At 39.5% G+C, this 144,179-nt stretch overlaps 1 protein-coding gene across 1 annotated transcript; it reads right to left on the bottom strand.

The window, feature by feature from the left end:
* Window positions 1-98,858: 98,858 nt before the first annotated feature.
* On the bottom strand, window positions 98,859-143,158 carry NPR3 (natriuretic peptide receptor 3). Its single transcript, XM_050986649.1, has 8 exons — window positions 142,459-143,158; window positions 137,832-137,954; window positions 133,731-133,897; window positions 117,057-117,192; window positions 113,189-113,283; window positions 110,218-110,353; window positions 108,652-108,739; window positions 98,859-105,817 (listed from the first exon to the last, which is right to left on the bottom strand). Exons 1-8 carry the CDS (start codon window positions 143,156-143,158, stop codon window positions 105,706-105,708), a joined length of 1,557 nt encoding a protein of 518 aa, XP_050842606.1. The 3' UTR covers window positions 98,859-105,705.
* Between the last annotated feature and the right edge of the window lie 1,021 nt (window positions 143,159-144,179).

The raw sequence follows: 144,179 nt of genomic DNA, 5'->3' as shown, positions 1-144,179 counted from the left end.
TGTTAAACATTGAAATTGGCCTATGATAATGCAGCAGCCTCTGCCACTGAATCTTCATCCTTCGTCTTTTAGACCTTTCCATTTCTTTTCCAGCTAAGACAGCTGAGTGGCCCTTACTGTCCATCCCTAAAGTGGCTTGATTACTGCCTTAAAACATCTCAAAAGGCCTTGCTTTTCGCTAACTCAAAAGACAAAAAATGGGTTTTTGTATATGAATTCAATATTTTGTATGAAAATGTAGGTACTTTCTCTATTTTAACCACAATATAAATCAGCACAGAAAACAATGTAGGTTTTGGCATCTCTGCCATGTTAGTTTTGAACGAAGAATACATACCAGGTTTGGGAATTACAAAAGCTCCTTGTGTGGTATGCTACAATTTTTCCAGTGTGCCTACAAGCACTTTTATCTTTTCATGTCTTAAATTCTCTTTTGTCTGCCTTGGCAGAGCCTACTGGGATTTCCCACTAGGAACAAGGAGTCTTCCCTTGAGGTTCATCTGCCCAAGTGTGTACCACACAATGATTAAAGTGCAGGGCTATGGGGAACATGGAGACATCATTTTATTTGAAAGGGGGTAGATTTAGATTAGATACTAGGAAGAAGCTCATTGCTCCGAGAATGGGGAGGCCCTGGCACAGGTTGCCCAGAGAAGTTGCGGATGCCCCATCCCTGGCAGTGTCCCAGGCCAGGCTGGATGGGGCTTGGAGCAGCCTGGTCTGGTGGAAGCTGCCCCTGCCTGTGGCAGAGGGGTTGGAACACGGGGCACTCTAAGGTTAGAAGGTCCCTTCTAACCCAAACCATTTTGTGATTCTATGATACTGTGACTCTGCTTACAGTCTTCTATATATTGGAGGGCTACAATCATGTCCTTCTTGGTCTTCTTTCTTCTAAAGAAAGCTAAGTCCTCAAACTTCTTTGTAAGTCTTTTTTTTAAATACTCTTTATTTTATAATCTCAAGTAATCCATATCTTTCAAAAGTGTTGTTTTATCCTTTTTTTTTTTTAATTAGATGCAGAATCCCATCTCAGTCACTTTAAGAAGGTGGATTAGCCTCATTCAGCTCTGTGTTATTTCGAATGTACTGCTTCTTGAACTTAATTTAGTTTATCTCACATTTTCTTGGATGTGTTTTGACTTATTCTAATGCTGAGTAAATTCTAAAATTTTGTCTTGTCTTTCTGGTGAGTTAAATTTAAGAGCTTTTCTTGTATGAAATAGTTGTTAAAGAACAAATTAATCACACAAATTATATAGTCTAATTAGATAATTTCTAATACAGTTAGGAATGATATAGAAAAGCGAGTGAAAATTTTCTCATTTCATTTTTTAACACTTTTAACCTAGATTTTAGTATTTACTTCAATAGCACTTTTTCTCCTGTGGATTAAATTCAGGTATCTTTGGAAGGCTGCCATGACATTTTTAACAGTCTTTACAGGTGGCAAATGGAGTTAATAGTTGATAAGAACCTGATTAGTTTGTTAAGGATTTTTGGCACGAGCCTTTTAGAACACACAAAAAATTCACATAATCCTTTATCTTACCTCCAGCAATATCCATGAGCAGTATCTTGAGGAAAATCTACAAGAAAATCATGAATAGAAAATTACGGTAAAACATGCCCAAAGGGCAACTTCCTAATTGTATTTCTTGGTGGTTGCTTATGCACTGAGGAATGAGTACCCAAAATTTAATCATGTTTTGTGCAAGAGAAGGTATTTGTAAAATTCATATAATGCTTAACATTTCTATGAGTCCTATAATGGCTTTCTCATCCAGTTTCTCCTGTAACAGGTTAGTAATACTTAAGGGATTATATTGAAAAAAAATCTTATTTTTATGTATTCCTTACCTTCCACAGCTCTAAACAACTTGCTTTTCAATTTTGTGAGATGTGCCTTTGGTCCTCTATTACAGGATTGAGCAAACAACAAAATCAACCTTCCCTGACCTGTTCAGATGACTTCCAATTTTCACAAAAATCAGATATGACCTGTTACCATTTTGTTGCCCCTTTCTTTTTCTGTGGTTTTTGCTTATATTTGGAGGTATATCAAATTACTAGAGAGAAACTTGATGTCAGTGATATTACAGGCATGGCACTGTGTAGATGCAGATGGCAGTGTGAAGTGAGGGGCAGGATATCTTTCTAGTCCAAACTGGTGGGAACACCTGATACTCACAGCTACTTAAAGCCCTTGTGAGCATATATGTGATGAATTCTCAGTCTGAAGAGGAAAAGTGAAGCATCCCACAAGCCCCAGCAATGCAGCTCACAATTGTTGTACTATCCCTCAGCTTCTACAGACTAATCCACAAAATCACATTACAGGGTCATTACAGTCTGAAAATTTTGATTCAGGATTTTTACACTAAAAGTTTTGTTTTACTCCTGTTTTCCCTCTCTGCACCCTGTGACACTATCTCTCTCCTTTACAGGATGAAAAGCTAAAACTGAGATGCTTAGAGTCCAAAGATGGAAAAAAGTTGGTTTGGTTCAGGGTGGCAGTGACCACTTAAAAGCTGTAAGGTTTTCCTTGTTTCATGTGGCTCTTCAGTAGGCTGAACAACAAAAATAGTAGAGTGAGGCTGTGTAGTGCATCTGAACTTACCTACAAAAAAAAAAAAAAAAGAAAAAAGAGTGGATGATGGAGAAAGACTGAGTACAAAGAAGTGTTCAGTTGAGCATATTTTGTGATCTTCTAAGCATAAACAGGGGTAAACAGAACTCCAAAAGTATATACACAGTAAATAAAGTAGGCAATTATCATCGCCAGTTTTATGGGTATATTTTCAGGAAGGGCTTCAGTCTAAATTATTAGCTGAGATAAAACTTTATTGATAGGTGATGCTAATTGGCAAGAGTTTTAAATTTAGTTTAGATCACTGCTCTACAAATGTATTAATTCCTAGCCAGTAAGTTTGTGAATCAAAAACTGTTAATGGGGCTAGTAGATGCATGAGGATCTGTGGTCTGAGCAGGATTACCCAGTCAGATCAAGTTCTAAGCATTTTCTTCAACAGTGGCCAAAAGCAGATGTGCAGGACAAGGTATGTGCAGGGTAATACACCAGTCTGTCACAATGTGTGGTGTATATGTAAGCTACATGGATTTCTATGCCTCAAACTTCTTTGGTCTCTGATTGAGCTCATGTAAACTTAAAGCACCCAACATGCTGTGGTAGAAATTCTGTAACCTGCTGTGTTCTTCTTTTTGGTTGGTCTATTTGCTCTTGAGTAATTTCTAAGAGTAAGATGATTTATGTTTTAATATATTGGGTGTAGTTTTTAACATGTTTCAGAGGCTTTTTAAAGTTACCAGACAGACTTTTTCCAAAGTTACAATATACTCATAATGGACAATTTAAAGTAAGGAAAAGTGTTTCTATGAGACTCAGTTAACTTTAGACAGAATAAGGCTTGTAGACTAACTAGTTTACCAAACTTCCCCTACTGTCAGAACAACAGAAGTTACTAAAGGGTGATTACTTAAGTTTATTTTAGGCATCCATTTTTGACTGGATTGAGTTGCTTTTTGGAGATCTTTTTTCCTTCCTGGAGGAGGAGTACAGACAGCCAGCTTAGACAATCTGCTCCACTTAAGTAGGTGCCATGATCCCAGTCTAAGAACTCATAAATAATACCTATTTTGAACTTCTGGAATTTGGAAAGACATTGTAAACTGAAATTGAAGGACTAATAATCTGATGGAGTAAAAATGCACAAGCATATTAGCATCTTCTTCCAAGGTGCTCCCAAGGGCTGCATGAATGAGGCAGTCTGTAGCAGAAGCACAGGCCTAGAGTACAGAAAATGTCTTGTTGGATGGATCCTGATGGATTCAGGTCTGATTCAAACATTCCTCCAGATAATTGTTCAGATCAGATATGCTGCTGAGAGAATTAACATTACAGTAGCCACTAAACTGGACAGGTGACAGATAAAATTTTATGTTTCCACCATGCAGAGCTTGTCTGTTACCCATAGCTTGAAGGTCTGAAAAGCACTGTTTGCTACAGCTTTCCCTGTGTAGGCTGTATGACTTGGGCAAATCCTGAACAATTGCTTGGTTTGGTGATTTCTTATGCAGTTAGGGAGGATGCTCTGAGGGTTTAGCAATGCACACCTGTTTTCTTCTCATCTCATACAAATAATTTATTTGCTAGTGAATGTGCTAAATCATGATGCTGATGCACTTAATTATGTTGTATTGACACAAAACTGTTGGCATGAGTTTTCCAGAGGGACTGGAGAGGGGTTTGCACTCTTCCATCAGCTGTGACATACACGTGCTCGCTTTTCACACACAGAGCTATCAAGCAGCTGCATTGATCTGGATTCCCTACTTGGGCTGATTGTTTATACACATTCTGGGAGGTTCCCATGCTGTTGTTCATGAATGAACCACCAATGGCTTTTTGCTTGTGGTGTGTGTCAAAAAACTTTGGCTCTCCTTTTTTCCAGATGATTATACAGGTATTTGGCTGCTTACAGAAAATGCCTGGGGCCCTGTGGAAGCACTGCTGCCCTGGACTCACTAACAGCAGCAGCTAGGAAGGGATGGCACCTTGTGACAAATTCTTGACAGTCACATATGTATGTAGCTCCTGTTATTCATCCCTGCTCACCAGTCATCAATACCTTTTCAGGGAAGAGCTTTCTTGATGTCTTTCCAGCCTACATCCCCCAAATCAGTCAAATTAATCTCCTGTTTCTTGCTAACTTTGATAATGTCATATCTTTTTCTAGTTGGTATTTTAATCTGAATACAGCTGACACATAATATCCTTGAAATGAACAGAAGCTCAGTCAGTCAGGAGTCAGTGGCTTTACTTACACTAACTTAGATGAGCTTGGTTGAGTGAAGGGGTTGGTCAAATATTTCTTTAGCACTGAGTATAAAAAATGTATCCATCCATATGTGGGCAGAGAACACCCAGTTTGAAATTCTCAGGCAAAACTTTTTATTTGTTTTTTTAAAACACCATACTTTTCAACAATCCAGACATGATCAATGTTTCAAAGTGATGAATCATAGTGAAAAATGTGAGCCATAAAAGACCTCATTTCCCAAAGAGCAGTGGAAAACCAATCAGAAAAAAATATTTCTAAAAATTAGTATTTCAAATTGGCTAGTACTTGTGCCTGAAGGTTTTAGCCTAAATGTTGAGACATGTTTTCTTCTCTGTGTCTGTGCATGTCTTTTGTCTTCATCCAGAAATTGTTTTGATGCTATTAGGAATCTAAAAGAAGTGAAGCTGTTCAGTCACTAAACCACATGTCCTCTCCACAGAAACACTAATTCTTATGACTTAAGAATTACCTAGCCATGTTAATGTCTAAATCAGTGTTGGGCATCTCTTCCTTTTGCCAACCAGCTCTTCCTCAAACCTACAGAAAGTTTTGTATTCACTTAGGTAGGCACTGGATCAAGCCATTCCATGATTCCTCTTCTACGATAGTGCTGTTGGCCAGGGTTGAGCGCTGTTGATATTGGATCTGAATCAATTCCATAATTTCTAGTGGTTTAAAACCCCGTGGTAAATTTTTTATATAGCAGGAATGTGACCCTGTATATAGGAACTTGGGATGGGATTTTAGAAACTTTTATTATGAGGAGAGCTCTCTGAAAAATTCCTCATGGCCCTACAAATCTCTTTCGTTTTGTTGTATTAAGACAGGGTGCAGAAATGGGTTTACAGAGGGTCACCAATAGTTGATTTTCTGTGGGATTAATGTACTTCTAGTGGCCATGGCTACTAGATGGGTCAAGCAAAAGTGTTAAGACTGTCCCATATATGTAATTGTAGCCATAACTTAGTTTTATGTGCCAACATGATTAACTTCTCGACAACAATATAATTGAGCTGATGACACATGTATTTCCAAATTCCACTCCTTGGCTTTTACCTCTTTCTTAAAATAATGGCAAGTCAGACATTCTGAATAGGGCAGAAATCTTCAAAACAGAACTCAGAAAAACTAAGCTTTATTTCAAAGTTAATATCCTGGCGAGACTTAAGGGAAGGCTTGACAGGGTTTGTGCATCCAGCTCAGCCAACTCATGCTTCCAGATGGAAATTTTGTGTGATGTTTTTTGGTTTTGTTTGATGACCTCGGGCAGGTCAGAAAGTAGAGGGTTTATCCATGTTTCACACTGTGTTCTGGTTTTGCTCAAGCAGGAGGCTGTCAAAGGCAGCAGATCTATGTAAAATGAAAACAGAAGTACAGATAACTACAAACTGGGCCACCTTTATTGTGAAAATTAATGAATAAAGCTTGAAGAAATAGCCCCAAATGTGGTAAAGACTGAACAGACACAACTCCATTTATTGCTCATCTTTCTACTGTACTTGTGACTGCAGCTGGGCATTATTAAGTACAAACCAGCTGAATGCATCTGTGCCAGTGTAATATTGGGAGTCTAATAACTTGATATGAGAAATTTGTAACTTTATGGATACCATTTCCCCAGGAAGGTCACAGGATTTCAGACACAAATGTCAATATGTATTCCATGTCCTGGAGTGGATCATCCAGCTGTGGTGTGTTTTTAACAAAGGAAATTAGGCCATGATAAAAAAGCAGGTTCCAGCTTTTTTTTTCTGCTGTCATTCAGACTCTTATCCTTTAGACCTTTTATTCTTCTTCCAGTTCCTCCTTTATTAGAATGCTTTCTCTCTCAGTGACAGCTTAATAGTGCTTTTTGCTCAATTGATGAACAGTATCTCACTTTTCATCTGGCACTTTGGGAGGAGGATAGCATTTGACAAATTCTGAAATGAATAGTAACTCTGGCTCATGCATGTGTCCCGTGGAGGACAGTGACATTATCAAAAGCTACGGAAATAGAAAGAGACTTACTGGAGAAAGTTTCTTGCTTTAGCCCAGAGTATATGGTGAAGCCTCAAACTGTGGAAGAGATCATCTCATTCCAGCTCCCATGCCATGGGCAGGAACAGCTTCCACTATCCCAAGTTGCTCAGATCTCCATCCAACCTGGCCTTGAACACTGCCAGGGATGGAGCACCCACAACTTTTCTGAGCAACCTGTGCCAGGGCCTCACCACCCTCACAGGGAAGAGTTTCTTCCCAATATCTAATTTCAACTTGTCCTCTTTCATTTCAAAGCCATTGCCTGGTGATTATCATCACTAGGACAAGAGGTGCGAAGTCCATCTCCATCTCTCTTTCAGCCTCCTTCAGGCAGTGAAAGGCTTTTCTAAGATCCCCCTGAAGCCTTCTCTTCTCTCTGCTGAACAACCCCAAGTCTGCCATGTATTTCATTTTGATGGAAAAATTCTGTAAATTCTCCTTACAAAAGAGTAGGAGAATTACTAATATACACTAATATACAATATATTTTTGACCACAAAAAATCCAGAACACAAAATGTTTACATGAAAAAATAAAGTCCTATAAATCCACATGAAAGGGCAATGATGGCATATTTGGACCTGTGTAAAAAACTAGATCATGTGTAAAGAACCAATGTTCAAATTGAAGAAGTAGTGGCTAAGATATGAGAATGTTTCAATTTTCCTAAGTCTTGTTCCACTGACAATCCTGCAGTGGAACCCCTCTCGTTGTCGCTAGAGGCTTCTGTCTTTTTCACAGATAAAGTGTCATTTGCCATGTGAGAAACTTTGCCTTCCTATCACACACTTTCTACATATTTCCAGATTATACTTTTTTCCTTTTTTTTTCTTTTTTTTTTTCTTTTTTTCCTATTTTTTTTTAAACCAGCAATTCTTTTTCCTTCTGAAAGCGCTGGGATATAACCATGAGCATGTCTTGCCTGTTTACCTATCCTTATTTCCTTTCACCTTCAAGAGTTTCAAGAGTAAACTTGAAGACTAATAGAAGTTTTTTGCACCATCTCTCTCCCTGAATAAACAGCGAGCCCTTCCTAAAAATGTCCCACCACTTCTCTCTTTCTTAAAAGGAGTCTCATTGTTTGTTCTTCTGTTTCCCTTTCCTACAAACTCTGTTCTGCCTTTGTCAGTCCAGGGTTGCACAGTGTCACATCCTGTATTTCCCCCTTGTATTGGTTATTGGACTGGCTGTATGGCCAATTTAGTTTATTGGCTCTATGATTTTCAGTGTCTGAGAGCAAAACACACTGAATATGGAAATGTACAGCATAACAATGATGCAGAAAAAACTCTGACAACAGCTTGTTGTAATCAGCAGAGAGTAGTGTCTAGTAGAGACCTTTTACAATGTGTCTTCAAAATGAGCCAGTTTCAATCATCTCCTTGGAAAGCAACTGAACCAGGTATTAAAGGAGTTTCCTATTGAGAGAGAGAAGAATATATGGTCCTAAAGCAACATATTTGCCTCATGAATGCATCAGACTAATTCAGATTATCTTTGGGCATATAAAGAGGTTACTTTTTGATTTGTAATTCTGCCTCAGGAAATGCTTTTACTGAAGGCAGTGATATATTCCTTGAAGGACTAAGAAAACTCTTAGGCTGCAGATAGATCTCCTGCTTACTATGATGCTTAAGCATAACTGCTTTTTACTTCTGTACTTCTGTACCCCTTCTGTACCAGGGGAATAATTCCTTTGTAGCTTCAGAGCAATGTTAACTGAACCTGAAGCAGAATTGCCAGTCTGTGAGCAGCTCTTTGGATGCAGCTTGCTCTTTACATTATTATTTACTTACCTAACAGGAAAACATCCCTTTGATTTTGTTTCAGTCCTATTTTTAGTAGGCATCAGCATGGAAGGAGACGTATTACCTATCTTTGAATTGGAAAGAAAAAAAGATAGGAGACTCATGCCAGGTCTTCAACATTTTAGTTAAGTTATGGTTAGTTTCTCTCTTTCTTTAAATTGTGTGCGTTTGTCTGACCCCAGCAAGTGGTGTGATGTGCTTTCACCATACAACTTCTTAAACTAACAGTTGTTTTTGGCAGGTAGCATAACTGCTCAGGCTCTTTTATATGTCTGGGGTTCTTACTATGGTCAGCACTTCAAGTATAGCCCAGCCTAAATGATCTGAGGAGAAAACATGGAAATGAAATTATTTTTTCCTGTTGTAAACAAATGTCTTTAGAAATTATTAACGTTTTACAAGTGTTAAAGGCTTTTGTTAGAGCTTTGAAGCAGACCTGCAATTGTTAACATTGTTGATGTCTCCCTTGTAAAAGAAATAGTCTTTAGAGTTTACTATTTGGCTCCTTGTAACAATATTCAAATCCAAGCTCATTTCACATTTCATGTCTCTCATAAAATTGTTCTATATATATATTTACAGTGGCATTTGGGAATGATCTCAGTTTTTTGTTCCTACAGAAGTTAGACTTCATAACATTCATTTCAATTTTTGAAATATTAGTCTTTAAGGTATTTTAAAAATAGTTTTCTTTTCTTTTGTAAATGATTAGTCTATTTATAACCAAAACACAGCAAACTTTTTTATCCCAGCATTTTGGACTGTGTCATATTACCATTAAGTCCTTTTGGACTTCCTGCTGTCATAAAGCCTGAAAGACAACCTCAGCCCCAGTGTATGAGCTGGATTTGTGAGTTCTGAGGATACTTAAAAACTTCCTCCAGGCTGTAAGCACTCCTGAACATTAAACACTCCTGAACAAGCTACTGGACTTCGTTTACACAGCAAGGCACACTACCACTAGCACTAGCACCCTTGTCATTAGCAGGAGTACACAGGCATGGTCTGCCAGGTTTCTTTCTAGTTTACGAAGTGTGGCTTCCCTTTCTGTGAACCTTGCAGTGATCAGTGCTAACAACGGCAGCTTTTTAACTTATTTTTCAGAATCTCCATGAGACTTCTGGGAGAATTGGAAAGAGAAACACCATAGTCTCAGCTGCCGAGAGCAGAATGGTAACACCCTGCTCTTTATCTTGTCCTTTGCTCATGTAATTATGTCTAATGCATCAGCAAAGGGCAGGAAATAGCCCCGTCTGATGACAGCCAGCTCAAGCAAGATGAGAACAATGCCTGGAAAGGTAAAAACACCTGGTGCTGTTTCCACATATGCCTTGGGGCATTTGACCTGCTACAGCCCTTCCCAACAAGTACAGTGTTGACTGAGCTCACAAAATATCTTAAACTCTTCATGTGTGTAGAGTCTTTGCTACAAATACGTCTTTTTTTTTTTTTTTTTTATGATGGTGATAAAAGTAAGGTCTTAAATGGAAACATAAAATGTTTTATTTAACTAGTGTTGCTGATAAAGAAGTTAGAAAAGCTTATGGGTGTATCATCCTTCTTCCAGGCTCATTACTGAATAGTTTTATTTATTTTTCTCTTGCATTAGCTACTCATCATAAATTGTCTTCTCATTATGTTTAACCACATTTCTTGTTCCAAAAAATGTGCCTTATTTTCCCACCTGCCAACCTAACCTGCCTCTATTTACCTGCATTCCCAGTAGAATTGTTGCTATTGCTACTCATTTTTTTGTGCTGACACTTTTACCAGCTAGTTCAATAATTTTTTAGTTGTTTAATATTTTATTAGTTTTCTAATAGGTTTTTTCCCCTTAATAGTATTCTCTCAAGGCATCACTTTAATAAGCATTGTTTTGAAAATTATTTGCATAATTGGTGAGATTTTAACCAAGAACACTTATGTTTCTTTCTTGGTTTTGAAGGAAAAATTTTAATAAAAAGACATTGTTATTTGGGACTACTCTGATGGAGATTTTTCATCTTCCAGATATTTAGAAATGGACCTGAATTGAAACATAGTATCAAAACACTCAGAAAATTGGTCAATGCAGCAGTTCCAATTTGTATTATAATGAATACCCAGTTCTGGCCTGTGACTAGACTGTGGAGAGATTTAGAAAAAGTTGTATGAGAAGGAGATCTCTGGCTACTTTAGAAACAAAAGTATGTATTTTTATTCTCTTCTATAGAGAAAAATATGAGAAAATATTTGTCAAGACATAGGTTGAAGGGGCCTTAACCTCACAGAATCCCTGCAGAACCCTGTGGAAAATGTTATAGTTTCCTGAGTGATTTCTTTGGAGATCAAATTCTCCATTTAGTTATTTGCACAGGTGAATGCTAGGCCATGGATTTAAGGCCAGAACTGTCTTGCAGAAACAGTATTGTTCTTGATGAGTCACAAAAAAGAAGTTAACTTGATCTTCAGATCAGATTAAATATGAAGGGGCAATACTTGGAGAAGTCATCTTTTTGCTAAGACTGATATGTGATTCTGAGCCAAACTGAGCATAAATGTATAAAACTGTGTTAAAGATCAAGAGGCAACCACACTAAAGAGGTTTGGGTATTTTTTTGACAGATACACTAAGAGGAAATGGTGACTACTGTAAGATTAATGAATTTCTTTGACATTCTGTAGAAATCGCTGCCCTGTTTGTACAAGACTCATCTTTAACTCACGGCCTTCACACAAAGGCCCCAAACCTGGCTTAATTCAGCTATTCTGAAGCAGAAAAATGAAGACATAACATGATTCAGTTTAATAACACTTCTGTCTTCCCAAATATACTCATTTCTTTAGTCAAATGTGTAATAAGAGACCTGGCTGAGCTCCCAGGCTTGCTGAGCACCACAAGAACATGATACAAATCAGTCAATGCCATAACAAAGAAATGTATAATGATGCAGTGAATACCCTACAAACCTCCCACTAAGAACTTTTGCCTTGAGCTAACTGAATTCCCAAACAAATGAAATACAGGGCTTCAGAGGAAAAGCAGAGCCAAGTATCTCTGTGCAGTGTTTCCATCTAATCAGCAGAATGTCTCTGAGACACTCTAAGTGCTTTTTAATACTTGGATTACTTTATTTAAATCAACAGGAAAAACTTTCATTACAAAGTTAAAGACCACAGAATGATGCACATTGCCCTTCTCAGAGCATAAAATCCTGATGAAGAGGCTCAGGATCAGAAGTCAGACTGTTTCCCTCTGCCATGTTACTGAGCAGATACACCAGGTAAGCTTATATAGTGGTTTTAGAAAGGTGTGTGTCAACCTAAGGTTCTTATTTCTTCATATCAGACGTGAGAGGTGAGATAACATTTTTAAAAAGAAAAAAGAAAAAAATTTCTGTCAATATGAAGGGAAAGGGGTTGCTTTTAGACAACGGAAAGATAAGTCTGAAAAAGCATTTAGGAGTCTACTGTGTGTCTTAGGTATCTAAACTGAATGAGCAACCTACAGATCCTAGTTCCCTGATTGAACACAAGGACCACTTATTTATCACCAGTGAATTTAATAATCTAGAATATTGCTCCTTGGCTTATCCTAAGATGTTTTTGGTTAGTTGTGTCTAAATTACACTCAGCAGTGTACACCTGAATTTCCCAAAGCAGGTTATCCCTTGAGAAAGCTTTTTGAGTGATCTCACAGCAGGATCAAACTGTTATCATGGCTCCTCCTTATCCACTGCTCACCCACGGCAACTCCACCCACGTGAAACTGGTTCCACCAATCTTTGTGCCCTAAAACTTCAGCTCACAACACTCATTCAGGAATGGCACCCTGTGGTTCAGCAATGCTCTGGATGTTCTGCACATTGCCCATGAAAGCCAGCATTTGTGGGGCCACTGTTTGCCAAAATGCAAATTAACTTTCTCCTAAGTGCAATAACAGCTCTAGGGAATGTAGCCAAATGCAGGAAGATACTTGTGGACATTTTCAGAATACATAGTGTAGCACTGACACTAGGACTCACACTTTCTGCTCATACACACTCACCACTAGGCCAATAACCAAAAATGTGTCACTACCAGGACCTCTCCCCATCTTTTAAAAGAATAGAGTAACCAGGGTACCTCACTAAATGGAAAACTTAAGTTAGATATGGGTTTGAGACTGTTACCCACATTTTTATTCAAGCATCTGGTGTGGTGTTGCAGACAGTGCCCAGGCTCTTTGGACCTCTGTCCATCACTGCTCCTTTTGGCCAGCGTGGGTGTTTTTGTTCTTAGTGGCTCCTGTGAATGCTGCTGTCAAGGGTGTAACTCACAGAGGTTTTGCTGTACTCTGGAATTAAAGATTTCAAAGTCTGATTGCACATAATTAAGTCACTTCAGCCACAGAATAACTGTTAAGTGAATGAAGTAAAGGTCCAGTGGTCATCACTAACTTTTGGCTTGAGATTTTTGGCTTTTGGTGGTGAAAGATTTCTTTTTCACCATTTCCAGGGAAATGTGCTACTCTAGGTGGCTCGGGTCCATCATTTGTTCTGAGTTGGGTCTAGAAAAAAACATAGAGAAACTTATCTAAATGCCCTGAACATCTGACCTTAAATAAAGATTTGAAAGTCTCTGGTGAATAGATGAGCACTAGAGAAGTCCAGCTATGGTGCTTTTTTGTCTAACAGAAAATACTGAAAAAATGGACTTTCTGTAACAGTGATTATGTATAATTTGGCTCTAAACAAGAAGATAATATCAGGGAAATGAAAAGTTGAAAGCAAACAGTAAATTTTTTTTAATAAAGGAAGTTTGGGTACTGGTTATACTTTCAGCAGTCCAAGACAAATGTGGATTCCTTATTTACACATCAAAGAATATACAAAATTTATCTACAGACATTTAATGCTCCATTTAAAAGAACACCTCATAATATATTCCTTTTCAGGTGTAACACTTGAGAACCTAAACATTCCTTTCTGTGGGACTACTTTGCTTAATTCTTTAATTATATTTTAGACCAGCTATGATGCTGCTGCAAATGTGAACACAACTGTGGGTGGTAAATGGTAGAGGTTTTTTCAGTTTATTGAAATATTTGACACTTTTTGTTAGGCTTGGGCTTCAAATGAATGGGCAGTGAAATGAATGATCTGAGGGTTACTGACTCATATTTTCTGTCGTCATGATAATAGAATGTAGCAAGAACAAATATGGAGAAATTAAGAAATAACTTGGGACCAATTATAAGCTGGGGTGCCTTCAAGAAAAACAATTATGTTAAAAAATAACTAATTTTGTTTCATTTCAGAGTCTGGCTGCAGGGTGATTTTGAAAAATCTTACTCCTTAAGCTTAGCAGCCAATAAGAAGGTAGCAGCTGGAGTATTTTCAAATAAATACTTTTAGAGGAATACAGACTTTCATTCTTGGGAAAAAATAGTGTCTGTATGAGTGGGAAAACCACAGGAAATTGGATTGTTATGGGGATTATGAAGCCTGCTTTCTTTACAGAAAGACAGAGCACAATTCAGACCATAAGACACCATTCATTGCAGGCATTTGCTCAACACCTCAGAAGGGAGCAAAGCACAGACAGAGCTGTGTTAAAGTGCTTTTCCACTGCTTTTCCAATTCTGCTGCCATAAATGGTCATCTTCCAGAGAGGACTCTACATCAAAGGTAATAAAGTAATGTGCCTGAATTTCTGTGCTAAGAACCTTGCAGGATGGACTTTCCAGCTTTTCTTTGAGTAGCCCACTGCAGTACTGTAATGCTGTCCCATGGAGAACTTTTTTCTAGTCTCCAGTCTGAACTTCTTAAAACTTAAGCTGTGGCTGGCATCTTTGTTCTGTAACCTTCCACTATGTGAGAGAGTTCAGCTCCATTGTCTCCATAATTTCTCAAAAGTCATTATGGGCAGAAAGCATTTTGGAAATCAGAATGAACAGATGATTTATTCTCTCTGGAACAGGAAATGAAAAATGTCCCTTGCCTCTTCTCTAAGAGGGTCTACTTCATATATGTTATGAACCTAGTAGTGGGAAAAGATGAAGTGAAATATTCTGCTGTATAATCCCCGAAACAAGATTTAAAAATGAAAAATTATGATGGATTTTTACTTCCAGCTTTATGTATCCAAAATGCATTTTCAGAGTATGAACTGCTCTCAGTTATGCAACCAAATCTATCTCTACAGACCTCACAGAAGCACAAAGATAGTATAACATATTAGGATATCAGCAGTGCACAGCAATGCAGTCTTTGAATCTGAGAACAATTTTGTTTCTCATGTACTTTTTGGTTGTTTCCACTCAGCAGTTATCATGGTTTAACTCCAGTCAGCAAATCTGCCCCACACAAGCACTCACTTATTTGTGTGGTGGGACATGGGAGGGATTTGGGAAGGGAAAACTGAAAAACTCATGGGCTGAGATAAAAACTGTTTAGTAGGTAAAGCAAAATCCAGGCATGCAGCACTGTCCATGGGCAGGCAGGTGTTCAGCCACTGCTGGGACAGCAGAGCTCCATCAAACACGAAATGATGACTTGGAAAGACAAATGCCATCACTCCAAACATGACCCTTTCCTCCTTTTTCCACCAGCTTTCAAGGCTGACTGCAGTGCTCTGTAGTATGGAATGTCCCCTTGGTCAGTTGGGGTCAGCTGTCCAGGCTGTGTTCCCTTCCAACTTCTTGTGCACCCCCAGCTTCCTCACTATTGGGTGGGGTGAGGAGCAGAAAAGGCCTCGGCTCTGTGTGAGCTCTGCTCAACAGTAACTAAAACATCCCTGTGTTATCAACTCTGTTTTCAGCACAAATCCAAAACACAGCTCTATACTTTCTACTATGAAGAATATTAACTCTATTCAGCCAAAACCAGCACAGGAATGGAACAGAATAATATCAGTTTCCATCCCACCAAGCATACATACATTGACTCCAACTGCAGGAGTATGTAATTCTTTCTAACACTTTTTGGAAAGGGGTGCTGTTACACTGAGTGATGAGAGAATCCCTGCTTGAGGTGAAAGGTTCTGTGTTTTGGACATTGCTCCAGCTGTATATATGTTGTTTATGTGTGCACATTTTCAAGAGAATAATCCTTGAGAAGGCATATTAAGGGCTGTAAGACATTATTGTAGTAGGGCCCATATCCTGAATAGCAGCACTGTGTACTCCAGGGAGCTGTCATCTCCTCCTTACAAGCTCATTACAGTCCATCTGCAAACCCTGGCTCCTTTAAGATGTAAGGGAACAATTGACTCAGTGAAAGGTCTATCCAACAAACCCCTAGCTGCACGCATTGCATACAACAGACATCCCTCTGGGGCTAGCCATAAACTCTGTATCATGTGGGCTGTGATATACATGTTTATTCTGCTGCTCCCTCAGCCAATCTCTCATGTGCTCTTCACCAAACAATGCCTTATATCCCTCTTCCCCCCTGAAAGTATGATCCTGCAGAGAAAGAAAAACATAGGGAGAATTCATTCACACCAGGCTTTCTATGATGATAATGAAGGCATGGGACAAAAAGCCTTTTCCTACTTTAGCTATAAAATATTTTTCCAGTTTTAGTGGGAGAGAATTCAGCAACCATCAAGAGAAGCAGACAGAATCCTTAGAGGCCAAAGTGAAGTGTCTGTGTTCTCAAGATCTTAACAGTGCTGAAGAGAGATGTGGAATAAGTCTTCTGGAGATGTCAGCAAGACCACAAATAGCTTGAGAAGAATTAAGTAAAATTTGACTACAGGTGGCCTGTGGGAAGACCCCCTGTACACAAGGAATATGTGTTTGGCTTACACCAAGAAGCCTTGCAGCTGTGTTTTCAATATAAGCTGAAGTCTGGGATGTAACAAGATTTAGTTATATGCCATGTAAAATGGAATGATAGCAGTTACAGCATATAGTTATATGATAATTCAACAAACTTAGCTTTTCCCCACTGCACTGTTAATTCTCTGCAAGAAATGTAAGTCTAAACTTACCATATAGTATCTATATTATGGGAAAAGGGTCATCTGAAATAGAGGCAGGACCAAATACCAAAACAGAGTAAAATGACAGATAATTTCAATCATTTGAAACAGCATATCAAGGGCTGAATATAATCTGTATATTTTGTACAAACTGTCATATTTGATTCCCGTCTTCAGGAACAACTAACACAAGCAAGGATTTCAAGTTTGGCAACTGTGTGCCCTGTATTCATCCCCACAGGCCCCAGAAGGATAATTCTTAAACCTACAAACTGTCTTGTGCAGCCTTTTTTTTTTTTTTTCCTCTAAGGCTATCCAATTACTTAGTGCTGTGCTGGGAGTACCTGAGGAAATAGTAAAAGGAAATACAACTGAGAGCCACTGTGGTTTGACTCCTCTCCAGATACTTTGAAAATATTTTGGCAAAAACAAGAATTTAAGTAAAACTGTTTCCTTTGGTAACATACCGAGGACTGCAGGTTTTACATTTTTGTACTCAGTGTGGAGGGCCAAAAAAAAAAACCCAGCCCCTTGTATGAGAAGGTTGTACACGTGGTAGTAATATTGGTGGGGAAGAAAGGGAGAGCAAAGCAGAGGTGAAGGAGGTGGGGAATTTGAACAAGATGCAGAAAGAAGACAAGGAGACAACATAATACAAATATCTGTTTTCTACTGACAAAACAAGCTGCACAGTGCTGCAAAAAGAAAAATATCTTTGGGTACTTTAGACTTATAATGAGTGACAGTATGATGGTTTGCTCATCAAGGGATGACTGTGATCAAAGAGATAAAAACCATGATTTCTTGTAGCTTGTTTGTCCAGTGGTGTTGATGAGGAAGCTCCTGAACTGACAAGTGTAAGTTTTCTAAAAGGAGATTCCTTGGAGTACTTATTATTTTTTCTCTCTGAAGTTTTTATTAAGAAGCAAAAGGATTGCCATGAAAAACATTCTAAATGCACTGTCCATATGGAATTCTCTAAGGCCAAGTCCATCCCTAGCTGCATGAAGAGCCCTGTGGGCAGCAGGGCAGGGAGGGGATTCTGCCCCTCTGCTCTGCTCAGACCCACGTGGAGCACTGCATCCAGAGCTGGGCTCCCAGCCTGGGAGGGACAGGGACCTGCTGGAGTCAGCCCAGAGGAGGGCACCCCGTGTGATGGAACACATCTCCTCTGAGGAAAGGCTGAGAGAGTTGGGATTGTTCAGAGAAGAGAAGGCTTAGGGGTGACCAAGTTGTGGCTTTCCGGTACTTGAGGGAGCCTGCAAGAATGAGGGAGAGGGAATATTTACATGAGTATGGAGTGACAGGACAAGGGGGAATGGCTTCAAACTGAAACAGAGTGGGTTTAGGTTAGATACTAGGAATAAATTCTTTACTCTGAAGGTGGTGAGGCCCGAGGTTGCCTAGAGAAGCTGTAGATTCACCCTCCCTGGCAGTGTTCAAGGCCAGGCTGGATAGGGCTCTGAGCAACCTGATCTAGTGGAATGTATCCCCTCCTATGAATGAGTTGTCCATACTATAATTACAAGGTCTGTGAATATTCAAATTAACTAAACAAAACAATGATACCTTTGCCCCTCAGGACTGGTTTCTTTCTTTAGAAGATCTTTGTGTTTGTTTGGCTGCCACTGATCAGAGCATGCCCAAATCCCAAGTCTTGTGCTGTCCTGCTCTGTACACAACACTCACAAGTGACATAAAAATTGGCATTCAAGAGAACAGTGTTCAGTCATTCTTGTTATTCATAACCAAATTAGCCAGATAAGCATAATGCAAACACATCTCTCCAGTTCATTTCCAAGTACAAAAAATTATAAGTCCTTATCATTGCCTTCAACAGATATATAAATATGTGTTTCTTTCAATTTTTGTTGAAGTTACGAGAGGGTTTTTTTTAAGAGTGAATTGCTGGTTTTTTCCTGTAGAAATGTTCACCTTGTCACAATGGGTCAAATTCTTTCTACTTTGTATGGAAATGCAGTAGGTTAATGCCTTTTCTTGTCACAGCTTTTCCTCAAACGAAAACTTTTTTTTTGTCCTGAACCCACTTGTTACTGGGAAGGGCTCAAGGAAGGCATTTCTTAAAAATGGCTGTAGGATGGAAGTCAACTTCAATCCTAACTGGGATTACACAGGTGCTGATTTACACTTTTGCCCACTGTAGTGATGTGGAAGTATTGTACTGTAGGTTCCCAAGCAGATGAGGTGCTGTGAGCTTGGAAGTTGTCAGAAGACAACGTCTGACAAGGCTGCAAATCAAAAAGAAAAAAACGAAGAAGGTATAGGTAATGATTGCATGGAGACGGTGAGGATTGAGCAGAATTGAGTTATTTTGGGAAGAAAGTCTCTGGAAAGGTGGTGTTAAGCAAGAGGCAGAAGGAGCACACTAATTAAAGGCTTTGAAGAATTGTAATGGAGCTGAGTTTTGATACTTGAAAAGAAAGGCAAAAGGACCTATTCGTTTAATGAATGCATTTGAAATCGTATATGTGATTTCCATTTGAACAGAGAGTTTGGATTGATTTTTATTTAGCTCAACCAGTCAGAACTAACAATAAATTAAATCTGAGGTGCTTTTCAGGGGGAGAAATACAAAACAATGCATAATGTCCAGTAACTGGCAATTTGCCTCTTTCCTGTACCATGCTAAATCATTTTTCTCAGATGCTGAGCTTCATTGTTCTTTGTACCTTGATGAATTCCTAAGTTATTACACACTGAAATCTAGTATGTTTAACCATGTCTGTGTAGGCTACTTCTAACAGTTCCTTAATATGCCCTGTTTATAAACAAGCCTTTCTGCTCTTTTACCCTCTTCAGCTCAAGTGCCTTTATGTTTTTGTTTGGTTTGGTTTAGTTTTTTGTTTGTTTGTTTGGTTTGGTTTGTTTGATTTGTTCTGGTTTTGTGTTTTGTTTTTTGTTCATTTTTGTTTTGGTTTGGGTTTGTTTGTTTGTTTTTGGTTTTGTTTTTGTTTATAGTTTGTTCACCTGGGAAATCTGAACATGCTGTTAGGGACAAACTGTGTCCCTAACACAGGGGATATTAACCCCACAGGGGATATTACATGAGGGGATATTAACCTCACATAAGTGACAGTGCAGTAATATCTTTTGGAGCCATGCCCTGGAGTGCAGTCCAGACTTTTCCTTTGCTAATCTGTGGAAAGAGGAAGGTTTTTTGACATAACCATTCTTTGATGGGTACTTTAAGTGAAACTGGGTGGACATCTTTAGTTGTTTACCTTTTCACACAGCTGTCTTTCAGGACAAGTTACAAAATAGCCTCAGACTTTGAGCTGCCATTCTGTTTTCTGTTTCTGAGATGTTTGGATATGGACTAAGACAAGTTGATTTTGTTAACAAGTACCTGAAGGAAAAATATGCCTATTTTGTACAACAATTCAGGAAATAGCACTAGTTCAAACAGAGAAGAGTTAATGAGTGAGAAAACACTGTGTTTTCAAAAATCCAGTACATGTGGGTCAGTTGTTCCATAAACGATGAGTGTGTTCCATTAAAGTGTTATGCCAGGAAGCTTTAATTTCTACACCTAATTCTTTCACGATCTGAATCCAATTTTTAAAATGTTTGTGTAGTTTCTTCAAAAACAAAGCTTTGATGAAGAAATTCCCTGGATTATTTCTGTAGTGATCTGTTCTAGTGGTTTGCAGCGTGCCGTGGAGAACTGAGGGAATTCTTCCTGGAATTCCTTGAAGATGTGGGGGGGTTTTGTAATTTGTGTAACTAATCTGAAATTAAATGAGACTTTCAGCTCTTGTTGTTGTAGTTTAGATTACTTATCCCTTTGGGATTGTCCCAGAGGTACTTACAGTTATTTAAAGCAATAGTCTCTGTGTCCATTGAGGCTTCAGGTTGTGCTGGGGACTGGGCTCATTCTCCACAGTGGCACTTAAATCTGGAAGTGAGGTTCATGTCCTCACTGATGTGGGATCAGTGTGGTCACAGCACACAGTAAGTTATCCTCAGCTCAAAAGAGCTATCCTCAGCTCAGTAGAGTTATCCTCAGCTCAGTACCACACAGCACATTCACTAGAACTGTATTCTCCAAGTTATAGTTAATTTCCTTTCCTGACTTTTATTTTCTTTCTATCATTATCTATCATTATTATATCTGTCTTTTTTTTCTTCCTGTCCCCTTTGGTTTTGTCCCTTACCTTTTTTATCAAGAAGATAAGCTATTTGTCCCATAATGCACCTCTTCATACAAACTTACATCTATGAAGCTCTAGGTTTACCTTCAGCATTCTGGAAAATACCCTCAGCTGGTGGAAACTTTTCAACCATGGGCTATTTTAACATCCTGTCTGTGGAATCTCTTCAGCATCAGGCAATATCTCAAGATCAGTGACCTTCAACTTCTGTAGGCTGGCAGGTGTCCTCCTTGAGGAAAGAGCTGAACTCACATTCACTCCCACTCACAGTCACCCTCAGACATCTTCCTAACCCCTAGAATGAGGAAATGTAGCAATGTATTTAATCCTGTACTATGCCCTCTTTCTACTTATTTTTCTGCTTATCTTCACTGCTTATCTTCACTCTTTTGCTTGTGCTTATCTTCTGTAGGGTTCCCTGCCCTCTGAGCTCTCCCAGTCACTGTCACGTGAGGAATGACAGAAATGAAACAGCTCAGAGAAAGGTCATGATGCCTTTGCAGCCTCCCCATGGGGCACCTGCACTCTGACAGTGACGGGTCTCTGTCGGCCACACCATTCTGATCCTGAAGGATTCCATGACTCTGTGATTCCAGCTGCGGGGTCCTCAACACAAGAAGGATGTTAACCTCCTGGAATTGGATCCAGAGGAGGGCCACAAAGGTGACAAAAGGGCTGGAACAACTCTTCTAATGAAGACAGGCTGAGAGAGTTGGAAGTGAAGAAGGCTCCAGGGAAACCTCACTATCACCATCCAGTATTTCAGGGGGCTTAAAAAAGATGGAGAGTGACTTTTTGCATAAGTAGATAGTGACAGGACAAAGAGCCACAGTTTTAAATCAAAAGACAAGTTGTTTAGATTAGATGTTATAAAAAAGAGGTATTTTTGCTATTGGTTAGTAGCAGCTTTTAGTTCAGGCAATTTTATTAAGGATAATTAGCACTAGAAGGAAAGGTATTTATTTGCATTCTGGTCATGATTCTGATTTTTTTTTTTTTTTTGAATAGGATAGTGCATTGAGATTATGTGAAATTCAGTTATCATAGGTTTTTTCTTCTTTTGTATCAGCTCTGTTTTTCCTAGTGTCAATAGTTGGGATGTGCTTCTGGTTAATTAGTACTTAATCTGGTACATTAATTCATAAACAACATGTAGACATTGAAGATGAAGATACACTAACTAATGTTGAATTAATTACTGTTGTTTGACTGTTTTAAAAAGAAGAATCTTGTTTTATAATTTAAAATGATCTGGACAAATCAGATTCTTGGAATTTCTTTCAAAATCACTTGGATGTACACATAGATTAGCAGGTGGCAATGAAAAACGCCAGGCATCGTTTCACAGCACAGTGTTCAAATGGGGATTTTTGATCAGAGGAAAGACAGAGGGAGAAGCTGACAAAGAGACATCTGCCAGTAACACAGGAGAGCAGTACTGAGAATTTGAGCTTCTGAGCTGAGCCTTTACATCCTGATTAATATATTTGATTTGACTTGGTGGTACTTTTACCTCCCTGTTAGAGAAGCATAAAAAAAATCTGTAAAAATTCTTATGAAAATTAAAACATTCTTCACTCTAACACTGGATAACTTTTGTCTCCCTTTCAAAATAACATAAGAAAAACAGATTTTGTTACACGTGTTTAATGTAGGAATGTGTGAGTAATTTCAAAACAAAAGTGAGAACAGTCCTAAAATTAAGGAACCCTTTTCATGGTCATGGATGTCAACCCAGTTTTAATTATACCAAGAAAGAAGCTGGAATCTCTTGCAGTCTTCAGAGCACAGACACAAAATAGTGAATGGTCAAGCACCTTCTTGATACATAACCCTTCACTGCTACCAAGAGTTTTATGAAAAAGAATATGCCATTTATGGAAAAAAAAGTTATTTTTTGGGAATGTTAATGAGTAGCAGAAAATGGAAGCTAGTAACTGGGTTAATGGGCTGTGTGACTATGAAACAGCAATGCTGTCGTGGCTTGAAACTTATTTGCTCTGACTCAGGCTGAAAAGGAAGTTCCTCAGACTAGGTACAGGTTTATTTTAAGGGGTGGCACCTTGGTTAATCTGAGTCAGTTTCAGTCAGTTGCTGGATGGAGTCCCTCTTGTTACGAAAAAAACCCTGATTCTTTTTCTTGATGAAATAATATTAATTTGGATTTCCCACTTTCACAGCAGAGGAAAACAAAAATTGAACTGACAAGTGGGACACTCTGTCCATGACCCTTTATGGGCATTGAGTGGCAGCAACACTTGCTGGAAGACACTTCTGCTCCCATCACCACTCCCTGTCCTATTTTATTTGCTTTTCACCTTATCTATTGAAGTCCAAATGGGAGATGCAGTATTACCTCTATAATCTGCACAGGAATTAGGACACACACTAACATGTCCCAGAGTCTTGCTTTATTGATTTACTCCATTATTTTCATTCTCTACCTACTTTGAATCAGGATAATCTCAAGACAAGTCAAGACAAAATGCAAATCAAAGCATCACAGGTGGTAGACAAAGTAGCCAGAATAGATAAAAGTGCTTTTAAGGACACAGCTGAAGAAATGGAAGAAAATCTATAGCTGACTTACAAAGAAAGGCTTCTTCTTCTTCTAGCATCTGTCTGGCTGGTGCTCTTCCATCTAGGTGGTATTTAGAGTTGCAGGCTGTGCACATGCCTTCCCTCTTCTTATTATGGAATGTGCTCGGGGTTCCAGCTGGTCTTGCCTTTGCAGATTAATACCTCTACAAATGTTTAATCTTTCTCTCTAAAATTCATCCTGCTCCCTCAGTAAGTAAGAGATAGTGTGACCAGTATCCTAAAGGTGTTTTTCACTGTAACAAATACTTTCTATTTGTATATGAGAAATGGGCATCGTGCAGTTGTTTAAAAAGGAGAATGGTGAACTGTGCCCACTCCCAAATCACAGATCTATTAGTCAAAATCATAATACCCAAACACCTCACCTCCAAAGTAAATTCAGTTTTATGCCCATGTACTATCACCTACAGACCAAAGCTCCACTTCCTTTACAAGGGAGAACTCTTGATCACTGTAAAATCCCAGAAGTGCCTAAAAGCTTGAAATGCTTTTTAAACATATAGGTACAGAGGATGATGTTGGTATTTTACCTGCAGAATTCAAAGAAAATTAAGGTCTCTGAAGAAACATTTTTAAAAGCATAGTGATTATTCTGCCATTTAAACCCCTCAGAAAAATCTACACCTACACCCTTATTTTTTGGAAAAGTTATTTTAAATCTCAAAAAATAAATTTTATTGCTAAAATTTGGAAGACAATGTTTTAAACTCTTTTAATTTTCCAATCTCAGTATACAGATGCTCCATTTTTTTCTCTCTGACATTATCGATTTAAACTATAATTTACTTGTTAGATTTTGGTTCATCTTTATCTATTTATCATTTTTCAACAGTAACTCAGAGCATTATCTTGATAAGCCATTTGCTATTTCAGTTGAGATGGCTTGTAAATAGGGATAAACTATGTAAGAATTGCCATGCTATCATGTCTGGGACAGAAAGGAGCAGTGAATTAGGAGGAATTTCTTCACAGAAAGGGTGATTAGGCACTGGAATGGGCTACCTGGGAAGGTGGTGGAGTCACCATCCCTGGAGGTGTTTAAGGAAAGACTGGATGTGCCATGGTCTCATTGAGATGGTTGTGTTCAGTCATAGGCTGGACTTGATGAGATTCCAACCTCACTGTTTTGTGATTCTGCAAGTGCTTGTGCTGAGAGTGTAAGAATAGTCTGCATAGGCTGATTTTCCCTAAAGATTACTCTGTGCCTTTGAATTGTTGTGGCTAAAGATTTCCTGAGTTAAATACTGTATCAATGCAGTTACCTGCTATTATTTTATCTGATATATATATTTATTTTTCACACCTTAATTGACACAGTATTCTGACCTTCATAGGAAGGTTCTTGTTCCCTCCCCTTCTCAGGGACTAGTTGAAGTTGAGTGGCCTGTAGTTCTCCAGATTCTCCTTATTGCCCTTCCTGAACACAGGAGTGGTATTTTTTTTTTCCTTCTAAATCTCAAGAATGTTCCCAGATCAAGAACAGTTTCAAAAACTGTTGAGAGTGGCCTCACAAACACATTGACCTACTGAGAAACTCCGTGAAGCTGGAGAGAACTTCACCTGCCAGTGGTCTGTGGATGAGTAGGTGATGAATGTGTTCTGGCAGCAGAATTTTGGAAGGTTGGAAAGCTTGTATAATTCTGGACACAATTCAAAAGCATGGTTGATACCAGACCTTTGGAAAGCCCCCCTGAAACCCCATGGTTCAACTACTGTAAATACTGCCTTCATCTCCCTCCTTTTAGCTTACCTCATCTTTTGCAACAAATGACAAAGAAATTCTGTGGGTCAAATGGAAAGATTTTCAGTGAGGAAAGGTACAACTGGAAATCAGGATGGCTCAGGCATGGTCAGCAAACCATTTAATTCCTTCTTGGAGACTTTCCAGAAGTGATCAGGCTTTAGGTCACATACAATACCCAGCCATATGAGCATTTCCAACAGAAATTAAGCTAGTTTACCTGATGATGGTGAGGGCAAGGAGTGTTTACAGTGCTTTGTCTAAACATGGGAGTTATGGGAGAATGGTATCTTAGGACAGGGCTGATCTTCCAGGACTGAACCATGTGTCTAACCATCTCCTGAGCCCTCATTCTCTCAGAATGTAATGGAAGAAATGCTGCTTCACAAGATTTTACACAATATTGTTAAATATAGAGTGACTGGAAAGATTGTGCTTCCTTTGCCATCACCAAGAAAGAAAAATGCCAGAAAAAGGAGGGAGAACCTGCAGAAATCAGAGCCTGGGACTTTTTCCATGGAGGGGGAAAACTACTACTACTTGATAGCATTATTCTACTGAGTGGTTTTGTTGCACTGTCACAAATTGCAGCTGCACTGTGGGGATCTTCCCTGAAGGAATCTGTGATCTCTCAGCAAAATTTGCCCTTTCCATGCTGATTTGTGACTCAGTGTAAACTACAGCCTTACTGTACAGTCACATGATGTTAATCCTTTCAGCTTTTATCTTTTTTCCTTCCTTCAACAGCTGCTGACTAGTTTTTGTTTTCATACTAATTGTAACACTTCTGATGTGAGGCTCCAAGCTTGCTCAGAGGTGTACTGAGAAATCAAGCTCATTTTAATGCTATATCTCTACTTACATAGACATGTTCTGGAGCAAGATTTAATAACAGATGTTTTTTAAAGCCACTGGAGGCTGGTCTTCTACTTTCTTTTTTATGGTTTCAAGCTTAATTTTAAAAATAGAAATAATGAGTCTTAAAACAGGAATTTAACAAACCCCAAATTTAGATGAAAGGAAGGCACCTTTCCTGGTTTCTTAGCTTGCAAACCAGCCTGATTCAGTCTGAGACTGTGTACTGAAATGGATACACTATGGCCTTATTTTCTTCTCAATAGTTTCCTTCTCACTCTTTTTGTCTTTCTTATCTTCCATATAGGAGGAAGACAAAAATGAGGAGTTTATGGCATGGCAGCAGAGCAATCTAAGACTATTCTAAGGCCATCCTGCTTTTTGTGGCCTGGAGCTTCTCCATTAGAATCACATGATGCTGGGCATACTTTTGGTTACTTACTAGAGAAGCAGTCATGCAAGACTCTGCGTCCCTGAACAGAAGCATAGACACCAGAGCTGGGTTTTCCATGTTCTCTGTTCTCTTGCAGAGCTACTGTGTTTTTTCAGTGCAGTCTGTGCTGCTGATTTATATTTATACAGTCCTGCTTCCAATAGTGTTATCACTTTAATTGTCAGGTAATTTTTCTGTGTACATATACTGTATGGGACAAGATGGATTTATTCATGTTAATCTAAGAGTAAACCATGACCCATTTTATTTGCAGGGTGGTTAACTGTGGTATTCATGGCAGCTCCTCTGAATATTTTTGATGAGGTCTTTAAGTATGTGTGATACCTAAAACACATTCCCATTCACTGGGTCTCATGTAAGACGTTAAGCCCAACAGGGCAAACAGCTCCTAGAAAAATTCCATAAACATTAAGCATATTTATGTCATAGCATTAAGCTTGGTCAATTTGAACCTTACTGTATTGTGGTATAAGAGGCATCTTGTTTGCTTTTATTTACCTTCTCACTAGTAAATGTATTTTGGTTAACCACAATGGCAAGGCTAGGCAAGACATTTGTGTCAACAGATCCTTCTCAACAAAGTAACATTCTTAGTTTCTAGGGCAGCAGACTAGATTCTGAGTAATAAGGTCTTTTATAAGTCTTGTTGTAAATCTGAAACCATAAACATGTCTGCTTTTCTATTAAACCTGCTGCTGTGTTTGAGGCACAATAAGTTCTCTTTTAAATTTGATGGTAGCAAGCATGTTGGTTTTCCAGTTTTGATTGCTGTTGATTTAACATTTGCCAGTACCTCCTGCCAAGCTGTTGACCTAAGTCATGGTCCCTGGTGATGTCATTAACAGTGCTGAGAATTTAATAGTTGATGGTACCTGCTAGTAAGCAGAACAATGTTTTATACATCCCCTGTTTTGTTGCAGGCATGTTTGGGAGCAGTAGCAAGGAACTTTCCACAGCTGACCTCTAACTGGTTGTTTTTATTATAATAGATTCAACAAAGATTTGTGCCTGGTTAAGTTTTGATTGGGGCATTTATTTGTTTTTTTTTTTTAAATACAGGGTTTTAAATGCAACTTGAACACCACTAACAATGAAAATGATTTCCAAAACATCTCTTGCATTCTTCAGCTTTTGCAGGGTACTTCCTTCCTACTGAGGATAACAGAGTTGTTCCCATGAGCAAAGTCAATTCACATTGGCAAAATCAACAGGCCCAGTGCCCTTGCTGTGTTCTTTTCCTTTGCATTCTATTAGGAGTTGTGTGGTAAATTGTTTCTTCTGAATGTATAAAATAGCTGTGCCTCATTTATTGTGCTGTGGGGAATGATACAAGATCACACCCTTGATTGTTTGGCGTGTTCCTGTTGGTTTCACGGGGTTCTGGAGGCTGCAAGAACCTGCTCAGCTGGAAGCAGTGTTCAGGATCCAGGTCTCATATTGAAATGAAATTAATATATGCACTTTCATATTCAAAGTTTTCTGTAACAGTTAAATTAAAAGCAGGAAGGGAGTATAATATTGCCTATGTTCCTTTATTACTTCTATCCTCACCTCAATGCCAACACTTAGGACACAAATTAGTGCATTTATTTAAAGGCACCATCACCTGACACAGCAAACAGAATTTTGCTATTCCAACATGTGTAAATGAAGGTGGGAACTGATCCAAGTTCCTTAATCTCTGTGAACAGCTGCAACTGCAAAACCAAAAATTAGTGTGTCCTGGGGAGGCCTCACATTTTCTTGAGTATTTTTCTAAAACTAAATCAAGGGGTAACACATTCCATCTAAACCATGGTTAAGTGCCTCCATGGTGTTTGGAAAATATGCCTACACTCCCAAACTCCTGGATATTTTTCCAGTTTCTGTATAATCAGTTTGCATACTATTTCTCATGCATCAGGTTTCAGAGTTTCCCTAAACAGTCTGAATATGGTTATGTGACAATTTTAAAGGCTGACTTTCACACAAGATATCTTCTTAAAAACACTTGCTGAAAACAGTAGAAGAACTGATAGAAATTATCCTCAGAAACAAGAAGGACAAAACATTAAGAGAAGAATCCTGACTAAGTGTACCATCTTCTTAAATTTTAAACTTTTAATAAATATGAATTCTCTTAATAAATATGAACACAGAAAAGGTTTAATGAATGTATATTGTGTGTTCATATGCATATATAAATGTGTATGCATATGCCTAAATGTGTACTATATGCATGTCTCACCTCCTGTTCTTTGAAATGTTCCTGAATCTTAATGTGAACTTGAGCTCTTTGTGAAGATCTGTTCCAAATGGTTACTTCAGTTTGACAGGTTTCACAAGGGAAACTTCCCAGCAAAGGACAGGAAACTCTGAAACCTGATGCACGAGACAGGAACATATTCTTGCTTCGTCTGCTTCTGACCATTTTGCAGGAATTGCAGTAACTGCAGCTTTTTGGGGCGGCTTGGAAAGGTCCCTTGTTTGAAAGACACATGAATTTCAGGCCTTTGATTTGAAGTTTAAAACAGGACTTAGCAATAAAGCTTTGTACTGTCATACCTGTCTCACACCTTTTCTTCTAGATCAGGAACCTGGATGCTTTTACTAAACTGAAATCCTATGGGACCAGATGGAGTTTTTCTGCCAAAATCTTATTCAAACCTGTTCCAAAATACAACATTTGTATGTCAAGGATCTGTATCAGACATGTCTGAGCTAATCCTGCAGAACCAAGGTTAGGAAACTTATCTGGGTGGTCCTTCCTGCTTATTTAAAAGTGAAAGACAGAGTACTCATCTGCCCCAGCACTGGCAGATTGGACTGGAAGGTCTTCTCTGCTTTCAGATTTGGAGAGGCAGCAGTTCAAAGATAGGATGGAAAAACCAGAGATACTAAAATACACTAATAAAGAATCAATAAAATCACATACAAACAGAATAAAGGAAGTTTTGTTGTTGTAACTAATGCCTTTTCTCCCTCTTTAGCTATCTTTGCACTTTTCTTCTCCACTACAGGCCTTAAAAGTACTAAGGTGCTCTGTTAGGGGCACTTTCCCTTCAAGGGTATGTGCAAGCCTTAATGCTCTTTAAGTGGCAAAGTGTGACAACTGGGATGGCTTGGACCAGTATATATGGGACTCCAGTAGAATAGTGCACAGGAAGGAAAAGAAAGGAAATGCATGAAGAGAGGTTGAACGGCAAAAATTATTTTAATATCCTTAGTAAATAAGCGTAACATGAACAAAGGGACATGCTGAAGCACAAAGCTGATTGAAGACAATGGGATAGGAGCACAGCAAAATCAAAAACCGAATTAGCTTGCCAAATTCTGCCTGAATAGAAAGCATTCTTAAATTGACTTGTCAAACATGATAAAAAATTGAATGGGTATTTGAGCTGGTATTTTACCTAAGGCAGCAAAATGCCAGGAGCAATTCTAACTCATGTGTTTGTGAGTCAATTCTTCATCAGATAGCTGCTAGAACAAGAAATATTTAATGTGAAAATATATTTTTGTGCTGATCTAAACAAATTGAAAACATTTTCATTTGTTTTTCATGAGCAACACAGATGTTGTTTGGCAACTTCCATACAAAACACCACAGATAAAAACCGTAACAGCACAGCGGAAATGGATGAAGTCTATTTTTTAGCAGAACCAAAGCTCTCCAAAGTTTTTATATGCTTTTTTTCCAGGGAATGAAGGAGATTATATGAGTTTGGGGTCTCTGTGTTTGTGTAGCTTCATGCATCTCACATGGAAACAAAAGAAAAACTACTGGAGGTTTCTCTCTTGTGCTGGAAAATCCAGTAGGCGGGATACTACATTCTTTTAAATTCACTGAGCAGTTTAAATTTATTTAGTTGCAATGCATATGTACCTTCTGCATGTGTTTTGCAGTAACAGGCTAATATCTGAGTTCACAATGAATGTGTAACCTGAAACCTGTGAAACCTCCAATTTTTGATAGCTAGATGCTGACTCCTTATAACAAACACTTTATTTCTACAAGGATTTGGGGAGTTTACATTTATAAATCATGTTGTTTGTCCACCCAGAGTGTAAATTACATGTCATTAGCCACAAATTAATTTTTGAGTGAAATTGCCTCTAATGCCTGACTTTCTTCTTCCTGGCCTACGTACATGTACTCTCAATAAACCTGCAGCAGATAATGTGGCAGTAAGACCAAAGACCATTGCTGCATTACATGGTTGAGGCCCTTCCTCAAGCACTATCACTGGAGACTATTTCATTAGCCATAACTACATCCTCTTAATATCTCACTAAATAATTCATACGATTTTTCAGCCTCTTTGACATTCAAGTTTTTGAATACTGTACTAACAGACAATGAATGTCTCCCTTTAGAGATCTCATAGCCAAGTTATGTATATGTTTAGTTGCTTTATCTTTCCTCATAAATCCAGTTATTTAATAATTGTTTTATTGTTATCTGAGTCAGTTCCAGTTTGGCACAATCACCCTTACAGTAATTTGCTCAAAACCAAAAGTATTTTTAGCAACGGTCTCACCATAACCCTACAGACAGGGTTATACAGCCTCTCTTCCCCATAACCTAATGCCCTGTAGCTTGTAAATAAGTGTTTCTTGCTACCACATTGCACCAGAAAGTCATATTAAATATCTTATGTCTGTATCTTTCAGGATATTTTTTCATGGTAACTCTCTTTCTTTCTTACTACATGTTTCTCCTTTTGTCCTCATTTGGCAGCAATTCCCCAGAATTGCTTGCATGGTATATTTCTGGTTATAATAGCAGAATGATGGCTTATGATACTAGTAAAAGATTTGAGAATTCTCTGTTTACTTTCCAGATCTGTGGAAAATGAGGCAATATAACTCTACAGTGCTGTGAGTCTAAGTGCATTTCACCTCTGCAAAACACCTACATGTGCTGATATTGAGGCTCTTTAAATGTTATTAAAAAGTCTTTCATTGCTGTTATGTTTTCAATTTCAGTAAATATTTAAGTAGTATTTTCTGTCCTTTGCAATATTTACTGCTCCCTATTTAACTGGGATTTCATAAAATCTACTTGCATGTACTAGCCAAACAGCTGCCTAGTTTAGCCAGACTCTAGATAGGTTGATACACAAAAGGTGTGCTCACAAAGATAAGAAATCCCTAAATGTCTATATAGTGTCTGAATGCCTGAGCAATTGCTTCACCAAATAAATGCTTCTGAGAAGCACAGGCTCGCCAGTAACTGGTGCTGCTCTAAGTGCAAAGCAGTAAAATTACCCACGCTGTTCTGCAGCTTGCTTGTACTTGGAGCTGGACCTGTTAGCCTTAAAAATGGCACGGTGGGTGAGCTGGCTGTTCCCAGCAACAATTGCCAAGGCATTTGTGCTGGCTTCTATCAAACTGGAAAACATTCCTGCTATTTATTAAAGTACACTCTGCACTGAGGAAAGACCATGGGGTTTTTTTGCCCATTATAGTGCCAGTCTTTCACCACAGAACAATTTTGCACCGACATCTTCAATAGATAACTCTTACTCTGTAAATCCAGAGGTTTCATCATCAGCATGTTAAGTACCTGCTGCAAAGGTTAGTTCTGCAGATAATGAGATGCTTTTCCTGCTGTCAGGCTGGACAGTTCAGCCACAACCAAGCTGCTGTGGGAGACCCAAGTAGCATATTTGAATGTAAAATATCCCTGGTTTTGTTTATATCACCCATCCAGCATCAGTTACCATTTCTGCATTTGAACATAAATGTTTTCTTTATCTATGTTTATGCTAGTAGAACAATGTTAATGAGTACAATGATTTATGTGCAACTTAATTTTCTACCTCTCCCAGCAAGCAGGCTCTGGGGAACTGTAGGTAATTAAGAGTAAATGTGAGTAAAAATTTACCTCTAAGCCTAGGAGCAAAATGTATGGAAACATGGACAGCTAAATGTACTTGGGCCCCTAATTTAGTGAACCATTGAATTACTATTTCAACCCTCAAACTGAATCCTGTTGCGTGACTTTCATGGTGACTGTTCAAAAATGCTTGACTTAATACACACCTCACCAAAAAAGCCATAAAACAAGCTTCACTAAACTCTTCAGGATGTTGTGATGTTATTTAACTTCTGCTCATACATGTGTCAAATGAATGTCCTGAGGTCTCAAATAATGAGATGAGTAATAATCTGCCTTTTTGTTGAAAATCAGGGGGAAAAATCTCTATTGTATTCTTAGGAAATTTTTCTTTCATTATCTGTGGGCTTGCACCAAGAATGTTTCTGTAAGATCTTCTTTCAAACCAAGACTTACTGGCACAATGGCACAAGGTTTTAATTTGCTCAGAAGTTAAGCTGGCAACTGTCAAAGGAAGAGGCTCTTACCTGTCTGAACCAATCCCTATTTTTGACATATGGCATGGGCTGATGATTCATTTGGAAATACCACAAATGCTATGTTTTGTAACTGACAGCCTAATTGCTGTCTAGTGATTAGTGTTTGGCATAATAGACTGTCTCTTGGATCACTTCAGCTGGTAATGCTTTGCATGACCATTTCATAACTCAAGATCATAAAAGGGAAAGCTGAATTAATTCACAGACATGAATGGACCTGAAAGATTTTTCCTTGGCCACATTTTTCCAGCTAGTTATTCACTCCCAGTAATTCTCTCTTGTTAGAGGACATGCACTTACTTTGGAAAACAAAAGCCACTAAAACCTAAATGTCTGTGCCTACAGTGCCTCCTCCTCCCCACTTAGCCTTGAAAACGCTTTTTTGTTTCAAATTGTGCAACTCCTTCAGCAGTCACAGAGGTGCCAAGAGCCCGGCTTTGGGGTGGATGTTCTTTGTCCTCGGTGACAGGAGCCCCGCCGGTGTCTCGGCTCCGGGGCTGCTGGGGGCTCCCCGCGATCAGCGGCTCCTCTCGCTCGGCCGGCTATGCTCGGACGGTCAGCCCTGGCGCTTCCAGCTGCTCCCACACCTCAGCACCGCTGGCTCCTGCAGGAGCAGATGCTGGCTGAGGAAGGGAGCAGGCAGCGAGGGACGGAGTGGTGGTTGCCCAAGAGCTAGACTGTCAGATGTCTCAGTGCTGGCGTGAGATAGCTCTGCTGGCAGAGACCGTGGAGAGTTCAGAGCAGAAAGGAAAAACATAGAGAGCCCAGTAAAGAGAAGAGGACAACAAATCCTCTGGGATCATCAAGGTTAGATACGTTCTGTGCTGTTTTATCATGCGATTACTGGTTTTGCCACCAAGAGCAACGATTTGTTGTCACCCCTTCAGCATAGTGGTGTTCTTGAAAAAGCCATGTCAAAAATCACTGTGAAGCTGGTATTCTCAGCCTCAACAGTTGTCCACAAAGTATTTTATCTCTAGGCTGTCCCAGCAAACTCAACAAGCTGCATTTTCTTCAGAGTATCAGCAGCCCAGAAGCACAAGATTGAAGAGCAGAAGGGACAAAATGACTGCTCAGAGCTGCTTATGAAGAAAGACCTATGAGACAATGTCTGTAGTGACTACTGTTCTGCATTTCAGAAGTGAAAATATGGAAATGCTTTCTGACACAGAAACATTTCTGCTATCTTCAGAACGTTGTGGTGATTAAAGTCTCCAGAAGCTGGAACACCAGTCCAATTACTGTCCCCTTGCAACACCATTATAAATACCAACAAACCAAACGAGAAACCATCGTCCCAGGAGATATTAATACCTTTCAGAATTAATTAATATCACAATATTAATTAGACTGGATGCACCTATCTCATGGATGTGAAGAGCTCTTTGCAGCTGTAAAACCATTCCCCATCCCAACCATGCAGTTTGGACAGTATTTACTCATTTAGGCACCCCAGTTCCAGGGTAGCCTGATCAGGACAGCTGACCCCACCAAACGGACAGCAAGAGGCCTGGAGTTGAGCCATTAGCTTTGTATGAGGCTGATATGTGTGCAAAATAATTTCTTTTTCGAACTTGCATTACTGAACTTTCAGGAAAAAAAATGGGCCACTAGCATAAGCCTTCTGTTCCCTGTGAATGTTTTGCCATAAGAACTCCAGTTAAAGGAAACTGTCCTGCAAAATTCCTGCAAAAATATGAAGGAATGCTTGAGCCTTTTTGCTGCAGGAATTGGTCACCTTTTCACACAGCTCCAAGGACCTGCCATCCTGAGCATCCAAAGCAGCTGAGAGAACTGAACAAGTAAACAGAATTCTACTGCTCTGTTGTGATTTTGCCTTTTTCAAATATTGCAAAATAGAAGCACCAACAAACAACTATGAGAACCTGAACCTTTACCCTAGTTTTTTGTGGGCTGGACCATTCTGAGATCTGTCTCTAGGGAGTGTTTATTTATGGTGTAAAAGTGTTGCAGGCTGCCAACACATCAAAAAGCAAATAGAGCAATAAAAGTTGGGCTATTTTTGTTTATTTTGTTCACCCTGCTTCATAAAGAGAGAACTAGCTGGCTAATGAAATCATATAAACCTATTATGTGAATCCCTACATAAATATAAAATCCAGGTTCAGTTTGCAGATTAACTTGTAGAGAATTACAACATTATTGGATCGTGGTCATGATTATTTGGACAACTTTTAGGGAGTGCAAATAAATCATAGAGGAGTTGTGGATTCTAGCACAAATGATTAATGATAGCAGAGACCTGATCTCTCATATTCCTGTCCTGTATTTCTTCTAATCTACAACTGGGCCACCAAAGGCTGCCTGGGTTCCACTCCACTGATTTGGGATTCTCTGGGATTCAAAACTGGAGTGGGTCTGTGTAAGTAGAGAAGTTTTTAGATGCTGACGGGACAAGGGACACATCACTCACCCATCAGAGGTAGGGAAAGAATCATAAGAAGTACTCTGAGGTCTGGCCGCAGTAGTGAAACCATGCACTGCCCCTCTTTTCAGGCTAAATTTCCTTCCTGTTTCCCAACACAAGATTCAGACAACCAAACAGAAAATTAAAAAGAGGGATCTATGGAGTATACTCTAGAAATTCTTTAGCAAAGCCCCTTTGACAAGTAATTGGTTCATTCAAAAGGAATGAGAATCTGTTTCTGATGAGTCACACAGACTGGTACCTTGGCAAATTTGGTATACAAGCCACTGTGCAACTGATGGTAAGTAATACAGAACACAGGCACACCTCTCTGCTACAACCCCAATGTTTGAAATCCCACTTGAACATTTTCCTAGGACATAGAAACAATGTCTCAGTGGTTTTCAAATAAACCAGCTGATGCAAACATTAAATAAGAGTCTTGTGCCCTATGGGAGACTACTTAATCTAAGCACTTGAGAGCTACTGGGAAATAGCTACTGCCTCTTCCTTAAAAAGCTGGAGATTCATCACTCCCTCTGTATGTCCAGATACCATGAAGGTGGGAAAAATCATATATAGCCTGGATCCAGCAGGCAAATAAGATCATTAAGGGCATCAGGGCAGGCAAATAATGCCATTAAGGGCAGTCATCTTCTGCATCCCTCAGGATTAAGGTACAGAAAGGGAAAAGCTCTGAACTTCAAGCTCCTGGTATAGCTTGCATTAGGCAAAGAGCACTGCACACAGCCATGCAGGGAACTGTGAAGAGCTAATCAGCCTTTTCTAGAGCACAAAACCAAACTCTGCTGTAGCACAGAGGTTGCTAATAGCACCAAGTATCAGATTTACTGGCAACTTGTTAAAATATCAAGAATTAAAGAAGTGTTCTGCTCTGGGTTCTTGGTAACACCAATGTGAATTACATGAAAGCATAACTCTGTGCTTCCAGCAGATCTGAATATCTGTACATTTGAAATAGCTATCATTTATATTGGTTTCTTACCATTACAGCTTTTGATCACAAAAATGACTCAGCCACACTGATTTGAGGAAACTTCTACTCTCTCCGTAGTAGTTATGTAGGTAAATATTGTGGTTCAAGTGCTAAAATGCACACAGTTGAAAAATAATTATCCATAATGTTAGCCAAGAAAAACTTGGCAAGCACTCTAATGCCATAGAGTTGGAAATAGAGCTGCCATAAAGCACCTTTATTTTCTTAAATAAGTAGTATTAGATAAAATATGTCAGTAAAAGAGACCTTTTAAATAATAATTTGGTAAAATTATCTCTTGGTTTTTTTTGGGTTTTTTTTGTTCCTAAAAGAATGAACTTTTTTTTTTTGCATTGTGAACTGAATTTAAAAAAACATATATTTCTTTTGTTTCTTCGGACTTTTCACTCAAGGAATCATACTTTAAGGAGTAATAACTAAGAACACCTAGAGAAAATTTTGAAAAAAATTAAGGAGAATTAATTCCCGTATATGCTGAATCAGGAACTGGACCATACTGTTATTTTCTAGTTCCATTTAAATATAAGCAAACTCAGATGTAAAGTGTGTATAAATACTTATTATGATTATTTAAAAATAAGATAGGCATTTGATCACTTGGATACTAGTATTAAATACTTACTATACTGTCCTCATTGAAAAATCCCTCTGGGTTCAAAAACTTTTTGAATTAGAATAGTTTCACAATTTTGGAATGATTTTCAGTAGATGCATTCCTGGAAATAGCAATCTGTGAACAACAAACTGTGAAACAGAAAATAAAATAATAAAATTCAGCTAGTGATTTGATCACCGCAATTATCTCTCTTTCATTCTAATAACTAAAATTCAGACATTTTACTCTATTAAATGACCACTTGTTTTAAAATTACACAGAAATTTACTAAGATGTAAAGAGGGACCTTTCACATGAAAAACATTCAGCTTTTGCCTTTCTGTCTTGATAGCAGTTTTGGAAGTGATTCAGAGATTTCCTAATGTCACACACAAAAATTTTATATTGAATTTTCTTAACTGTACCTTAATGAAGGGTTTTGTTACTTATACACTGCAAGACAAATAAGATTAATTCCTAGGCAAACTTAGCTAAATAAATATGTTTTTGTACTTTATGGAAGAAAGGGGTTACTTTATCACTATCAAAAACAAAGCGTCTCCAGTTTGTTATCAGCGCACAGTGAATGTTTGCCTTAAGATGAACTTAATACCAGGAACCTTACAAATGAGGAAATAAAAACCAGGCACCGATAAAAATGTGCTGAAAGTGTTCCTTTTGTCAAACACAATGAAGGTGCACTGTGCCTCATGCTCTGCTTCACTCTGGGGCTAGACAGGATTACTCCATTGGCAGTTTGCTTTTAATTTCCTGGGACCCACTGGAGGCCTGGGAGGACTCAAGAATTCTGGTGACAGATGCTGGAGGTCTGCTATCTTTAAATGAAGAGTTTTCAGGACATTCAAACATGAATTTCTGTCTTTTGGTTAAGCTCAGAGGAGATCCATCTGGTGTTCTGGCAGCACAAATCTGCTATTATTGCCTCCTCCATGTGCTGCAACACTGGCTTAGATAGTGCACCTGTAGGATTGAGAGGGAATCTACCCCATTCCACCCCACCCCACTCATTTGCTTCCAAGCTTGGCCTATCTTGTTCTGTTGGGATTGCCAATAAAAGGTTTAAGTCATGGTAGTGGTATTTTTTATCTTTGTGCAACTGAGAATAAAACTGAAGCTACTAATGAGTTCTATATGCAGCCTGGAACAGTCATTGAATTTTGACAGGCTTTGTCCCTTCCAGTTCAACTCAGTAATCTAAAGCCAAACAGTTATGTTTCTCAATACTAATTCTATCATCCCAGGAAAAGTAGTTTTCTCCAGCTGTTCTACTGAGAAATTATAAACAGAGTGGAAAAACAAGAAAATACAGGGATGTTTTTCCTTTCAATTTAAAATGAGTGCTTTGAAAGAGTTAAATAAAAATTTGCCATGAAAATTTTTTAACCAGCTTCTCAGTTCTGTATGCTTGCTCTGGAAATTTCATGGATTTCTATTGACCAGCAGCTGCCTAGGCTGAATGGATCATAAATGCATGTCTGGATCCTGAGCTCCTCTCCTTGGTGCTTTTGCAGGTTACACATTCAGACTGTTCCCCTCACACTCTCCCTATATCCTAATGTTCTCCTCTGTTTTAAAACAGTTGGAAAATCATCTCCTGGACATTCTTCTAAAAAGTTCCAATAAGAAAAACAAACAAACAAACAAACAAACACCCCCCAAAACTCTCAAGGACTTTTTTCAGTTTTGTGCTCAATTTAGGGTACTAATACAAAACTTTAAAAATTCAATTAAATTTCATTAAAATAAAACCAAAAGAAAATTCCCCACAACCCAAAGCCTTTCTCATGAGAAGTATTGTGTTGCCCTAATTTTGATAGTAAAAAGCAAACCAGATCAATAAATAAAAGTTACTTGTCACTGACCCATGTGACCAGAGACAGAATCAGCTCTCTCCCCACAGATCCTGAAGAGAAGCAGACCCAGGAAAGGTAAGGGAAAAGCTCTCCTGAGATGCAAGTTGCTGGCAGATGTCAGCAGGACATGCAGGGATGTGCAGGGCTGATGCTCCTAACTTCTGACTGCCATCTCTCCAAAGTCTGTCCTGTCCCACATGGATTGACCATGCTGATGTGGTTCTGTCTCATGAGTAATGGGGGTCTTTGGGGCTCTTCTCACTAACTTGGTTTCACATTCACTGGACATCCTGAACTCCCAGGAACCTTTTAAAAATCATAATCAGAATACCAGGAAATATAGACCATTTTTTAAATAGTTAACTTCTGTGAATCCTATTTCATGGTGGAGAAATTTCACTCCCTTTCTCTGGTGCCTATCAGATGACATGATCCTACACCAACATCTGTCATTTGATGCAGCCAGGAAGAACAGGGTCATTCAGAGGGTTGCTTTCCTGGGGCAGAGCCTCCAGCTTTGAAAATAAACATCTCAGCTTTTTCTCAACATTTTGTTTTGATAGTGACTTGAATGCACTTTGGCATTTGTCTAGTAACAGGAGATAATTGCACCAGGGTGGGATGGTCTCAGAGGGCCCTTCTATTACACTTCTGGAGTTCCGTTGGGGATCAGTTTCTGCCTCTTGATCTTCCCATTGATCTGCCATTCTGTGAAGTATCAGGCAGCACAAGAGATGCAAACAATCTACATTCACCAAAGAATTCAGTTGGAATAATATTTTCTTTTTGAAATTTGTTCTATCCATAAATCTTTTCTACAGAACCTTAAAAAAAAAGAACAACCAATAACCAAGTAAAGCTAATATGACATATCAATCACCTTTTATTTTATTTCAAATTATACATCCTACTGCTCCAATGCAAAAGTAAGCAAACTTATAAAACCACACCAAGCTAAGTCTATACTTTCTGTATACACTTACATTTTTTTGCATCATCAAACAGGGCATAGAGACTTTGAACAAAACTCTACCATCTGTATTTACCATGCTGTTTGTCAGAGCAGCAGCCTTATCATATTACCATTTTTTTAGAGGGTAGGTTGCTGGTCTATCACTCAACTCCTATCCTGTAAGCAGATTTTTTTGTCTGGATTTACCTCTTTAATCTCTCAAACTATATAGATTTCCAGGAATTTAAACAGTCACCCGTCAAAGTCTTATTGGATTTCAGAACTTTCCTGCTGTTCCAATACATTAAGGAAGTGTCTCTAGGGAAAATGCTGTGTTTGTGTTGCACTGTACTAATTCTTGAGGACTTCCCTATCCTGTCTTACTATAATTATGTGGTTATGACCAGACCATCACCTAACCTCCACTTTGTTTTTCATTTCCTCTGGAAATTCACTCCATATGAGAGTGAGAAGAGAGAAAAGGTCTGAATTCACTTCAGTGTCTGGCTATTCCTGGGTCAGGTTAAAAAGGCACATGTGCTATGTTTAGCTCTTTTCCTTTTCCTTCCATGGGACCCTAGCAAGACTTCTTGAAACCATCACTGCAAGGAAATCTTGGCTGCCTCCTGATTTTGCTGATATGCTTTAAAAATGAGAAACAGAACAAAAGAATATACCCTCTTAAGTAGGTGTCTATAATGCTCTACTGGCAGTGTGATCTTTATTAACAGCTTGCCGCCTGGTTTAACATTACAAGTGTGCAATGAGAGGTAGCAGTGTTCACAACTTTGGTAGGTGGGTTGGCACTGTTCTTTTGGAACCTGCAGGGGTGTAATGAGGTGACATATCCAAAGGCTTTATACTTAGGCTGGGTTTCCATATGGATTTAAAATGAATTCAAACATCTTGAAGAAATTGAGAGCAGCCTTCCTTGAGACATTTGGCACTTTAGATGCAATTAGAAACCAAAAGTGGAGAAGACTTATTGAAATAGTTTTAAACTTCAAAAAATAGTGCACTTTGGAGGTAGTTGTAAGAATGGGGAAGGTTCAAGGCTTATAGTAAATATAAAATCATTTCGGCATTTGCCATCCAGTTCAAGACCCTGAGCATCAAACCCTTTCACCACTTTAGCCAGCTTTGCTATCTTACTTCATACAGAACACTCAGAAGAGTTAGAAAACCAAGTTTTACTCATCTTATCCTTTTTTAATGGCAACATTAGGTTTAGATGAATCAAAATGTATTTATCTGCCAAGAAATGAGTCCAGAGTTCTGGATTTCTTCTTCAACACCAGATAATTTTGCTCCCACTTCAAGCATATTTTCTATTTTAAATATTAGTTTTTCATACAGTAGAAATTCAGAGACAAGTTGCTAGCTTCTGACAATATAAGCAAAGGTGTTGATTTACAGACTTTTGATTTTAAAATCCAAGTATTCTGAACTTGCTCCTGTGTTTCTCACTGTCAAACCCCAGATGAATGTACTCAACACTCTGTCTTTAGGGAAGTGGGGATGTGGATTCAAACTGTGTGTCTCAAGCCTGTTCCTGGAGTTAAATGGAATGTGCAAGTCTATCCATGTTGGACTGAATCTGATCTCACACTGGGGCAGGTCAGAGGTAACTGTTCTGCAGTCAGTGGAACAGACCCCAGCCTCGTAACTTCTGTACCATTGAATTTCACTTACTTCAACAAAGTTGATTTTGATATGCACTGATTGAATGAGCCTCATATTAAAGACCTCGTGTTAAAGTAACTGTTTTTCTTTTGACTTGAGTAAAAATCCCAATACAGCAATAAGATGAGTTTTTTTTTTTCTCCTTAAAGTGCTGGTTAAATTTCTTTAAAATAAACACATGAAAAGTTTTGTATTGTCTTTATAAAGAAATGCATGCTGTTAGCTAAGAGAGAGGAGAAATATTTTGCAGCGTTAAATCATTTTTTTTACAGTTTAATCTTCTGGAGGATTTCCATAGGTCATATTTACACTCACTTCCTATTTAATGCAATACAGATTTTTTACATGCATCAGCCTTGAAAGAAAATAATATATGAAGTAGCCTATGTAGTTATTTTTTTAATGAAATTCCATGCTTTTGTTTTACAAAAGAATTTTAATGGGGAGAGTGCAAGACCCTGAAACATTATTGTGTTTCATTAAATCTACCTTTTTTGCATTTCCACTTCCCAGCTCAAGCTGTGACACGGACCAAGAAAATGTAAAGGTATCATGTGTTCCATCCAAATCAAAGATTTATCAATTCAGTAATCACCATGAATGAACATGAAGTTACAGACTCATAGAAAGGTTGGCAAAGACCTTTTGGTTCACTGAGTCCAACCACTAATCCAGCACTGCCAAGCCCATCACTAAACCATGTCCCTGACTGCCACATGCACATGTCTTTTAAAAATCTCCAGGGATGGGGACTCCACCACTTCCATGGGCAGTTCCAATGTCTGACCACCCTTTCAGTGAAGAAATTTTCCCAAATACCCAACCTTAAACCTCTCCTGGCACAGTCTGAGGCTGCTTCTCTTGTCCTGTCACTTGCTGTTTGGGAGAAGAGACCCACTCCCGCCTGGCTATATCCTCCTGTCATTGTAGAGAGTGATAAGGTCCCCCCTGAGCTCCTTTTCTCCAGGTTAGACATTCCCAGCTCTCTCAGTCACTCCTCATCAGACTTGTGCTCCAGACTCTTCCCCAGCTCCATTGCCCTTCTCTGAACACACTCCAGCACTTCAATGCCTTTCTCATAGTGAGGGGCTCAAAACCGGACACAGGATGCAGCCTTACCAGAGCTAAGCAGAGTTGTGTTTGAAAACTTGGTATTCAAGCTTGAATATCCTGAAATGCTCTTTAATGGGCTCTGTGCCAGCCTTAAAAATGCAAGACATCTAAATTCCAGTAAAAAATTCTTCCTGATCATTAATTGCTACTTCTGTAACCTAGAGTCTATAAATATTGGGTTTCTGAGCATGGTCCAGTCACCTTGATGGTTAAAATGTGCAGCAGAGTATTTTTCTATTGGAGAAAAGAGGTTTGTTTCAGGGATTGTAGGAAGTGACAAGATAATGAATGTCTCAGCCTCTAAAAAAATTTTGGAGCCATATTCCACCCAAGTTAGACTATAAAATTCTACTGGATTGATTAAATCAAGATTAGCTTACAGACTTCAATCTGCTTTATATTTAGGCACCTCAAGCTGATGGAACTATTGTAGACCCAAACCTGCAAGGAATGAAATATAGCTCTGTTGTTAAAAAGGAATGTTACAAACAAATCAGCTCTGTGAGTCTACCACCACAATCAGATCTGCTGGAAATAAGTGCAGCTCCAATGGAAACACCAGCGTGGCACTCAGCATGGCTCACAGGAAGTGAGCAGGGCAGAAAAAGAGAGAGTCCTCTATTGTCGCTCGTCTGAGGAAAGCCTGCATTTTTAGTCTTGGATCCCCAGGCTATAATGGGGGCTGTCTGGGGTTACACCAGTAGCCTTTCAAGACCATTCACTACCAAGAAGATTGACAGAATAACAGTCAAATTTCTGTGGTTTTCTGGTAAGTTGGGGCATGGGGGAAAGCTGAAGTTTTTTGTTCAGCACTCTGTCTCTCTTCACATTGATCACTGCATCATCAAAAAGTGGTCCTTTATTTGCTGTTGATTATTCAGGCAAGAAGACTGATTTTCACAAATGATAGAGTTATGAGAGATCCCCACCAGTGTCCTGTTTCTATGCTGGAATAACACTTATCTGCAAGCAAAATGTGCTGAAATGCTTACATGCGAGAATAACTAATCATGAAAGAAGATTGTGATTCCATCAGACTTTGGGGAATGGTATCTCCCAGTGTTTGCTGTTGGATTTGCCATCCTGGACAAGGGCCAGACTAGAAGGAACACAGAAACAAGCTTCAAACTCATTGCTGTACTTCACATAGCAGAGCAAACACATTTGCACTCCACTTACTCTCCCTAAATAAAGAAAATGTTTTTGTGTTCTGTTTGATCACTATTGAATAAAAGGCCAATGCTGAGTAAAAGCAGAAGAGCAGTTGGTGGGTCACCGCTGCTGCTGGCACATGTAACTCATGGCTCAGAGGGAAGCTTTGTGCCTCTGGCCCCCACAACCCTCGGGGCCAGGACAGACAACTACACTGATCGGGAGAAGGACAGCTGGCATCTGAAAGCAGGCAAGCAGTGTGGCCCAGGCACCATACCTGCTTCACACCTTGCAAGGATTGACAAGAACCAAGCTGATTGATATGTCTGGATTTGCACTGTGTTAAGCTGCACCGAGTGGGTTTTTTGTCTCAGGTTTCAAATATACAGTAATTTCCTAAGCCTCCTTTTTGTTGTGTGGTTTAAGTGCAGACTAGATAGAATGCTTGTCTTGCATGTTGGCTGCATTCAGCAGAAGGCATTTCTCCACCAAGAGGGCTTCCCACATCCTTAATTTTTAGGTCTTTTTTCAAGGAAAAAGTCTTCAAGTTCATTGACTCGATTGTGGTTTTGCATCAAAATGCTGTTTTGAGCTAAGTCAGTAAGTCACTGGCTGTAAACCTGTCCAAGCTGACTTTAAACTTTTTGAAGTGCAGTTCTTGACCTGAGTAAACGTGGCCTCAGTTAGAAGTTTGCAATGAAGTCCAAGGTAATTTGCTACCAAATGTTTTGTGTGAGGCTTAAGATTCCATATCCTCTTCCTTAACAACCAACTAATCACTATTTATTTTTTGTGTGGTTGTACCAGTGAAGACGTACTCAAGCACGAACGCAAACTTCATTTATCTGGACACTGCTATCTGCAACCTATGTCAGTAACACTGCAGATTATGAGTGCTCACTTGGCACTGCCTGCTACTGTTGATAGGATGTGGTCTTTGCTCCAGTCCCCATATTCTGCATGCAAGCAGCTAATCAGTCTGACCATTTGCTGAGTGACTTGACAACTGCAAGAACCAGATGTTAAGTTCTAGAATTTATTTTTCCAGTAGGGTCATTTAGGTCTCTCGATTTTTTTCCTAGCTAGCTCTTCTTGAGTCTTTTATCTGCCTTCTTGGCTGATTTCCAGCAAAACAATAAAGCATTTAAAAGTCTCGGTTTCCGCATAATCATCATCTCCAACTGCAGTTCCAAGAAGTCCCCTGTGTAATGATGTGAAGGTTTTATTTTCCTTGTGAAAGCTGTGAATGAGGTACAGATTTTGTTATGTCAGATACAATACTCGTATCTTGTTTATAACTGTTCAAAAGAACATACTGTGAAGTTTCATTCACAGAATTGACATTTCAAATTTATCAGAACAGGATTTATACTCTGTTATTGGTACAACTACAAAAGTTATCTCTGGTGGGTGGAGAAATAAGTTTGTTTTGGGTGGAGTGAACCCATCCAAGTCTCCATAGGGAGCAAAGAAAGGACAAGAAAACCTGGGATAGCCTTTGCAATCAGTGATAAGAAACAGTCTCCCTGAAAACACTAGGGAAAAATAAATTAAACACAAAGCATTTTCCTGGTATGCATTCTTATCCTTTGCTTACTTGCACTCAGAGATCAATATTAAATCAAACAAATTTGCAATAAATATATTTATATATGTACATATAGATATATATGTACATATAGATATATATGTATATGAACATTTTTAAGAGAGTGCAATTTTCAAACTCCATATATTTTGGTTCTGCATGAAGGAAAGCATGAAAAAAGAAAATATTGCCTAATATGTCAACACTCACTGATTAACATCTAACAGAATCATACTTGCACCTGTCAATTACTGCTTCCTCTTTAACAGATGTGCTTCCCTCAAGATTTGGATTACAATTCTTTCTCTCTTTTGCAGTTCTGCTATGAACTGGTTCTAACAATCACCTAAATTACCTTAATTGCTTTTCAACCTTTCTTATTTACATGGTGATACTGTCTTAATGTACAAGCAGTACCCAAAAATGCATTACTAGTTCTTCCAGCCAATGAGACATTGGATGAATTTGCTGGTTCAAATGCAAATCCTGGCTCAGAAAGTCCATTTGCAGAATGCCAGCAGACAGGATATACCATAGAAGAGCCTTATTAACACTTCACCTCCTTCAAAACTCTTCCCCTTAGTTTCCTGTTACTGGTTACTGTCAGAGATGAGCTACTGGATAGAAGGTGCTTTGCTCTGAATCACTCCACTGGTACTAATGTCAAACTTTTATGCTTTGGAATGCTACTCTGTTACCATTATTGACCTCCATTTGCACTGCTGGGTTGACAAACCTGGATTGGGCAGCAGTATACCAACCCAAATCATCCACTCACGACAATGTCCCAAATTAGTAGTTGTGCCATCCTGAAGCAGTCAAAGGTGTAGTCATGGCTGTATAAAGCTCAGAAGACACTATAGTTGCTACAAAGAAATTAAATCCAAGGAGTTGAATCCTTCTCCTTTTTGTCTTCTCCACTCTTATTGAGGGCTTAGTTGCCACAGGACCACAGAATCACAGACTGGGGTTTTCACAGTGGTGCTGGTAGTGACATGCAGTACCATTTTCTCTAAAATACTCTATCTCTTCCATTACTATCATAGGTTAACCCCTTTTTTGGGCACAAATTCATAAGCATCATGGTTTTTCAAGCCTTGTTAGAGGTTATTTTACCACATTCATGGCTACTGTAAATGTGCTGGTTTGAGCCGTGTTGTTGGCACACCTAATTAATATCCTTGAAGAGGTTGTCCTTTCTCTGTGGAGGAAAAGATTAAAAGAATTTGAAGAGGACAAAGCAAATAACAGTGATGAAGTATTTGGGTAATGAGTAAAAAATTAAAAATTACAATTTCAGCCACCCAAATGAAATATATCACAATAATTTATTAATAGCATCTCTTCATGCAAGGAGGTGCTGTGAAAACAAACACAAATTCTGAAAGTTTCTGGCACAGTTCTGGTAATGTTCAGTCACCTGTCTAGTATTTAAGAGAGCTCACAAACTACTGTTTGTCTCACTCTTGCCAACTGTGACTGTCAAAGGGGCCCCCAAAGCCCTCAGCCAGATGATGAGGTTTTCAAAACACAATTTGAATTCTCCCCAGCAGATTACTTCCCGCTGTTGTGTTTGGGCAGGATGGCTTCCAGGGAATAGGTTCCTTAAGCTTCAGACAGTTTTCATCTCTTTGTTTCCCTCTGTTTATTCCCTCTAGATAAAGAATCAGTTGTGACATACAGAACGCTTCGGTTTAAGATCCCACCATTTCACATGACAGGCGGATCATGTGTATAAAACTTGGACTTTTTTTACTGTGTGTGTCTTAAACATTTCTTCTTTTAGTGATGCCAGCAACTTTCTATCCTTTGTGTTACAACCCAAAGAAAGTGGCTTTGCCTGCATCCTCTTTTGGCATGCAAGTGTTCAGGCAGCTCCATGATCCTCCATGCTGTAGTTTGGTAGTGCTCAGGGTGGGCCAGCACAAAAAGGCAGTGCTCCCCTGATGCCTATCCTTTCCAAACATGCTGTGTCTTTCCCTTACAGGTAAGAGAATGCGAACATGTCTTTGAAAGGAAATTTTCACCAGTGAGTGAAAACATCTATCCTTCATTCTGACCATCTCACAGAACATTCAGACAGATCTTCTAGGTGTTGGCATGGTAGCTCTAGTGACAGTGAGAAGACTGAAGGCTCTTTCAGTTTCTTGCCTCTTCTAGGCCCTGCTTAAATTAACACCTCCTGTGAAACAGAAAATGCCTGGCACAGCCTTCTGGATTTCATTTCAGGAGCACGCATGTGTGCCCCTACTGGGTCTAGGTTTCCTCCAGGCCTGGAGAAGGTCCTGTAGCAGAAGTGTGGACTGTACTGACAGGTTTCTGTCATGGCAGATTTACTGGTCCTAGGAAACACTGTACTGAAAGCTGCTAAAATTTGCTAGTGTGTCTCTGGTTGCATTTCTTCTTGGGTCTTTGCTGGCATATTTTTCTGTTTCCAGTTGATAAGGCATTCCAAACTGAGGCATTCAGAAATCAGGTTGAATTTTCTCCAGCAGGAGAAAATTTTGGGCCTCCAGTGACCAAATTGTCCATGATCTTCTGTTTTAGTCCTCTAGTCTAACAAAGTTCCTCACATGGGGCACCATTATCACCGGCTGGGGGTTTATATACAAATCACGAATAGGATGGGAATGCTGTGGAATGAGCCTTGAGCTGGTTTTTTTTCAGCATCAGTCTCATTACATGGTTATGACAATGGGAAGATGTCATCAGCTCACATCCCAGGCAGCAGACCAAGAACTTAATGTTGCAACTTACTTTATAAGCTTTTTGACCAATCACACAAAGCAGAAGCATATTGACAGTAGTTCTGTCCAAGTACTATAAGCACATGTACCTTTAGTTAAAACAATTCTTGCTTGTTTTGAGTACAATACCTGCTTGTAAGCCTTAAAACACAATCTACAGAACTCCATTATTAAGCTTCAAACTTCCTAATATCTTGCTAGATAAACTTCTGCAGCTTAGGAAGTTATCCTAGACAAGCGTTAATACACAGACCATTGTTCTATTTGTCCTTGCTTTTCTACTTTTTAAATAATTTCTGCTGACCTATCTCATAGCTACTGCTTAGCTCTAATCACAGTTCTGTTGTCTCTGAGGCCTGCCTTTTTGCAGCTTTCCCAAAACCATTTGATTTTGTGAGTTCCCACAGATAAGGCATTCCAAACTGAGGCATTCAGACATCAGGTTGAATTTTCTCCAGCAGACAGTTTTACTTTGCAACCAGCTCAATATGCCAGCAAAACTTCAAAGTTTAGATGACACATTAACTTTACAGTAGGTTGTTTTTTCCAATGTATATCAGAAATATAATACCATCAATTATTCTTTAAAAACTCTTCCTTTTTTTATTCATCCACAAGGTCAAATCCAATGCAACTTTCACTCAAACTGAAGAAGCCATCAGGAACCTTACTTCTTTGATTTTGTTGTTTTAGAATCATCCCTTAAAGATTAAACAGCTTTCCATATGTTTGTAGTAGCTAGTAGTAAAATACTATGGAAAAATTTGTAGTACACAAGATAACTTGATGTTGATGGATATACTCACTTCTGGTTAATAAACAACATGTTTAGCAATTGAATAATTTGACAAAAGTTTTTTAAGGCAAATCCAGGCCCATACAAAGTCATGACTTCAGGGGCAAAGATCTTGACTTCACTGAGAATGAGATTAACCTCTTAACTCAATAAGCTTTCAGAAAAAAAAATATTCTTGTAAACATTTTATTTTAAGAAGTATTTTATAAATAATATTTTACAGTATCAACAAATACATAAAACTTAGTATTACCATTGCATCAGTCTTGTTTTATCTAGGATTTATTTTTTGTGTTTTTAAAACTTGACCAAAAGGAACCATGACTGAATTTGTGTTGTTTGGCCTTGGTGAGAAGGCAAGAATTAATTCCTAAGTTCTGCAGAGTAAGAAAAGAGACAGAGAAAGCATCTAGTTTGGCTTTTATTTCAGAGTAGCAGCTCCTGGTATAGTTCTGAAGATCATGGTAAGTACTTATTTATTAATTTTTAATGGATTGATCTGTCTTTTCCACCCATTGCTGCCTCTTAGCCATCAAGTTGGTAAGCATGAGCAGGCCTGTGACTGACACTCCTCTTGCTCAGCAGGCTTTCACAGAGGAAATGGAAAAGATTTCCCATATCTGTTGAGCTTTCCTTCACAAAGAGGGTCCAATATGAATGTATCAACTTAAATATGGTAGATACACACGACATGGAAAGACTAGGGCAGATTTATTTTTTAATATGTAAGTGGCCTGTTTGCATTTTGAGGTATAGTCATCTTCCATGAGAGCTGTTTCTGTCTGTTCCTGAGCTGGATTATGCCCATATACCTGCTTTCTCCTTTTCCAAAGTGGCCTATATGCAAATGCCAATGGTTAGCTGGTGTAGAAGTCCCACTTTAAATTACAGAAATTACCAGTTCTCTTAGAGATTTTCTTCTGCTCTGTGGATGTTAACATGTGCTCTATTCTAGTCCCTGATTTCAGTGGCACTGTATTGAGAAGGGACAGATTCTGCATTACGAATGTGGCCAGCCCAGCATTCTGTGACAGAGTTCAAAGAAGCACAGTCAAATTCATCTCTGGAGCCGATAAAAAATTTCACATGCTTTTCCAAGGTATGTTAAAGAAGAACCTATCATAAATCTGTAAAACAGCCACAAATCTTGTTAGAAAGCTTTTTTTTATCTCCACGATATCAAATAATTGTTCCTAGATGGCTGTATTTGTGCATAAAGAACTGCCATATGGTTTCAATTAACACGATTTTGATTTTAGATTAAAACAACAAAATAAGGAAAAAGGAAAGTTTCCATGAAAAACCACAATATCTATATTTCTTTATCTTTAGTGAACTCTTCAAGAAAGTGGGTGTCTCAGCCTTTTACTTTTTTAAATTAGAAAAATAATAGAAACAATCCAAAATCTTGATTATTTGTTTTGACCTTGCAAGTTAAATGAGAAGAAATTTCAGGCTACAGCTATCCACCTTCCTGAACTCATTCATTTTACTTCACTCAAACTCTATAGTGTAAATCTTAAAAACAGAAAAGAAATTAGTTTTCTGGAAGTTGTGACAGCTATTCCTTTCAGCTGTTTAATGGTAAAGGAGTCATGCCAGATATGTAAATAGTAATGTTTATACCTTTATCTGAATGCTAGCAAGAGTTTATTTCCTTAATTCTGCCTAAATGGGAATGATTACAATTAGAATGTTTTCACTTTCTGTCTTTGCCAGGTGTGGATGTCATAGGAAGAAAATTACATGAGACAGGTTTTATTTTATGCCCTGAGTATGCCACTTTACATGACAGATTTTAGAACTCTGTTTGCAGAAAGCAAAACTCTTCTTGTCAGAGAGGAAAAACAGCCACTGGAGCCAATTAAAGAATCAAACAGCTTTCTTAAACATACCAGGCACTTCACAAAGTGCACCAAAACATGATTTTCAGGAGGACATGAAGAGTTGTTACTTGAAATGCCAAATAAACCAATAAAAGCTTCTCATCCTGTTGTAACATTTTCCCACATTGAAGTTTATGATGCACTGGGGTGTAATCTTCATTATTTATGAACAGAAGATGTGATTAATAGCCACAATGGTATCCATTTAGGTACAAAGCTGTTTTGTTTGAATCAATAGGAACCACAAAATAAATACATGTTTTCTTCCAGGGTTTCTATACAATTTTACATCTATTGCAGATACTGCTCTGATGCTCAACCTTGCATTTTACAAAGAACTGCAGTACTCTCACCTACCGAAATAAATAATAGCTTTGAATTTTAACACCCAATTTTGACAATGCAAATAACATACAGCTTTTACCAATCAGAACATCTTGCAATATCCCAGAATAGTTACCAGATCTAGGAAGAAGTTTTGCTTGGTTCTATTTTTTTTTTTTTTTTAAATCTTTCTTTATCTACTGTGCTGTGGTGGATTACAGACCTCAGCCATGCCTTTAAAATGAAGACAGTATATTTTTTAAGAGCATCTTCTATGAGGAGAAGAATCATTCAACGCTTTGGGCATGCAGTTGGGTTTTGACTGACTACAAGAGTTGTTATGTCCATTAAGGATTTGGTCCAAAGTCCAGTGAAGATAAATGACACTGTTTTAAGCCAAGTTAATGGTTGAGAACTGGATCAAGCTTGAAGTGATCTAAATTAAACCTAGTATTTTTGAAAAAAAATACTGTATTTGCTGGATAGATCCCTATCAGGACACCATCTGTTTTGTAATCTGTTTTACCATCTCAGATAATTTAATAATTTTCCATTTATTAGTAGGCTTTTAAACTTCCAGAAAACATAGTAACTTTAGCCAGAAACAGTGTAAGTTATTTGCTTTTTTTTTTGGTTATTTTCATATGAGTCTCCTAACTCTAACCTCTTTCATAGTTTAAAATTCATAGCTAAAGTTACAAAGCTTCTTTTATCCACTTACTCAATGACCCTGATATTGGAGTGCCTATTAAAAGCAAGAAAACTAGTACTGCAGACCTTGAGACTCCATCTTCACTATGCTCTTGTCTGCATTTTCACTAGTTATGAGCCCATACTTCTCCCAAAACCCTTTAAAAATTGTAGCTCATCATATTCAGTGGCACACACTAAACTTGGTGGAACTGAGTCGGCACTAAAATAAGCAGGAGGAGTTTGTACTATAACTTTTTATGCACACCTAAAAAACTTCTAAACTACCTCAAACCTAATGACTGATCCATGTGCTTAAGAAGAGCTGTAGTATAAGAAGATTGCATTGATGGATGAACCAGAATAGATTTCTTCCATGTTTGTTGTGAAGGTCTTCTTGTCCATGTATGATTCCCCATAATGCAAGGCAAAACTCTGTCTGCTTTATGTCTTTTTTTTTTTCTGTCTCTGTGAAAAACAGGCATAAATTTAGAGCTTATTCCTACACATATATAAAAGGAAGGCCATGCCACTTAAGTCATGGCAGACAAGTGACTGACAAGGCATTTTTGAGATGTGGGTTCATTTCTTCTTTCTTCTACTTTGTGAGTTTAAGAATATCATATCCCTCTGTACTTCAAGTTTCCTTCCAACAACTAGGAACTTGGGAAACAGACATATTTATGGTAATAAGAGTTTAGATACCCATCTTGAATATAAATGCCTATGTTTAGATATCTAAATACCAACAGGTTATTGTAAAGAATTCTTTCTATATTCAAATCCAATCCTATGTAGGAAAAGCAATTTCAGTAGGTGCATTCCATGCAGAAAAAGCAGTGGAATTGCTGTTATGGAAGATGCAAGCACTCTGCAAGTGATCATAAGAGACTGTCTGAGCTAAAGTTTAAGACAGTATGGTAAGGGAGGTAGGAATGTGAGAGGGTTAGTTTGTATTGTTATAAAGGCAGCATCAGAATGTAATTTAAATGAAGTTTTCTACTGAGAATTAAGTGCTCCTGTGGCCTTCAACCTCCCCAGATAAATAATGAAGCCTAAAATGCTTCCTGCATGTCAAGGAATAACTGTAGTAATGTTAGTCGTGCTTTGCTGTTTATTCTCCCATGAAAATGGCAAATTGCTGGCCCACCTTCTGTTCTGTGTCTGCTACTTGACATAATTCAGGCTTGCACATTTAAGTCCTATTGACATCCTTTGAAAATAAAATTGCACCCTTTACAACATGAGGTTCTGAATAATTCTGCTGTCATAACTCAGACCAAACATAGCTAGAGCTGAAAACAATATTAAGATGCTGTCAGAAAATGTGCATCAAAAGTACAAAGAGCTTTGAAAATTATGGCAAAAACTGACTTGGATGTGATATATTTTGTCAGGAAGGCCTTTGGATTTACATTTTATATCTTCAAGGTGCTCAGTCACACTGAACAAAGGTATGCTTAATACAGAGTTACTCTCTTTTCAGTTGTATATGAATTAATAAATGAGGTTTCTTTGTTCTTAAGTAGAATTGAATCACAAATGAACTAATTAAGAATAAAAATATTAAAATAATCTTCTAAAAAGGAAAAGAAAAAGGAAGAGAATTAAGCTATATGATCCCTGGGACAGCTAGGAAATCAATAATTTTTTTTTCAATAAACAGAAAGGTAGAGTTGACCTATCTGTTTATTAGGTTACATACTCTGAGGAAACAATAATTACAAGCAGAGGGGACAATATTCTTCTGATTTAGACAAATCTAATCCCACAGAGTATGGCTGAGCTCATTCCATAAAGCCAATTATGTGCTCATAGCAAGTTGGAGTTGTCCTTTAGCACAGATTTACTGACTCCCAACAATTTTAAAACATGAACAATACTGGATTTGATTTTTATAACACATTATCAGTTCAATGCACACTTCCTAAAGGATTGCTATGTGTAATAGCATAACCTGGTTTTTTAGTTTCTGTTCCAGGCTGCTGTGAATTTGAAGGAATTCAAGACGGAGCATTTGACCTCATGAGACTGAGACACTTCCAGAGCTGTGAAGTTAAATTGGAGTCAAGCCTGTTCAGCAAGCATTTAAAAAATACATTTGATGCTGGGCAGTGGATATTCTGAGAGCTGGCAGAAAGGCAGAGGCAGGCTTAGGAACAGCAGTATCTGTGCAGAACTTTTGGCAATGAGCCAACATCTACAGCCAGGCACTGGGGATGCTCAGAGGGGACGATTACATGGAAGAGCTGAGAAGCCATGCAAAGGAAAACATGGCATGGATATCCATGAAAAAGATCAGAGCATCCTCTCCTAATAACTCAGGTAGGATATCTGTCCAAACATAACCTTCTACTGAGCAAGGTGCACATCAGCCAGCTATCCAGGTTTCCTTGGGAGATGATGGAGAGAAAAAGGCAGTTTACTGGTGTCCATGTAAGTTGGACAACAGCTCTCCTGAGTGCCAGTTTCTGTGTGTTGGCTAAGAGGGGAACACAGACAGACAGCTCAGATCACAGTGCTTCCACTGGAGACTCCCAAAACTGGATGTGGTAAAATTTTACTTTGCATCTGATAAAAGATGGGCTGGTGTTTCAAAGGGACTGCAAATGATGTTCAGAGCATGTTGCAGTCATAGTGTGGGAAGCAGTGGCTGTACCCAGTGTCTGTCCCTGTATGCAAATGCAGAACAATCCAGACTTGGAGGAAATGAGAGAAATTAAATGGCTTTTCTGAAGGAATAATTATATTTCCTTCTTCTCAAATGTCTAGAAATGTCTCAAATTTTCTAGAAAGACAAAATAAAAGACACTGTCACTAACAAATTTGTGAGCACTCCGTGTTTCTGTCTCTGGCAAGTTGGACAGTCTATGACCTGGTAATGCAACCCCCCTGAGTCAAGGAAGCTGCACACTTTTACTCCATACTATTTGCCTTTTCTATTAGTTGCTGAAGGTTGAAAGGGATGAATGATGCAGCCACCATTCCTATGGTAATTATCTTAACATTCATGTGCATAACACATTAAGATATTTTGTTCTTATTTAGCCTTCTAATTCAGGAGACGGCGCCTGTTGGTGCTAGTGGGATGCTATACAAATGCAGCATGAATGACTGTAAACTTCTTTAACATTCAATACAACAGCCTTCTGCTCTGCCTCACAGCTTACTATTTTCTGAAACCCACTGGCAACCTGGGTTTTTTGGTCTATGACTACAGTACACCTAAGGAGTTTGCATCCTTCTACCTGGATCTTTGTGCTCTATCTAGATACACAGTGATCCCACAGAACAAGTACAGCATTTTCTTTTATCTGTTTTCTCTCTGCCATGAGAAACATTCATGTCTTTTTAAAAGATTAAACTCAGGTCACTAAACATTTCACACAATCCTCATTGCCCTTCCAATGGGAAGATCTGACACATCCACACTCTGCAGTTGCTGATAACAGTAACTGTCAGGTCGAACGAGAAAATGTAGTAAATATTTGAATTTGTATGTTTTGGCCATGTCACAGCTGAAATCTCTCTCTAATCCTTACAGAGTTTTCCCTGACCACAGAAACTCATTGCTTCTGATACACTGAACAATATACATCAACTCCCACTATTCAGTGCAGAGTTACATTTGGAAACTATTATTGTTTCAACAGTTTTTCTGTCAGATGTACATACACTAGAAATTTTCTATAGGGAGCATTGATAAATAGGCTGGAAATTTTGTTTATAAACCTTTTTAGACTACACATTCATAAGGTGTTTGGTTTAAAATTTCTCTTTTGATCACAAGTCATTCCCAAATAAATCAAAATCTCTACAAATGTATTAGATATTCACAAAATGTCCACAAAAGAGAGAATGAAGAGCTTGTCTCTTCTTGTAACACAGTATAGATTATTCTTTATAATTCACAAATTAACTATAAATTAGAGATGACAAAATGCAGGTTCAATATTAGAGTGTCCTTTAAAAAGGCTTACAATACCAGAATAGCTTTCTTGAAAAACTTTGATGAAAAAAAAGTATTTTTAAATATAGAAAACAATTACTACTTCTTTCACTGGTGTGTGATATCAGTTATACTTCTACAGACTACAGAGATTCCCAAATTGCATTAAAATTAAGCAATCCAGACTGTGCAGTAGATATTTCATTGTATAAAATTCCACAGACTTGGCTCTTCAGAGCTATCAAGAGACAATTAAAAGCATCCTCACAAGAATAAATTTTTCCTAACGCTGTCACAGTGCAGCAATTTGATCCCATTGAACACATACTGACTGCTGGAGAAAGGTTTCAGGAACCTTAATCTTCTTCTTGGTCTCCTGCTGCAGTGTGGATTCCTCTCCAGCTGCTCTCAGCATCACAGCTTCCCATACACCTTTTTGTATGGGATAGCAAATGTTTTGTCAATTTCTTTAATTCAAAAAATGTAATGGGGAGGTGTCCTTTGATATATGGGCAAAAACTTGTTTAAAAAATCTTAATGGACATTTTTCCAAATACAGTTATTTGTACATGTCTATGAAGAAAAAGCCTGTCTTGGACAAAGAAAAAGAGGACATGATCTACAAATAAATGTAATATCTCTCATTAGACTACCTAGGGTCATTAGAAAAAAGTAGCCAAGCTCATGGGAACAGCAGTCATTCTCAAGGTTTTGAGGAGAAAGATGACAGCCAGTACTCGTAATTATTTTAACGCTTATTTCTAATACTCAGGATTTTACCTTCCATTTTATTTGCTTTGTATCTAGTCTGCAAATCTTGTGTTTATGAAGACAAAAGCACCATGAAACACTTTGACACTCTCAGTTTCCTTCATCTGAAGCAGCAACATTATCTAAAATAAACGGGCTGCCTGGCCAAGGAAGGAGACTAAACGAGTGCTTTTGCCTGCATTTCTGCCAGGGACTCCAAAGCAAGAGCAAGAGGGGAAGTGAGGCAGGGCCTGCCATGGATGCTGCTGGAACAGCCAGGGTCCAGAGAGATACAGCTGCACAAATTTGACAAACATAAAGGAGAGACAAAGGGGTGAGGGCAAAAGGGTATATTTGTGCCAGTAGAGATTAAAAAAAAAAAAAACTGCTTGGCTCAGCTGGTGTTGAGGCTGCAGGTTATGGCTTGTGTGCCAAAGAAGCATGTGTATTCTCACATGCTTTTTGTACTCTTTTGAGATACAGGGTGACTGCACTTAGAAATAAGTACACAATGTACCCTCAATGTTGTCCTTTCCACAAGACAAATGTTTATGTTCCCCTCCGAGGACCCAGTTTTAGTCCATAGTCAAGGATTCTTCCATAACATTAAACTCTTGATTAATATGTTTACTAGGAGATTTTCATTAAATCTGAATTTGGAAATTCAGTCATCTCCTGGCATTTCCTTCATTCTTACCAAAATTCTGTTTTTAGAGTCTCCAAAGAGTGCAGTAGTATGACCACCTATCTATTAGTAGTCTTGGTAGAAAGAGCAGCAGTAATGACTCACTATAGATAAAGGGAAACTGAGGCACAGAGTATTGGTTAGACTGCCCAGCATTGTGTCTTTTCACTTCATCCTCATGCAGCTCTTCCCTTCCTTTTATTAAGATCCCCTCCTCCCTAGTAAAGGCAAGACTCTTGCTGTCTTTTCTATAACAGAGTCCTGCTTAAAGCTTGCTCTGTCTCTCTGGTTTGCACCAAATGAGCTGCAGAAACGGGTTCTGGAGCTCTTACACTTCAGTCAGCCTGGAAAATGGAAATGGACAGGTTGTTCTCTACTCTCAGGCTCACAGAACTACGCAGTCCTTATCTTTTCCATTTGTTTTCTTCCATTAGCACTACTCATTCCCACACAAGCACAAAAGTTAGTATTTTTTTGGCTTTTCTTTGGTAATTTTATTAATGCCCTTTTCCATAAAAACCAATTTTTACTGGTTTTCTTCAAACAAAGTAAGCTCAGGAACTTCACTTACAATCCTGACATGTAAAGCCAGTCTCAACAATAGAAAGCACATTAAATAAGCAATCTTCCTAGATGTCTTGCAGTATTATCAGTTCAGGTCAATGCTTTTCAGCAATTGCTTTATAATCCTCAGCAAAAACAACAACAACAACCAGCAGGAAAATTAAAAGTAGTCTTACCTCATCATGGCCCACTGGAGCCTGCTTCCTTGTTCTTCTTGCTACTGGCCCCATCATTCTCCTCAGGCAGCACTGAGGTTCCATTTAATGCACTGACTCACTGGACCAGTAAATATCTGCTGGCTTTCCTAGAGCAAAACCGTAAATTAAAAAATATTTTTCAGACCTGTGTACAGTCATTCCAAATTCTTCTTCTGTATTCTAAAAATGAAAGTCAAGTGATACAGGTGGAGCAGATACCTAATTTACTTCTCCTGTGCTTCTGTCCATGTGTACAGCTGGAGTAAGACACAGACAGATATTTAGGTCCTTGCACGCACATTGTTATCATGTAAGAGAAAATTCTCTTTGGTGCTGAATGTTTAGTTTTCCTCACTTGCTTTTAACTTCTTTTAGCAGACTGATTTTCAAGTGTGCAAAGAGCAGAATTTTGGGTCAAGCATTATGGCCCAAAATTCCGGGCCATATTCTAATTTTTGAGCTCCATCAGCTAGTATATTTGAGCTCTTTAGCTGAGCTGTCTGTCCTCACTGATGATAATATTATGGGTTTAAGAAAAGAAAATTTCAAAGTAAAACCATTGAGATTAGCCATCATCCATCAAACAGGTAGCTAAATATTTGCTGAATATGAATATTTGAAATGCAAAACAAAAATTAATATAGCATCAGGTGCAGTGTAATAACCATACCAGAATACTAAAGCCAGAATTTATGAAAAAGAAAAATTACAAACTATACGACAACACAGGAAAATAAAAAAGGCAAGCACAGTAAATAGTGTAGAAACTACAGCTCTCCTTTATCTTCTTTAGGCGTTTCTGTCCTGTCCTACTCCACCAGTGAATCTGTGCTTGGCTTTCTTCCACACAGTGCTTTCAAGTTTGCATTGATTCAGGATAGTCCCTTACAAACTACCATAGAAAATGCATAGCAGTATTACATTCTAAAGTCCTCTTCCTCCCCTGTAGCATTAAGAACTGCAGAAATCAACAGAACACTGGTAACTGAGTAAACACTGATAAAACAAACCACTACTGCTTCAAGTGGATGTTAGGAGAATCAGAAATACCTTCCTGAGCAGCTCATCACTGAGTGGGTGTGTGGGTTTGACTGCAATTCCTCTCCATTCTTAATTTTTGTTACAGCTCTTTCACATCCTATTTTAATGAACTCTGTAAGTTCTCTTATGGGGCAGGGAACATACCTTCCCCTGTGCTGGTAATGGCAAGTTGGTTCTGTGCCCTGTTTCATCCCTCTCTTTCTAATGGGAACTGAAGGCGTGAAGATATTTCCTGTACCCAACTCCGTGCCAGTGCTAACTTGACTTTGAATCAGTCATAGTTAGTTATTGGCAAACAAATATCAAAACTAAAGGCTAACCTCAAGCAAGTGAAGCATCTGCATTCCACTGGCACATGCGCACACCTTGGTTCTGGAATACTGCAAATCAGATCTGCCTCAGGTTACTGGAGGATGAGGTGCACTGATCTCCAGATAAATTAGCTCTGCTGAGCTGTGCTCCCTGCAGCTACAGTCCTGCTGCTATCTCTGCCCTACACTGCAAACAAGTAGAAACTTATCTAAAAGCCTGAAAGGGTTATCCAGTCAGATCTCCCAGAAAGCAGAAACCATAGAATTAAAGAGTAATTTCAGTTCTAAGGCTGGAAAAAACCTCAGGAGGTCATCTTGTGCAACCCCCTGTTCAAAGAGGGACCAGTTTAGATTAAGTTGCACAGGTCCTCAAGAATTAATTCCCATGTCAGTGGAAATAACCTGACTTTAAAAAATTCTGGGAATTAAGAATCCATTATGAATCCACAACTCTTTCTGTAACCAGTCACCACCAGTTCTGTTTTTGTTCTTGGTTTCAGTTTATTTTTTTCCCCAAAGACTCATTTTTAGCCTTTATTTGTCTAGCTTTATCATCTTCTTTTTTAACTCTGTTTTCTCGTTTTGATACTGCCTGGTAGAGGCTGTCATCACATAGCCTTTTGAATCAGACTGCACTTCATGAATTTGTTTATGTATTATGTTTTTCATGTTCCAATTGCTTTTGCAACCCTGCTCTGGGCTTTCTCTAATTTATCAACACACGGGTTACAAGAAGGTAAAAGATCAATTGTCCAGTCTTGGGCAAGAGAGCTGGACAGAATTTTCATAGTTGCAGCACCAAATACAGAGCTAATGTATACCCTTTCTATGTACAGTAAATGTTCCCCTTTATATTCATCCAAGGGTTCTATAGCAATTTTGGAAATGGCATTATGATGGTAGATCATATCCAAGAGAGCTGCCTGCCATGAACCCAAATTTACTCTTCCCCAGGCCATCCACATGCTACAAGAACATTTCTAGGTATAAGAGTGCCCATTTAGATATAGTGATCCATTGATTCCAATGAGTTGTTTGTGACTTCCTTATGAAATTATTCAATTGTACTAAGCAGTTCATTCATTACATTATTTAAATATTTTTTGTGGCATCTTGAAAATTGGTCAGCAGTGATGTCACGTTTTTCTCAGATCGTCTATAAAATTTGTTAATTATCTCAGCATCAGCAAAGGGCTTTTGGAGTATCACTAAACAGCAGACCATTGATGATTCTCAATTTGCATCTATATACCAAGAACTAATATTTGCTGTTATTGTATTTAGTATGTGCAATACTGGTATTTGAATTTTTATCTTTCCTTAATCAAAATGCCAGCAGGTACTAGATGAAATGCTTTAAAAACCCTGAACTCTATTGCACTCATATTAATTTGGGTGTCACATGAAAATGTCAGAGTTGAGGCTACACATGGGACAGAACTGTCTCTTCACAAACTACCAGTGTGAACTTTCCTTTGCAAATCTGTTTAGAAGAGAGTTTTATCCAGTTAGGAATTTCCACATGGACTGCTTTTTTGCACAAATATTAAAAGCTGAACACTTTGAAATATACCGAGGTATTTCACTGCTTCTAAAGAAGGACAGAAGTTTTGGGTTTTTTTCCTTTTTTTTTTTTTTTTTTTTTTTTTTTTTCTGGTGTTTGCTTGATGTTTTTCTTAAAAGTTTATCTTAAATGAAGGAAGGGAAATATTTACAATTGCAATGGAACAATGGCCTGGAACTAAGGAAGGGAAAGTTTAGGTTAGGCTCCAGTAAGAAGTTCTTAACTCAAGTAGCCTTAGACTCCAAAAGAAGTTTTTCGAGACATCATCATGGAAGATTTCCATTAACTATACAGGTGAGACACTCTGGAGAAATACATTATAAAGAACATAATCTGGTGAAAGCTGAATACTAGACAATCATCACCATTTAATTTAGTTTTTCTTTCTTTATAATTCTTTATTTATAATTTCATTAGTGACATTAAGGAGATTTAAATTTTAAGCAAGTTTTAAACCTGACATACTTAGGAGGCATATCCACCATAGCACAGATCCTATTGAGAATGACAGCTCAGTGAAAAAATCCAGCTCCAGTTTTTTATCCGTTGTATTTACAATTAAAGAGGAACATTCAGGTGTGGGATTATTGAAAACCTCACCTGTGCAGTACAGCCCCTCCAGAGTGCCCTAAGGATACACTGGTCTTTAGAACTGCCAGCACACCAAAGATTAAACAAAAGTGTAGGGGGAGATTAAGGTGAGAGTTTCTGTGATTTTTTGAAAAGGACAAGAGGCAGTAACAGACAGACCAAGATTTATCATTTTACTCTTTCTAATTCTCTGCACAAAACATCTAAGTGAGAAGAAGTTTAATTCACTTCAGTACTTAATTCACTTTGGTACTTTATCCACCTATTCAAAGAAGCAAGGGAAGTTTACTTAACAAAATAATTAAGTTTCCTTTTAAACCAGAATTTAAATATGTTCTGTTGCATGAAACTCAATTTTCCTAGTTGTACCATACACAATAAGCTGGGAGCTAGATGGCACTCGTTCTGAAGCAAGTCCATTTTATGTGGTGAAAATGCTTTAGATTTATGCTAGCAGAAAAGTGTTCATTCTGTTCTGCTTAATGATATCTGAAATTATCAATTTTAGTATTATGAGCATTCATTTCTTCTTTTCTGTCACATTCACATTTAAATTGTTAAATTTAAACAATTTCTCTGGCAGTTCTCTGGCAGAGAGCTGCCAGAGAAACATCTGTCTTAGCTGAAGGGAAAAAAAAATTGTAAGTCAGATAACTTTGAGGTATTACATGACTTTCTGATTTTAGAAGACAAAAAGTAATGATATTTGGCCTGCTACATGCAGGATCCACTACAAGAAGTGCCAAAAGTACTTATTCCTTGAAGCTGCACTGTCTTTGAGTGTGACACATGTCCAGGATTGAATAAAGAGTAAACTTGTCCCCCTAGTGTACTGTTGTTGTAAAATATTTAGCTCTCTAACCTGCTGGAATTTGTCTAAGAGTTCATTGTGACCTCTTCTATATCTTCAGTGTGTTTTTACTGCACTGAGCACAACTCCTGGTGAAGAACATATCTCTTGAACAATTTTTTTATGACTCTTGGCTTCTGGGATGGAACAGATTCCACCTGGTAATACAGTTCCTATAGAATGTAAAATAAGAACTAGATAATATTTTGCTTCTGTTTATCAAAGATTATAAAAACTATCTTGGCATTTATTCATGTTATTAACATCTGTATTTTTGTTATAAAATTTAATTTTAAATCTGTGTATATATAACAGCTTTCATTATGTATTCCTGAATAGTATTTCCATTGCTTTGGATTACTCTGTTTAAAAAAAGGTCAGATGAGATAGGCAATAATTATTGAAATGATTCATTAATCAATATTTTCTTCTGGGAGATGGCTCTAAAATAACTTATAGTCAATATTAATCTGGTATTATTATAGTATTGGAGATATATTTTCTAAATTATATTTATAGTTAATTATTATGTTGTTCCCAGAGTATGAAAGACAATTTAGTTGTTTTATGCAAATGCATTGAACAGAATGCTGTAAAATATTCTTGACTGTTCACTGAAGAGCCTCACTAAACCTTGAAGGGAGGCTGTGAGGAACATGTAAATGAGTGAGTATCAAAACAAATGCAAATTTGGAAATTTACAATAGGATATTTAGCAAAAGAAGTTTTATTAGAATGGCTGCACGCAGCATTATTATTGCAGAAAATATTTAGCATTTATTTGGAACTCAGTCTGCGAGTCTGTGTCTGGGAGTTGTTTGTGTAGGGTACTGTGGAAGAATCTCCACTGAGAAATGAATCCTTATGAATCTAAAGGGAAGGTAGAAGGGGTTTTTTGCCTTTTTGGCTGAGGTTGTTTGGCTTAGGAAGAGAGTGATAAGGGGAAATTGAGTGTGTGCACAGTGTAATGCAGCATCTGATGTGACAGCCAGCTCTTCACCACTTCCAGGCAGCCACCTCACACCACCCTGCTACACCCACAGCTGCTAATCTGCACGTCAGCCTTCTCCTGTAAAGTAGGAAGAAAAAGGTTAAAGCCAAGGCCAGCAGATTAAGGGTTGCCAACAGGTCGCTCACACCCCCCAGGCAGTCCATCCACTGAGCTTAGGTATAATTGGGTTGGGGAAACATCACCTTCATATAAATTTTGAAAACATTTCTCTTTTTTGGATAGATTTTGGATGATACCAGTCTTGATAGGCTCACCCTCAGAACACCCTCAGACTGGTTCTCCAGCAAGGAGGTTGAAGAACACCTCGCTGGTAAATTTCAGCAGGTTGAAGTCATAAGTTAAACAGGAGTTTTCACAATTGCCATGCACAAGAAGACAAAGATACTTTCAGAAATCTCTTCTGAAAGTCTGAACTTCCTACAGACTTCACAATCTTCCACATGCTGTAGTAAACTGGAATTTTGTGGCTTGCCATTCGGGCATCTAATCCTGTCACTTAAAGTCCTGTTTAAACCAGCTAAATCTCACCACAAATTTAACACAATACTTAAGTACCCCTTGCATGCTGCTGCAGTAAAGAATCTCCACTGCTTTTTGTACACTGAGTTACAATCAGTCTATATCCTTGTTTGTATCAGGATCAGGTGTTGGACTTTAAGAAGAACATATAAAATAAAGAATTTGATAGAGCAGAGATATGTCTTGCCTAGAAAGAACATCTGCAGGGACAACTTTGAAAACAGGTAATTTGCAGCCCCTCACTTATTATCTGTTAATAGTTGTTTCATAGCAGTACTTATTCAAGCATGTCTTATGAAAAATATTAAAATTATCTAAATAAACTGTCCAGTTTCAGGATGTTCTCTGTGTCTTCAGCACATTGGCATGGGCAAAAATCTATACATGTTGCAGTTATGTCATATAAAACATATTTTATCTGAATCACAGTTATAGAAAGCTTATTAAATAAGAGCTAGAAAAATCCTAATATTATTTATGTTTGTTCTCTCAAGATTAATTTGTTCAGATTAAGGGGCTGTTTATTCCTATTTACTTGTAGATAGATGATATTATATCAGGTTTTTGAGCACAGTACTAATAATACCAAGGCTGCGGGTTTAATCTGCATATTGGCCATTCACTTAAGAGATAGAATTCAATGATCCTTTTGGGTCCCTTCCAACTCCAAATATCCTGTGAAATCCTGTGAAAATGCTGTGTCATCCCTGGAAGATGGAGAAGATTTGAATTTAGATCTCACCGCAACTCATTCTACCTGCCTGTCTCCATTAAACTATAAATGGGAATTCCAACCACCTCAAATTGTTCTTAGAAGAATATTTTGTCCCAAAACCTTTTCAAATATACTTGCACCTTGTACCCTTTCTACAAGCAGCATTTTTCCTTAAGCCACCTGAAATTCCTGTTGTCACACACAGAAAATGGCACATGAAGGATTTGGCACAGTCACCTTCAGTACAGAATGTGCTTTCTCATTTTGCCCTCTAAGCTCACCCTAGGTAGCACAGCTTAATTCACTGTGTGTGTGTATATACAGATGCTGAGCTCCATCTTGGATGTGTTTCAGATGAACTCCCATGGAATCCCAAGCAATCTTTCTGGCAGAAGATTTTCCTGTGAAGAATCAAATCCATCATATGAGGGGAGGACATTTTCAAAGCTGAGGGTACATTTCAACAAACAAGGCTGTCAGCCTTGCCCTCAAGGTCAAGCCTTAATTTTTCAGCCTAGTGATAGGGATTGTTTGATTTAGAAGAAACTCTGCATGCTAACTCCTTAGAGCAGAATAACAGAAATTTCCTTGCCTCGTATGTTACCTAACAATCCTTTGCATCAAATGGTGCTACATTGTCTGATACTGTGCCAAATCCTTGGTTATTATAAATAATTCTTATAAACTAATCTATTTTTGTCATCTGAGGTTCCAACTCTTCTGACTTAGGCTCTCCTCCTATTTAAGGTTAAGAAAATATCTCTCCAAGCTGTACAGCCCAAATTTATGTCTTTTGAAAACAAAGCTGATAAACTCCCTCTGTTAGACCAATAAGGCAATGGCTGGAAAAAAATACAAGCATTTAAAAAGAATTATTAAATGCATCCCAGGGTAGCTGGTTTACAGGCTTTTCTCTTAACTAGTTCCATGAGTATCTGAATAAAAACTTGTTTACACTTCTTAGGAGGAAGAAGGACATATCTAAAGAAACGTTCAACCTGAGCATGGTACAGATCATATCAGGAGAGAGTGAACAACAAATTCATTTGAGAATTTGCCTTCTCAGATGGTGTTTGTGGCTAAACTGAAATGAACGTGATGCAGAAGTGTAATACAAAGAGTAACTGTGTGAAAATAGAGAAGCATGTGTGACAGATTGCACATAACCCTGTAAAAAAGACACAGATTGAATTTGATTTTTAATCATTTCCCTGTGAACCTGCTGAACCCACTAGGGTTGCCTGGGGATAAGTGAAATACAAACCTGATCCATTTGGTTTGCTACAGCCTCTGGCAGTCTAAATGTAATTTCAACCAAATCAGACTAGCAACAGTTTATCCTTAGCCGGCACAGATGCAAAAGATGACTCAAGAAGCAATGAACCAGTAACACATTTTGGAGCAAGAGGATATCTCTGGCTGTTTTTGAATTCCAAAACAGAAAAGAATGTAATTTGCTCCCCATTTTGTAGCAGCTGAGGGCTATTTTCCATGTGAAAACAGTAGCTGTAAAAGGGACATCTTGCTACATTATGCATTTTCTTTCTTTGCTACAGCAATCACTCATGTGGCTCTTAAAATTGGAAATTCAAGTTCCAATTTCTTGAGATCTTCTACTCTTCTGTTGGAGCCAAAGAACAGCCTTGATGCCTATTCACTGGTCAAGGAATTCCTTTTACTGGGAAACAGGTTCTGCTCTGAAACAGCAACTGGGACAAACATTGGATTGTACCCTTTCACATGCTGGGCCTCTGCTCTCTGTGGCCCCAAGGCAGACACACAAAGGAAGAAGCAAAAAGAGCCTGGACAGAGCCTGAGGAATTCTTTCAGCTAGATCTACCAGCTCCCACACTTCATTTGCCTCTAATCAGCAAAAACACTTTCACATGCTGATGATAGCACATTAGCAATTAAGCAATCTGGAATCAATGCTGGCTTTAGACCAAAATGGTTGCTGTGGATATATCAAGAAAAACTGCTGAACTGCTGCCAGCTCATGTGCTCCATGCAGAATTTACCTGGCTGGCAGGCGCGTGGAGGGAAACAAACTTGTTATTGCTTGTCAAGAAGGTGAGACCACTGCCACTGCAGGCATGAAGGGGAGAGTTTAGAAACACTGCAAGATTTGAAATGCAGCTGCTGAGCTTTAAGAACAGAAATGGTTGCCTGAATGGACCAGCTGATCTATTGTTTAAAGTGACAGAAAGTACTGTTCAGACAGGATTCAGAAATATTTCTTCCTGTTTTCTAGGCAAGGCACAATATTTACTTAAGTTCTCAGTTTGGAAGAAGTGGCTAATTCTTTGGAAGAAGCATATGATATATATCACATCTGATTTTTAGTTCAATCCAGTGGAAATAAATCAATTCCAAAATGTCGGTATTTGGTCTCCTTCCACATATTTTATTAAAATAGAGATTCCTTGAAAGATTTTATTTTTTCAGAAAAATAATGTAATGTTAATGGAAATTCTGAGTTTCAGCAGAACTTGAAATACCTAAATACCTTTTAAAAGTAGAAATATACTTATGACATTTTTCAGAATTTTTCTCTCACTTGGCTCTTTCCCAGACCTTTTTTAATTAGCAGGTATTTGACTAGAAATCAAAGTAGAAACGCAATGCCTAATATGACTCCCATTTTTATCATCACAGACTGTAATGTAAACTTGCATTTAACAGAAATGATAAAGGGTTGAGTCTAAAAAGAGCAGCTGAAAGATTTTTAGAAGGTGGCAATCAACAGAATTGTTGCTTTCTATTTTCTTTTGAATCTAGGAAAGAGAAAAGCAAATTTCTCCTCCAGGTTTGTTATGACATCCATGTAGATTGGGTTCATTCCTCTGATTTTGGAGTATCCATAAGGTACCTAACCTAAGTTACCAGCTCATTTGTTCCAGCTTCTGTCTACATTTAATAGACTGGTAGATGATTGGAAAATGTCAAAGGTGATTTTGACTTAAAGGTGGCTGACTAATTTACACTGCCTTTCCCTCCACTGATCAGAAAACAGACTAAGGAAAAAGGTGTCTTTGGTAGTGGGCTACTCAAACAAGCCCTTACAGTTAAATGGACTCAATCCAGGCCTACAGGGTTTTGGTTTACCACTGAACCTATGCCCCCCACACTTCTGTATACAGCTCCTGTTTGAAACTAAACTTAGTAAAAATACATGTTTTAGGACTGCCAGCCTTAAATTTCACTGCCAATTTATTCAAGCATAGCTTTTGGTTTTCTCAGTGTTCCTTCAAGCAGTAACACTTAAACTGAAAATGCACATTTTCAGCAGGATGCTCAAAATTTGTACACACATTTTATAAACAAAATTTATACATGTAAATCATATTTTCTAATGTAACTAAATTTCAACAATCTATTGAAACTTAGATGTGTCCAAGGTATGTATGTAAATCTGAGGTCTCCTTATAAGCTGTATTACTTGTTCCAACAAATATTTATTACCAAAAAGAAGCTGTAAAAGAAATTTTGAAGTGGATTATGTGTCCACTTGATAGCCCTAGAGCATTTTTTTTCAGAATGCATGTCTAATTAATGTAATAGGTCAATAATTCTTCCTGTTTGTCCAGGATAATAAAGCACATGGTAATGGGTGGAACATAAAAAGTAAGTCATGATTCTTCCATTCAGCTGCCTAGTATCTCATAAAATTTCTGTCATCTGCAGCAACTTACTTCAAAATATGTTAGACTTGTAAAGGTGAACTCTATAAATTAAGCTTTTACAACTCAATTTTCATAAAAAGAGGCCAAGAAAGAGATTCCATTGCACATCAGTCAGTGGAGATCTTGAGCTTTACTATATTCTTTCAAACAAACCACCCCATTCTGGTGTTCTGAGGACCTAAGCTGTTCCTTCCCCACATATTTCCACAACTCTACCTTAATATTTCAGCTAATTTTAAGGTAAAATTTGTCCTTTTCTTCTTCTTGGGCTATGCCTTTTGCACTGAGCACTAGCTACTTGTGTTTCTGCAAATCTAATCTGCAGCTCTGTGTGCCTTTGAACAGGACTGCAGAGTCACCAAGCAGCTCTCTAAACAAAAGGGGATTCTCCTCTGCACAGAAAGCTGAAATATGATACCAAGCAAAGTTCTATTTTACCCTAGAATCTTTCTAACCCTTGGAGGGAAGTAGGGCCCACCTAGTTTAGAAGAGTTTTGTAGGGCAGCCTGACCCATGCCTCATCATTTGGCCTCTCACACCTTCTGAATTTGAGGTGGGGAGGAAGACAAAGGCAGAAGTACACATTTAAGTGCTTACCAGGTTTGAATGAAGGAAAATTTTGATACAACCACAGTCTTTCACCTTGGCTTAATAGATGGAAACCAAACTCCTTCCACCCTTTTGTTCTCCGCTAGATAAATATTCAAAATATTTAATTTTCCAGGAGTCCTTTAACGAAAATTTACAGATCTTGACTATTCTTAATTGAAAAGAAGGGGACATCTGGATGCAAAATCATAAAAAGTTAGTAGTTTTAGTATCATTCCCACTCCTAAATATTACCTGATATTTGGCTCTCTCCTCCTTGTCTGCATCAGCCCCATACACCTGAGTAACTGACACATTCCACAATGCCAGGAAAATACAGCAACTTGATATCCATCATAACCCCAGATTCCTGTTTATCATTACTCTACACTAGGTCCTTAACAAATAAAAAGGAAAACATCCTGTCTCGAGGAGTTTTGCAACCTAAAAACATCAGGAAGAGTCCAAGAGCAGATGGCAGAAGTTGCGGAGTACAAAGAAGGAAATAAGAATCTTAGTGCATGCTACAGATGGTAACATTCAGGGTCAGACTGGACAGGGTTCTCAGTAATCTGATCCAACTAAAGATGTCACTGCTTGTTGCAGGGGGCTGGACTAAATGACCCTGTAGATTCCTTCCAACTCAATCTGTTCTGTGATTCTGTGCCCTTGTGAACCTGTTTGCACCAGCACAGACTGGGGCACTACAGCAACACTAGGAAAGAGAAGCAGAGTAAAAAGGTGAAAGCAAACAGCCTTGCCCTGAGCTCAGCTGAGCAAAGCACATTCCTGGGGATCTCACAGCAGGGCTTGCGAAAGGCTTTCTAAAGTTCCATGCATTTTTCAGCTGGGTTTTTTCCTAGCAGTGTGACGCACTTCAAAAAGCACCTGTCGTCAATAGGAGCTTTTTTTTTTTCTTATTGCAAGTATACGAAACAGAAGATTTCTTTCTTAGAGAGGGGCTCTGTCGAGAAAACAAATCAGAGTCAAGGGATGCAGTCCAAACCAAAGGTTCCCATCCCTTTTCTCACCATCTGTGTAGTCAAAGATAGCAAAGGCTTCCTTGCCATTGAATAATGCAAACTTGGGGACTTCCTTGACGTCATTGTGAAGGGTGGGTGGTCTGTGTGAGACAGCTGGCAGCATGCCAGTGATCAAACACATTAGAAGATCTTCAGTGGTAAAGCATAAAAGGTAGTCCATGAAGAAACTGTGCAAGTCTTTAAACAAACATGTATGGTCCTTTCTTTTTAAAAGAATCTTTGACTCAGATTTAGATTTACTATTTTTCTAATAAATGAACTCCCACAGGCCAATCTGTAAAGCTGTGCAGAAAATGTTTTAAACACCAAACATACATCCAGAGAATAAGATCTAGAACACCATATAGATAGGTATAAAAAAAGATCTGTTTCTGAGATTCTTTGAGCTATCAAAGCAGCTAAAACAATGATGGAAATGCTGGAAGACTTGCAGCTGTCTTCCTGTTCCAATTCCAGGCACAAATTCTGTGAGGAAGAATGATATTTTATAAATCATTTCCTGCCCCTTTGCAGAAACAATGCAAGTACTTGGAAGTTCAATATTTCCTAAAGCCTGAAGTGACCTCTGAGAATGACTTTAGAAAAAATACTCCTTTTTTTTTTTTTTTTTTTAATTTTATTTTATTTTTATTTTTATTTTTTAAGCTAGCGAGCACCAAGATGACATTGAATGCAAAATCAACAGTTACTGAGACATCTTTTCAGAGTTATCAAGGTTTTATCTGGCATCTGATTCAGCATTTCTAGAAGTCAGGGTAAAGGTTTGGGAGCTAAGAGATTCTTCCATTATGTTCACCTGCTGAGAGTCTCCTTTTTTTTTTACTTTGGTGCTGGACAATTCTAAATCAATCCTCACTCACACCGAAGTTTCAAGAAATATATTTATCCTTTCTCTTCCTTCAATTGCTTTTGGATTTCACCAGATAAAAACAGGGAGATTAGATAGAAATGGACACAGAGCAAAAGCAGAAATGGCAGGGAGGAAAAGAGAATGAGATTCCTGTGGTCCAGCCCATCCCTTCAAAAAGGAACCCGCCAATTAACAAAATATTGCCTGCAGGGATCCATCATCTTTGGTGTTAACTTGACCATGGAATCACCCTAGATCTTTCCTCAGGGAGGAAGATCAAGACTGTAGGCCAGGTTAGTCTTGCAGGAGAAATCTGCAGGTCTGTTCTCCACAGCTTGATGATGTGATCAGAAACAACATGAGGCACCAGCTTGAAGAAGTTTGTGAAACTTCCTGAAGAAGTTTGTGAAATGGCTCAGAGACTTTACTAGTAGTGACTAAAGAATTCAATAATAAAGGAGAATCAATTTTTACCTCATCATAGAAAATGCAGATATCTATTTATAGGGTTTATAAACATCCATATTTAGGTATGTCCTAAATGTAACAAATGATGCAGAATGCCTATAAATAAGGTTATCACGTGGTGATTCTGAGTACATACTAAGGATGGGTTCCAAAACCAGTGCAAGTTACTTCCAGCATCTGGTATCAGCACTGATAACCACTATGCATTTGCAGCTCTCTTCAGTATCAGCTTGTAAGTTCATCCCTGAACACTTGTAAGCAGTGATATCCTTGTAATTCTTTTATGCTGCTCACCTGAAGATGATCTGAATGTGAATGTCATGGCAAATACAGGACACTCTTGCTACTCTTACAACCATTACAAATCACCCTTCAGATCAAGGCAGATCAAAGCAGGTTTAAACCACCCATGAGCGCTTTGCTGTAATTTGTGACTACACACAACCCGTTCCGCAATCCCCTCAAGGCCCAAATTTGAGGTGCAACAATCTCATCTTCACCTTTGCTGCTCTTCAGGTGATTTGCATCTTTAAAGGTCAGGTCTTGAGCAGAAGACATTACTGTCTTACTCTGAGTTTTCTGAAATTATAGCAAGTTTGGCTAAAATTGTGCAATGAAAAATGTCAGGCATAAGTGGATTTCAGAAGGAAGAAGATGCTAAGATGCATGAAGAAACAGAAAGGAGTCAAATAATATTCAAATAATATAATGAATAACTCAGATATCGGCGTCTTTACAGGAATGTGACGTTACAATCCAAGTATCATTCTTGTGGTGTACAAAAATCTGTTTAAAACACATCTTAGAAGCATACCATTCAAAGATGTAGAATGATATGTAAATCCCTTGGCATTTTTTTATTCATCCCAAGCTCACAGCCTCCTGTTTCAGAACTAAAAATCCTACACTTCGTCTTCCAGAGACAATGACTGTCACCTAAAAAGTCATAATTCACCATGCCCTAGGATTTGTCCTCTGTTTTTGCCAGCCTTAATGGAGGAAAAAATGGAGAAAAAGGCATTTATGCTCTATCAGATCACAACCTACTTTCCAAGAACTGCTGTGAGACATACATCTCCCTTGACATCACTGCTATATTTATCCTAACAATAAAACAAAATAGCAATGTAGTAATATTTCATACCTCTGTGGTGCCGTTTAGATGTCGAGACCAAATGCTTCACAGTTAGATAGTACTTGCAATAGCAGTAGCTTAAAATAATGAAAACCATGATTTAATATTGGCAGTGTGAAGAGGTCATGTGTTGGGTGCATATAGTGATTTATTTGCACTTTGAAACAGCTGGAATGGCAGAACACTTATTTTCACCAGAAGTTACCAGATGTTAAAGTGACTCACTCTGGATAGAAGAGCAAAAGATGGTCTGAAAAAACTAGCAACCACATAAAAAATCCACATATTTTACTGTGAATTCTGCAGAGGAAAAAACCCCAAACTTCAAGAGCTCAAGCAGTGTTTGGAAAGTCACTTCATTTAGTGTGGGAGGTATGAAATTTTACATGATGCAATAGAACTGATAGAAAAAAAGAGTATTGTATAAATAACCATCAACAAAAAGAAGATGGGAGAAGGAAAATTGCATTATCTCTACTTCACATTTAGAAGATTAGAGAGATTAAGGATCTTACCCAACAAACTAAACCCTGGATTCCTGCCAACAGTCTTGAAGGAACAACATTCTATTCCCTTGTCTCTGTTAATGTTCTTATCTTTGAGGTACCACAAGAAACTCAGAAATCGGTGGGGTTTTTCCACATGGAAATTAATAGGTCTGTGGTATTGCATCTCCTGAGCGCCAAGACTGAAGGTTACAGGTCAAAAAGTTTTCCTAGATCACACAGACCAGTGAAACTGTGTTATCCCAATTACTAATGTCCTGCACTAACTATGAGCCCTTAGGACATCATGCCTGGTTGCTATGTCCAGAGCTGCTGCTGGGTCAGGATAGTGAACAGCACAGGTAACTCAGGTGGTTACAGAGTGCAATTCATCGTCTCATAAAAGAATACACAATATTAAAATAAGGCAAATACTAAAACAAACAGATAAAAAAATTAGTCTAAAAAAAATCAGAGGGAAAACCAGCAAATTTTATGTATGCAAAAATAAACACATAAAACTTCCAATTTCTTACAGTAAATGCTTTCTGAAAGTCTTAGAGAACTGAATCCTGTCAAAAAGATCTGCTTTGCACATGAAACTACACAGCATTTTGAATGTCAGTATTCCTTTAAATTTTGAGACTTTTTTAGTAACCCTCACAACTTCTTTCTGCCTGTTCTTTATTGTTCTTCACATCCCAGAGTAAGTGACCATGTATTGACCTAAACCTTGTAAAGATAATGACTGCAGTGCACAGGCCTCCTTCAGCAAATCTGTAAGGAAGAACAATGCTTTTCTGTCGAATGAACACTATAACAGTAAAAGACACCAACAGAACACACAAACACAGTAAACGCAAACAGCAACTCAATGGAATTGACTATGAACCAAGTCAAAAAATTCCCTCCAGAGCCCAACACCAAACATAACAAGAAGCTGTACAATCAGGTTTGGGGACTTAGAAGTGGCTGGCATGGGGCTCAGTAAAGAAAATATCATCTTATCTCTCATTCAGGAAAACAGCCTTTGCAAATGAAAACACTTAAATCTGTTGTCCAGTTTTCCTTGTAGCTGGAAGAGCTTATGGGACTCTGCTTAACCTTTTGGGGCAGAAAGCAGAAAACAAAGCAGAAAGATAAAATTCCTTTAGTGCAAATGGGCTGAGGCAGGAGGAGAGTAAGCCCATGGTTTTAATGTTAACTGTGATGAAGAACTGCAGAACAGGCACTTTTTCACTCATGACCTGACCACCAGCTCCTCTTCCATGGCTGCTACGCCTGGTGTTGAACAGACTCACCCACAGGGCCTAGCCTAGGTAAAATAGTAAAGCCCCCACATAAATACTCTAGACATTCCTCTAGATATTCCTCTAGAAAAGCCACAACAAAAATGGGAATAAGTATATCTAGATTTCTTGTGAGCTGCCTTTTTTAAAACCAGTTTGCACAGTACAGCTGACTTTAGCACAATCCTCAGTGGGTTAGTGTACATTAGGCACATTAACAATATTAAATACATTTACATATGCTTGTATGAATTCTTATATATGGCATAGGCTTTGGCAAGTCTATCAAAAGTAGGTCATGTATCAAAAGTTATACAATATTAAGGCACACTCAAGAGACATGGAGTCCAGAAGGAAAATACAAATTCACAGCAAAGTTATAATGACTGAATCCAAATTTGATTTTTCACTCTGCTAAATCTGAACTTTCTAATTACTCACAAGTCTAACATGTTCCAAATCAGGCTCAGCTTTATATTTGGAAATTCCCTGTGTTTGGTATTTGGTTGGTTTTTTTTTTTTTTAATTGAAGAATATTTATCACAGAGAATTAAATATTACAAGCTCTCTAATATGTAAACATTGTTCCAGGTTTTTGGGAAGACCTTAAGTCTCCAAACAATTTCTGATTTCTTGGTAATACATAGTCCATCGTTACTCTATCTATTTCTGTCATGGAAAAATGAAGGGGAAGAGAGAAAAAAGAAAAATTAGGCTAATTTTTTTAAGATGAAACAACACTTACTTTTGCAATTGTTATTTTCCGGTGCCTTTCTCAGAAAGGAAGAGTGCCAGATCAAGGAATGAATGTCACTGATTTAAGCAAATTAATCCAAGACTGATGCCATAAATCACATGTTCATTGAAGAAAGGGAATGCATTAACAAAAACAGTGGTTTCCATCTCCTATAAGTCAGGCAGGCAGAGCCTGAGTGTTACTATCCTTTCCCTGACAAATGACCAGACCTTCTGAACAAGAACAGATCCCTGTGTAGAAGACCCAAAATAGATTACCATGTGTGTGGTACCGAATGCATGCACACAGACAAACCTTCTGAGGAGGCTGCAAAAAATCGGATTATTACACCTGGCGCATTGGATTTAAGCCAGAAGATTCTCTCTAATGGGCTGAATTTAGAATGTGGCGTATTGGCCCAACATCCATTCATAGATTATGCACTGCATTAGGGAATAACTACCTTTGGGGAAAGGATGATTTATGAAGTTCCTGAAAACAAAAATATGTGGTATACTTGTAAAATGTTTGCCATACTGCTACTCTTCTCTGTTCACTGTTATGATGATAGGAGGTTTGGGTAGATCTTGGGCATGTTTTCTGTTCTGTACTTTTGGGCAGCTGAAAATGAAAGACGACTCTGAGTTGAGCTACAGTACACCAGCTCTAAACAAATATTAACCTGTATGGGTATCTTTGAACAAAATTTCAATTTGCTAGCCTTATAAAATTTGCGTTATTCTGTAAACTTAACTATAAGTACTGCAATTTGAGAAAAAGAAAAATAAAATGTTTGGGTGTATACAAAGCCCTGATCTCAAGGAATTACTCTTGAGGCAAAACTAGCATCTTACAAGAAGAAGTCTTAGCCACTTCTTTGTGAGTTCATCCTTGGCAAAGGCTGAACTCAGTTCCATTGAAAAAACTAGAAGTTACACCATTCATTTCTTGAGTCAGGGTGGATCTGGTTTCCACCCTGGTTCCTAACTTGTAATCTTTAAGAATTGGAGCTCAAAAAAAATCTCACAATGAAGTGTAGGATGTAGCTGAAAACATATAGAAAATAGAAAAACTGTGCTAACTGTGCTTAAATAGAAAAACTGTGCTAAATGTGTGCATCTTTCACAATATATGTTCATTCTTGAGTAGATGTCATGAGGAAACAAGAACATCTACACTTTTCAGAATAAACTAGTAAAAGTGATTAGCTAACCAGCCTGAGCTTAAGCTTGGGTAGCACTCCCTCATAAATACAGCACCAATTGGCCAATCTTTCATGGCATTTTTGTATCATAAACAATATTTTCATTGGGAATATGATCACCGTTTTTGAAAGAGGTTAGATTTCTCCTTTATATGTTTAAATTACTTGTCCAATATGATGTGCAGCCACTGAAAAAAAGACTCAGGGATGATGTAGTAGAAGCCTAAAGCACTTGGTTATTGAATACAAAGTTCTTTAGTAGATGAAGCTCTAAAAACCCAGTTTGGCTCTTTTTAAAGGATTAACTCTGTTCAGCATGTCTGAAACCCTATGCATCCTACACAGAAAGTTTAACTAAGATACAGGTAAAAGATATGAACTCCTGAAACAATTAGTAGTTGTTTATGTCCTGCTCTGGGCAGAATGGCAGAGACAGCACTCAGGATTCCCAGGCCAACTGATAACACAACCTTCCCATGGCAGTTCTAAGGCTGAAGATACGTCAGCATGGAATCTCTGAGGTCACTTCTCTCCTTTGTTATTCCCCTTTTTGGCTCTCTCCTAAATTCAAAATTGTTTAAAAGCTAACAGGATTTACAATCATGTAAATAAAGGACATTATATTAGCTTGCATATCAGATACGCTTGTTTATTCTGTCCAAGGAAGAGCTAGCAATAGCATTTTCATGACATCAGAGGCGAAGCAAAGGAAGCCATTTCAACTAATTAATCTCAGTATTGTTTATAAAGAAATATAGGCAACTGATCTGTGTAATTGTTCTAAGGAGTCACAGTTTGCACACTATGTTTAAACAACGTATGACTATTAAGGGCAACTTTGAGGATGGATTTTTAATTCATCAGTACAAGCTACTTTTCAGAGTTTATCAGGAGTGTGAGGTCCACAATGGTAGAGATACAGAAAATTTTCAGACTTGTCTGTAGCTAAAGCCCAGGTGAGTTTGTAGAAGGAATGACAAACCTTGTCTAGCACCAGTACTTTGTGAACTACATAGGAGACAGTTAACAGCAGGCACCAGGATTAAAATTATTAAGAAACTAGATTTCCAGTAATATTACAAAATTTTGTTTAGAGACAGTAAAACCTAAATAATAATTCTGAAATATGGTTCTCATTTTCTTCTACCTGATTTCCACCTGACTATTTGCAACTTCTAAAGGGATTGGTTGAAACTGCAATACACTGTATGTATACAAGCACTGAAAGCATCACTGTGATTAAAATGTGAGTTACATATGGGAATTAAATGAGGTAACACTGTTTTATGAACACCAAAGGTTCAAAATTCAGCCTCTTTCTCTGTAAGATTGAGTTTTATATTGATTTGGGAGCAGATTATTTAAATTCAAATCAATTTTACCAGCCTTCTAAGAAATTGCATGTCAAATTTTAGGTTTGTTTATTTAACAAATATGTTTAGTAATCCTTCATACATCACTTTAAACTTCATTGAGAATTTTAGAAGAAACTGAGCTATAAACAGAGCAAATGGATACCAGCTAATACCATTACCATGGCAATTTCCCACCCCTCCTGTATTTAGTCAAATAATCACTGCATCTTTTCTCTAGCTTGATTTCTCCCAATGCATGTAGACCAGTGATTTTTACATGTACACTGGGTACTTGGTTGTATCTAGGTCAATTTGAGTTTAATTGTAGTGCTCATGATACTGCTGAACACAGAACTAAAGTCTAAATAGGCTGGGGAACGATGGTGTGGGAAGAATAACTGGTTGTTCTCTACTGCCTTTCATGCTGTTCTGCAAGCAGAAACCTCTTCCATGTAATAATTTTGAAAAAGGTGTGTTTTTCACCCCCTGTACTATATAAACTTCTCCCTCCATGCCCATTGCACACCCTCTCAGCCTAAGCTACCCAGCAGTGATCCCTTTTCTCCTCAGTGCCTGCAGGTCAGGAGCTGAGCTCACCTCTCCTCAATGCCCCCTGGGTTTGGTAGGAACACAACTACAACTTGCAGCTTCCCATGACTCCCTGCAGTCGTTCTTAAATCACATTCCAGCTCCCCTCACCGACTTCCCTGCAGCAGCTCCCAGGTTCCTCAGCCTTCCAAATTCCTTCAACCAAAACAGTCGTCACCGCCCTGTGAGAAGAGAGGGTACACATCTGAGACAGGTGATTTCTTCCACCAGAAAGCAGGAAAGAACATACATATTTTCAATTCCAAAGACGCAATTGAATTTGTTTTGGTAATGTTTGAAATACGCCAAAAGTAATTCAGAAGAGTCACACTTTGCTAGTCAGCACCTGCCGGCATTTAAAATGGCGCCGCTCACTGACCTCAGCCAGGCCCCCAACAAACAGAAGCACACATCAAAAAATCACTGCTGATACACCAAATTAATCTACTTGTAGGGCTGTTCAGTTGAAATTAAGGAGGATGGTACTTCCGAAGTGCCCACTGGCTTCTAAGGTAAAAATTTAGCCTTGAGCAGCCACCCACAGAGCTCCCGAAGGAGCGGCCTTCCCTCACACACTGCCAGCCCAGCCTCAGTGCCCTACTCCCACCCAAAACACCTTCCAGCTCTCATTCTGCTGTCTCCTCCCTTGTTCTCCTGTGCTGCACTCCTCTTGTTCTTCTCACACGCTGTGGGGGGACAGGGCAGTCATTTTGTTGCCTCCCAAACCACTGGCAGTAAGGGGAGGTGGCAGACATTTTGTGTGTAACACAATCCCGGTGTTGAAAGCTTTCCTCTAGGGCTCCATGAAAATCTAAAAAAATCACTAGATCCACCGAGGAATAGTAAATTCTGCTGAGACTGGCTGTGTTGTGACTTTTCAGAGAATTTCTTTCAGCTGACAGCTGAGCTAGGTCAGAAACCTGTTTTCAGTGACCCGTGGCCAGCTCAGGGCCACCGGACCTGTCACCCAGCCAGTCTGTCCTTGCAAAACCTGCTGAGGATAAGGAGCGGGGATGACAGTGGAATTCCTGTGTTTACATAGGATCTATTTAATCGAAATAAAGTTTTGCTGTCATACCTTCCTGTTTTCTGAAGTTATCCAGCTGTGAGCTTCCTAATCAAAAGAGATGTGGCAGCATGCCATGGAACAGCCTCCCTTCCACCTCAAAGTATTTCCAAACCCCAGACTGTGCCTAGAAACACATACCTTGCATGAAAATTTGACTTTTGTGCTATGTGCATCAGAAAATACATTCATTTAAAAGAAAACAGCGAAATAGCAGGCACCAAGATCCACAGGCCACTTTGGAGAAAACCCCAGTGTGGAGTGAAGCCATCAAAAAAATCCAAGGCTTCACTTGTTTTTCAACAGATAGGTGTCTGTCCATGAGGGATATATCTCTCCAAATTGCACAGATGAATCTTCAGGTATTCAAATTAATTTCTGAATTTGCTTTCAGCGCACTATAAATTCAAAGGCCTCATACATATAGCATTATAAATCTTTACTGTATGCAGTGAAAATTAGGTAACAGGTCCTCAGGGTCCTTTGGTTGGTGGCATGAGCAATCCTAGTCCTTAGTGAGGGCAACATGAAACAAAACACCGAGTACACTGGAAGTCTGACTGCCTGGCATTACTTCCAAAAGGAGTTTTTGCTCCTATATATTTTTGTTTGGGAAGACTAATAAATAACAATAATACAGGGGTTCTGTCAGCAATCTAAAGGCATACTTTACTAATTTCAAGGATCCAAGGGTAATATTCCTGACGTGGGGCTAAGTGGAGGTCTCATAGCAGCATAGCATTGCTTTTTTCTGCATAGTGGCTGAGTGACATGTTCCTGACTTGGATTGAGCTGCTCCCATTGTGGAAGAGGGAAGAAGGCAGAAGGTTTGAGGCTCTTGACATGAGGAGAAAAGGGTACAGAGTAGCTGGCATTGTAAGAGGTTCAGTGATTCCTCCAGCCACAGCTGCTGTCCCATGAGCTCTGACACTTAGCTTTGGCAGCAGGGATGCTTAAAGGTTCCTACAATGTGGAAACATTAATTGTTGGGTTATGGTCATTTTTCCACACCAGCAATCCACTGCCTTGATTAACCCCAGATGATGTTAGGGCTGTCCCTGGCACATACTCAGCAAACTATACTTGAAAATCAAGCTCTCTTCATCAATGAGCATATTTTCCATGAAAATTTTGCAATTAGAAGCAATAAACTTTTTCTTGTAGTTGCTAAAATTATATCAGCTCACTGAACTCACTGGTACATTTGTTTTAATGGTCCTATAAATCCAACAATCACAACCTCACTATTCTATGCTACCCAGGTGTAAGGGTTGAGGCTCAAAGGAATCTTTTCCTTGACATCTGTGAATCTACAACTGAGCTCATAATTTGTTATATTTAACTGCCATGCAAGTGTGGATTTGACTTAATCTCTAGACACAACAGTTTTGATATGTGTGTGAGCTCTGTGCCCAGACATACCCTAGAAACTGCAGCTGAGCCAAGTCACAGGCACAGCGCTGGGACTAGAAAGCACTTAATCCCTTCTGCCTTGCATTCAGCATGAGCCTTGGATTCCCATACGCACCTCCCAAAATCTGCTCAACATGATTATTAAGGAAATTTCAGGCTGCAAAATTCCCACCCATGTCAACTACTACAAGCCTCAATTCAAAATCCTTTTGTGAAACCCTTCTGCTTTATTTTGAATAGGGACAAACTGAAAATGGAAGCAATGGTCATGGGAAATCTTTTACCAAATCTGAGTAAATGACAGATTTTATCAAGATTTATCTACTCTGAAGTCAAGCATGATCCTTTTCTCAAAAGCCAGTGTGACCTTGATATTGAGATCATATCTGGAAATTGTTGCCACCTTATGCCTGAAAATGTTTTCCTCATAGCTAAAGATGAGCAGTGCACGCTTTTTCACATTCTTTCCTGATGCACATCTGGACATTTTTATTTGCAAGCCTGGGCAGTGCTGTTTTAATAAAAATATAAGCGTGACTTTTGAGGCCTTGTCACACTTTCCTTGTGCTGTAACAAATCTCCATAATAGAGGTTGTGGGTTATTTTTGCAAGAGACATCAGTGATGTGGAATCTGTGTATGAGCTCATTAATCATTTAATCTCTGTAATTGCTTTTGTCCATGAAGAAAATGATGTGGACATATTAACCTAAACATGAATTAACTGTGTCTTGAAAAATTTTCTCAAAAAATGGACCTCATCTGGACTTACCAAAGCTAAGACTACCACATTTGCTATCTGTCACATCTCTCCACAGATAACTCACACTGAACATCAACAACACAATAGTTTTTAAAAATTAAAAGCACATCTGTAAATCTAAAAATAGAGAGAAAAAGAATCTTAGATGACTAGCTAAACCTTACCTCCTACTCTAACTGTATCAAGATATAGTCTGGATTATTTATAGGAGCCTTTGAAGTACAAAGACTAAGACATATTTCTTCTTTCCATGTTAATGAGGAGTCTGTATCTCCTCTGGGTGCTCAAGTGAAATCAAAAAGAAAGCCTGGCCTAGCCAACTGAAAAATCAATTACTTGCACAGGGCTATATGCAAATATCTAGAATTGAATTTTTCACACCTGATTGGTGAGCATAATTGCATGCATTTTCAAAAGCCTGAGCTCCACTTTATGCAGTGTTTACACACATAAATTGGACAAGTGAACTCTTATTAAATGCTAAGATAATTTTTTGCCTGTTTCACAGTTTGGCAGTGGGAAATTTCCAACAGTATCCATGGGCTTGCCTGCATCAGGCTATTTGCCATGTTTACTCTTTCTGCTGTTTTTCTTAGAGAATTTACTTGCCAGTTGGTGTGACTTTTTCTGAGGACACTGAGAAAGATTCCAGTTCCTTATGTTTTCCTTACTATTATTTGCTGACTAATCTTTGCATGTGTGTATCTGTCTTCCAGAGCTTTTTCATTCTCTACTGTCTTCCTGGCTGGTACTGTGTGCATCCCAATGATTCTTCAACTCTTCTATGTGCGGCTGTTCCCGCATCCAGGATTATGGAGGACAACGATAAAGAGACTAACAAGGTATGGCCTAGTTATTAATGATAAGCAGCTCCTCTTGAAAGTCAGGACTTCTTATTGACACAGTGATTCCCCCAGATGTTTGGGACTTCTGTGTAGAAACCTAAGGAGGATGAGTGTGTCTTTAGCCTTCTGAAGAACCAGAGAAATGCTGTCTCAGTGCACAAAACAGACAGCATGGCAGAACTGTACAGCAAGGACACATAAAACAGGCATTTCCCTTCCAGCAGAAGTTTAATTGGTTCATCATTCTTGCACATTTCTTCAATCTTCCTTGTATTGCAAAGAGTCTCTTCAACTAACATTAAATCCAAATATTAATACCCAAAACTGTAAGGGCTGCATGCAGATGTAGTTACAGACCTGTCCCCACCCAATCCACTCTCCCCTTGCCTCACACTCAAGTCTGTTTCATGGTTTGAAAGCTAAATGTGTCCCAGTTCACACTGTAAAGACAGATACTGTTGCCCTTTTATCCAGACTATTACTTCACACAGCCAGTAACAGTATGTGGTTCATGGTAGAAATATTCCTTATTTGGCCTGGAGAAAATTCAGCCTAAGTAAGGAAATGTTGACACCCAGAGACATGGCCTTTCCTTCTTTTAACCATTTTCTACAATCAATACAAACAAAATGCCAAGACACCCAAGGTGAGCTCACTTATGATCTGCTAACCACTGGCCCAGTGAGATGGAAAAAAGAAGATAGGCCAGAAATCTATCAAAATCACAGCAGAAAGTGAAAACAGGAGAGGTCTTATTCAGGACAAAAGAAAGAAAGAAAGTTAAGAATCTATGTGATGGCTTTGGGCATCAGAACTCTTATATGAGAGAGCATTTACCTGCACTACAATAGTGCCCACAGGGCAGAGGCAAGCAGAGGAAGCTCTTGAAGCTGATGAAAAGACAAATGATTTTGCACAAATGCACTTATTACAGCTGGTTTCTCAGAGACCACAGCAACCTCAGTCAATGAAACAATCCAGCCAGAAACCTGAGTTGTTGAGAATGATGCCTGCTCAGAGGGGAGATTTTCTGTGCAGCACCTCCCTCTGTGTATCTCCAGCTCCCTAAATGGCAGACAAAGCTTCTGGGGATGGTACATGACCTGCTTGAAAGTTAAGTTTACAGTATGCTGCTGAACTCATTAAGAAACTGGCAGAAAGGTAGACCCTCCCCAGATTTTTACTCTATCTCAGTGGTTATAGAGTTTATATGTCCACTGATGCAATGTCTGATTGATAAGAACGTTGTTAACATCTGATTTGATTCTTGTAAGGCAAAGCATGTGAGGCTGAATGCACAGTGAGTGACTGATAAAACCATTGATCCTCACACACATCAGCAAAATAAAGTATTGTGAATTACAATGGTCTCCACTGCCAAAGCAATATATTTAACCTTTGCTGTTCTGTGAAAAGTTATACTATTCTCCATTAAAACATAATTTCCTTGCATATGATGAATAAAGTCACTTTATTTTGATGTTCCATGTAGGAGCCCAAATACTCTCAGAATTTGTTGTCATTGCCAGTTGCCATCTAGGAACACCTCTTCTTCTTTGACTCCATGAAATATAGTCTCCTTTTTTCTCATCAATCTGGAGCAAGCAAGCAGGCACTTACAAAGGAGGTAGTGTTCACAATCAGTCCCTTAAGCACTCTTTTCCTGTTCCAATTCTTAAATACACTGTCTCCACTGTCAATCTGTAGTTTCCCAGGAAAAACTAATACATCTTTCTGTGCAAACTCTTGCTTAAGGGCAAGGGGAATGGTAGGTCTTTTTTTCCAAAACAGTAGCAACAATTTAAACATCATGAGTATCCTCTGTGCATTTTGGAGCAATGTCTTTTTTCTGTTCATGGGTTTGTGACTGTGGTGTTGGAGAAGCCACCGTACTGAGCAAGCATGTCATCAAAACCTATAGAGAAATTTCTGTTTAAACACATTTCTTTAGAGTGTTTCATCTTGGTGCAGCAGGCAAAGAACAGGCACATGGGTGCTGTTAAGACATTAAAATCAAATGAAAAAAGCAGTAATGCCACCAGGAATCTCCCATGCCTTTTGTGTTTAATGGTCTATGCTGCTGTGCTATTGCCATTTCGGTAAGATTGACATGGCAGAGATCCAAAGAATAGAAACCATCAAAGTTCTTGTAGTGTTATTGTCCCCACTAAGCATTATAGATCTGCAGTACAGTGCAGTTCCCCAGCCTGTTCAATTTTTCACCTGTGCTCAGAAAATGAATTTATTTCAGAAACTGTTTATTTCTGCTTAGTATTCCCATCTTCCTCCTGATGTCATCACCTTATCTGAGCTGCTAAATGACCTGTCAGAATCCTATGTGTTTTCCACTCACAAATCTATTCAGCTCTTTTGTTTGAGAGGTTCCTAGGGCTACGGTAGAAGGACGAGTTCCCTGATGGCAGCTTGAAAATGCTTTGGTTCACCAAATGAAGATGAATCAGTGCAAATGTGTAGCTTGACCACAAGTCCTGCAGTTCTGGCTGATTCCAGCTCGCTCTGCAGTGCAGTCACAACACGTTGCAAGAGAGGATCCAGAACACAAACAGCTAGCTCACCATCTGGAATAAACAGCACAGGATTCCTACCCAGAATAGGCCCCTGCTGTCTTTATGCCATTGTTATAGAAATTAAGTAGGAAACAGCTGGCCATGTGGACACAGTTATTGCAGAATATCACTTCTGCAATAGGGTAGCAAGAAAGGTCACCGAAAATGTCCATGTGAAATGAGATTTTCATATGCACATGACTTGGTCAGCTTGCAACATCTATTTTAGGGGTGGGGCTTGACTTCTTTTGCTGCTGTCCTTTGCCTTCCTACTAGGTTAAACCTCACCAGTAAAGCCAAGAAAGAATTTTGCACTCATTACAGGGATAAGAATAGAAGATAATGATAATATGATAAAGTTTTTGATGATTGTGCATCCAAATAGCATTGCAGAGAACTGTTGCTCAGGACAAAGTACTTCTTCATGTCTGAGAGCCTCAAGAGAGAAATTAAACAAAGTGAGTTATCTTGTAATGGTAAAGTAAGTCTTTAAAAACCCCTCTTTTTCCACTAGTGGACACCTCTGAAAATTTTAGGGAAGAGCTTGTTTCAACTCTGTGCTTTGAAGGAAAATTTGGAAGTAGAAATAGTAGAAAGAAGAAAATGCTGAGCTCCTTAGAAGAGTAACTTAACCCAAAAGAATGCTTAAGCATGGAAACTGAAACAGGCAAATGTATACAGACAGCTTGTTGTGTCTGGGCTTGGAGACCACTTGTGCTACCAGAAGTGAAGATTAATAGATTTGGATCTTTTTCAAGGCCTGTGTCTCTCTGTTTCCAGCACTGTGCATCTGTGAATACATGAAGTCCAAATTAGATTGCCCATGAAATTGAACTCTGTGAAAGGTTGTGCTCAGGCACAGGGGAGCTTGTGGCTGCTGTACTAATCCAGTGCCTAAACTCAGGCACCATGGCCTTCCAGGTCTCAGAAATGAGTTATTAAGCACCAAAATCAGAGGGAAAAACAGAATAAGCATTTTACTATTCTCAGCAACCTCAAGAATGTGCAAAAGTGGTGGATTGATGTTTCTCTTGAGCACAGACACTTTGCAGAAGTCCTCTTTTGACATAGCATAAACACCTTCAATTTTTCTATTCAGATCTTTTAACGAAAAAGGATGCTTGCAAATATGCAAATGTGTTGTCAGGTTTGCATTACCTGAGACATGAAGTTTTTGGTTCACAATAAAGTAATAGCTTTTGATCAGTACTCTGTAAATCCCTGCATGAGAAGGAAGTAGGATTTTTTTGTTTTAATAGTTTGGTTTAAGGTTGATGTAGATCAGCTTACAGACAGACAGGTCTGCTTTATTGCTATAGATTACATTTTAAGTTTCATGGATGAATACACAGCAGGTGTGATAAACAGCTATACATTGAAGTCTGTGAACCATAACTGGTGCCTGGATGATTTGTGTATAGTTCCACTAAATATTAACTCCATATTTAACTCCACTAAATACGTACTCCATGCATACGACATATTCTTGGATATTTATATGTGGAGTTAAACTAGCATTAAACTCTGCATAAGTAGGAATTAGGGAAAATGAGAAAGAGAGGAAATACAGAGGAATATAAATGTGGTGAGAATAGAATGAATGAAAAAATGTTTCAAGGTAAATATGAGAGAGCAAAGAGTGATTTTGTGAAAGGGTCAGGGAATCAGGGTTATTAAAAGGGTAGCATAGCATAATTCACAGAGCAGCACCATGAGTTAGTTTTCCCATTTATGAAACTTTTTTTTTTTTTTAAGCTGAAAGCCACACAGACATGTTTGGATTAACTTCTGTATTTTCTGCTATCTGATAGCAAATGTTCTGTGTTGCATTTATACAAAGCTAGCCTTCTAGACAACATAAGGTTTTTCAATTACAGCAATATACCAGCTCTCTATTAGTGCTGTGGGAATATATCCAGCAGACAGGAAATAATTTCTATGAGAAATGATTTGCACTTCAGCTTCATTAAGGGCAGCACCATCAGGGTCAGCTTTCCGTTGCATGGCTTGCTGTCCTGACTATCATTTTCCTTCTACTCGCATGAAAGTGAGAAATATTTAAAAACTGTAAAATTATGTGAGAAACAATCACCTCCAAAATTCCTCCTGGAATGGCTAGACAGGTTTTTTTTTACGACACAAGGCACTGGGAAAAATCAACACGCATTTCCTCATGTCCATGTACTCTTGTGAAAGCTCCAAATCTGGCTGAAGACCTATCCTGGGACAGAGTTATTGTTGTGGCTTCTTGCTGTGGTTGTTGCAGTGTTCAAGTGCCTCTCTCAGCAATACTGTAAAAAGTTTGCACAGCCTGCAATTTTTCTTTAGTTACTCTTCATGTTAGGTGTGCTCTGTACCATGCAACTTTCACCTAGTCCCACCACAGTGCTGTTCTAACACAGAAAAAATGTCCAGAGAGATAATTTTTTAATTGCGACACACCCCATTTTCACAGATTCTATATAAAATGGGGTTTAATTTGCTTTTTAAAAACACTCAAGGCACAGGAGTATCAGACAGAGATATTGTGGAAACCCATCACAGAAAATGCTGTCTTTTCACAGACAGATAACTGCATTAATTCAAATAGGAGTTGTAGCTTATGTTTATGTATGGATCCTTTGCTTCAGGACAAAAAAAAAAAAAAGAAAAAAAAAATCACTAATTTATCCAGACTAGGTGAAATTCCTCCTCTGGGAAGGCTTTATGTGATGAGATTTTCCTCAGCTTTCTTTAAATCATCTAACCACTGCAGAACATAGGGTAAATGCAATGAAATTAAAGATCCCTTGGAAAATCTGAGTTTTTTCTCATTATTATTATTCTCCTGAGTAATGCATATATTTCTCACTATCAAAAAAGTCATAATGTCCCTTATCAGGAAGAATCAGCCTCCCTGGTTTATTTTTCCAGCTACAGCAATAGAACTTCTTTATATTAATCCAATATCCACATCCAGACATGAAAATGAATTCTTGTTTCAAGTCAATTGAGACCTTAACCACTCTACAGTATTTCAAAAGGGAGTAAGTGAAACCCAAAACAAATTTATGTTCCTTAGTTTTGTGTTTAATGCTGACTGTGAGTGGTCAGGAGTTTGGCTGGCATGTTTTCTTTACCTTTAAAAATGCTAAATATCACCCTCTTTGAAAGTTTTACTCCTGCCTCCATCTCAAGATTTCTTCAAACTAGCTGCTAGAGTGAACTCCCTTACCATTGCAAAAATAAAACAACTAAAGAAGGGTCTTTCTGTCCAATGGTCAGTAATTATTCAACAAAGAAATCCTGTAAGAGACCAGATTCAGCAACTGTCCAGGACAGCTGCAGAAAACTGAGGAAGCAACTGAATTTTGCAGGCCAGGTTACGTTCTCCATGTCAGCAACATAAATCCTAAAAATTGTTTCAACTGGTAATACTTAGAGGTTTCAAAAGCTCTATCCCTTCTAGGAGTACTGAACTCTTGAACAGAATGAACTCCTTAGGACAGGAGAGCCCATGGAATACTTGCTTCTCCTGTGACTGCAGTAGAACTGTTTCTAAAACTAAAGATTGGTGATCAAAATCTCTCAAATCTGCAGGTTCCTCTATGTGCCTTGATAAGTAAATCAAATTAAAATGATGATTCCTCTCACATGCCATGTTGCTCCTACTCAGCACTATCAATTTCATGGGGAGAATGTGGATAAAAATAATGTCCATCACTGTGCAAAAATCAGTTCATAATATGTGTAAAGGTTTCCCTCCTAATTAAAGAAGTTAATTTAGTAAACAATATCACAAGTATTTTGCACCATTAAATTACTTATTTCAATTCAATTTCAAAAATCTCTATTAGAAACATCAGCTAGTTTCAACATCAGCTTCTCAAGAAGAGAAGGCTCTAATGTAACCACAATTTAACTTAGCTAGGTGTTACTAACTTCCCTTGTGCTTATGTACTCCAGAGTGTAGTCCTATGAAAAAATTCCCTGTTGGTTATTTTTCAAATCTTCTCCTGCATCACTATATCAGCCCAGCTACAATGTAAATGGAGGATTTTCTTTGTAAGTTCCACAGAGGTGCTTCTCTGCTTCTCCTTTACTTTAACATAGGTTTTGAAACTTTTCAGAGCAGAAAATAAGATCAGAAAATACCTCTTGTAAACAAGAAGTGATGAAGTATTTTGCTTGGAGACAGAGTTCCTATGTCTTTGAGAACAATGTTCCTGAAACATTTGTTATCATTTCCTCTTTTAAACAGTTAAATAAAGAGACCTTAAACCAAGGGTTCACAGCGATACTAGCAAAAGGTTAAGATAATATTTGTAGATTATTTTTTCATCAATGATTTCAAAGGGGAAAAGCAGCATAATTTAATTATAATTGCTGCTCCCATTTCCACAGAATGCTGTGTATTGAAAAAAAGATGTAATCACACTGCCTCTGGACACTCTTACTCACCATGGATGTGGACATGGTGAATTAACCAGAACAGAATAGGAGGAAGTATGGGTTACATGAAAACACTTTAAACTAGTATGTAAATACTTTATCAGAAATGTGCTTTGTACAATGCTCTTTGAATTGTTTGGCAGCCAGTCCTCCAGGGGCTGATTCCACAGTTGCTCGTGGTCCCAGTGAGACAAAGCTCCAGGTGTGCTGGAGCTCTGCAGGGCAGCAGAAAGAGCAGCTGCATCAGTAAATCACCATCTCCTCTCACCTTGGGCAGGGGCAGAAGTGCACTGCAGGGTTTTGCCTTCTTGTTGCAATAGCCCAAGAGGTTGTTAGAGTACAGCAAACTTGTACACTAACCATGTCCCTAAACTTTCCCAAAGTGTCCTCTTTCTGCCATGAAAACCATCTTACACCGTATGAAAGCCCCATCTCTGTGCTGAAGGAACCTGCTGGAATGGTGGGAGAATAATTTGCAATTTACTCCTGGTATTTAGGAATCAATCAAAACTTGATGAATCTTTCAGAAAAAAAAACTTGTATCTGTGGCTTTAGTAGTACAAAGAAAAGGCCCCACAGGATGGAGAGAAAGAAAAAGAAAGAGTAAGAGAGGAAGATTGGAAGCCACTGATGTAAAAAACAGAGAAAAGATCCAGCCAAGCAACCCAAGCATATAAAGAAGCTATAATCCTGGGGAAAAGTGCAAAGTTATTTACTGAACTAAGTTTACATACTACTAGGCCTCCATGCACGATCTCTAGTAAAAAAAAAAAAAAGCAGATTCTTTTTCCTCTGAAGAATTTGGAATATTTTAATCTTTAATGGAAGAGTGGAATTAAATGATCTTGTAATATACAGTCCAGTATGTATTTTCTTCATTACTGATTAATTGACCTGAAAATATCTGAAGACAGAGAAACAGATTCAGATCAAAATTAAATGAAACCAGGTTGTTTTCCCAGCCAAGAGCAAATAAAACCACCAAAATATTTCAGGTTACCTAAGTCTACTGCTAAACATAAAATAAAGGGTTTTTTTCTGATGATTACTTGGTTCCATTCTTTTGCCCTTTTGTCCAGCTGCACAGCTGATACAGGCATTTGACCTAGAGGGCAAGAAGTGTACTTAGAAATAAATCCAAGTAAAAAGCCAAGAACAAATGCTGCAATATTTTTTGTCCTGTCTGTTTTTCTGCATCTCAGATAACAACCCCACTCTTTAAGAAATCCCACCTTGATATCCAGATCTGGTTCAGAAATATCATCTGACATATTTTTCCATGTTTCAAACTGCAAGAATGACAAAGAAAAACAATTATTTGAAAATCCCTATTAAAAATCTTATAATGAAAACTGTCCTCATAAGTGAATGAGTTAGGTTTAGAGCTGGCCTGAAAAATTCCTTATGGGTTTACAAGTTGCAGCAAGTCTCCAGGGAGCTAGATTCTGAGCTATAAACCTGCCAAAGTACACAGATCTATGCAGTGTAGACAATGTTTGGGAGCTGACAACTTTCCACATGTCTCCTGTGTTAAACCACACTTTACAAAGACTTAAATGTAAGGTAAAAATGATAAAGCTAGGAAGAAGGAAAATTCCAGATAGTAGTAGAAAAACAAAAATAAGAGTAGCTGTTCCCAATCTAACAATTCTTCCTTGTTTCCTTTGATTTGCAAAATCCTGTGGAAATGATTTAATGTTCGTTAGCGTTTTAGATGTGCTTTGCAAAAATGTTTATCCGTCCCCTTCCTTGTCTTTTTCCTCTGTTTATTTCCATGCCAAATGAAAAATAATTACTCCAGCTTACACTACCATTCAAAACTGTTATTGTGAAATGAGCCTGGGATGGCTGGTTGACCACCAGCTCAGTGCTTGGATTTGGCCTGGCTAGCAGCAGGATAACAGAGATAATAAATGCTGAACCCAGCTTTGATTCCTTCCATTAGCAGAGACCTTAAGCTGTTTCTCTCTGCCTCTCAGTCTTATCACCTCCCTGTACTTAGCAGTTGCATGAAATCTCCAAACCCCAAGTATCTTTAAGACTCATCCACCCCTCTTTCAAACACAGTTGAAACTAAAGAACTGTTTCAAAACTTCCCACTGATGGACAAACTACTGGAGAGCATAACCCTATTCCTTCAGTAAACCAGGTGGGCACAGGGGAGAGCATAATGATGCCCTTAAACTAGAGAAAATATTTGCTACAAAACCTTTGCTTTAACCTCTGATTCTTTTTCAGCAAATAATGTTGAAGGTAACATTTACCTTACCTTTCAATAACTCCTTTGTGTTCCATGCTTGAAAACAACTGTTTAAAGTAAAAAGTAAAAGGACATTTTCTCTTGCAGAAAATACTTCTTTTTTTTTTTGTTTTTTTGGGGTTTTTTTGGTTTTGTTTTTTTTTTTTTTGTTCAAGAAGTAACAGCCTTTCCAGGATTTTGAAGGAAAGAGTATTAAGAGCAGGGCACAGTGGTGTTTCCTTTTTTCACTGAGTATATTCACATTTTTCAGGCAAACTCATTTATAACGCTTTTTAGATGTGATCACCAAATCATTAGTAAGAGTGGCGGTAAATAGAAAATTAAAAAAAGAAGTTTCATAAGCTAAAATAGACATTGAAAACCTTTTTATCCTTGAATGTATTTCACTTTAATTACATACAAGTATTTGTGAGAAATCTTGTACACATGTCTTAAGGGTGGAACAGTGGAAAAAATTCTATCAGAATTTATGTATTTTGGTAGATCATGCCTTGGACAATTTCTGAAGCTTGTCTTTTATTTTTAGAAGCTGAACACTTTGAACTCTGAAGAGAGTTATGCAAAGAAAGATGTACCAGGAAGAGAAAAGAGCCCTCATTTCCATTAAAAACTGTTGTTTCTCAACTATTAGTTTTCTCCCCAACTATTGGAGAGAAGTCTATGTTTATATATGGAGGAAGAATGATTTTTATGGCACATGAAGCATTTAGGCTTGATATTTTGAAAAAAAAGCACATAGCTACACAACCTGGCTCTGTTTCCACGATGTACTTAATGTGTGCTTGTAGTGTTTCCAGTATTTATGTGGCACAGTCAGACAGAAAACAATGTGCTGTGCATGAGAATGCATCAATATAATTTGCCTACATTTAATCTGTTGCAGTTAAAAACATTAGTTTTTAACTAACAGTGTAGTATAACATGACCACCTTGATTTTTAAACTGGAATTACAACAGGAAACAATGTTTTTGCAACACTGCCCAGCTTCCTGCCTCCCACCTAGGATACTAACCTTGAAAATCATGAAGTGATCCAGCTACCCTTGCAGCCACAAGGGAGCCTAAGCAAAACACGAAACACAGAGCTCTTGAGAAGTGTAAATGTAATGTAAATATGTGGGCATTTAAAGCAACCTGACCTGCAGACCTGAAAGGTGATGGTTTTGATCAAAAGCCTGGCTTCAGATTGCATTTCTAACACAGGTGTTAGTCAAGCAATAACTCAGGGTTTGTTACATCCACAGGTCTGGTCGTTCCTCTTTATTTTCCAATGTTTTGAATTTTCCTACACACTTTTCTTGCTATTTCAGTGTTTTCTCCCATATGAACATTTGTGAAACTGCTACTGAGAAGAAAGATGTTACCAAAAAAGGCCATAAGATTTTTTTTTATTTATTAACTAAGGATGTGGGGGTTTAACAAAATGTGAGAACTGACTTTTTAAAACTACTTCTTTTTTCCAAGTGATTAGGTTATTTTGGATGCATTGTTTATACATGGGCCTGCTTGAGTCATTTAAAGTAGATGTGATTTTCTCATGCTTTGACAAAGTCAAGTTACATCAAAGTATCTCAAAGTAAGCATCCTCTGCATGGAGAAATTTAAAACCACCAGTTCTTTTTCAGAGCCTTGGCTGCTACATTTGGAAGCATTTTAACCCAACCACCCTATTCTGATGCAAGTAAATTGTGGCAATTGCCCCATAGTCAATTTCAATATTTAGCCAAATCAACAACAGAAATGCAAGGGCTGCATCAGATACCTGATGTGTCACGGGGCACATCAACTTATGCAGAGTTTCAGCTGAAGAACTTATTCCACAAGGAAAACCATGCTGGCATTCAGCCAGAAGATTAAAACATTCTTTGGGAGGCAGCTCTGATTGTCAAGGCCATGTGGTGTTTGCTGGTTGATGTTTCCATAGGATTTTCCCAATCTTGTGAAGCCTTGTGTAAGGAATGTTACTACCAAGGGTCTGAAACTCTCCTCCTGCAGTGCAGTTCTTGCTGCCCAAACACAGGGCTGTAGGTCTACAGCTTCAAATTTTTTGAGCCTCAAGGTATAGGAAGGATTGTGCTGGCACCATGGGCTGTGTAGGGGTGTGTCTTTGCCTCCTCCCTCTGTGATGGCACTATCCTGTTAACATTAGTCTGCCAAGTTAGGTACATCATGTTCTAGCAGGACACAGCCTCCTAATGATGTTTGTTTCACAAGCAACAAAGTTTACTTCCAACATGTGTTCTGTATGGGATTAAAGGCTGCTATATTGCAATACTGGATTTTGGTCATTCTTATAGTCTGAGAAATCAGTGCAAAGCCACTTATTTATAGTAAAAATAACTTTAAAATCAAAATATTCTACAGAAAATTGTGTTGTTTTTTATTGGAGAAATAAAAAAAAATCATGTCTGATATCCAAGAAAGGATCCTGAAGGATAGAGTTTTTCATAGTTAGTTTTACTTCTGCTGTGGGCCAGAAATAAAATCAGAGTCCCATAGAAGCAGGGTCCCTCAGTATCAGCCTCTGCTGCAGTTAAGGGGGGTAGAGTAACACTCAGAGCAGGCCAGGGAGCAGGACGCAAGAACCCCTCAGCACAGCCTGGGGAACACAGTGGAAAGAACCCTGCAAAGGAGATTTGTGTTGTCAGGCTTCCAGTTTGGCTGGAAATTTTCTTCCAGGAGTATACAATCTCAGGGGCTCTTAAAAGTAAGTAAACAAAAATTTTTAAAATGGCATTAAAGGAAGAGAAAGAAAGCATGTAGAAAAACTGGCAGGCAGAAGGAAGAACACAGGTTAGATGTGGAGTAGAAGAATTGGAGAGGATGATGGAGGAAACAAAGGGAAAAAATAACGATGTGAAAACAAGTAATGAAAGGAGTGACTATAGAAACAACTGACAATGTAAAGGAGTGAAGTAAAATGTAATCTCATATGCAGACATTCATGATTAGGAAAGGTTATTTCTCTTTCGTTTTTATTTCTTTGGCAGAGAAGGGGGAGCTGTAGGGAGGAGGAAATTAAGTGTTTGGTACTGGTGCTGATGGAAAATTTTGTTTCAGCTTCAGCTCAGGCAGAGAAAGAATTTTTCCTGGTCAGACCCAGGTGAGGGGTTACAGAGCAGTGGTGCCTCTGTCCAAGGCAGAAACCCTTAATATCTGTATTAATTTGTCAGGCCTTGACTAAGGAAAGCAATATTAATGAGACTTTAACATACTTGCCACTGGCATGTGACATGTGTCTATAAATATTTAAGGAATGATGGGATCACTTAACCACTCTTTCTTCATTTCAGCCTCAGTTCCCATCACTGGAAAATTTTTTATGCACTTTGGCTTCTCTCAGTTAAATTAACACCCCCACCCCTCTTTCTATACCTCCTTTCCTGTCTAGTTCTTCTGAATCACTCTCTCGAGCTATGTCCAGGCTGCTTTCAGCTCTGGTGTTGAACTGCAGCTTGTCACTAAAGGCACCTTGGCATGTACATAAAAGAGAATTAAAGGTGGAAATGACTACCCATTAAATCACCTCATCCCTCCAGTCAGTGTGGGATTGTTCCTGCAGTGCACTCCCCAGGGCCTGGGGTTTTAATACTTTGAGCAACAGAAATTCTATCTCCACCCCCTTTGGGAGGAGTGCATGAGGGCTAATAGATCACACTCTTACGCAATTTTTCCTGATACATAGCCTGCATTTTCCTTTGTTTGATGTCTTCACTCTGTTATTCATATTTATAACTGGTGCTGGGTGAATCCCAGGTGGTTCTAAGGTTTATTTCTGTTTAAGAAGGCAAGCAAAAAGCCAGAGACTACTCCACATTCTTTAAACCTTTTGATGCCTTCCTGACATCAAAAGGTTTAAAGAATGTGGAGTAGTCTTTTCTTCCCTGAAACTGCCCAGGACCCAGTAGAAAGCCCAATTTCTGTCTATCCCAGAAGGGTAGAAGACTGGATACTGGCCAGTCCCCTGCTCTGGTAAATCTATGCTTAGAACAGAGACTAAAGCCTTCATCTCTTCAATCTACAATATGCCTTTTTCTTGTCATTACCCAGTAGCATAACTCGTCCAGTTTAATTTCCTGTACTCATCAGGCTGTTGCTGTGCTTTTTGTACTCCCTTACCTAATTGAGGGGTTTATCAATCTGTTTCTATTGCACTGCTTCCTTTGATGTCTGAGCACAAGAGATACTTCTTTAAGTCTTTTTTCTTAAGAAAGAAAGAAATTTCTTAAGCTGTTATTTCAGTTGATACCCCATGAAACTCTGAACTAATCAAACAGGAGCAAGTGGGATAAGTGGGATCCCTTAATTTGTTCTGAGGAAATCTTGCTCAACAGGATTTAGTCGTGGGGGGGGGTGTGAATTCTTCCTCTGGATCCTCCATCCTGCACATGGAGCCAAATACTGCAGAAGAGTCTCAGCGCACTCCATGCTTTAAGCAGGCCCAAGCAAAAATCCAGCTTAATGGTTCCTGGCAATCCAGTTTAGCAGGGGCACGTTATACATGTGTGCAAGGCAATGACAGTGCTGCCAGGACTCTCTCACTATCTGAAGTTCTTCATTATGGGAGCAGGCTCCTCCCTCTTCAGATCCTCCTTCCTCCCTTCAGCCAGAGAGACTGCTCATACTACTGTCATTTTAACAAATACCAGTTACCAGGGCTGCAGCAAGTGCCAGATCATACCTCTCCTCTGTAAGCGTTGAAGAGGGCTTTAAATCCATGTTACTCTCAAAATGGTTCCTGTGCTACAGTGAAGTCTGTCTGCTCACTCTTCCCCTTTGAAGATTAAATAATGATAAAAATTGTTCTGCTGCAGCAAGAGAAATAAAAAGTGAGAAAGATCTGCTGTAGTCTGGTAGTCTAGGCATTCACATTATGGAAAATTATTTTTAAATACTTTTACCTGAGGCATTCTCATTTTTTATGCAACAGTAAATTGAATACACACTGTTCTACAAATAGAATGTTTTTCTCTTAGGACACAGGAAGACTGCAGTTCTACACCTCATCCAAATGCAAGATGCTGGATTTCCTCCAGTCACACCACTACTGCCCTAACACCAGGCAGGACAGGAGGAAGAGGCACAAGCACCTCTTCTCCTATGTGCTTTATATGGTTTAAGTGTGCTTTTAGCCTGCTAGACCTCAAAAGGGGAAGCTTGCTGGCTTACAGGCAACACAGTGGTGGTTGTTGGCCTTTGGAGGTGCTCATGTAGTGAGCAGCTGTGGACCTGGTCTGTTTTCATACCAGAGAAATAGAGGTGGGAGAAAACCAGAGCTTACACAGATATGAGCTTCCTATGTCCCTGTCTTGGACAATTATAAATACATGGTTACATTTTTTGCCATCAGTTCATTTTTGAACTATATACACAGGTATCAGAAACCTGAAAGCAGGGATTTATTGTCTAAATTAAATGGCAATATCAAGAAGTAACTGACACTGATAATAAACTGCCACACTGCCACAAAATAAACTGGGAAGAGTACTTACTTACAGAAAGGGGAATATGATAATTTTTTTCTGAGGCAGAGGACTAAAGGCCATCAAACCATCCCTAAAGTGACACCAGAAGACTTACCAAGAGTAGCATGTGTACACAGGGAGACCCTTTTTGGCTCACACAGACTTTACAGACTGTAAATTATGGTTATTCCTAGGAGGAAAGAAAAGAGGTTCTGTCAGTGGTACAATTACTTTTTACTGGCAGTGCTCTTTCAACTCAAGAAAACATTGGCTGAGGTTCAAGACCAAGATTTGGCTCAAATGCCACCACAATTTTTCAGAAATGTGATGAATGTTCCTCAAGAAATAGTTTCCTAAGGAAGCCACAAAAATGTGTCCAGCTAGGTTTCAGGATATCTGAAATGATATCCAGAAGTTGCTACCACTGAAGATCAATTGCCTTAAGTAATTTCACCAAATTACATTTTTACCTGTCAGACTGGCTGAGGCTCACTGACAAAGGGATCTCTGACACGCTTGGATGAACAGTTTCATAAACCTGGATGTATGTATACCTCTACACAATTCATCACACCCAGCTCAAGCATTTATTTTGAAGGATAAGCTATTTAAAAAAAAAAAAAATCCATCTAGTAACCGTGGAAGACAGTCCTGTCACTGTGACATGTTGGCCTGAGGGTCATATACTGAACATCAATTCAGTCAGTGATCTCTCATGCCTGAGTGAAAATATTCCTAAGCCTGAGTGAAAACTTCATTTTAGAAAAGCTGATGAGACTTTTTTCAATTGCTGTCAATGAAGGCAAGATGTCAAAAGTCTGTCTGCCTGCTGTCTGCCCTAAAGATGTGTCCCTATGATATAGCAGGGTTAAAGCAGTAATAATGCTCAGTTCTAGAAAATTTAGAAAATTAGCAAATATTAGTAAACTAATCTTTAGCTTTCCCTGACCTGAATATTAAATTGCTAGAAGAGACTGGAGATGTTTCATGTAAAATCTCCACTTTTGCTCCCAAAACACCTTTAATGGTTACTGCAGTGATCTAGAACAAAAAAAGGCTATTTGTACAATTTTTCTATGATTCTTTGTACAGAAATACTGGAAAATTTCTAGGTACTTTCAGAGGATTCCTCTCTGTAATGGGATGAAGACATAAAAACATTACTATCAAGCAAAAGCAGAAGAAATTATAATTTTTATTTGTAAAACATGCATATAAGTTTATCTATAAGGAGGCAGATTTAAAATAAGCTAGAGTCTAACAAATATTGGAAATATCTTCTACAATTTCAAAAGATTAGTATCTTGGAACTTTTAATCAGCTATACAAACTGCCATACTTTTTTACAGTACTGAATTAATTAAATGTAGTGACATATTTAGAGATTTACCAGTGAAAGGCACTGCTGCTAGGATATTAGTTCAACACTCCCCTAACTCAATGGGCCTCTCCAAATCTGTATTTTTACTCTGGCTTTTTTTTCTTTTCTGCACCGTAGAAAGGTCCATTGTTAACCCTGAGGATTTTTATCTCTCCATCAACTCTCCAGTGAATTCTTAATACTTGAAGTTTTGATACAAGTGTGACCAGATACTTCTTCCTCACCCTCATTTCCAGTTATTTTAGATTATAAAGGCCTGGCATACTCTCAAGCACAGATCTTAAATCTGGCAACATTGCTCCAACAGACACATGCATACAGAAAGCAGAAGGCTAGACAAAACAGGATAATGTGAAGACTATATTTAATAACACAGGAAATCAAAATTCCCCAAATTTGGTAAGATTGATGCTAAGAAATTAACTTGTAGCTTAGTAAAATATATAAATTTTGCCCCTCTTCAGGCTATAAAAATTAATGCTCGCTAGTTCAGGTTTCAATGCATTTCAATAGTTTGGTTCACAATTACTTGCAATTCTAGACAATTGAGAATAAATACAAAAATATTCAAAGTTCATTTGGAGTTCACTGACTAAAACCTTTCCCAGATCTTAAAATGCAAAGGGGGAGGTTTTTTTCCCAAGGAAAGGTTAGATTGATTCCTGATTTAATCAGTTGCTAAGCATTATTAAAATCAGTGGTTTATACAGTTTCTTAGACCAAGAATAACCCTCCTGTTAATAATTCTCTACCATCTCTCAGTACTCTCTGACATGGAACAGACCAAGGATGTAGTAAATAGATGACAAAAGACACCATAGAAACAGGTGATAAGATTTTCTTATGTCTTTAATGGAAACATTTTGTTACAATTTAGGTTATGTGATATTCTTGCATTTCTTTAAAAGTGTGAAAGAAAATGCACGGAATAAAAAGTCAAAGGACACCAGTGAATGTAGATATTTTAAACGACCAAGTTGTAGAAGAAATAAAGTACATTACACAAATAAACAAAGGTTATATCCACAGCCATGAATACGCACTCTCCTCTACACAAAAAAGACAATAAATAAAATCACATTATATGCAGATAGTTCTACTTACATCAGTACAATATACTGTGCAGCTTTCCATTTGTTTTCTGCTCAACTGGCACTAGGTTTCTCTTTTTTCCAGTATTTTTCCATTGATAGGGAACAGCATCACCGTAAAAAAGGAGACAAAGTTCTTTATAGTGTCTATCCTGAGTCCTGTTAGTTTTTGATTGTTACACCCTGCGCAGAAGAAACACAGCAAATTCTACCCATTGCCTTCTTCCTGCCTCTCCAAGTTTTCTCAGCACTTTCAGACCTGCCTAGTAAAGACTCTCTTTTCTGAGAGAAAGAGAAGTCCAGACCATCCCCAAGAAGAAAGCAATGCAGCTGTGCTCCTTGTGCCTGCTGCTAATGCACACCACCAGTGAAACCTCTGTTTGTAGCTGGAGCATGGGGGGGCAAAATTGTGTGCTCCCCAATTGTGTTACAAAAGAAACCGCTAAAATCAGAATTTTTTTTTTTTTAATACCGATTTTGGTACATTTTTGTTGCTTGCTCGGGCGTTCTCGAGAAACATTCATGTCACAGAAACACCAAGGAACAGTTCACACAGAGTGAATTTTAACCTTTGTCATCATTAGATTTGTCATCTAATGAATCCACCTAATATTTCTGAATATAACTTAAAATACAAACTGTAACAGTGTCAGATAATTCAGAGTAATCAGTCTTTGATGCAGAATATTACTTTAGTGGTTAGTGAGAGATTTTGATGGAACTGTAAGCCTCTCCTTTTGCTAGTTTTTTATGATGTAAATTTGTTGTGTGTCAGTTAGGACTTTCTAAAAGGTAAATTCTGGGAGAAGTAGTAGCATAACAAAAGTCTCTATAGTGATACATTGGACATGATTAAACATTAACCCAAGAAAGCCTCAAAACTGTGGCAGCCTTATCTTCTTGATCAAAACCAGCAGTAACTCCATAGAAAGCTCAACATTAACCTTTTTCCTTTCTTCCTCTATGCGTGAGATAAAGGGGGAGCTGCATTTATGACAGACTGAAAGGTTTCACTGGGGCAAAGCACAGTGCTCAGGCTTTCTGTTGTTATTCTTTAGAAGAGAACAGGCACTATTAATGTCTGCTGCACAGCTTGCTGACCCTGCCGACAGCCAGATCTGATGTCTCTCACAAACAGCTATTTGTTTTAATTTCAACAATCATTTTTCATCAGTCTCAGAGCCCAGATGTTAAAAGGTATCTGAGAATGGAAAACAATTCAGCCCTCAAGCCATTTGAATTAATTTCTGCCTCTAAGCAGGGATATGCACAGTGCAAACTCTTCCGTTTCTTCCACTTGAAAGTTTTCACACACACACAAATCTTTTTGTGCTTTCAACAGCAAGAAGGAAAGGGGGGGAGGAGAGGTGACACACACACAACATATCTGAAAGCAGAACTTTTCTCAGCATGTCCTTAAAAATACATTCCAAGGGCAACGTCTGTGTTTCTTTGTTTCTAAAAAGGGCTAAAACTGACTCCTACAAAACATGCACTTTGAAATTTATCCCTTTACAGCTCACTCTTGTGAGGTGAGTTACTAGGGCATGTTGCTAACCAACAGAAAAGGTAATGTACCATTAGAATCTGGTATTTCTGTTCCCATGTGCCCTGCCATGGGGAAGGTGGTCACTGGACTTGACATAATTTTATAGCAATAACAATAAGGATGAAAAAACCCAACAGGTAATTCTAGGTCTATAACTCTGATAGTGGCTGGCATGGCCATGCTGTGTTGACACCACAAGCTGTGTTGACAGCTGAGCAGTGCTCAGCAATGAACCATGTCTGAAATGGCTCAACACATAAAAGCAAATACTCTCAGAGAGGAAGGAACATTTCTGACTAAATGACAAAAAATGGCTGTCTTCTTTTCAAAGTACTTCTGAACCTAGACAAAAGACCATGGGAAAAAAAAATGGGTAATTAAAGACTGTTCACTTGACTCTTGGAGAAAATGAGGAAAAATAACCTTAACTACTTTACTGAAAGAACCTGAATGCCCACATGGCTACACTCTGAAGCACAGAGGAGGGCAGTGAAGGATGTGGAACTGTCTTGAGCTCCGGAAAAGGTAGACTGAATTGCCAAAGAAATTTATGGCCAGGACTATTAGCTTCCTGTCTTTGATGTCTATTCTTGGCTTTCCAGGAGCATTATGGCATTCATGAGGTGAAAACATCACTGGAGCCAAGGTCAGCTAAGGCTGATGCAGCCTGTTCTACTGCAAAGCTGAGAAACTCACTCTGAACTGCTTCAAGCCTGCAGACGCTCACAGAGGGACTGAATTTACTTCCATTGAATCAGTAAGAGGTTTTTTTTTTTTTGTCAGTTCAATGTGTGATTGTATTTCTAAGCCAAAAAATGAATCAGAGATCAACCTCCCAGTAAAACATGTTGTCAGGGAGAACATTCTTTATTTTGTCCAGCACAAATGTTTTCAAAGCATTAGCTACACCTTAATAAGTCTCCACTGAAAAACCCCAACAAAATACTTCCAATAATGCAATGGCACACTGCTTAAAAACAAATTGAAAATAGATCATCATGGTTTATTTTCAGAAATTAATTAATACAACTCTTTAATAAACTGAATTCTGGTCACAATCTTCCAAAGTGCTCTCAATCACAAGTTTTAGCAAAGACTGAATGTTTTCAGAGCTCAGCTAGGTGTGGTCTTCAATGAAGCACACTAGAGCAAGAACTGGTGATGTTAGTAGTCACAGACAACTCAGAACACACAGACTGTCCATAAACAAAAGTTTTAGAACTACCAGTGGCCCAGGACAAAGCCCCTAGGCATCTGACTCTGAAGCTGTGGCTTTCAGGAAACTAAATAACAGATACTTTTAAAGTTCTGCTTCATCTTTGTCACTTGCAGCAGAAGCCTGGGTGTTGAAGTTATGAGGGTAAAAAGGCAGGAAAACTGTCCATTGGAAGAGGATTCTGAGGTGAATCAGATATTAAGCTGACCACTGCTCAGTAATTTTAACAAATACAAAATTAGCAGAATTCGTCAAACTTTAACAGCGTATGAAGACACTAGTTCAATTTCAATTTAACAGGCACAACTGTAAGAATTATCAATAAAAATGGCCTACTCAGCCAGCCTTTCTTAAATTCAAGCACATGGCAAATCTTCCTTTGGTTCAGCCACAGCCAGGATCATACCCTTTGGTCCCAAGTGAGCAAAGCACTTAGAAGCTGAAGTTGAGCATATTTTAAGTGTGTTCTGAAGTGCTGAGCTGAGTCAAGGGTCTCCTTGTGCTTCTCTGTAGTACAGATGTATGTTTGTAATACGGGCAATTTGTTGAAGCCAAAAATGTAGGTTTTGAAACCTCTTTTGAGGATCAATTATTATTATTTTGATTAGACATTCCCTTACAGAGTTCGGAGCCTAAACATTGTGGCATTGAGCTAATGCAGATGAACCAGAAAGGAAAAGTGCATTAGCCAGTAAAGAATCTCTCTGCTGAATAATCTAAACTCAAGGCAGCTTCTGATCTATGCTCCATGGAAGACTTGGGAACTATTAGCAAGAGGCCTGTGAAAGGCAGCTAAGAAGAGCAAGTTTATTTATGCTATGAAGGAATCTACTTATGTGAAATGTCTTACATGATCTCCACACTTCCATGGGAAAAACGCACACGTTTGTGTGCATCAATTTGCAAATATTAAAGCCCATTGATGTAAAATGCTCTAAGGTGCAAAGAAGGTTCACCTTTTTTGGGAGGTGCTGGGATGCACAATTTTGGCTAGGCCTAGGTCAGCACCCCACCAACAGACATCTCATAGAAATACTTCCTTGAGGTGATGATTTAAAACCCTACATAAAGGTTTTAATGCATTAGAATTCATTTTTATTTAAAAAGTGACCTTTTACTATACTTTTTTATAGGTATCATAAAATGACATAATAAAGAATTGCCATGAGTATTTATTGTCACAGCCAGATCTCCCATCTTCTGGTGTGATTCAGCTGTGCATAGCACAGGAAAAAATGCACATCTACACAAATGTCTTGATTCTAACCTAGCCACTGTTTGAGTACTAGTTCATACTGCAAGGCAAGTCACAACAAAAATAATTTCCACAAGAGCTTATGCTTCAAATTATACCCTCTCCTCTACACATTTAAAAATTTTCCTTGCCTTTTTTTCTGTGGCAGAGTAGTCAAATAGGAAAAAGAAAGTCAAAATACTGAAAGCCTATTTGCAAAACCAGAAGCAGACCAAAAGTATGTAAAAAAAAAATCCCAAACTTTAAGCATGCCCAGGGGCTAGACAAACTCAACTGCCTGGGGAAAAAAAAAATCCAGAAACTAATCAGTAAGTCTTTTTTCCTCCCCAAGTCCATAACAGTATGAATGCTGCTCTAGCTTACTTCTGGTGCCCATGAAATAAAGAGAACACTTCAGAAAACTGTCCACTGATGGGTGCTGCTTTAGCTAAAGCACCTTTGTAGAGGTCACACAGGCCCAGACTGGGAAATGGGATGCTGGAAATCAATTTCCTGTAGTGGAACTGCCCTGACAGTCAGGAAGCTTTGCCCTCTGGCTGCCTGGGACAAAGGACAGTGTATAACAAGGGCAGGTGATAAGCCCTCCGTATGCTAAGAATAAATTTAAATATAAGCAAAAAAAACCATGTCCAACAACAAATAAAAGGTGGCAGAAAGCAGACACAGCGAGTTTTTGCTCTTCACTCCCAGGTATCCCAAAGTGGTTTCTCAGAGTTGGTAGTCTGGCCAACTGACTTTCAGGGCCGAGAAGTTTTGTAGAAATCAGGCTTCAGAGCCACTTTTGAGATTAACTTTCAAGTCTGGCTAGAACTGCTGAGACCAGAAAGTTCTGTTGATGAAATCTGAATAGAATAAACCAAAATATTTCATGTACTCCTAGAATCATAGTCATAGCTCTGTTTCTCCACTGACAATACTTTCATGGATCTTCTTCACCACATTTGCAGTAAGCACGGTTCATTTCCATTTGTTGACTAGAAAGTGCAAAGCTCTCCTTTGTCCAGTATAAAATAACCTGTCAGTAGCTAATTCAAAACAGATCCAGTTTTGCTCCTGGTAAAATAAATGGCAAAATTTCCAGGGATTCTGATGGCAGCAGGATTAAAGTCAGCCTCAGATGGTGTTTTAACACATGATTCCTGAAGGTATTCCTGGGTGTTTAATTGTACACACATGGATAGTTAAATCTCAGTGACTTCTATAGGACTCTTTAACATGTGAAAAAACGCATTATTTACAGCATCAGGGCAAACATCACATAGACAATTCAATAACTGCATTTGTGTTGTTTAAGTAACTATTTAAATGTTGCACATGCCTGGAGAAAAAAGTTGGGCAAAAAAATCTATAACCATCCCCAAAATAATTTTTTCTCCCCTAAATACTGGTTCTAAAATGTATTTACAGCTGTTGACTTTCCCTGCATATTACTCTTATCATACAAAATATGTCTTCAAAACATCCTCTTCCTTAATTTTTAAACCTACCAAAGCAAAAATAGATACTTTAATAGAAAAATACAAGATTAAAAATATCCTAAAAAATAAAATGGTTGCATGGAATGTCATTTTTATACACACACACACAAAAAAAATCCCCTTTTGAATTGCATCAGCTATACAAACACTTTCATATTTACAGTTATGGATGCAGTCCTGTGCTCACTGAAGTTAATGGGATTTTGCCATTGACTTCACTAGCAACAGGAGAAGGCTTGACATGGACTACATCTGCCCTCTGAAAAGTCATGGCAGTGGACAAAAAAAGAGTGTGGCAAAGCACATATAAGACTGAGGAATTAATCAGTCCTCTCTAGAGACCTGATTGTCTTCTTTGTCAGTATTTCATGTGTGTGAAACTCCTCATTCTTCACTGGAGTTTTCCTAAGTCCCACCAGCTAAGAGGGAGAAACAGTGCTTTGGACTGTGACACCACACAAACAAAGAAAGAATGGTTCATATGTTTCCACCTGCCTGACTTTCTCAGAGGAATTAATTAGAACCAAGTGCCAGTTCTCTCTCAGAACTAAGGCCGTACACCAACTTTCATATCCCCTGTTATCAATGTCAGTGATTCAGTGATGCAGGATCATCCCCCAAACCAATCCCTTTTTTCCTTTTGACAGCAACCAGCACCTGTGCTTCTGAAACCATATTTTATACTCATGGGTGAGATGCAAATATGGAAGGAGGTGGTAGAAGCAAAAAAAAAAAAAAAAAAAAAAGAAAAAGAAAAAAAGAAAAGGGAAAAAAACGAGGCATTCCCCATCAACTAAACCAAGATCTGCTAGACTTAGTATATGCCTTAGGAAATACTGTCTTTACATATTAAGTACATCCTATAACATCAAACTGCATAATTTTCTTTCTCATGAGATGAAAGGCCATGCGGCATAACGTGATTAGTAAATCATTCCTGAGCTTCTGAAAGAAATTAAGACAAAATTACTGCTTAAAGAGTGAGTTCTTCAAGAGCCACTTCTTTTTACACTGATGTCTTTGGTTGTGTCCTTTTCTCTAATTCTTTCTTTTCCCTAGGAAGAACGGGATTCTTTTTCATCTTCTTCTTTATGCAGCAGAAAAATGAGATCTAATGGAGTCTTCACGTAACTGCCGATGTTTCCCCATGTTACAGTCCTCCTGTTGAGTTCGTCTCTCAATAGTTATTCTGTATTTCTTTCTGCATGAAAGGAGAGGAAGAGAATGAGAAATCCTTCTCCAGCTACTGGCTAACAGACTTCCCTTATGAAGAATGCCTGTAGGGGACAGCTGGGTGCCATTTGAAAAATGAAACGTGGCAGAATGTGAAACCCTGGTCAAAGATTAAAGTAGTTTGCCTCAGAACATTTTACCCAGGCTCAAGAATGCCTGTTAATTTCTACATGGCAGTCTCAAAGCACTAAGGCACAGACATTTGCTTCTTTGAAAATTTCTGATCTAAGTGATTAGGAGTTTTTGTGAAGTGTCATGTGAATTGTGTTACTTCATTGCTTTATATTGATCAAAGCCAATTTTCTTTTCAGTATGCTGGGTGGGGGGGAACTTTCTGCAGAGTTCAAACAACAGCTCTGACTATTCAGCTGCATTTCTCACTGAAACTATGTATTAACTAACTAATCTTCCCATTTCCCTCTGAGAAAGCTACTATGTTTGTAATGTCAGAGGAGGTAACATGATGAATTAGGAAGAGGGATGTAGAAGACAGATAAGAAATAAACACAAATGCTCATGTATCAGACACAGCTCTTCCTGTGTGTCTTCCTCTAGGGCCTTTTGAAGAATTCTGCTATGCTTTGTACATCAAACAAACTCAGACTGCCTTTTAGCTTCCCCTTTAGTACCCAAATTTCCCCTCCAAAATCATCAGATGATTCACATTTACATTTTATACGTTTAGGTTTCTACTCTGTTTCAAGTCAAATTTTTCAGAAGGGCCTTAGTCCAGCCCCATATTCTTGTACTGCTGGAGGAGATGCATGGCAAAAACCTTGTATGCCAAGGAAAGCCTGTTCCACCAGCACAGACAGCAGGAGTCACAGCTAGGTATGCAGCAGCAGAAGAAAGATTTTCACAAAACCACGGTTTTGATTCAAGCAACATGACTGAATAGAAAGTGGTAACCTAAAAGTTCTGAAAATATTCCCTCAACACTTGTGTCTGCATCAGTAAGCTCCAAAATAATTTGAAAAAAGCTGTGTTGTTTAATTTCTTTATGTATTTTCAAGTCAGACCATTACATGGGTCAGAGCATGCACAGTAGTAGCCCTTGCACAAGGACAGGTCCAGATTTTAGATATACAGGTGTTTAAGTTAAAATCTGGTCAAAGTGACATGTCAGAACTACTCCCCAGACCTTTTAACTGTTTGCATACACACTCAAAACTGTATTTATATACTCATTTGTGACAATTACAGATCCAAATGAAAAGTATATTTACAAGGGTAATGAAGGGTATATTTACAGTTTAAAAGCTACAGAAGCTGCAAGTACAAATTACTTCAGGCACACAAATGCTAAACCTACATTTTCTGAAAACCTGACCCATGCACCCTTATTTGTTAGGTTTCAAATATTTATTCTAATAGTGGAATAAGGAGGTTGTCCCTGATCCTGCTTTGAGCAATTGCAATCAGATCTCCAGACTGAAATTCACCCACAGGTCTTTAGACATCTCCAACATATAGATCCACCTGACAGCACCTGCAGCTTTCTTCAGTAAACAGAGAAACAAGCACTTCTGAGAGACCTGGTTTACCTTTACATGAAAATGACATGAATTGCACAGAAGAAAAGTGCTCATTTCTCCCCTCTGAGCATACATAAAAAGACTGGGTGTTGAGCTCAGGTGTATTACATCTACTTCTACAGACACCCACCTTTGCTCACATGGATTTCCAAACCAAATCTTTGTGTCAGATGACAAGGAGTTTAAGTTCTGTTCCAACAGTGATATTTTGCCTAGCTTTATACCAGACCAGCATATTGTTTTATTTCTTGTCCTTACATACCAATTCCTTCCCAATATCAGCAATGCTGCAACCCACACCTAACAACTGTCATTTCTGGTTGAGAATCTACGCAAGATACAAGAACCTCTGATAACATAAAATATAAAGACAGATTTTTGTTCTCTTTTTATTTTACAGATAGTCTTTATTCAGCCCAAGCCGACTTAACTGTATCTCAAACCCAAACAACATACTATATAAGCACTGAACATATCAGCCTAGAGAATTTCAGTTATAAGTACTGGTGAACTGAAGCGGGCTTTGCCTGTTTTATTTTGTTAGCATTTTTTTATAAACACTTTTTTCTTAATGGTTAGAATTATTTGATTCTTGTATGCAGAGGTTAATTCTATTCTCCTAGCTAGCTTTTGCATAGCAGGAAGATAAATTACTGCATACATAAGGTGCTGAGCATGTATAACTAATTTATTCCATCAGTATAGGATCAATTACCAAGACTTTACATTTGCTGACTAGCAGTGTAAGAATTATTTTACTTAGACATGAATAAAACACTGATCACCCTGCATTGACCATGCTTATTAAGTTAAATGCACAGCTTTGGAATCCAAATGCTCTCTTACACCAAAACAGAAATCTCTTTCTGTTCTGCAGTACAATTCCATTCAATACCAGGCAAATGATATAAATCTCTCACAGATCACAGCCTGCACAACTGTGCTGGCAAGGAGCAGCAAACAAAGGCAGCTTTCAAGGCCAGGGCACTTTACTAAAGCAACTGTGAATGTCTGGAACTCACTGGAATTACTTCCATGAGCAACATTACTTAGGGATGTAAGTAGTTATAGGATGAAGACCCAAGTCAATAAAATTATTTGGATAAACACAAAAGGACAACCAAAGCGTGTTCACTGTCTCTGGTGAAAATGTTACCACACACTATTATGGTGCCTCTCTGTCTCACACCAAAGATGTTCTGCCAGGAGCTGAGAAGTTTGGAGGACAAATAAAAAGTTTACAGAACTTTCAATGAATTGGACTAACCTGAAGAAGTAAAAAGCCATTAGCAATCCTGCTCCAAGCAAGGCGCCCACAACTATTCCTGTAACTGCTGATTCTCCTAGACCACCTGCTTAAAAAGGGGAAAAATAAACAATCAGGGTTTATATTGAGAACTATCTGCATTCGTGTACTGGAAAATAAACACAATTAGGAAATTAGTGTCCAACATTAGATAATAACTAAAGTCTTTCAGAGCTCAGGACTCCATGGTAACCTGTTCCAGTGTCTGCATGTTTACTTTTTGTCCTTGCTTTTCTTGGGGCTGAAAAAGCCCCTAGATCAGTGTCAGATGAAGGCACAATTCTGGAGATGTGATACAAGGGAATATTGTTAGGTAACTGGCCTGGACAGCTTGGTCTGAACCATAACACTGAGCATGGTTACAGTGATGCACATAATGGGAGTCTGCAGTGAACATGCCTTGAGTCACTGTAACAGAAACAAGCTCATCTTACCTGGATTGGAATCATAACCCTCTATCACCCAGGTTTATTAAAATGACTATGATTATCCAATAGTTCCTCAATTTTTTTCTAGTTTCCTGAAAATATGTTGTTTCAAGTTAAAGCCATATGACTTTTGACTTGCTTCAAATCTCAACAGAGGCAGAACATGGATACAGTGGCTGAAGGGGAGCTCAAACAGGGACTGTCTCCGGGTTCCTGAAGAACAACAGCACTTTCATGTGCATGTAGTCTACTCCCACTTCCATTTCCACCTGGGTTTGTGGAAAGGAACAGAGAAGGAAATCAAACTGCTCCCTCCTTTTCCTTCATCGCTGACCCTTGGAAGGGATTCCGTCTGTACAAAAGGAAGAAGACACATAGCTACACTACACTGAAGCAGATGTTCTACGTTCACACCAGTTTTTCAACGGTTCAAGAATCATCAGGCTGGAGTTACCTTTTCACTGCAGGACTAGCAATTTCTCTCCTGTGAAAAGTTAAGGCCACCTTTTGTCACTGAGGCACCAGTATCCTCCTAACCCAATCTCCCTGCAGTGACCTACTTGCTACAACACGGTCTGTGATGTCAAGTGTGCTGGAAAGAATGGGAACCTGCCCTTTGGAGGGTAGTCGCAGCCTTCTGAATTCACAGATGTCACCCCATTCAATTGTCTTCACTTCTCCTCAGCCTACTGAGCCCCTCACAGTGCCTTCTCATGACGCTGAAAATCACTCTGCGCTGGGAGACCGCTGCTCCCACCGGCACAGCTGCAAGTTTTCTGTGTGATTGTTCTCTGCTGGGGTTTCAGTTACATCCCTCTCTTTGGCTAAAAGGCTTCTGCAAAGACCTAAAGCCTCCAGGGCTCTGGCCTGTGCATGATTACTGTTATGTTTAAATTCAGGGAAGTGATTCAGACCATGAACTACCCATGGCTGTCAGACCTAAACCTCCCAAGCAGTCGGAAGAATGAGAGAGAGAGCCAGTCACCATGTCTCAGCTGGCGAACTGTGCTGAGCAATTTAATGTGGCCCATTATGCTGCAGCAACTCATGGATTCTCCTCTTTGGAGCTGGTGCAGAGGCATTAAGTGACTGAACTTACATGATTTACATGGTGTATTGTTCGTGTGCTCTGAAACTCGGCTATCATCGAGGCGCAGCCTGCCATGGCTCCACGGGTATTTCACATTTGGTCGGATTTCAAACCGCCCCTCCTTTCCAAAGTAGTCCCCGATCACCTATGCAAAACAAGAAAGGGATGAAAATATTTTCCTATCAACTCAGAGAAGTGAAACAAACAAGAGAGAAGCATCACTCACTCGACTGCTGTGGCATGATGTTGAATGTCAGAGAAGAGGGCTGAAGGGGTCTGTGGGAGGTTATGTAGTGCATGGCCTGCCCTAGGGCAGAATCAGCTGAACAAAAGCATTCCTGACAGATGTTTATCTAATCTGTCCATGAAAGCCTTCAAGGATGGAGACTTGACAATTTCTGCACCAATTATTCCGGAATTCAGCCAGCCTTACTGTCAGTTGTTTTCCCTAGCATGTAACATAAATTTTTTTTTTTGTAATTTTCCATCACTTGTTACCAAATTGTCAATAGTCATAGGAACCCTTCTTTTTTGAAATGCTGCTTTACATGTTCACAGGGTCTTAGGCTTCTCTTCTATATAAATCCAGTTCATACAAGCTTTTTAATCTGAATATTTGTCTTACTCTCCCTGGGCTTTTATTAATTTTTCTCCATAGTGAGTTGAGTGCTCAGGATAGTCACCCAGCTTAAGCTAGACATGAGTCCTGACTGGGCACAAACAGACCCAGATCAGCCCTTACCAGAAGGACTTCGGGGTGCTGGTGGGCAAAAGGCTGGATTTTTTCATACCAATTCTTACAAGCACTTCAGAATTTGAGTCCTGTCTTCAGCAGTTTTGAGATAATCTATGTGGAATCTACTGCAGCAATATGTCTAAAAACACCTATGTACAAGAGCAGGACCATATACTGTGACAGTGAAGTGGTCAGAAGCAATAGCAGAAGCACATCAATAGATCTATTTGTCCTCCCACAGAGAAAAACCAGATAATAATACACTAGGTTTAAAATTCATAGACAGCCTCTTCAAATCTTTCACCTGAATTTCATTTTGAAGCCAATGACTTTAAAAAATGTTTGCTCTGCTTAAATACACAAAGGTATACTTTACACTAAATAAAGACACTTATTTCTCTCGCAGTTGAAACTGGGATATAAATCCTTTGTAGAATGAATGTGTTCAACATTTCTCCAAAAATAAGGCAAATCCAGTAAACTGGAAAAAATAGGGACCATTGACAGGCATTATATTATTTATTAGGAGATTGTTTAATTCATCAAGCAGGAGTGGGTGAGACCTCTACTAGCATGACTTACTAAATAAGAAATAAGAAGAATGGTTTCAGAACAAAAAAGCTATAAGCAGGAGCCACATGGATTCACATCAGAAGTAGGATATAGATTTTTGAAGACCAGGAGTAGTTGATCTGTGGAACAAATACTGAGGGCACCAGCAAGGCAGTCCCTGTCCTTTCAGTATCTCCAAACAAAAAATAAATGCCTGTTACAGCATGAGCTTTAGTCATGTGTAAACTACAGGGCTACATAAAGGTTAAGAAACCTGCCTATGCCTAATACAGCAGAGGTCAAACTAGGAAATCCAGGTTTTCCTCTAGTTTTAAATTCTGTGACCAGACCTGGGAAAACAGCTCTGCCCAAACACCCAGCCGTCTGTCACAGTTCAGCTGAGAAACATTCTCATACACAGAAAAGAATTATCCGGGTGAATAGAACAAGTTATCTAAGAAACAATGTTTTTAGAGTGTGGCATGAAGGTAGAAATTATATGGCAGACAAAAGTAGTAAGTAACAATGTGTAAAATATTAATTACATGTATATTTATGTACCTAATAAAATAGAGGGAAATTCCACAATAAGTTAAAAGAATAAATGTAACATTCAAAAAAAAGGTAGTTTTAATTGCAAGTGAACGAGCAATGGAAGGAATAGTAAGAGAGGGAAATTAAATTGATAATGAGATAAAAATCTACTGGGCTGAACAAACAGAAGAAACACAGATTGTTCACACCAAAGTTATCCCAACCATTTTGTACTCCTACTGCCGCTGGGAGTGTCTGCATTTTACTGGTGTAGTTTTTCTATCACTTTTACACATTACAACACACAAGACATCCTCACACTTTTAAAAAGGCTCCTTGAATTCTTCTCTGCTGCATTACCAACAACAATGTAACTTCACTGGACTCAAAATCACACATTGAAATGTCCACGTCAGATATTGCTACTTTTTGTTTGAGCTTGTTGAAATCAGGGAGACCAGCAAATCTGAGGCTGATGCTGATTTTGCAACTAACAAATGCATCCACTGCAGGTGTACTTAGGGCACTGCGTGCATTAATAAACTCAGGCCAGATGTGCTATTCCCTGTGTGCAGCTGGTGCTGTCTCTCACACCTTTTCAGAGTCCATCTTTTCCAATCCTACATCCAATTGAATAACCTATCTGGTATATATGGAGCATCTGATTAAAATGTTTCTTAAACGCTGAAAAGAAGGCACTCAGGGATGTCTGCCTGACCAACAAGGCCAGGCAAGGTCTGCACTCCTGCTTGTGGCTGACCACAGCATAAGATTTGAATACCTGTACTTGCTGTGTTAACACGTCAGCACAACTTGTGCATCCCTGTTGCTGTAAGATTAATCTTTCTTCGCAACAATAAATAAAAAGTCTTGCTCATTTTTAAACAATAATTCATCATATTCAAAATTAGCTGTGCTTAGCCAGCTTGTGAGAATTCGATCTTTAGTTAAAGGCTAGCATCATGTGAAGTTGTACTATTAAAGAAAAGAAGGAAGTTTAAAAAACTTATTGAAACTACTTCAAGATAGCTATTTTACAGAAGGGGTTTGGTCTTTAAATTGGTAAGATTAAGCCACCAAATAAAGAGATGATACCATGTTACTTTACTGAATTACTAATTCATCAGCGGCCAATTGCAATCGTGTTGATTTCCTTACCTCCTGTGTGCCTGCCTCTGGGTCTGTCATTCCAATCACAGAGAAATCCCCATATCTGTCTCCATTGGCATCAATGGACACCGGCCCTGCAATGCCTAAAGAATGGCATGTGAGGAATCAGAAGATTAATTAGTTAAAATATTGAGCCTTTCCAAGCAAAACATGAAAACAGTGCACAGGTTTTCACAGGAAATCTCATCAGTCTCCCTGCATTTTTGTTGGCATTCCAGAAGAAACTGTAATTTCATCTCAGTGTCTGCATTCCTGAATTCTTAACATTTCTTTTTAAATATTAAACGTGTGAAACTGGAGAATACGTGAGAAAAATCTAATCCAAAACTGAGCATGTAAGACTACAATACAAATACATTTAACTTGAATTATTTACAGAGAGCCTAATCCCGAAATATCTGATGATGTCTCATTGATCGTCCAGCTCATATGCTGCAGTGGACACAGAGGCAGAGAAGTAGATGCCACAAGCTGAAGGGGCTGCTGCACCCATATAACCAGTCCAATGCTGATTCCACCTTATGGGATACTGGAGATGGCATGGCCAAGGGCACCATGTGCACTCCATATGCATTAAGGCCTACATTCATCTACTCAAGATTAACTACGTAATATGCACAGTTTGGTTTATGATCTTAGAGCCCCATTCCACTTCCCTGTTTTACAACTTCTAGAAAACTCTGGGGAAACTGGGACTCATTGATTCACTGGATACGTCAATTTTGAAGGGGTTTTTGAGATCTTGAGCCCAACCTCCAGCTCAGAGCAGAGTCCCCCAGGAGAATGCTCAAGGTTTTATCTGCTCTCCAAGATCTCCAAGGACTGAGACTGCACAGCCTCACTGGGGCAACTTGTTCGATCTGTCATGGGAAATGAACACATCCTTGGATTCAATCTAAACCTCTTTTTACATGTATGTCCTCATGTCCAAAAAGCTTGGTTTCAAATTCTCAAGGTGTAAGTCAAACAGGTGCTTAAAATCCATCAAACAATACTAATTAACTATGGTGAAGACATCTTAAGACTGCTGATACATTTTTTCACCTCAGATATTCTCAAATGTGATCTTCCACTGCCTGACACCAAACACAGCCAATTGCACCCAAGCAAGGCAAACAGGCATCATTGTATATCCATGTTACACCAAATACATGCCTAGACCAGGCACAAAGCCATGGAGATTCTGGCTCCCAGTGACAGTCAGAAAAGAGAGGTCAGATATTCAGAGTATAAATTTCCCCCAACATGCCTAGTGATAGTGAGTGTGCAACAGACTTAACACACATCCATTTATTCTGTATCTGTTCAGATTTTGTGATGTCAGGAACATTTCAGCCTGCTGTGGTTTCCAAAATATGTAGTGGTAATCAAAGGTTATTGTCAAGCACCTATTTCATTATAACAACAGAGTAACCAAGCCATTGTCAATTCAATAACTGCAGGGAAATCAAATGGGTGTAACAAGCACCTGGCTGTGAGATACTGAAAGAAGAGGCCACCCTGAAGAACTGTGATGTCCCTGTTTACACATCAGTTTGGATTCTGGATCTGACAGGAGGTACTAATTGGAACAGATACTTTTGTGACCTAGGAAAACCATAACTCTGTTTTCTCAAAGAGGTACTAGAAATGAAACTTGGCGTTCCTAGGGGATTTTTTCTCAGAAAAGATTAATTTTTCAGTTTTTCATCTGAATCAGAAATACAAATTTTAAAAGTTGCCATTTTCTGCAATTTCCTCAAGAAACAGAGGTAGGAAATTTTGAAACAACCTTAATGAAGAATTGCATTTGCATGAAGGTGGAATGATTTTATCTCAACTTTCTTTCTGTTATTTTATGTGAGATACTTACCTACAAAAAAACTTTGCTACTTTCCCAGATGAAATGCCAATGAATAGCAAATACTCCCCACCAGACGTGCCCTGAAGTTATACCATGCTCTCTTTAACAGCCCAACCACTAAGAAATAATTTGGTCACCTCAGTCTTATCCTTTCCTAAGCCCATAATGTCTGTGCAGCTGTGGCAGGCAGATGGAATTCTGCAGGAAGCAGCATCTACATTCTGTTGGGAGTCCTGATAAATCAGAGCAGGCTGCAAAAGGAGGTGCCAAGACAATCAGATATCTACTTGTCAGAAGTTAAATTAATGTCATTAGTGAAACCAGATTTCTCATTATAAAGGCCTGCCAAAGTCACAGGGTATTACAAAGCTTCAGTCCTGCAGCAGAACCTGATGGGTGTGCATGAACCATACTCTGTGATGCTGCATCCACTGCAAGGAGGGGGTAACAGGCAAAATAAAGGGACACGATCTTCCTCAAGGGACTGGATTGCACGACACTGAGTTAAAGGACTCTTTCAACATCAATTTTATGTCCAGCAAAGTACTGACACAGGGAGGAAAAGGCATATGGCCTGCAAGAATTTTGACCAACTGCACCCTCAGCTGTAGCCCAACTCGGCTACATTTTCAGAATAGGTGGAACAGATCAGCCACCAGCAACAATCTGATTTTCACAAGTGGGGGAAGAGAACATGGATTCCTCCTCCCAGGTTTTACAAGCAAGGTGTGAGAATCAGCCATGCAGCCCACACGGAGTACAGGGCACTACAAAGGATGCATGGGCACACCAGCTGGTGGCTCCCTGGAGCACAGGAAGAGGAGCAAATACAAGCTGTGCTGGGGCATCTGCTCATGCACAGCACAAACAAACAGAGAGGCAAATCCTTAGACACCAGATTCCCTTCCTTTTGAAACAGAATGTTTTGGAGAGCTACAGATATGAAGAGATATAGTGGGATGCTAAGCACAACCTACCAATGGTGCAGGGCTGCTTATGGGATGATTGTGAACAGCATATTTTAAAGCAATCCCTTGCTTTTACGTGCTTAAGTGCTCCCTTAAGCTGCCCTGGGTATTCTTTTGCCTCACGTTCACACCACAGTTTGAGAACAGAAAATTGGTTTGGAGCTGCTGCCCTTCTTGCCTTCCTACAGTGTCCAATGTGCTCTTAGAGCTGAGAACCTGGCCACTGGGGTTTTTCTTGCACATTCAGATGAATCATTCACTTTTTATCAAGGGGAAATGTTTCTTTCTCTCAGGCATTTCTACTGGAAATCTTGCCAGTCCTACATCAAATGACTGGACTATCATATGAGATGGATGGAAATATTATAAAGAGATGACAGATTAAAACAATAATTTTCAGTTTCTTTTTTACAATTCTTACCTGGCAAAAGCATCTGTATTGCTTTGCATCAGCAATGTGACACACAAGTGCCAGCCGTACTGCAGAATTGCAGCCTCGAGGATTAGGCACAGAAAGGCACAGTGGTGTTCAGCTGTTGCCTCTGAGACAACACACACAGCTCCTGAAAGGAGGCTGGGGGAAATCCTTCTAAGGCCCAAAGGAATCCCATTGAGAAACACAAAATAACCCCAACCCTGGCACCTGCTTGCTTCTATCCATTCCCAGGCTTTCAAGATAAAAAAGTGAAGTGGAAAAAACGAGGCAATCTGAGAGCTAATAGATGAACATGAGCAAAGTGAGAAACTGTAATCTTTTCAAAAACAAAAAAGGAGCCTGAGAAAATTATTGGTATTTCTTTACAACATCAGTGAGGGTCATTAAATTGTTAAGAGTTTTTTAAACTGAGTCAAGACCTCAACAGTTGATGCAAAAAAAAAAAGACAGACTGTTGAGATAAGTGAGCCAGCCTTAAAGATGCACATGGTTTCATATGTTTGCTTTCCTCTCTCTTAAGAGTGGAATAGGCATGGGTCCTTACTTTGCACAGAACAAAGACCTGAAGGTTTTTTATACTGAAAGCTGGAATTCCATATTAACTCTTACCTTCATATGTTCTGTTCCGAGTTTGTTGAACAATTTTTTCCCCATCTTTCTTACTGAAACCAATCTTCAGGACTTCCTGTAAAGCTAGAGCATAAAGAAGAATAGCATCATGGAATCCTTCCACAAACATGTTCGCCTAAAGAAAAAGAAGAAAAAAAAAAACCAATGGCAATTGACACACAACAAAATTTTTCTTTCCTAAGTAATTGATTGATTAGAGAGAACCTACAAACCAACCAAAGCGACTAATTTGGAGAGTTACTTTCTCAGCTGCTGGAACAGAAAGGAATATATCTCAAAAAAACCTCAGGGGAACAACAGGAACTTCTGACCCATTTTTAAAAACAGTTAACCACTATCTGCTATTCTGGACATTCATAATGTTGTGTCTGAATAGCTCTGCAGATAGGGTGAAATTTGCAGATCCCAGTTCCCATGCCCAGAGGCACAAATTCTGCACTCAACCATGTGAGAGTCTGTTAAGTGCTGAGCACCCTCATCCCACAGCAGCAAGTATAACCCCCGCCCTCTGCACAGGGGACTTGGCACCTCTCAGGACTGGGAAGTATGTTCTCTCATGATTTTTTTTGGAGAGCACAACTGGTGGATTTGCTTGTTTAATGATTACCACTTCCACTTCTGGCCCTTGTTCAGCCAAGCATCTCTCCACTAGTAAATGAGCAATGGAGAAAACTACTTACCATCTCCAGTAATGCGTTCTCTGGAATGGCCAGAAGAACCTTTTCCTGTCCTTTATAGTTCTCTTAGTAAGTTACATGAAACAAATGAATGAAATAACCCTAATAGCCCCTACTCTGCTTTATAACCCTAGCACAAGAGAAGAGTGCTGCCAATGAGCCTTCGCAGGCAACCTACAGTTTTTGGTTTGTGAGTTACATAAACAGTTAACACCTGAGTGCTGCATAAACATCACAAGCTTGCTTTCAGGAGCCTGACGTGCTTCAGTGGTGAAGGAATAATTATTTCAGGAGTGGAGTTGAGATGGAGACCCATCAGCAGAAGCTGATGCAGAATGACCAGAGCAGCACAGGTATAACAATTGCACATTGGTTCTGCAGGCAGCAATGCACATTTCAGCAGTGCTATGTACTCACTAAATGCACAGTAATTCAGAATGAATTATCTTTTCAGCTGCAAGAAAGATGTTCCCATCCAACCAGAGTTTCACTACAATAAAAAAATCTCCTAACATCCTAGCAAAGGTGTAATCACATTACTGCCACTTCCAGTGAACCATTCACCTCTACAAATACTCTCCTGGACAGAAGTAACATTTAGCTTATCTTCCATTTCAGTGTATCTTAACAATTTAAGATGCCAGTAAATGAGGTGCTACTCTAACTCTCACAGGTTTAGCTGGACATTAAAAAAGTTACAAGACAAAACATGTGGCCAGTTAACTAAATAACTGTTCAACAGATAAGAAGTATTACATAGTTGATTGGCTAAGCTGAACTAATCAAACCCTGATAGTGTAATTACATCCAAGACATTCCTTCACTCTTAAAGCAGCTGCCAACAGTAAGGAGAATTTTGGAACTATTTACAGATAATATAGAAGTTTACATTGCTCTGACATTTAAAAGTGGACTTTCAGTACTCCAACCTATGCTGCAGTTGAATGCATCTCATTCATCACAGGGAAGAACTCATGGTACTACATGAGGAGGGGTGGAACAGCTCAGTTCACTCTGAATTTAGTCACTGACTAAAAGGCAGCTTCAGTTATTCTGAACTAAAGAGAAAGACTGAAAGAAGAGGTGAAAGTCAGGCTTTTGGTGGAATAAAAAGAACTGATGGACAGAGTGCATACTAGGACAGGCTTTGCCAGCAGGGGCTTTAACTTTTCAGAGTTTAAAAAAACCCAACCAAACCAAGAAACCACAAAGTTCAACAACTGCTTTGTGTGCCAACGTTAGAGTCCAAGTGGCCTGTGGAAGATTAAACTTCAGCCTTCTTAATGTGACGTTCTTTCTCTCAGGAGAGAAATTAGACTATCCAGTAGCTATACCTCCCTGCTGGCTGATTTACAGTTTGTGGCTGGCATTTGTTTCAAGGAAAGCTATTTGTCACCTCTTTTGTCCATGGCAGACTCTCAGTGTAACACAGCAACCTTCAGAATCCATTTTGTCAGCTAATTTGCTCAACCTGAAATCTAATTATGCCACCAGCCTGAAAACCCTTCTGTAGATACAGCAGATTTGCCAGATAAGCCCTGTCAAAACTCACTTGGCAGTTTGGAAGGTTACTGGCACAGCATCTTGCCAAAACTCCACTTGGCCAAAACCCCTCACATTACGCGTGAAAAATCACACTAAAAATCGTCATTTATGCCACTGCTCAGCTGCTCACACACAAACCCCAGCATTTTATCTCATGTTGTCAAAGAAGTTGAAACTATGGATAATTTATGCCATTCAAAATCTTTTGAAAGAATTGTAATTACTGTTTGCAGATGAGATTGCACTTACAGTCCTTAGCCAAACTATATGCTGGCCACACCTGAGACTTTTCACATTTACAAAGGAACAACTTTAAGCAGCAATTCTTGAAAGGTGATACAGGATTCCAGGAAGGGAATAAAGTTTTCCTGCATATCGTCTTGTTTGATCATTTGTAAGTTGCCACAATTCCACACAGACCACAGGCTGAATGATGTGTAGGACAGAGGAATATTTAAATGTGAAGTAATGGCTGCAAAGATTTTTGAAGGGTTTGCTCTTTGCTTCAGGAAAAGCATTAAAAAGGGCTATACTAAGAAGTTCATATTCCAGGAATGCCTCAAATAGGAATGAGAGTAACTGTGAAGATGTCTTCACAGGCTGCTTCATCGAGTCCTTGGTAATTAATAATGTGTCAGTTCAACAATAGACACCTGCAGGATAAAAACTGAACAGAGTATAAAACCTATTAAAGGCCCACTAATCCTATAGGTAATTAAAAGTTCTTTTAGTTGAGCTCTAATACAAAGCAGAGTCTTTTTATTGTAGTGTTTTCCATTTCCATTTAAGCTGCCTTTTAATTACAGGTGTGAGCAGAGCTCCAAATGCTGTGATCACAATTTGCATGTCAGAGCTATTGAAATGTTGCTGTTCAGGGCCACCCCTTCAACGTGGCAGCAATGCCACTGGCAGCAGAGAAGCTGCCAGGTTAGCTGAACATCTTTGGAGGCTGCACAAATATGTGGAAACCTCTTTCTGAGCTATCTTCTGTATTACTTTCACATTCTGTTTAATCCTATACACCTAAAAAAGCAAGTATGCCAACTGCATAGGTGAATAAGACATATACCTCTTTTAATTTCCTGCCTTTCTACTCTAATTAATCATCTTCTATCAGAAAAAAGAAAGCAACCAAAACCCAACAACCCCTCTCAGCGGAAATCTCATGCATAAATTTTACCCAGTTCGAGGTTATAGTTCCCCAAGCAGCTATATTGTAACCACACTGTTCATATATACCAAGGTGTTAACAGCATACACAGCAATGCAAAATACTACCGATGTGGAAGACAGCCAAGATACAGCTATGCAGGGCCCATAATTTTCCATATCCTGCCTACTGACTGTAAAATAAGATTATTCTCCTCCATCTGGAACTGCCCAGCTCTGAATCACCGCAATTACAGCAATTCGTACCACTTCCATGCTTAGCGGGGAGCATCCAGCATCATCACTTTTTTCCTGTTGAAAAGGCAAACAACATCTCCCACACTTGGTCTCCTCATCTACTTTCCAGCACATCCGTCACTATGGATATTCAAGTTGTCAGACTGTGGTTTCAGCCCCAGCCTGGAAGGACCCTAGGGAGCTGCAGAGGGCTGCACCCAAACATTTTGCAAAATCTTACCAATTTGTGTATCTGATGTAACGCTCCTACTTTTCACACTGTTACAATCTATCTCATGACACCAATTTTTCTAAGCAGTTGCAATTTAACTGTCAGTGCTCCCCTTTTAATTCTCCTTCACCAAGCCAATTATAATTATTGTCCCTTTTTTATGAGCTTTTCTAAGAAGCCCTGACATACTAACTTCTCTCACATGCATCCTTCATACCTATCTTGGATTGTCTCCTGCTGACTCACCATCCAGCACTATTCACTTAACTCTGCAGCAGTGATTTCTTTCTTTAACACCATTTGTTGATGCTGCATATTCCCTTCAGGACACTGCCACAGCCCATGCTGTTTGAAGTATTTATTTACAGTCCTGAGATGGACAGGGGCCTTCAGCAGTTCTTTGATGAGTTGCCACGACCTTGTCCTGAGCAGCACAAACCTAGAACAAGGTGCTCACGATTCCTATAAAATAGATGATCAAAATGTAGAAATGATTAATGTTTAACTGTTTTTAAGATAAATTATCATTATTACATATTGATTTTGTGTTAAACTTAGAGTGAGAAATTCAGGGTGGAACTGACATGTAGATTGAGAACGTGAAGCTGTGGGACGAATATTCGTACACCTGATCATTACCTGAAAAAAGGTGAAGTGCATTTCAAAGCACATGTAGTTCCAGCTCATGTCTACTTCCAGCTTTGCAGTAATATATTAGTCCTACTGCCTAAACACTACCATGTATCATTCTGCATGCTACCACCCCAACAATATTACCAGTTTTCACTAACCCACCATCCATCTCCTCAGATCCTTTTTCGTTTGATTATGCAACAGAAACTCATAGAGCTCCTGAATATCATCTGTGGATAACAGCTGGGTAATGCTACCATGCACTGGGACTGGCATTTCAAGGACTCCCAAGCACACCTCACGCAAAGCCACGGAATAGACCAATAGTCAGCTGTCATAAACAGCATGTCTTGGGTGCCTACAGACAGGGATGCATCCCTGTGGTAACAAAGCAGGAACTGGAAAGGAGAATAAAGCTGAAAGACAGGTAATCAAATCTGTATGTTTAGATGCCTAAGACTAAAAATACAGACTGCTTGGACAACCATATTGCTCCCCTACTGGACCACAGTGCTTCAAACAAACAGTAAGAAAAAGAAAAAAATAATAGAAACACATGCGTTCTTCTGAGAAGGCAATTTCCACAATATTTAATTAAAAACTAGAAAAGAATATATGGCATTACACCAAATTCTGAGCAACGCAGCCATAGCCAAGGAGAGCCTCACACTGTTCACTGAAATCCAGTTTCTATAAATACATAAATGGGAACTGCTCAAGAACATGGGGCCAGGGCTCAGGACCTGGTTTTCTAAAGATATATCCAAACTCACTTTATTGTTTGGGACTGGAACTCACATCTCTCCCTAGGAAGAGGAAGAGCATAACAGTAAAACCTAGTGCATATCTAAAGAGAGATTTATTCAAGTACTGTTGCATCCATTTCATGTTTCACAGGGAGACAATGTTTATGTGGAAACCCATTAGATATTTTTCTTACAGGGGAGCATGTGACTTTATTAGTGGGATTCTGCAGGCTGAGGCTTATAGTCCAGTCTAAAATTTATAGCTTAAAAATTCACCACTGCAGTTGAACAAGACCTTACTTCCCTTTAAGGAGGCTTCTTCCAACAAGGCTGCCTGCTTGTGTTCATCTCCTTGACAGCATTCCCTGGAGCGGCAGTGATGCTGAGAGCAGAGGAGATGAGGTGTGTGCTCCACCCAAGCACTCTGCGCACCAAGGAAAGCGTCCCTGGCATAAGGAATTTGCAACTGAAGCCCACCTTTAGAGAGTCTTGGGCACAAGCACTGCTTGCTGCTCATCAGCCACCCACCTCCACCATGAAAGAGCCTGCATGCCCCATTTGAGATAAGATGTATAGCGAGACCTCTGCTTTTTTTCTACACTTCCTGTTTGATTTGGACACAAAGATGCTGTGCTGCAATTAAATTAATTTCTTCGAGGGTGAGACCATGCCTCTGCCTGCCTGCACTGTTCAGCTGGTACATGAGCTGATGTGCACTCCAGGCATGCCAAACCACTGCTGCCTTTGTTCCACTCAGACAAGAGGATGCTTATTCCAACAGGACTGAAGTACCACTAGGGACAAACTCCAATCCACTTTAAGGCCAACTGTGGACCAGAAGCCAGCACTGTGTTCCAAGAAAAGGTCTATTGAAATAAATTAACAAGAAGAAAATAAAAGTAAATTAACAAACTACAGCAGTATCTGTGATTTACTTATAAAAGGCAGCCAAATCCCTAGGGAGTTAAGGGTATTTGTCAGTGAAGGTCATTTTCTTGCTATGGAAAGAAAACTAACCAAAAAGCCACCCCATTTGCTATTGTATCTCATCTCATCTCATTCTTCAAGTCTTCTTCCTTGTTTTTCTTAATATCCCATTTTTGAACATCTAGTAGATTTACCCACAATCATCTGGCTGGGGCAGCCACAAGTTGTTCTATTGTCTCAATGGTGAACTGAAGCAAAAATCTTTTCAGTCCTAGACTACAAGGCAGCTGTACTGTGAAATATCAGCCAAAACACTTCAGGCTACAGTGGCAACTGAGACACAAAGGTGTGGAGAAAACCTTCCACCCCACTGCCTACAAAAGCTGCCCATTCTTTGTTTTTTGCTTACAACCCTCTCCTATGGTTATCTAAAAATTAGCTGTAAACCCCCAGTGCTTGCTGCTAACAGGCTGGGCAGAAATTTCCAGCTACAGCCAAAATGAGCTCCTTCCATTGAACAGAGAAAGAAGAATGGGCACCTCAGCAGAGTTAGAACCCTACCCACAGTCAGTTCACATCAAGGGGCTCTAACTTCTGCACTCAATCCATAGTCTTACAGCACTGGGCTCTCAGACTCTCCCCAGACCCCCACTGGCATGGCCAAAGCAGGGGCAGCCTGAGCTGAGAACAGCCCTGCTCAAGGAACAGGATGCTCTTCTAGACCAGATTTTCCCCCTGAAAATCTGTGTGGGATTTATTTCTGTCTCTATCCATTGTGTTCTCTGATTCCTTTTGCAAACTGCTACCAGTCACTTCACCCCTCTGTGGTTTTGGCTCCTGCACTACCTTTAAATGCTGCCCTTAAAGGGGTGCACCTGATTAATCTAAGGAGCAGAACTGTTTTGTACCAGAACTCAACTACCTACAGAACAATCATTTTAGAGGAATTTCTCCTTTATGTATGATTTACACACATACTATTACCTTAATAATTTAGCTCTAAAGGGCTCCAAGTCACCTATCAAGGAAAAGACAGAATCACAGAATACTTTACTGTGCTCCTGCAGCTAAGGTGAAATATCCCATATTTACACTACATCTCTAACATCAGATAAACAGCTAATGCAAAGGGTCTCTAGCACATAGCACTGTACTGTGATTGCCTGAATACTGAACAGATCTTAACCATAGAAGGTACAGCTGTCATTTATAAAATCAACCTTCCAGCTTTTTTAGGATTTCCTGCCTTTTAACAAACTATGTGGCCATTCACATAATGAGCTCCAAAACTATCTCCAGAAATTGCACATCTAGTCATAGTCGTGAAACACAAGAGATACTAAAGAAATTATTCTTCTCAGCTGAAAACACACAGACATACCGAAACTAAAATATGCTTGTTTTAAATAGATTTTTCTAAGAATCCCTAGTGGTAGTCTGATAATTTGTTACACAGTCATAACAAATGCTAACATTTTAAATTGGCATTTTGATTGGAACATTTTAATTGCAGATAAACACTTAGCAGCAAAAAACCCCCCACCCCCATCCCTTCATTAGATATTAAGTTTTTGATGTCAGCAGGCAAGAATGTTTTACATGCAGGAACATCTCAGTTTTCAGGGTGACAGTCACTCATCTGAAAAAATCAGTTCCACTTGCTAAAGTAAGTTAAGTTGGTTTAAATTAATGCAGAGATAGGACAAACAGGAAGGACATTTTTTTGTTCAATGTTTATACTTGTGCAATGTGCAATTGTTTTGGGTTCTGGATTACTACAATTATCACCAAACCACAAAAATCACAGACATATTTTATTTTTTGTATTCAAAACTCTCAAGGTCACATCAGTTCTCATGCAAAACTCAGAAAAATCACTGTATCACTTCAGAGACAACTCGCATGTTCAAACTGAATTTACCCTTGCTATACTAGCTGGTGGGCTGGTAAAATCTTGGATGGGGTAAAAAACACATCTGATGAAAAGGAGCATTTGATTACTGCTTTGCAGCAGATTAGCAAAGATTACCCAGCAGAGCATTTGCTTTTTACAGTCTCAAGGGCTGGATAAACACAAATTATTTAGACACAGCCAAAAGTGGTGCTTAGCTCAAAAGTACACTTGGAGCTGGGATTAGTAAACTAAGATCTTTATTCAGTACCAGGCAAAAATTAGGCAAAAACCACCAGGATTCATAAAAACAGCATCCCACCTCACCCTTGCCAGCAGAGGAGATAGAGAATGAGGGATGATGTGACTCTCTTATTCTTACACAAGCAGATAACAACTTTCCACTGTGTGAACTTGCACTAAAGCCTTCACAAAACCTCACAGGACACCAGTCCTTTTAAATTCCCTGCAGCTTTCATCTAAAAGCCCTGGGCCTCCTATTACTGAGCCAGGTTGAGAAAACTTCAGGTCCAATCTCTGCTTTCAGAGAATCTGAATTCCACCTTTCCCCGGCCCTGTCTGCAGGGCATCCTGAGTTGGAGGCACTCCTAGACTGAAATCCAGGTGCTGGGGGAAAGGTATGACCTGCCAAGACCTGAGGGACCTCTGGGCTGGGAGTAAATAATTTGCTAAGAGAGCCCACCTGAGGCTGTGGTTGCCATGACAAATGATCCTTTTATTAAATACCAAGCTAAATGGGCATATGAACTTGTAAACTTTAATGGCATGGAACTAATGCAAACCCTCAGGCTGCTATTAGTCATGCTTCCATTCCAAAACATTTAAAAATTAACTATTTGGTTTTGTTATTTTCCTTCAGATAGTGACTATCTGATGAAAGGTGTTCAGCCGGCTGATTAACCACCCCTTTGCTGGCATCCCTGCAAGGATCCCATTAGCACAAGAGAGGCACAGCAACTATCTCAGCAGATATTTGTGTGTACCTGTCAGCAGGCAGTAAAGTTCCAGCTGCACACCTGAAACACATCCTCCCACTCCTCAGCAGCAGCACGGTACTTAATGCCTCTAAATCTGAAGATTTGCAGCCACTCCAAGAAACTAAAAACTCACTCTTGCAGCTCCTTGCATCTGTATTGACTGTCTGATCCCTGAAATCCTCCTTGGTTTTACTCTCTAAGGTATTTTGTAGTCTGCAGGCTGAAAGGCCAACTGGATGCATTGCACACACACATTTCCCATCAAATGTCAATGTCCTGCTCAGTGAATGTCACCTTGTTCCCAGCCACAGAGCAAAGGGTGTCCTCACCTATCCTCCTCTTATTGCTCCTGCTGCTTCTCATGCCCCTCTTATTCATTTGCTCTGGGATAGAGGCACTTCTTGTCTTTTCAATGTGCTTTGATATAGTCATTCCATTTAGAATGGTCTAGACCTTCTCATTTTTGTCCCAGACTTCTCTTCCTAATGAAAAACATATCTACTAAAGAGGGAAGGAAAGTTCTTAGCATCCTCCTACAGGTTCCTATGCCTCCTTATATGCACGAGAACACCACTGCCTCTATTCACACAGCCCATTCTCACAGGATGACTACATTACCCCCTCTGCATTAGAAAAATTGCTAGATATCCCCTGAAAAAAATAATAAAAAAATCAGAACTGGCACATTATACACTGACCTTTTCTTACAGCCCAATGGAGTGAAGCATACCCAAGCCTTGCTGCCTGTCTTGGTTCTGCCAACATTCATACTCCAGGGTGACCCTACTCAACCATGGGACTGGCCTGCCATTCTTTTAAAAGATTTTTTCCCCTCTGGAAAATAAGCCTTTCCCAGAGCTAGGTTCACCTTAACCTCTGAGCACTCAGCCATAAGAAATTACTTTGCTGACACAGCAGCAGATCTCACACTTCAGGTGTTAATGATTGACACTTACACTGGTTTTTTAGAAGACTTGTCACTTGTGAATATCACAAAGTTAGACCCTGCCCTGCTGTCATTCAGAATCACCTACACCATAGCAATACCCCAGATGAGTGCAAGAAAGCTCTCGTGGACCACCTCAGTCTGGAGACAACAACTCTTCTGCCCTGGTGATCTCAAACAAGGAATTCACATTTCTTACCTTGAATAATTGTTCTTCTTGAACATCTCTAAAGAAAACAAAGCACAGCTCCTTCCCCATACCTCCTGCCACCCTCATAATCAAACATTCTGATTAAATGACTCAGACAGAATTCAAACTCTGGACTCTTAACCCCATCTGTGTAACCACGGTGTGAAGGTACCAGCACAGGTGAGGTGAACCCTCCACAGCACCCAAGGTGCTGAGGCTGGAGCATCACATCAGCCATCTAGCAAGAGTAAGACTGTTTCCAACTGCCTGCAACACCATCCTGACATGGGACAGACTCACCCAAACCTCCTCTTCATGCCTTGTTGAGCCGAATATTCTTTCAGTAAATAAGGAAACTTCCAATTCAGTGATATTTTCATGAGATATCCAAAGAATAAGACTCTCAGAAAAAGGAGGAGACTGTTAAAAAGCCTGTTAGGCAAAGGTATTTCATTTTTCAGGTGACATTTTATACAAAATGAGATAGTCTACCTTTTCCTTCATTCAAACATCTCAGAGCCCAGCCTGAAGATCAGTCTACACCAATGTCAAAAGTCTTACAAATTTACATTAAAACAATACCTTAATGGGACAAATCAGCTTTTGGTATGCTTGCAATGCAAACAGCATAGAAAAGCACTAAAACCAGAAACAGCCTTTGAATTTTGCAGGAGGAAATATTTTTCACACTTTATTAGTGGAAAATAAGGTATATTTCTAACAAGTACTTCAAAGAGTTCCTTACCCATAAATTTCTGGGTGCCTGTTTAGTAAAGTGGAATGTGAATATCAGTGAAATCCAAGTTATAAACACATGGCTATGGAAAATACACAACATAACCATGAAGATCAACTCTAAACTTTTACATTACCAAAAAGTTCAGATGTTGCTATTTCTAGATATACACACAGTTTTACAGTATCTCCTCCATGGTTTAAGGCAGCTTCAAAAATATGATTAGATAGGCTAGAAAAACTAAACAAATCCACTGGAAGAGAGAAGAATGATTTCTTTCTCTACTGTCTTTTATGACATCTCTTATTGGCAAATAACTTCCTGTTACACTGTAGTTTTGCCTAAGACCCTGACGTGGATGACACTGGTCTTTCATACACTGAGAAGGCATTAACTTCAGGGGAAAAAAAAGTGCAAAAGTGTCTGCTGTATTCCCCAAATTTAGCAGTCCACAGGTCAGTACTCTTACAGAAAATAAAGACACTCTCATTAATTCCAAGGGGTGAAGGGTTGGTCGTGAAAATCCTAAATATGTTTTACTAATAGAATTCATCTTGTTAATAAGCTGGCATGTGAAACCGTTTTTTCCGGCTGCTGAAAGCAGCTTGTGGTTTGCTTTTATTCTTTCAAACACAATTAGCAAAGCACTCCAGCAGCTGAATAGAACCATTCATTTGAACAAATTATTCCCTGGCAGGGTTTGGGGGTTCTTCCCCCCCCTTCCCTCTGCCTCCTTAAATCACCTCAAAACGCTCAAAAGTCAGAAGACACAAAAGATTGCCTGACATAAATCTCGCCTGCCTATGCCTGAAAAAGACAAGTGAGAAGGACATTGCTGAATAAGTTACATTTTCAGCATCATAGCTACAAGACTGAATTGCTCACTTCTCCCAGCCTTATCTTAGCTGGTGTGCAATCCTAATTAAAAGGCTGACGTAAGGAATACACACAGGGAAGAGTCTGGCATGGATGTTATGGATGAGATGATAAACTTTACGAGCACAGCTACCTCCCATGAAGCTTTTGTAGTTAACTGTTGGAGCTAAAATGGTTGCTCTTGAGTGCACCTTTTCTCCTTTCAGAGGGCTGAAAATGTTAAATAAAACAGAGTTCCCATTTCTAACAGGGAGTAGCATCTTGCTGATCGAATTAATCTACAGAGCTCATTCTTTCACTGAGATAACTTTACTGGCAAGTCAGGCTCCAGTTCCCTTCTCCCAGTGCTCATTTTCAGGGTGAAAAAGGCTGTGGGTAGGGAAAAACCCATGCATCCACCTTGTTAACAATGCTGTCATGTAGTTAACACAGCAGAAATATTTGTTTAATTAGTTACATTTTCAGCTTTTAAATGAGAAGAAAAAACAAGCCATGGGTGGTCTGAAACCTCAGTAGAGCAAATATTCCTGGCTGTAAAATCATCTGAGCTCAGAATACTGGGTTGGACATAAAAAAAGCATTTATTGAATCCTAGGCCTGAGTCAGGAACAGAAGGTGCATTAAGAACTTCCAAACTGCACCCCACCACCAATTCATTAAGTGTTCAGCATTATTTAATAAAATGGCTTATGCATATACTTCAACTGAAACACTGTTTATTCATAAACATTTTTAACTACAGTATGTGTTGGGAATTATTCATACACCCTTTTAGAGACAGTTTTAAATTCTTCCTTCAAGTAATTGCATGCAATTCTCACGGCTGTCTGCCTCAACTAGGCTATAGGTCTGCAAGCAGAGCTTGCCCTGTATTTTGCAATTAAACCAAGGATGTTAGTTTGTTTATAGAGAACAGGACTCCCTGCTGCTAATATCTTGTTAATGCATTAACATTACAAAAGTAAGAAAACTGCCACCATTTGTATAAAAGCATTAAAGCAATTCTACTGCATGCTTGAAACCCAAATTTGATTGGATTTTTGAAAACATTCCTCCTTTTTTTTCTTCTTTTATCAGAGAAGACTATCTTCAGGTAGGCACAGAATAAAAGGTCAGACTCACTACAAAACTACAGGATGTTTCTTGAAAAAACATGAGACACTTGAATGCTGAAATGATGGCTGAGCAGATTTTTGGCTTCAGCTCGAAATTCTTTGGGTTACATTAACATAACAGTGACTGCTTTTACACTCTAACTGGTGAACAAGCAAACTAACAGTATTTGCTAATGGATTCAGGGGCTGCTGCAATGGGACACTGCAGACAGGGAACACCACCACTGCCCCATGCTGTGCAACCCAAATATTTCTAAGATGCTTTCTCAGAACCTCTCTCCCACTTTTGTTTTCAGTGCTGTCTAATTAAAAGGTGCTTAAGGAAGCTTCTTACTTCACAAGAGAGATTCCTGGAGAAGTTTTTTCTTTCCACGCTTTCCTGCTCCCTCATAGGGCATAGGTTCTCCCACCTTCCCCATTTCCAAAGCATAACACTCATGCAGAAACACTAGAAACTTCTGAGCTGGGAAAGATGTACCCAAAACACGTTTTTCTCTTTTCTGTGTGATCTCACAGCTGGAGATGAAGACAGCCAACACTCTTTGACCTTACTCCTCCAAGAGCTGTATGTGTTCTGCATCTGGCAGTGGGACAGCTGCTGCTTAAGGACTTTGCCCTTTCTGTCTCCCTTATCTTTCCTTCTGTCATCTGCTTATTTTCCATTTTTATTATATTCTGTTTTGGTAGATAATGATGCCTTTAGGATTAGTGCTGGCAAGAGGCCAGGACAAAATGGCAGCACTAATGATTTTTGTTTGAGTTAGCGTCACTGTAAGATAATTTAGACTATGGGCCTGGGGCCCCATTTTCCCATGACATTGGAAAAATCCACACAGAAAAGCAGACACACTGAATGCTTCAAATCCAAACCTCCCTAAGCGTCTCCTCTTGGGACACAGCTTGCAGAAAAGAATGAGGACTATATTTCAACACCCGTGGATATGACTTGAGATGGGCTGTACTATTGATTATCTTTCTACATAGTTTTTGTTTTCAGAAGCAGAATCCAGCAGAGCAACATCCATCTCTGTCGCTTCCCACTCACTCAGCTCAAGGACTTTTCCTTCCCAGTCTTCTCTTGGAGGACACAACTTTGCCTAATGCATACCCAGGACACTTTTTCCCATGTTGCCAAAGAAAGCACATTGAATGGGTGCCCACTACCCAGAAATTCCTCAGAGGGGAAGGAACTGGCCTTCAGTCTAGCTTTTTATTTTTTCCCCACTAGTTTTCAGAATGCTTTTTCCTTCTTAATCCTGAAGGCTGCCCCAAAATGTTTCTCCTCTGAATAGGGCAGCAGGACAATCAGTTAAGGGAATATGATGCATGTCTTTCCACTGTCTAAAGTGGGGAAATGTACAATTCATCATCAATGAGGCAAAGCAAACCAGAAAGTTAAAGTTCACACACTGTTAATGAAGGAACACAGCTATGGGGGTTTTTTGCTATACTCAACCAGAAACTAAATCTCTTAGAGATATTTTATCTTACCATTGTTAGAAGGCTGTGAATAAAGCAGGTAGGGGAAGCTCTGCTGAGGTCTATTTTATTTAAGCATCTAATAGCAGGACACTCTGCATTTGAAACCAAACCTCCTTCCCCCATAGCCACAATCTGTACCTCCTCTAGAGAGAGCTGCAGATCCCAGTGGCCTCCACCATGGAGGCTGCCTGTGAGCCAAGGGCTGATGTTCTAGATAGCAGGTTTCTGTGGCAGGTGTACACAGATCACAAGATGTTCTCTGTGTCCCATCAAGAACAGATAGGGAAGCAAAAAGAAAGCCAAATGGGAAAGGAAGAACAGGAAGAGGAGTAGGGGAATAAGCAGCAGGAGGAAGCCCATGCAGCTTGCCTGGCCCTAGCAAAGGCTTGAGGTTTTGTGTGAAGGAGTGCTTGGAACCAGGTGAAGGACCTTGGATCACTGGTGGAAATAGGACACAGGGAGAGGCAGCCCTCAGAGCCTGGCAGAAGGTCAAGGATGAGATGGTAGGGAGCCAGCCCCCATTGCTGGTCCAGGAGAGCCAGGAGCACTGACAGCACACACAGGAGCCATGCTGTGAGGAATTACAACAGAGGACTTCTGGCAGTGGGTGTGCAGCTGTGAGGGAGCCTCTCCAGCAAGCACATCAGCCTGCAAAATCTCCCCCATGCTGGCACAGGGGAATTTGCTCTCCCCTAGATCCAATTCTGGCTGACAGAATAAATACCCAGAAGAGGTCTTTTACCTATGCAGCCCCAATCAACACTGCCCAGGGTTTGCAGTGGGTCCCCAACCTGAAGAAGGAAAAAACATCCTTTTGCCTGCCTCCAAACTGCCCACAGATAGCAGCCTGAGCTCTCAGCAGTATAAGGCTTTTCTTATTTGGGAGATATCACACTGCCCAGACTAAAAGAAAACGACAACACTGCAGATGAATGGATGTAAAGTACTTAAAATCACATTTCTCACCAACCACAACCAAAGGCACATAGCAGGTTTCCAAAAGACACAGCCTGCTAAGTGAAATCTGCAAAATAACACATGGAGAGGAAAGGGAGCAATAGCACAAATTAAAGTCCTATGGCCTTCTTCAGAACTCATTTATCAGGTTCTTCAGAGCAGCACCTTGAAACTGTGAGGTGGGGTTTCTCCACTAACTTAAGACAAAAAATGCCAGCAAAAGACTAAGACTAGATTTTGAAGGTATCACAGGAATATTATAAACCACTGTTCTGATTTAAATTTAACAGTTTAGGTAAAATTTTTAAATGTATTACATTAAAGTTCTAAGAAGCACAAATTTTCTAAAGGTAGATAAAGTTATATATTAAAGAATAAATAACCTTTCCTGCAGTTTATTATAACGTTCAAGCACAAGGTGATGAACTAAAGATGGACACAATGCTTAAAAGGGATGAGATGGAAGCCTAAGTTAAAGCTGGAAAATGAAGGGCTTGAGTTGCTTTCTTAAATTTCCGGCTGTCATTTCCTATAGCTAAGGACTGACCAAACTCTCCTCAAGCCTCTTTTCTTTATAAGAGTATTTGGAAAGTTGACACTGTACCATGGAGAAGGCTGACTGCCTGGGAAGTACTTGTACCAGCTCAACACTAGCTCAAAAGCAATTTTCAAAGGCATTTTCCTCCTACATTTTGAGAGGTTAAAAAAAGGCATAGTTTCCCATGTCCACCTCTGGAAAACACTGGCATTTCCCAAGGCTTAAAGCAACTAGCTTTAAGGACTGTTGATACCCTAGACAGTTCAAAATAAAAACAGCAACTACTTTAATATTCTTTTTTGTAAAATAATACCACTTTTCTTACTCACATCAGGAATGACTTTATTGTATGCAATACAGATAGTGTAACTTTCTGTGACTGGATTCCAAAATAAATTTAATTATTTGGAGAAAACAAAAAAGAAGGCTGTATTTCTTCGCCTCTTAAGAAGACTTCTATAGTAGAGGTAGAGTGAGAGACACCTGCCTTTGCCCAACCTTTCTGCTGATGAACTAGGAGATGAGCACAAGACAATTGGTCATGGATGCTGGTGCACAGATATAGGGTACCTAGACCAAGCCTATCCTTGTAATTTGCATTATCTACAAAAAAAAAAAAAAATTAAAATTATATGCACAACGGCACACTTTTGCAACTGAGCCCAGGTGATTCTGTCCTAATAAGGTCTTGATAAGGTCTCTCTGTGATTTCTGCTGTAATTAGGACCATGTTTTTCAAGATGCTATGATCTGAAGAGTCAGGTCATCAAGTACTTACATAGTCATCTTCATGAAGACCTTGCTTCTGAACAGAACTTTTCACCTCCAGGGAAAACTTTTCAAACTCAGGCTTCACAGTCCTCAGCAGGGTGACAGTTTGGAGGTATGAGTATGCTTTCTTGGCTTCAAGGTCATGTTTGTCTCCTCTTCTCCAAGAGCCATTTCCTAAAGAGGGAAACAAGCATATTTCCAAACCAGGTACCATTTTAGGATTCCTTTTTCCACCCAAAAGTCCCCTTTTCTGATCATTGGAGAGATGGTAAAGTTCAAAGGAAAACACACCCTTTTTCAAGGTGTGCAAGGAATAACCAAGAAGTGAATGTGCACACCAAAGGATAACTTTACTCCCATGCTGTGTTTGCTTATTTTAAAAGGGGGGAATAAATCCTAAGTGTGAGATGGCATATTGGAGCCAAACACATATGCCAGTTCCCAAATGCAGAGATATATAAGTTAGAAGAAGTGAGGGAGGATTCATGCACAAAGTTTTTGTCGCATGTCACTCCTCTTAGACAGTCAGAAAGGCACCAGTAAAGTCCAGAGCATGATCATCACCCCGAATGGGAGTCAGATGGTGCAGCTCTCCCACTGTGGTCAAGGACAAAACCATGTGTGCCATGGCTGCCAGACCAGCCCTGCTTTTAATGGGAAAGGAATACATAGAAATAAAATGGAATCCTGCGCCTACGCTGTATTTACACGTGTTTTGTGTCACAGCAATGGAACAATTTAACTCAGACCACCAGTAAAGAAACCACATTTTTAAAAAGCAGGATAGCTGATTGGTTGTTTATAAGAAAAGAAGCCCTTCTTACAAACATACCCTGGCCTTAGCAGGCCCTGAGATCCTGATCCAAAGCTCCAGGAGGTCAGTGGAAAGGTTTATGTTGTTCTGGAGCAGGTTTTGTGCTATTTGATGTAAATGATAGTTAAAAAGGCTAGAGGGAACAGGGGTAGCCCTAAGCAGTGAGCCTTTAAATGTTTACAAGTAATTAAAAGCTAGACAGCCTTATTTTTTGAACAACAGCAACAAAGTCCATTATAGCTAAATGAGCCAAGACAAAACTAATGCTAAATTCCCAAGGTGACCTGGAGGCACACAGGAACCTGAAATCAGAGAGAATGTGGTTATTTTGCTTGGGTTGAGGACCATATTGTCATTGTCTCATTGGACAAGGAGAAGCAAGTTGTAGGGATGATAAGGGAGATGGAGTACAGGTAAAAAACCCATTGTGCTCCCTGCACAGTGCTTCCCAGCTGCATCACACACAGCTGCATGAACAAACTCTTGGATCTGAGGCAGGTAAACAGAGCTGACTTTTTGTCCTCCCAGCACTGCTGTTGGGACTTAACTGGAGTTTTGCTCTGCTTCCTCAGAGAGCACAAGGGAAGGAGTAGAGGCCTTGCACTTCTCTGGGGGATAAACCCTTTCTCCTGCAGTTTTTGGGTCCAGGACAGCTCCTGTCAGTCCCCACACAAGGCAGAAGACACAGAAGCACCTTTCCCACATCTCTTGTCCACCCTGAGAAAGTCTTATTTACCACAGCCCAGCATCACCTAGGACTGTAATCTTTAGACACAGCTGGAACTTTGCTTTTTTTTTTTAAGTGATTTAATTTTTTTTTTAGGAAGGAGGTCTAGATACATATGCCTTGGTTGAGGGATTTATTTCCCAATACAAGGTCAAAATCACTAACACAGAACCATATTCATCACACCCAGTGGAGACACAGGATAGCAGCTAACATCTCACTGTCTGCTTTGGCCACTCTCCCCTGCAGTGCCTGCACCTGACCTCTTCACTGCTTTCAAAGTGAAGGAAATGCACACCTGGCAGTTGTAAGCAAGCATATCTTGCTACCTTCCCCAAAAGAGAGTAGAAGCCTTGCAGAAGCCTCAGATCCTCAAATCTGAACTTCTGCCCCAGCTGGTCACCTGTACTTTGGAGGTGCTGGATTCAAGGAGTACAGCAGAGACTACATCACAGAGGGCTTAGCTATAGCTTTGCATTTGCAAATGGATAGCAAAAAAGCATGAGATTACAGACATTAAAAAAAATTTAAAAAAGGTGGTAATGTTAGTAGAATGTAACTTTCTGTCCTGGACACTATACGTGTTCTTTCTCTAAATCCTGACACTGGAACTGGGGAAGGTTCACTTGCATAACAGCGTTCCTAGAATAATTTACATATTTAAATTCCTTCATGGAGTATTTCGTGGGAGGTCATCTTGTTACAATACTTGTGTACAATTATTGCAGTCTTGGCATTTAATAAGCCTGGTCTTCTGAAAAATTAGAAATATTCAGAACAGAGGGCAACAATGAACTGCAATAAAGTCATTTGAACACAAAGACAGTGCCAATGGTCCAATCACACCCACTCTTAATTTTTATGAAATACAAAACCTAGTGTCTCCAGGCACTGAGAACAAGGATTTTGGGGAGAATTTCTCTACACTTCTCCTGTGTTTGCTTTTCACATGCAATGACCATCTGTACAAAAGTCGACTTCTGATGCACAGTCATTTCCAACGACATGGGAAACATATCCACAAGCAGAAAATTGGTTTAAAACAAATGTCAGGAAATGCCACATTCTAACTACACTACATCAGGAGCCAGACATTTTTCATGCCTCAGAAAATCTACAAGAAGACTGGACTACCTGTGATGCAAGGGAGGGTGGTAATGAGGCTCCCACATTGGCTTTGATCTTGATCTACAACTTCATGTTTTAGATATTTGAGTGATTTACTTCTTACCTAGCAAAATTTGGCATTCTTTTGCTAATCTTGATATAAGTAGCAGAATCTGAACTTCTGTACATATCTAGACTTCTGAATTTGTACATTCCTTCATTATACAGTGTGTCACACAGCACTGTTTACTGTGAAATAATTTCAGGGGTGGTAGATGAGTAACAGAAAGCTTATGCAAAAGAACTTCCAGTTAACAGATTAATTTTTTAAAAATCATCCTTTTTAAAATTCAGTTGTTTCTGTTGGTCAGCCTTCGTGTTTCTGTTGGTCAGCCTTTGCAGCTTTAAGAAAGTTAACCCCCACACTTTGCCTTTTTTCTCAACTTCCACTTGGTTTTTAACTTGAAATGAATTTTTTATTGTAGTGGATTAGTTAAATCAGTCTGCACAGAGGAAATTATTTTCTCTACATCTGCAAAAGAATCTGCTCCTTTTAAGAGCCACTTTATACTTCAACAAAACGTGCACTGGCTTCAGCCATCTGATGTTTGATCTCACCAAACACATAGCTCCAATATTACTTTGAATTTAGGTGAGACAGCAGCACCTGCTAAGAGCAGGTATAATCCCTGCCATGCACTGATGTAGCATGCAGCTACAACTATATTTTGGCATGCGGGTGTATTAGGTATATTTCAAAAAGAAAATACATTTAATTTACATTTTGAAGTCATATTTTAGTTTGACAAAAATGACTCCTTTTACTTATGGGTGTAAATAGCCACTTTTATTCACTTTGCTCTAGAAAATTTGGACTGGCTGTGTCCCATCCAGTGCTTTCCCTTTAACACAGCATGGCTGAATATTTTTGCAGACAGAGTCTGTGATCAAAAGATAAATAAATTAGATGTGTAGATGTCCCAGCACAGAGGTGATTTCTGGAGGCACAAACCTAGCAGCTGCCAAAAGAGCGGCTGTTGCTAATTACTCCTTCGAGCCATCTGCTCAGCCCAGAGGTCACCAGGCTGCCAGGAATGCCCCTGTCCTGAGAGCTGGCATTCTCAAGGCTGGGGATGGGTAAGTCACCTAGACCTGAGCACACACACAGCAGAAAGGGGGTACCCACACCATAACCAATGTTTCTGCCTGGAGCTACTTCCCCAAAAAGTAATCCCTGTGGCATATTTGGCATCTTGTTACCCACCCAGGAGCAACTAGAGCCACAAGGTCTGTTTTATTTCCTGCAACACCACAGCCCAAGTGGAAGATAACCGCAACAACAGGGAGAGACAGTGGTGTTTTCTGGGACTCAGTGCTGCGTGTTTTGAGGCTAACAAATCTAAAAATACTACCAAGCTTACAAAAGACTTTGCAACACACTTGGGCAAGAAAAACATTACCATATGATGAGCTGTTGAAGAGTTCAATATTGAAGAAAGCATAGTCCCCGTTGGTCATTCCTTGCCGATGAGCAGCCAACATGATGTTCCTGATAGTGTCACCACTTGCACACATGATTACAACTAGAAGAAAATGAAAAATAAAGATAAGAAGCAGCTCAAGAACTTCTGAGAACACCATGTGAAGCAAGAATGCTGCCAGAGACACTGACCCCAGCTGTCCTTACAGTTTTGCAACAAACATGAAAACACAGATTGCAAACAAAGCTGATTTCCCAAAGAGCTGACAAGACAGGTAGTGAACACAGAAAGGCTTCCTCTTTCCTTGTCTCCTCTGAAGATAATTAAATGGATCCTCTGTGTGGTCTGGGTTGTTTACCCCTGCAGAATGTCATAAGTTCTGGCTCCAAATTCCTTTACCTACAGGTATTTGTAGACTAGACCACAATCACAAGCTTCTGTTGTTATTTCTAAGCAGACATAAGACAAAGATGGAAATACCATGACTTATCATTTCCATTCCATTGAACAGTTTGATGTAGACTGAACTAGCCTACACCTCAGCTACCTAATAATAGGGTACCTGGCCTAGATTTTGCTGCCTCTGCACTTAAGGGAGAGCAGCACCTGTGCAGCAGGGACAGTGGTACAAATCTTTCCAGAACATAACTTCCTCTCCAGAGACCATGCAATAAGCCCAGGCAACAACCTGTGATAGGTTACCTAATGTTAATAAATGGAAAAACCAAGCACCCTTTTATAAGCATGAAGATTAAATGTGGGTACAAACACCACAGAGCTCCATTTATCACGGGCCAATAGCAAAGCAGAGGCTCTGCTGCTACAATGAGACCTACAAGCCCACAGGAGTGCCCCTGTGTGGGCACCATGACCCCCACTGTGATGACTGTCGTTGTTAGGTCTCTTCCCAGATCTGCTGGGCAGGGGGATTACTGCCCTTGCTATTCCTTCCTTCTACAAAAGGAAAGGAGAATCCCAACAGGTGAGGTCTTCAATGTCCCGGAGAAAACTCCCACACAGAGCAAGTTACACTACAAACTTTTACCGGTTTACAAGACTACAGATATGAAGATCCTGATATCAGAGGGAGGAGTAAAGTTTTTTATCAGCATGTGCTTCAGGAGTGTATCCTAAAGCAGAGACATAAGAGATCCTGTCAGAACGGTGATTCAAAACCAACTGCACTCACGTTTCCAAGAACGCCGTCACGCATGGCAGGACTCAAAAGCTGCAATAATGTACGCAAATATTTTCAACCCAACAATAAAAATGAATCAAAACCACATTTGGCTCTTCTGGGTGGAAGTGTTTTCTATTATAAGAAATGAAAACGCCAAACAGGCCAAATCTTTTTGCACACAATGAATCTTCTCCCATCGCCTTTCTGGTTGGATGCCATCACAGGCATAAACCTCCAGATGTGCCGCTGGGGTGAGTCATATTCAGTACAACCCCATGCTTCAGGAGAATTATACCCTGCATAGCTCTGTCCTACTGATTATGGCAAAGTAATATAATAATTTCCAGAGCAACAGAGCAAGACATATTTCATTATCATTGTGAAGTATACTAGCATGAAGGAAAATGAACAAGAAAAAAATTTTCTTACAATAAAATTTGGACCAAATATTTTCCAGATGCACATGAGGAATGAATTTGTCTCACTGTTCTTAATTTCAGTATAGGTGAGAGATTTCTTTTTGAAATGTTTCCTTGCTGCCCTCCCAATTCTTCCTTGACTCTGCCTTTGTAATCTGTAGATGGAATCAAAGCGATTCCCATAACACCAATAAAAGACGTTGTGCAAAAGAAATAAAAGAAAGAGAGTGTGTGGGGAACTACTTTAACATACATTAAATCGTATTTTGTAAGCCTCTAAAGGAATGTAAGGGAAGTAATATTAACTGTTTGAAAGGGGTTTCTAACCCAGCAGGAAAGCAAAGATTACATATTTCAAGATTCTGAAGCAAATAAGCTATGGATATGTTTCTCACAATCTTCAAGAAATATAGATTATGTATTTAATCTGCATCTGTACCTTACCATTGTGTACATACAAACGTCTATGTGCAAACCCATACAAAATATTCTCCCACCACCATAACAGACACAGATCACAGTAATTCTAATACTAATATGCTGAATTTATTGAATAGGATTATTGACTCATCCTGAAAATACTTTAGAGTTTAATTCCAGCTAAAAGGACTAAGCATTCCCTCTGCTACACACATCCCTTGCACTACATGCTTATGCATTAAGCACAGGCCTGCATTTGTGAACCTTACAGTAGACCTGAGCCTACAACATGATCTTTGCAGCAGGCTTACCTGAGCCTGTAAGGAAGCCTGAACTACTAATCAAATTGTAGACAAGCACTTAACATTAATTATCATATTTTCATCATTATATTTTGTGGCTCCAAGACTTCAGTCATTTCACATGGCTCCAGGGACTGAACACGCAGTCCCTGGTACATGGGATTAATGGGTGAGTGTGCCTCTTCCTCCCAGGCATCTGAGAGGTCAGTGCAAACCCCCAGCCCAGCAGCAACCTAACCCCTGGGGCCAGCCTCCGTCCTGCTTCCCACAGGACAGCCAGTGGGAGAGTTTCAAGCAAGAATCCTGTATCTGCTCAAAAGTCCACTCCCAGTCAGGGAGTTCAGTGAAGGCTGACCCATCAGGTAGGACCCCAACAGCAGAAGTCCTTGAAAGCTACTGAAGGTGAGGACTTAGAGCCAAGAACAGTGTCACAGCAGGTGTGACACAGGAGTCATTAAAAACTGAAAACCAACCAAGCAAAAATATTTCTAGAAAGTGCTCTGGACAGCATGCTGCTGCCACAAATCCTGCTGTCCTGCTGGGGGGATCTCCAGTGAGTACCCAGAACAAAGACTTTGATCTTCAGACCTCATCTGGTGCACCCTCCACATGGTGTAGAGCTCTTAAAGATGCCATGAGCAGCAGGGCTAAAGGAATCTGCCAGGTGAGTCCTGCAGTCAGTCTTTAATGTCAGAAAGGCACAAGTGGAAGATGGAGGGCCCCACTTGAGTGACAGGAGTCAGAAGTGAGATGGAAGGAGGGACCCCACAGGGCACAATGGGGAGCAAGAAGAGAGCTGCTTCTGTTCAGTCTTTTGCAAGTTGCAAGAATTGTGAAAGATCAAATGTCTCAGCTCAGCATAGCATTTCAGACCAGGCTGAAAGCAAGCTCTCTCCCCGGATTGTCAGCATGGTGTGAAGACTGGGGCTGGGGTGTACACTTGTCTTTTCCTGCTGTAAGCGTGCTGTAACGCTCTCAGCATCAGGAAAGCCACACACACACACTTGACAAGCATCTTTCCCCACACTGTGGTTTCCTCTAGCACTGACACATTTATTTCTCTCCATTCGTTGTATTTTCCCAAACGATACTTAAAAGGAAAGCTCTATTTAAAGCACCTGCTTGAGTGAACAGGGAATTAAAAGCCCTATGCTGTTAGACCTCAGTTATCTCACACACTCCTGCATGTTAATGATTTCACAGCAGTGTAACATCAGCAGTGCAAGGCTGCTCCATCCACAGCCTACAACACCATAATACCAGTTCTGCCTGCCACACACAGCATGATTGTTATCTGTCCAATTCTGATGCTATTTTATCACTCTACAACAAGATATGTAATTTAAAATTAATTGTACAAAGGGCTTTTTACATCCATGGCTTTCTTGGAAAATACCTAAAGACTTTAACTTCACTCTCCAATTCACTCCTAGAATACATATTTTCATTTTGCATGACTTACTGGGGAAGCCTGTGCCTGATAAAACCCTCTAACAGGAAAAGTGTTTCTGATAAGCCCATATATCAACCCATTGCTAGGCAATATCTCACTTTAAAGCACATCTAACTACAAAACTGCATGTTCCAAAGCACTTGGCTTTGCTGCTCCATGATGCAAAGTCAGTTCATCCAGCCCAGACATGACTGTCCCAGATGTTTTACAAGCCATTTATCTCCGCGGTGTCTTGCTAACTGTTGGTGACAATATCACGGCATGCACTCAGGTGTTTCGCATGCACACATTCCCTGAAATTACCATTTCCCCTAAATGCATCTATTATTTACGAGGTACTTGACAGCGTTCAGTGGCAGAAGTCGTGAAAAGGTCTCCCGCTGCCAGGCACAGTGGGGTGAGAGGAAAACGTCTTTGTTTAGTCCCTGAACTTATACAGTATCACTGAAAAAATCTCAGAGTAAACAACAGATTTGCTGCCCTGCAGACGCGGATAATGTCGGGTAAACCAGACCACCAGCAGAGAGCTGATTTCTTACCACGCCACAAAGCCCTCCTAAGGTGGTTCCCTAGGGCAAACCTCTCCCTACACCGTCGGGAGGCAAAACTCAACCTCCTTGGGCAGAATTTTGACTCCGGGCTGCTGTTCCCATCCGTCGGAGGATGCCTGGCCCCGGGCTGCCGTCGCAGCACAGCAGTGGGCATCCCTACGGGCGGGGACGAGCCGTGACTCTTCCCCTCCCGCAGGTCCTTCCCTCCGCGAGATTCCCACAGCCCCAGCGGCCACCGAACGCCATGGAGGAGCCCTGCCGGGCACTCCGCCGCCACTCACCCCTCTCTCCAGTCTGGAGAGCGCGGACGACGTCGTCGATGTCGAGGTGCCGGCTGGTCTCGTCGAAGCTGTGCACGGCCATGTGGAAAGCCTCCTCCTGAAAGACCACATGGACGCCCTCCATGGCGAAGTAGCAGCTGCGCTCGGGGTTGCTGTCGCTGTAGAGCAGCGTGGCCCGGTTCCACTGGTGGTGGCGGAAAAGGGCCAGCAGCATCTCTCCCATCTTGGCGTAGGCGGGCGCGACGCGGGTGAGGTGCGAGTACTCGCCGCCCTTGGCGCCAAAGCCGGCGGCCAGCGCGCCCGCCGACAGCATCGGCAGGTCCCAGTGCGCGGCCAGCCGCGCCACCGGCGCCGCCGCGTACTCGCACACCGGCCCCAGCAGCAGGTCGGGGCGGCGGCGCTGTAGGGCCACCATGTCCACCAGGCTGAAGAGGGCGCGGTTGCCGCACGCCGAGTCCTCGTAGGTGAGCTGGAAGGAGTAGCCGGGCGGCAGACCCGCGCCGCTCTCCCGCAGGTTCCGCACCGCGTACTCGATGGCCGGCCGCACCCGCCCCAGCGAGAAGAGGTAGGCGTCGTCCTGCGGCAGCAGCACCAGCACCCGGATCAGCTTCTCCTCCTCCTCCGCGCCCGCGGGGCCGCCGCCCAGCGCCGCCCGCGCCGCCAGCACGCAGCAGAGGCTGCCGAGCAGCCAGGGCGGCATCGCGCCCGCCCCCCCGGAGACGCCCGAGCTCCGGCAAACTTTTTGCCCCCCCCTTCCCCGCCCGCCTCGAAATTGTTCGGTCGTGCTTTATTTCTCAGGTGTTTGGCGGATTCACAACCTGCCCCTCCCCACCCCGCTGGCGGGTCACGGACGGAGCATCTCAGCTCTGCTTTTCTCGTTCTCTTATAGATGGACGACTATTACTCTGATCACTTTTTCCCCCACGCCGGATCCCCCCGCGGGACTGCCAGACTGCGCCCTCCCCGCTTAAGTAGCGCGGGAGCGGCAGCGGCGTCTCCGCACGCCCGGCGCGGCGCCGCCGGGTTTGTGCGCAGGGAGGAGCCGGCCCGGGCGCTCCCTCCCGCCCGCCCCCTCCCTGCGGCCCCCCCCGCCCCGCACACCTCCGCGGCCGCGGGGGGTTGTCCTTATCGCATACATCTAACACTGATGTGTATGTTTCGCCTACCTTCCTGCTCGGCTGCCCTCCCTTGCCAAGCGAGTCCCCGCAGTCGGGCCCGGGGAGTAAAGGAGCCCAGTGCGCATACATTTTTTTTCTTAAATATTTTTGGGGGTTGTTACAGACCGCTTAAGCTGTCCTTTACTGCTCGAGGAAGGCTTTTGAGGCAACCAAAGGGCTCAGGGCGCTCGGCAGGGCTGGGGGATTTGGGGAAGGAGGAGTTGCAGCATCAGCACCAGGGGATGCGCTGCGGCAGAGCACAAGCAGGGCTGCCCTGCTCCCATCTCCTCACCCCAAAAGGTGGCCATGCACAGCATAAGCCTACGGGGAAGTTGACAGTGGATCTGTGGCCACTGCCTGTGTCCCTTTGGGATCTTTCTAAGCCCCCATGCCAAGAAGGTCTGGATGCCGGGTTTTGTCAATTCCCACTGTGTCGAGAGACAGTTTCATGCCCCAAGCAAGAGAGGTTAACATCAGTGAAGGAGAGGTTTGAGATTATTTTACTGGGAAAAAGAGAACTTTTAGAATTACTGGGACAACCCTGCCTAGTCCTAAGAGCATCCC

This window comes from Serinus canaria, chromosome Z (assembly GCF_022539315.1).
Source record: "Serinus canaria isolate serCan28SL12 chromosome Z, serCan2020, whole genome shotgun sequence".
In the NCBI taxonomy this organism is placed as follows: domain Eukaryota; kingdom Metazoa; phylum Chordata; class Aves; order Passeriformes; family Fringillidae; genus Serinus; species Serinus canaria.
This window is presented reverse-complemented; position numbering and strand designations above follow the sequence as displayed.

Coding starts and splice junctions, on each gene's coding strand:
- NPR3 (XM_050986649.1), bottom strand. CDS start 143,158: ATGCCGCCCTGGCTGCTCGGCAGCCTCTGCTGCGTGCTGGCGGCGCGG. Junction 110,354..113,188: donor CAGAGGCAGGCACACAGGAG/GTAAGGAAATCA, acceptor TGTTTTGCATAG/GTGATCGGGGACTACTTTGG. Junction 108,740..110,217: donor CAATACACCATGTAAATCAT/GTAAGTTCAGTC, acceptor CCCCTTTTTAAG/CAGGTGGTCTAGGAGAATCA.